The sequence below is a fragment of the Lontra canadensis genome, unplaced genomic scaffold (assembly GCF_010015895.1).
Source record: "Lontra canadensis isolate GAN:19392208 unplaced genomic scaffold, GSC_riverotter_1.0 scaffold158, whole genome shotgun sequence".
Lineage (NCBI taxonomy): Eukaryota > Metazoa > Chordata > Mammalia > Carnivora > Mustelidae > Lontra > Lontra canadensis.
Window position 1 is genome coordinate 1,567,376 of NW_022631152.1, and position 144,179 is coordinate 1,711,554.

General features: G+C 39.9%; 2 protein-coding genes across 8 annotated transcripts in view; both read left to right on the forward strand.

Annotated features, from left to right (window-relative positions):
* The window catches only part of ROR1 (receptor tyrosine kinase like orphan receptor 1), a 402,684-nt gene extending 368,549 nt beyond the window's left edge, over nt 1-34,135 (forward strand). For both annotated transcript variants that reach the window (XM_032844866.1, XM_032844867.1), the window contains exons 8-9: nt 15,566-15,777; nt 31,532-34,135. In XM_032844866.1, the coding sequence (XP_032700757.1) occupies nt 15,566-15,777; nt 31,532-32,959 (1,640 nt within the window). In that variant the 3' untranslated portion in view covers nt 32,960-34,135. The remainder of the gene's footprint in view (nt 1-15,565; nt 15,778-31,531) is intronic.
* Nucleotides 34,136-48,578: 14,443 nt separating this feature from the next.
* Nucleotides 48,579-107,431, forward strand: UBE2U (ubiquitin conjugating enzyme E2 U). Of its 6 annotated transcripts, XM_032844870.1 has the most exons (10): nt 48,579-49,030; nt 50,730-50,811; nt 52,827-52,919; nt 57,556-57,653; nt 63,259-63,379; nt 78,839-78,887; nt 85,050-85,138; nt 92,419-92,500; nt 100,731-100,828; nt 107,154-107,431. In XM_032844870.1, exons 1-10 carry the CDS (start codon nt 48,965-48,967, stop codon nt 107,339-107,341), a joined length of 966 nt encoding a protein of 321 aa, XP_032700761.1. In that variant the 5' UTR covers nt 48,579-48,964; the 3' UTR covers nt 107,342-107,431. The 6 variants fall into 6 exon arrangements, 4 of the variants coding, with proteins under 4 accessions (XP_032700761.1, XP_032700762.1, XP_032700763.1 ...); XR_004381176.1 differs by lacking the exon at nt 100,731-100,828 and having other exon boundaries at nt 85,050-85,143; nt 107,154-107,223; XR_004381175.1 differs by lacking the exon at nt 107,154-107,431 and having other exon boundaries at nt 85,050-85,143; nt 100,731-100,819.
* Nucleotides 107,432-144,179: the final 36,748 nt, after the last annotated feature.

Below are 144,179 nucleotides of genomic sequence, written 5' to 3' on the forward strand. Positions count from 1 at the left end.
CATGCCAAGTTTGAGAAAGAGGTGACCAGACCTCTTTTGTGTTGCTGGGCTTTAAAATGCCTTCATATGCAGCATAAAGAACAAATTATGAAGTAAAACTCTTCCAGAGCCACCATTGGAAACTTCAAAGCAAATTATCCCGTATTTTTTAAACGGTGTGCCCTTAATTATTCATGACTTTCCCACATGCTATATTCAACATTCATAGGAATGCATAAAAATAAATGTAGATTTATAATCATTTTCTTAGCTGCCCACCCCTTTTCCTAAACCAAGTGAGGTACAAAGATCTTTAAGAGTCAAGGATAAAAAGCATCACGAACTGAGCACCTTCCACGTGTCAGGCATGGTACTCGGGGTTTTCATAGGCTTCTTTTATACTTGACTTTACACTGTGATGGGTATTATTAACCCTGTGCTGTTGGTGTTACACCCAACTTCTAAATAGCATTATCTGTCTGAGTCCAATCTCATCTTCCTGTTACTCTACCATGCTATCTCAGAATACCGATGTGTGTCCTTAAGGAGACCAGATGAATTATTTTAGGGAAGAAACACATTGTTCGCTCCTCTCTGGATACATGCAGTTGTCCTTTGGGTGTCTTCTGACCCCTAATTTCCAACTAATACCCAGAAGTAGGAAGGTAATTTGCTCATAAACTGGAAGATTTGTTAAGCTGATTCAAGCTTTATTATAATTAGTTTAGTTTAGTTTAGTTTAGTCAGGACTCTAAATTACACCTAAAAAGTATGGTTTTCATTTCAGTAACCTTCCTGAAGTCATCAGACCAAATACACACACTGAGGGATGAGAGAAATCCTTAAACAGCCTTTCAGACTGCGGACAGAGAGAGACAGATCACCTACATCTCACAAAACACTTACATGTGCCCATACAAAACTCCATGCTTACATACTCATGTGCATTTAAAACTCATATCCACACAGTGGGGTGGGTGTTAAAGTCCACTGAGGTTCAGAAGGGCTGAAGGATGGGTCTACATCACACAAAGGATGAGATTGGAGCTTGAACCCTCCTCTGTCTACACATAGCTCTGACCAAACTCAAAGCTCGCAGATCTTTTCCCAGACCCGCTGCTATCTCCCATTTAAAGATTTTTTTTTTCAGAAATAGATAAAAGAATGACAATAGCCTGCACCTCTGGATTCTAGGATATAGATTTCTCATAATATGCTTTGACATCAAAATACGTTCACTTGCTGATGAGGAAATCCCCCTTCGTATTATTCTGTATTATCATAGTGTTAATCAGTACAGTGATGTTAGAAGCCCTGAAACTTTCTTTCTGAATATCAGTCCACAGAGGACAACTTAACATTCTGACCACTGGTAAGTTCTCATCATGTGAGAGATAAATTTAGACGAATACTCAATCTAGAGATGACAAGGCAGTTTCCGGCACTTATAATAATAATTTTTATCAAAAAGAGCATTTGCATTTCACGTTGAAAGGAAACAGTTCCTCTGGAATTCTTCAAGCCAAGCCACAAGTACATCCATTAAAGGCACAGGGAATCCTTGACGTTGATCAAGGAGCAGCTGCTGGGAGGGGGAGCATTAAAGAAGAAGGCAGGTTGCCATCAGCTGTTGAGCAACAGCTGATGTTGCTGGGCAAGTCTTCTCGGAATTGCCCCTCGATAGACCACCTCTAGCAACTTAGTCATAATAGCATCCTACTTTTCGAACACTTCCTGCAAGCATTTGATTTCCTTTCTCTCTTCATTCTTAGAAAAATTCTGAAAGAGAAAGTAGGAATTTCCCACCCTCTTTTACCATATGAGAAAACCAAGGCCCGAGAAGTGGTAGGACTTACCCAAGATCACAAATCAGTTAACAGAAACCAGTTATTCTCTCTCTAGGACCACTCACTGCTCTTTGTTCTATAGCAATGCTTCCCAAACGACAGAAGATTTGTCTCCCAGGGAACATTTGGCAGTGTCTCAAGATATTTTGGTCATCACTCCTGCGAAGGGGGGTTGTGTATTATTTCTGGCATCTGGGTGTAGAGTCCAGAGGTTCTGCTAAACAAGTTAGATGCACAGATTGACCTATACAAAAAATTATCCAGCCCAAAATGTCAACAATGCCAGGGTGTAGGAACCCTGAGACTGGATAGGAATTATCCTGTTTAAATTATAGAAAAACAATAACATTAAACAGCAATTGCCATTTATTGAGTGCTTACAATGAGTCAAAGACCATACTAAAAGATTTTTATGCATTATGTCATTTATAATAGTCTTATAGCCCTGTGAGTTGGGTTTTATTCTACCTAAGAAGAGAAAACTGAGACTCAGACTAATTAACTTGTCCAATGCCACATGGTTAGTAAGAATTAAACTAAGGATTCCAACCTATAGCCAGTAGTTGTGTGTCAGATAGATAGGTAGATAGATAAATATTGAGAATAACATTTTATCCTACAGTAAACTGAAAGCTTGTGGGGCATATTTAAAATGAGTCCTTTTCCTTCTCCCTCGCAAATGGGATGGAGTCTCATGGGAATGTTCTTGCATTCTTTAGTTAAGTCAGAATTAAGGAGATTTCAAAGTCTCCATGTGGTTTCTCATTTTCCTACTGATAACTTTTGTTTTTGTTTCAACTAAGTAAGGCTAAAAGAAGTATAGGCCTAATTAAATGCAGAATGTGAGCCTTTGTTGTACTTTCTAGAATAAAGGCATTTGGGAATGGCCTGCCACAGACCGTTTTATCTGCAAACTTTCACTCTAAGACAGAACATAAAGTTAAACACAACCAAATATGTCTGCTGTGAACTCTGGGAATTGGCTCCGCTAGGACTCTATGCTTGTGCCAGGTAATGCTTGGAGGAGGGGAAAGAACCAAAGATAGTTTGGGCAAGACCTGACCTGTCCCTGACCTCTCCCTGTCTTTTTCAGTCCCTGTCTTTTTCCTTCTTATCCGAGGCATCTAACAATCAGAATGGTTAGTTACTTATTTAGTTATTCACTGAAACTCAGTATGTGTTGAGTTTCTACTATGCCTCAGACTTTGTGAATAGGGTAGATGAAAGCCTGCCCTCATGTAGTTTACAATCTGGTGAGACAGTCAGATGGAATAAATATGAATCATATTGAGCACTTGTTTTATAGTTCCCAACGTTTCTGTGCGCTGTCATGCACTTGGCATTGTCATGATGGCTGCTGTCTGTTCTGTAACACCAGCATCTGGCCTATGACTTAGTTGAGGCTAATAAAATGTGTTGAAGGAATGAATCCTCATAATAACTGCAGGATAAAGGAATCTTCTCCATTTTACTGATGGAGAACTGGAGGCCATGTTATTTTTTGTAAAGCCAACATTAAAACCAGGTCCATAGGACTACAGGTCCAGTCTTCTGTCTACCATAGCACAACTGCCTCAAGAACAAATTCTAGATGATTCAGAGGAATAAACATTCCTTTCCCATTTTCCTCTTTCCTTTGATCATTATGGACTCTCTAGATCTTTGGGATGCTGTCCATTGATTTTCTTGTTCGCAGCTCCATACATGCAGGGGTGCAGCTCCCAGCCATCTACTCTAAGAGATCCTAGTTGCTCGCCTCAGCCTCAGCCCCAGGGAGGACTAGCTCTCCCAGCAGCTCCATGCAAGGCTCACGGCGTCTGCCCATTTCCGTTAAATCCAGCTCTCCTCCCTTCCCGGCAGCCCCAGCTCCCCAGCCCTCAGAGTTGGCCATTTTCCCTGAGAGCCTGCCTGCAAACCTTCATTCACTATGCCTTTACCTCTAGTCACTGTGGCCACCTTCCAAGCCAAATACTGTGGGTTGGGTGGAAACTACGTTGAAAAAGAAACATTTGCCTATGTTCTTTCCAACTGGCACCTAGACACACCTCCCAGGTTCACAGTTTCACTGTAGCCCTTATCATTGCTTTTCAACATAGCCCTGGGGCAGAACTGTGGAAAATGCCAGTTTCTCTGGGAGCAGTTTTTGCAGGATCTGACCATTTTACTTTGGCTGTATTCTACCACGTGACTTCTCTTTTTTCTCTCTCCCCAACTAACTAACTAACTGAGGTCTCCCATTTGTTCCTCTCGACTTGTATAGGGAGGTGGAATCTTGATTGTATTTAGTGCTTTCATAGTCAAACCTTGACCCTTTATTTTACTCTAGATTAAGTCCAGAGGCCACATTTCTTCCACCAGCCAGCCTGGCATGCCCAAGAGACCTCAATAAAGGGTCTCTCCCTCTACCAAACAGCTAGAACTTCTAAGCAGTGCTATGGTTTTGACTCCTCAACCAACTTCTCCGCCGAGCGCCCACCGATAAGAAAAGTAGGGGGTCATTTGGCTCCAAGGGCACTTTTCGTACCTGGCCTATTACTTTCGTATTTCCTTTTAAGTTGTCGGCTTGCAACAGTTTGCCAAAGGGCCCAGCGCCCAGTTCGGTGCCTGAATAGCCCTGACTTGTCCCATAACCTTACAAACACCCGCCCTGGGTTCTGCTTTGTCACAAACCATTTTCTACAATGTGGTGGTTTACAGTTCGGGGCAAGGCAGATGTTTTCCAGATTGCGAACACTAGAGTTTTTAACTGACTCTGTCAGCAGCCTTCTCCCATATTTCATAGAAGACCTGTTGTAAGGCAATTTGTCTTTCAGCCATTTCTTCAAACCAAAATTGAACGTTACAGTGAATTGGATGGTGGGGAGGGGGAACGGAGGGAGGAATACAGCATGGCTTTGTACGGTTTGAAGTTTTCCGGAAGAGTTATTTTTATGCTACAGAGATTTTCAAGATGTACTTTATTCTCCAGTCTATATATTTTTGACAAAGTAAAGAACAATAGTTACCCAAAACTTTTAACAAAGTCATGTTCCATAAACATTTTTAACCATAAAATAATTTTTTCTCAAAGATTTTTTTATCATTCTCAAAATATATTGAGTCACTTATTCAGGGTGTCAGCTGCTGTAGCATCAAGCTTTGGGAAGCTCTTAACTCTTTGGGCGGACAGGGACACCACACCATGCCAATGGGAAGGGCTCCTTGGCACTTTAACCCTTTGGTGACAGAATTCTCATGTAACACCACAATAATCTTTGCTATTGGCTTCCTAGCAGCCACGGTTCTGGCAGGAAACAAAAGGCACAAGTAAACACACCATGGAGAATTTTGTAGAGAGACTGTTCATGAAGGTATTGGCAGAGTTGGGGAAACCAACAAGGTGAAGAGCCCGGGGCCAGCAGAAGTAGGAGGCATTGCCATCCTAGGCTTGAAGGGTCAAAGGAATGATTAGTTACCTTACCTTGCAGAGCAGAGCTGAGAATAAAAAGAGGTCCATCCAAAGGCTGTGGCCTTTGGTAGAGAGGGGTAGTCAGTCCTCTGCAGCTCAGCAAGGCGGAAGCCTGGGAACTAACATGGCAACCATACTCTTCTTGTTCTGGGCAGTTCTTCTTGTCCCGCCAATGTCTCCCATTGGCTGAACCGAACTGGAAGCCAGAGATCAAGCGTGCCGATTGATACTGTCCATACAAGTCAGCCTCAGCATAGACCTGAGTAGAAAAGGGCTGATACTGGATCTTAAGACACAAGATATTCATCTCTAGCTTTAAATCACTTGCTTCACAAGAGAGTCAAAAGGACAATAGGAGCCTAAATAAGGTATGTCAACTCAGTTTATAAAATCAGAGAACTTTGAGGGGAACCATTGAAATCATCCAGCTTCTGTCTGAACATTGCCAGAGACCTTCAGAAACAGGGACATCTCACCACCCTGAAGAGGTTATGGGATGGATCCCTCTGCTCAAAATTTGCATTTGTTAAGTCTGGAACCAAAATCAATATGGAAAATCTCCTGATTTTGAAAAAATGTTGAGAATGCATCAGGGAAATACAAATCAAAACCACAATGAGATACCACCTCACACCAGTCAGAATGGCTAAAATTTACAAGTTAGGAAATGACAGATGTTGGCGAGGATATGGAGAAAGGGGAACCCTTCTACATTGTTAGCAGGAATTCAAGCTGGTGCAGCTCTGGAAAATAGTATGGAGGTTCCTCAAAATAGAGCTACCCTACGACCCAGCAATCACACTACTGGGTTTTACCCTAAAGATATGTAGTGATCTGAAGGGGCACGTGCACCCCAATGTTTATAGCAGCAGTATCCGCAATAGCCAAACTATGGAAAGTACCTACATGTCCATCAACAGATGAAAGGATAAAGATGTGGTGTGTGTGTGTGTGTGCATGTGTGTGCGCATATATATATATATGTGTGTGTATGTATGTATGTGTGTGCACACATATACATACAGTGGAATACTATGCAGCCATCAAAAGAAATGAAATCTTGCCATTTGCAATGACATGGATGGAACTATAGGGTTTTATGCTGAGCAAAATAAATCAGAGAAAGACAATTATCACATGATCTCTCTGATATGAGGAATTTGAGAGGCAGGGTGAGGATTGTGGGGGATAGGGAAAGAAAAAATGAAACAAGATGGGATCGGGAGGGAGACAAATCATAAGAGATTCTTAATCTCACAAAACAAACTGAGGGTTACTGGGGGTGGGGGTAGGAATAGGGTGGCTGGGTGTGGGCATGGGGGAGGGTATGTGCTATGGTGACTGCTGTGAAATGTGTGAGCCTGAGGATTCACAGACCTGCACCCCTGGGACAAATAATACGTTATATGTTAATAAATAAATATTAAGTTAAATTAAGTTGTAAAAGAAAAAAAAATGTTGGCCAGGACTTCAAATTAAAAATAAATAAATAAATAAACCCTAATAAGAAACAAGTCTAGAACAATGTACTAGATCCAGTCTGTACCTCTGATAATCCTTTATTATCCACGTTTAAAGGTACCTATCACATCCTTCAGTTTTTAATTTGGTCTAAAGAGCATGTAGCTCTTCCAACCTTTCTTTACCCATCTTCCTTTTCCTCTGAATGTTTCCTGTTTTTTTGAAGCCTTCCTTAGAAATGTAGCTCTTAGAAGATACCTTTTTTGGTGTTTTTAAACCAGCAAATGTAGAAGATCATGATGTTTTCAATCATCACTCAGTATTGCCCATGAAGGGTATTTTTTTGCTAAAAGTACCATATATAACAATTTTTGGAGCAATTTCATGGTGTTGTTGCTGGGTCCAACTGAGCCTCAAGTCTTCATTAAAATTTACTAGACTTTTTTCCTCTCTTTTTTTCCTTGGTTTTGTTACATCAAAAATTATTTAGTAGATTAACTTAATCATGGGCTTCTTTAAACAAGAGCTTTAACCTAACTGTAAGCTATAATATTTATTTGTAAAGCGTCGACTTTTGGTTTGGGGTCATTATTTTAGCCTGTCTGTATGAGCCTCTAAAACTTTCTGGTATAGGGGCGCCTGGGTGGCTCAGTCAGTTTGGCATCTGCCTTCAGCTCTGGTCATAATCTCACGGTCCTAGGATCAAGCCCCTCATTTGGCTCCCTGCTTGGTGGGGAGTCTGCCTCTCCCTCTCCCTCTGTCTGCCTCTCCCTCTGTTTGTACACTCTGTCTCTCTGTCTGTCAAAGAAATAAAATCTTAAATAAAAGAAAATAAAATTTTATTTCTATAGTCAGATATCTTTCCTAGATTTGAGTCATTTTAAGTTTGATCAATATGTCATTATTGAACAGTTGATGATAATGTCAAACAGGCAGGTTTGCTCAAGCTTAGCTTTCTACAATTTAAGGTTGATTTGCTGATTAACCCTATTAGGGTACCAGCACATTGGTAAATTATAAATCTATCTAATGATATTATTATCTAGCCCTCCATCTTTGGTACGTAAGGATATCAAGGGTCACCTGATCAAATGTCTTGCTAAAAGTTTAAATGCGCTTGGTCTACCACTCTAAAATAATCCTATCAAAATGAAAGAGACTTGATTTTATAAAACTTATTGAATTTTAGCACTTAAAGATTAGCCCAATTAAAAAGTGGGCAAAAGACTTAAACAGACATTTCTCCAAAGAAGATATACAAATGGCTAACAGTATATGAAAAGATGCTTAATATCATCAGGCATTAAAGAAATGCAAATCAAAACCACAGTGAGACATAGAACCCAGCAATCCTACTTCTGGATATATACCCATGTACATCGTGGCATTATTCACAATAGCTGAGAAGTGGAAGCAAGCTCATCGTTGGGGGAATCCATAAAGAAAATGTAGTATACATGTACAAAGGAATATTATTCAGCCTCAAAAAGGAAGTGTGACACATGCAACAATACAGATAAAACTTGAGGACATTTTACTGAGTGAAATAAGCCTATCATTTAAAGACAAATACTGTATGAAGTATCTAAAGTAATCAAAGTCATAGAAACAAAAAGTAGACCAGTTGTTTTCAGGGGCTAGAGGGAGGGGGAAATGGAGTTATTTCCAATGAGTATAGAGTTTAAGTTTTGCAAGATGGAAAAGTTTTGGAGATCTGTTATACGAAAATCTGCATATGCTTAGTGCTACTAAACTGTACACTTAAAAATGGTTAAGATGGTAAATGTTATTAATTTTTTTACTGTAATTTAACTTATTTTTTCAATAAAAGAGAAAAGATTAGCCCAACTCTTTCCTTTTATAGAGAAAACTGAGGTCCTAAGAATTTATAGAAACTTTTAGTGAACTCATGTGGATTCTGGTTACTAAGATTTTTCTCAAGTGCTCACAAATGAGCACTTATTGTGGTTAAAACATTGTGGTTATTGTGGTTAAAACGTTTGCTGAAGAGGGACACCTGGGTGGCTCAGTCGGTTAAGTGTCTGCCTTGGCTTAGGACATAATCCCTGGGTCTTGGGATCGAGCCTCGCATTGGGCTCCCTGCTCAGCAGAGAACCTGCTTCTCCCTCTGCCTCTGCTGCTCTGTTTGCTGCTTGCTCTGTCTGTCAAATAAATAAAAATCTTGAAAAAAAATTTGCTGAGGAAAAAAATTTTTAATCCCCATATATGGCCAATCAGAGTCTTTCTAAGGATTAATTTGAGAATGCATAATACAGATCATCTTCTTGGTATTTCCTCTTTGAATTGAGAGACCTAATGGTGGACCCAGCATACCAACTGAAGACCTAGTTAACACATTTTCTACTTTGTCTTCCGGGCATATGTTTGAATATCACTGGTGCAGTCTCCCATCTGCTACAGACCCTGTTACTTTGTAGTTTTCAAATAATAGATGATAGCAATTCCTATTTGTTTTCTATGTTTTTTTTTTCATATAAGACTATAATTTAATGTGTTTGTTTATTTTTGGAATTCTAATGATCTATAAGGTTTCTCCCACACCTTTGCCATATTGAAGATCTAAGGATTTTTTTGTTTTAACTTAAAAGTAATAACCCAGATGATGTTTCACTTTATGAAAGTACCTCTTGAATAAGAAATCATGTTTACCTTGTTTTAAGCCCCAGGATAAGAAAGAAGTATTTTCTCTATTACATTTAATTACCAATCAAAGTATTGAATATCTTTGTAAAAATAAAATAGGAATGTCAGATGCGAACTGTGATACCAACTTGTTGATTTTTAAAAGGAAATTAATCATGTGATCCAGACTAAATCATTGGTTTAAAAAATCCCAAGTATTTAACCTGATGTAACTAATAAGTGCATTTAACTTTTAAACAACTATTTCAAAGTATTAAAAGTCTTCACCATTCTAATTTTCAGCCAGCTTGCATTGTAATACACTGAGGGTGTCCATTACCCTTTAAAGTGACTAGTAAGAATAGGGTCCATTGTTCTAATGTGATTCTGTTTAATAGTGTGATCCCCACCAGCTATGAGCCCTCACTAAAGGGAGCGTTGGAATCTTAAGGAGAATGATGAAGAACAATTCCATACAGTATTTTAATTTTTATTAGCAATATAATTTTGAAAGCATAGAAACACTGAAGACAGACAGTCTTGCTTTCCAACCCAGACTCCACCCCTTTCTGGCTTTGTCAAATTCTTTGTTCTTTCTTAGTCTTATTTCATCTACATGTGAAACTGAGATGACACCAAGTCCCTGGCTGAGGTGGTGAATAAAAACTCAAGGCTGTTAAAAAGAGGTTGAGCAAATGTTAGTTTTCTAATTTTCCATGAGTAACATTAGTTGTTCTGTGGAATGTTTTTATTTGAAGTTTCTTGAGCCAGACTGACTCCCTTCTGGCCGAACGTGGAGAGAGGTGTGTGGGGAAGTACATGTGATGTATCAGGTTGACATGAGGCCGAAATTTGTTTCCAGTCACTTCCAACATGGCCGCGTATCGTTCTGCTTGATTATTTCCATTGGCGAGAAGATTGTGTGGCTCGTTTGCATATGCTCTGTGTGATCACAACAAGCCAAGTTTGCTTGTGTTTAAGGGATTCGGCTTCTGGAAGTTTGTTCTCATGCAGACCCACAGGGAGATTTGTCCCAGACCTCCCGCTTGCAATCGCAGGCATTCTGCGAATAATCTGATACGGAATGAGTACAGAATAGACTCCTTTGTTTGCCAGACAGGTGAGAGCCCTACTTTCTCTTGTTGCTGAAAATCTGGGCCAGAAAAATGACTAGCATTACATGAGTACTAAATTAACCTCATTCCTTTGTAATCGTTACCCTCGTAATGATTTCACTGAAAATCCAAGAATAACAAGAGGGAATCCCCACCACCCCCAGCCCCGCACACACTAAGGTACTGAGAAATTGGGAAGTGTTTTTATAATGTTAATAATCCAACAACTGTGTGGCAGTTTTCAATTTTCTGAAGTTTTGTCATGAACACTATCTCTCACAAAAACCAAGTAAGATTGGTAGAGCAATTATTCCCCTTAGGTAAATGAGGAGATGGAGGTCAGAGAGGTTGTTTCTTGATTAAGGTTATTTAGAATTCCTAGCCCAAAGTTTTTATCTCTGAATCCTTTTCTACTCTAAGGGTAAGGGCTAAAACATCAAGTGACTGAGTTGTAGTAGGTACTAGAGGAGATAACTTCCTTTGTTCTTTCATTTACGGTTTACAACAACCCTATGAAATAGGTATTACACTTCTCATTTTACAGATGGGTTTGCTCAGAGAGGCTTAGTGCCTACTGAAGGTTGCACAGATGATGACAAGGGCAGTCTTCAGAAGTTTCTGACTCTAAGATGCATAGTTCCTTTAATCTGTTCTATCGTCTCTCAAGAGTCCACATAGACAGAGATAGATCTCCGATACACAGACGATCTATTCTGTATCTATTATATTCCTGGTATAGAAGATCTATCAATCTGTTAGGCACTGTGGTAAGCACTTTTCCATGTGATCGCTTTCTCTCTGTCCATCCACCCATAGACATGCAGACAGTCACTACAAAAGGACCCAAGAATAGTTCCTAGGATGAGAACTACCAGAATGGCCTCCAGAGATGCCTGGGATATGTGTCACTTGCCACTGTATAAAGTGCTTGTAGGGAGTGCAAAAGCGACATGTGTGGCAAAGCTTCCTACCCCGCCACTCAGACCTCCCTCATCCTCCCTACCTTTGTGAAACCAGGGGAGGAGTCCCAGCTTTTGAATTACTAGCTGCATATCCTGGGGCAGGTTACATAACCACTCTGTTCCCTTGGCTTCCTCACCTGTAAAAAATGGGCATAAGGATGGCGCCTGCCTCATATGGAGTTGGTTGTGAGGATAAAATTAATGAGTTAATGAAAAGTACTTCCAACAGTACCTGGCCCATATTAATAATAATAGCTAACATCATTTTGTTCTAGAAGACACTCAGTAAATATTAAACCTGTTATTTTTATTATATTCAATAAGCAGATTTTACTCCTCTGAGTATTAACCGTCTCTGAGGATTAACCCACGGCACAGCCCCAACACCCAGCTCTTGGCTCCCCCTCCTACTTTGTGTGTCGAGTCTGCTTGTAGGGAGAAGCTGGTGTGATTTAGTTACTATATTTCACTGAATGACAAGTTCCCAAAGCAGGTGTGTACAAGCAAAAACTCTGTATGGTATATTCTCATTTTTTTAAAATAATTTTTTAATTTTTTTTAATAAACATATAATGTATTATTAGCCCCAGGGGTACAGGTCTGTGAATCGCCAGGTTTACACACTTCACAGCACTCACCATAGCACACATCCTCCCCAATGTCTATAACCCCCCCACCCTCTTCCTACCCGCCTCCCCCTGGCAACCCTCCGTTTGTTTTGTGAGATTAAGAGTCTCTTATGGTTTGTCTCCTTCCCGATCCCATCTTGTTTCATTTATTCTTTTCCTACCCCCCAAACCCCCCACATTGCATCTCCACTTTCTCATATCAGGGAGAGCGTATGAAAGTTGTCTTTCTCCAATTGACTTATTTTGCTAAGCATAATAATCTCTAGTTCCATCCATGTCGTCGCAAATGGCAAGATTTCATTTCTTTTGATGGCTGCATAGTATTCTATTGTGTGTGTGTGTGTGTGTGTGTGTGTGTGTGTGTGTGTAATATCTTCTTTATCCATTCATCTGTTGATGGACATCTAGGTTCTTTCCATAGTTTGGCTATTGTGGACATTGTTGCTATAAACATTTGGGTGCACGTGCCCCTTCAGATCACTACGTTTGTATCTTTAGAGTAAATACCCAGTAGTGCAATTGCTGGGTCATAGGGTAGCTCTATTTTCATCTTTTTGAGGAACCTCCATGCTGTTTTCCAGAGTGGTTGCACCAGCTTGCATTCCCACCAACAGTGTAGGAGGGTTCCCCTTTCTCCGTATCCTCACCAGCATCTGTCATTTCCTGACTTGTTAATTTTAGCCATTCTGACTGGTGTGAGGTGATATCTCATCGTGGTTTTGATTTGTATTGCCCTGATGCTGAGTGATATGGAGCACTTTTTCATGTGTCTGTTGGCCATCTGGATGTCTTCTTTGCAGAAATGTCCGTTCATGTCTTCTGCCCATTTCTTGATTGGATTATTTGTTCTTTGGGTGTTGAGTTTGCTAAGCTCTTTATAAATTTTGGATAATAGCCCTTTATCTGATATGTCATTTGCAAATATCTTCTCCCATTCTGTCAGTTGTCTTTTGGTTTTGTTAACTGTTTCCTTTGCTGTGCAAAAGCTTTTGATCTTGATGAAGTCCCAATAGTTCATTTTTGCCCTTGTTTCCTTTGCCTTTGGTGATGTTTCTAGGAAGACATTGCTGCGGCTGAGGTCAAAGACATTGCTGCCTGTGTTCTCCTCAAGGATTTTGATGGATTCCTTTCTCACATTGAGGTCCTTCATCCATTTTGAGTCTATTTTCACATGTGGTGTAAGAAAATGGTCCAATTTCATTTTTCTGCATATGGCTGTCCAATTTTCCCAACACCATTTGTTGAAGAGGCTTTTTTCCATTGGACATTCTTTCCTGCTTTGTCGAAGATTAGTTGTCCATAGAGTTGAGGGTCTATTTCTGGGTTCTCTATTCTGTTCCATTGATCTATATATCTGTTTTTGTGCCAGTACCATACTGTCTTGATGATAACAGCTTTGTAATAGAGCTTGAGGTCTGGAATTGTGATGCCACCAACTTTGGCTTTCTTTTTCAATATTTCTTTGGCTATTTGAGGTCTTTTCTGGTTCTATATAAAGTTTAGGATTATTTGTTCCATTTCTTTGAAAAAAATGGATAGTATTTTGATAGGGATTGCATTAAATATGTAGATTGCTTTAGGAAGCATAGACATTTTCACAATATTTGTTCTTCCGATCCATGAGCATAGAACATTTTTCCATTTCTTTGTGTATTCCTCAATATCTTTCATGAGTACTTGATAGTTTTCTGAGTACAGATTCTTTGCCTCTTTGGTTAGGTTTATTCCTAGGTATCTTATGGTTTGGGGTACAATTGTAAATGGGATTGGCTCCTTAATTTCTCTTTCTTCTCTCGTTGTTGGTGTAAAGAAATGCAACTGATTTCTGTGCATTGATTTTATATCCTGACACTTTACCGAATTTCTGTACAAGTTCTAGCAGATTTGGAGTGGAGTCTTGGGTTTTCCACATATAGTATCATATCATCTGCGAAGAGTGATAGTTTGATTTCTTCTTTGTCGATTTGGATGCCTTTAATTTCTTTTTGTTGTCTGATTGCTGAGGCTAGGACTTCTAGTACTATGTTGAACAGCAGTGGTGATAATGGACATCCCTGCCGTGTTCCTGACCTTAGTGGAAAAGCTCTCCGTTTTTCTCCTGGTATATTCTCATTTATATGCACTAAGGAAGCTCACTATTTAGAGGGACTTTCTGGGTCTCTTGACTACTCTACTCCTACTTCCCTTGTTGCATTTTCAACAGCATACTGTAATTATCTTTTCTCTGTTCTTTTTCCCCAACCATGAGCTGCTGAAAGGCAAAGGATATACTGTATTTAATTTTACATTCCCAGTATCTAGAATAGTGCTTAGCAGCAGTAGCTTTTATTGACTTACTAAACATGTGAGAGGATGAGTGAATGGATACATGGTTAATTCTAGGTTGAATAAATAATCATCTCCAAATTTGGGGTCAATCTGAATTTTCACCCTTTGGAGTTTCTTAAAGCAAGATAGTTGATGAGGTTATTGGGGATCAGGGCATTTATTATGTAACCCCTCTTAATTATGGCCCATCATTCTTGTGTTTGTTTGGTAAGTCAAAGAGTTTATTATTGTATTCCCAAAGTATCTGAAGGTTAGATTCAAATCAATCTTTTAAAAGTATGCCTCGTGTCCTATACATATTATATTCTCTCCCAAGCAATGGTAAAGTAGATGTAAAAGATTTCAAAAATATACTTCAGAGTGTTAGCACTCATAATTACTGGGCTCATATGAAATCATTTAAGAAGGGTTCTGGGGTTTCAAAAAGTGTCAAGTTCTTCTGTGATGCTGTACTGGAGGGAACTGTAGACACCATCAAAGTAGATACTTCCTTTGTGCAGATGAGAAGAAGTGAGGCCCCGAGAGGTGAAGGATTTGTTCAAGGTCACACAGTTCATCAAGAAGTCAGTTCCCCCGTATTCTAAGGTCAGTCCCCCCATATTCTAAGTCAGGTCCCCCATATTCTAAGGCCACTGGCTTTATGGACCCTGGGACTAGGATTCCTGGGTCACATTGATTCTGGAAGATGCAGGACTGGCCCTGTAAATCCAAACCTGCTAAGACAAGGGCATGATTTCTAGAAGAGCTCGTTGTGGTGGTTGATCTGGGCTAGCAGCCAAAGGAAGAAGATCCCTGTGGTCCACATGCATGCTCTTGGGTGTATACAGTCCATTCACATGACGTTTAACTTTGAAGGTGTCAGAGAAATGCAGGTCTGCTGCTGAAGAGAGGCAACATCAGAGGGGGACCCACACACATGCGAAGGTTTCACAGTGTTCCTCTGCAATTTTTAAACACTTGAACTTTAAACTTTCAAACTTCAATAAATTATGTTGAAGGTTTGATAGAAACAAATTGTAATAAGTAATGGTTCCTTTTTTCTCCAGTGAGTTTGTACGCACAGAAGAGGAGGTCATTTTCAACTATGCGATGTAATGTTACACATGTTATTCGAACTAGTGTGACTTTTGCTCTTTTTTATTTCTGTACCCAGATTCAAAGGATTCCAAGGAGAAGAATAAAATGGAAATCTTGTACATACTGGTGCCAAGTGTTGCCATTCCTCTGGCCATTGCTCTGCTCTTCTTCTTCATTTGTGTCTGCCGCAATAACCAGAAGACCTCATCCCCGCCTGTCCAGAGGCAACCGAAGCACGTCAGAGGTCAAAACGTGGAGATGTCAATGCTGAATGCATATAAACCCAAGGTAAAATTAGTAGAACGGAGCTGTACAGATTCTGTAAGCTTTGGGTGAAAGCAGAACTTAGCACCCTCCCCAGCTTTGAAATCAAATGATTTAGACTCAGAGTTTACATGCTCTAGAGTTCATTTTCAGCATCATTTTGTCTGTCTCTAACTTTACCCAAGGCAGCTGGAACATTCTTTCATCAGTGTGTCCACGTCCATGTTGGGCCAGCCCCATCACTGCCTTAACATGGAGTCTGGACTAGAAAGAATCTTTAAGACATCATCTCTCCTAAAGATTCCAAGTCTGAGCTATTTTCACAATTTCAAAGATGGAAAGACTGAACTCTTCCAGTCAAAATGAAAGAGATGAACAGAGAAAAAAAAAGAAAACAAACATAGTTGACTCAGTTCACTGTCCAAAAACTCCTTTTTATTGCACAATAGCACGCATAGGTGGTACACTGAAGAACGGTAAGTTTTATGTGATGTGCTTTTTTGCTACAACAAGAAAACCTAAGTCCTAACCTAGGAGCTCAGTTAGGTTTAATGCCTAACCAAAATCCATTTCTCTTTGATTTAAGCATCTTTAAAGAGAAGTGTTGTCCTTCCTATACTTTTTGAATGCTGTTTTATGATCGCCCACCTTAGCCTTCTCATCTCTGTGCTAAATTAGCCCACTTCCTTTTCATTTTTCCTCCTCATCTTTCAACACGTGGGTTGCTCCAGGTCTTGGCAATGAACCCAGGGTCACTGGTCCTTACCTTAAATGGAGCACACACACCACATCTTGAAGCTGAAATACAAGAGAGTCTTTCTCTCCAGAAAGCCAGAACCTCAATCCTCAGGCCTCTCGTCAAAGAGATTTCGTTTAAATAATTTAGAAGACATCCCAAAAGCCTGTCTTTTCTTCTTATTCCAACTCCATAGGCCATTCATTCACTCATTCTACAAATATTTATCTTCTCTGTGGGCTAGTGACTGTATTATTCATTTGACCTTCATAAAGAAGCTGCATCTCTTTAATAAAATCTTAGAGAAAAATATCTTCACACTGAAATTAACTAATCCTTCAAAATAATTAGTAGAGTTGCCTATTGGGACTGACTCATAGTCCTCATTTGATTTTAGTCTGCTTTGCGGTTAGATTTTTGTTTGTTTGTTTCACTTAAAAAGTCTCATATATTTTTTTTCTGTTGTAGTCATATTTGTTGGTAAGATTTTCGGATTTCTTAAATGTTAAAAATTCATTTTTTAATTATTCTGTCTCAAGTGAAACCACAGTTCTCTTCAGTGTGAATTTTTACCATTTAAAACAAACAAACAAACAAACAAATCCAGAGATCCTGAAGACTACAAGGTCCACTCAGTAGGCTGGAGGGACAGGTAGAGGTGGAGGTTCCTTTTTTGTGACATCCTAGCTGCCTGCTAGCCAGAGTACATCCATTATAGCATGTTAGAGAACATCACATTTAATCCTCACAAGAGACTTGAAGAAAAGAGAAGGGTTAATACTGCACATTCAGGAGCTCACACCCAGTTGACCTTTTACACTTCCCAGGCTTGAAAGTTCTGGTGTGATGGTGTTTTCCTATGAGAAACTGTCATTTCTGTTATTAAACATTGAGAAACTTTAGAAATGCCAGAACTGTGGACAGGAGAGAGACCCAGGTCAGCCAGCTTACAGCGGTCATCTTGCTGTGGCCACTGTCCCAGAGAGCGGACTCCTCTGGGCTGCGGCAGGAACCATGGGAAGAGTTCTTTCATTTGGGAAAACTGTCAGTTGCATAGGTCAGTCTCCATGTGCAACTCAGTTCCATTATTAGCAGAGGTTTGCTCTGCAAAGCATGGTGTCCAAGAGGCATGACATTTTGGACTTATGCAATCTTTCAAAGAAAGATCTCATAGACCTTTGTGGCATAAACAGAGAAAGCTAAAGTGTGTTGAGGGAGATACAAATTTTCAAGAACTGTACGAGGAGCTTTAGTATCCATTGTTTCATTTAATCCTCGCAGCTGTTCTAGAATACAGATGTGATTATGGCTACAATAAAACCAGAGTAACTGAGACTCCTACAGATTAAGTAATTGTCCAAAATCAAAGAGCTAGAGAGTGGAAGAGGTGTGAACACAGGATTTTTTGTGACTAAAGAAAGTCCTTGCACTTGCCTGACCCCGTGAAAACTTTTTCACAGGACAAGTCATGCTGGGAAGGGAGAGTGGGAAGGGGGCAGGCAATACTGAATATGATTCCATTTGGTCAGTTTGGGCTGAACGCTGACCATAGGCATCCCCCTGCCTTATGATAAATCCTTAAGAGGCTTGTATAACTGTCACATGTCTAAATGGTATAGCTCCAGTTCTGCCAAAGGCATGTAAAATTTGGCCAGAGCAATAATAGTCCTCTACCGTACATGGTTGTAGAGAAGAATGTAAAATATACTGGGACAGGGGCACCTGGGTGGCTGGCTCAGTCGTTAAGTGTCTGCCTTTGGCTCAGGTCATGATCTCAGGGTCCTGGGATCGAGCCCCGCATCGGGCTCCCTGCTTCATGGGGAACCGGATTCTCCTTCTCCCTCTGTCTGCTGCTCTGCCTACTGGTGCTCTCTCTGTCTCTCTGTCAAATAAATTTTTTAAAAAAATTTTTAAATAATAAAACATACTGGGACAAATTTTCCCAAAGACTTAGTGAAGTAAACATTGTTTTCATCATTTCTGAGGTTTCCCTTGCAAAATCTCCCAGTGCCAAGATTTCTCCACCACAGGGCTTAGAATTTAGCCTTAAACAGCTCTCAAGTAATTCCGAACCACACTGTTAAGTAGGAACGGCTCGAGTATCTTTGACGGGGTTGAGGAGGGCAAAAGAAACAACAAAAACAAATGCTCACTCTTTTTCTCTTACTCTCTTAAGAGATTTGGCTCCAATCAAATTTGAGTTATTCTCTTGTTTGTTTTGGTTCTTACTGAGTGCCTTTCCTGGAAAAAGCACAAAGGACTTCGTAGACCTTAAAGAAAATTCCTAACTGTAAACAGCTAAATCTCTAAAAGTGCTTTGAAAGGTCACTGACACATAAATATTACATGTACCTATAAAAGCTAAGGAAGGAACACACATAAGAAAGAGAGAAGGGGGAAAAAAAAAGTCCTGAAAACAAACACCCTACCAGCATAAAATCAGAAGGATATTTGGAGGGCCGGGATGTTAAAGAATAAAGTATGGAGGGGCGCCTGGCTGGCTCAGTGGGTTAAGCCTCTGCCTTCAGCTCGGGTCATAGTCTCAGGGTCCTGGGATCGAACCCCACATCGGGCTCTCTGCTCAGCAGGGAGCCTGCTTCCCTTTCTCTCTCTCTGCTTGTCTCTCTGCCTACTTGTGATCTCTCTCTCTCAAATAAATAAATAAATAAAATATTAAAAATAAATAAATAAATAAATAAATAAAATATTAATATATATATTTTATATATAAATAAAATATATATATTTTATATATATTTTAAATATATCTCAAATAAATAAATAAATAAAATATTTTTAAAAAAAGAATAAAGTATGGAAACTGGTATGCCTGAGCCTTACTCTTATTTTTCCCTGGTCAATTCAAAAGTTAGAGGCTCCAGAATTTTTATTGATCCAAATGAACATGCCCTTGAGGGTATAAACTCTTTCTATCTCTTTCCACTTGCTGAGCTGCTAAAATCCCCCCCCATTGTTTGGATTAGGAAGAGGCTCCTCAGGGAGGTTAGAAGCCTTTCAGAGGGCACAAGAGCAGTCAGACTGGTTGAGAGACCCAGCCTGAGTCCCAGGAGAAGTGGGTGAGGCGGCTAAAAGACCTCCATGGGATTTGAGTTTCCTGCTGATTTGTGGGGAAAGGAAGTCCGTGGATCAGAGAGACACCACAGTGTGGAGCCATGAACAGTCAGGAAATGGAGATGTTCCTCCTGCTCCTACTCCCACCCGCCATGGCCCTGAGAAGTCACTTGGCCTCTCTGAGTCTCTCATTTCTCAGTTGTCCAGAGAATGATGTAGACCCTGTTCGTGTAAGGTACTGTTCATTTGTTTTCCTTTTATTTTGTTCAGCAGGAGATTTCAAGCCATTCGGTGGGATAAGATAACCTTCTCTTTCCCCTCTTTAAAATCCCCTGATGAGTATTCTAGCGATGTGTGAACTAAGTAGGACTATTCTGTATTGCATTACAAATTTTATGATCTGAGTGGGTGTTTTAATTTTAAGAGTACTGTGGAAAATGAACCTTCTCCAAGAAGCCTGGGAAACTCTAACTTCCCTTCTCCTGGATTCTTCTCCTTAGCCCCTCCCTCTCCACTCCCCAATGGTCATGTGTCTGAAAAACTGGGCAGGGTCTGTGGGGAGAGAAGGCTGTGGAGCACTCTCCTGGGGAGTGAGAAAAGTGCCAGAGCCTCCCACTTGAGCACAGCAGAGGGGGTGGGGGCTTTTGTCCTTCCCTGTGTGACTCACCTACATGGGACACAGGCACACTGAGAAGTTACGAGTTGGAGGAGTTTGAGGATGGGGGACAAAGAACAGTGGGCTGGAGGTTGGGGAGGGCCACAGCCAAAGCCCAAATAGGCTTGTGGGTCAGACTCGGCACCTCCGGGGTAGTATAAGGAACATTTGGCAGAAAGCAGGATTTGCCTCGTGTTCTGAAGCTGGTGACTCTATTTTATTTCTCAGTGTACCCTCATCTCTTGCCAGCTTCTCTGTTTCTTCACTTCCAGGCAGTTCCTCTCCCTTTGTCCTTTCCACACAAAGTAGTTGCTGAATGTACTGACACTTGATTATCTTCTCTGGGCCTGTCCCCTTCACCAGTAACATGGTTCCATCTAAAAAGCTCTGCTGTGGTCCGGCTGCCCCTTTTGAGCCCCTGGCCTTATCCAGTGTCACCACACTTGGTGCTAAAATGTTCTTGATAGCTTTTCTACTCAGTTCTTAAAGCCTTTGACCCCCCCAGACTTCTGAGCTCATCATTCTATTGACAGGGCCCTCTAGGGGATCCCCAGTGATGTAATTCAATCTAATGGCCTTTTCCAAGTCTTTATCCTCCTTAATTTCCCCGGAGCCTTGGATATTCTGAACCACCATCTTGAAATACTTTTTCTCTTGGCTTTCCTCCTATCACCTCTGTTTCCTTCACTAGTTCCTTCCATTCCTCTTTTCCTCTCTCCCCCCTCCCCCTCTTCTCTCTCTCTCTCTCTCATGCCACTAGCATTGCTTTTGCTCCCACTTGATATACATTCCCCAATCTGGAAGGACCAATCTCAAGTTAGAAAATTCTTCCTCCCTGCTCCTAAGAATCCATACTCTCTGGGCCTAACTACCTTTCCAGCCACATTTTCTTGGTCGATTTCTGGGAGGTAGTTTGATGCACTCCAAAAGGCAAGTACTGTAAGGAGAGAGAGAGATGATTAACGGATCTCAGCTCCATTGATTACCAGCCATGAGGTCTTAAGCAAATTCGCTGAACATTTGTTTTCTCCCCTATAAAACAAGGATACAAATAGTACTTAGAGATTTTTTTTTTCTTATTTGGAGGTTTTCAGGAGAGGGGGGTGTGCATGGAGTGCCAAGGGAAGGAAGAAGGGGATACCTCCCCAGGCAGCCAGATCAGCTGAATCAACCCTGGAGATCAATGGGGTGACAGAAGTCACAGCCAGATCACCCCCACATCCGATCTTTTTGGCACCTTGAGATAGCATATTTGGTACTTCACAGGTACTCGATAGCTAGAAGTTACTATTATTTTTGATACAGTGCTGATATGAACAACCACAAATATTTTAATCAACTCCCAAGTGCCATGCACAGGAAAATGTGGGCTGTGAAGAAGCTCTAGGATCCTGGAGGCCACGTTACCTAGGGTGAGGACAGAAGCAAGGGAAGCAGTACAGCAAAGATAATATAGGTAGCTCTTTGGACATCTCTGTTATTACATTCCTACTCGGTTTGCATAAATGCCCCTGCCCACACCCTGTTGACACCTTGGGTAAAATCCTTCAGGGTGGAGAGGGTCTGAGAGTTCGGGCTGGGAGGCTGTCCAGTACAGAGCCTCAACTCCAGTCTGTGTCTGTAGAAACTGGACTTCTGGGGAGAATGAGTATTAGAAGTGGCTATATTATAGGTAGTATTACAAACAAGCTAAAGTCTATCACATGCATTATCTCAATGGGATCTCTCTTACGACCTTCTGAAGGAGGAGCTAATTTGAGCCTGATTTGAGAGAAAACTTGAACCCAGTTCTGCCCAGTCCAGAACCCACATGTGTCCCTATTGATTCCACACTGCACCCTGCTGCCTAACTTTGAGGCTGACTGAATCCCCGAGCTCAAGTTCTGAGCACTTTGTGGCTCAAGCTGACACTGGAAGTACTGGCCTCTGTTCTGCCCATTTCCAGGCAGGATCGAAACTCTCCCATGGACATTATCAAGTAACCACCACAGAATGAACCCTGGGCACCACCAAACATTCACACAAACCATCAGAAAGTTACATGACAGAGAAAAGAACTACTTTCGAAGAGAAATCACTTCCAGAGAAGTGCAGCTGAACTCTGGGCAAATGTGGCAGACTGTTGGTTGAAACTCCCTCCAGAATTTGATGGCATAAGCTGGAAGGCACTTAGTTTGGCTGTAGTCTTTGGAAAATGTCCATAACCTCCCAACATGAAAGTGCTCTGGCCTTTAAGTTTTTAAAACATAATCATTTCCGTTGAGGAGCGGAACCAATTGTTTCGCAATTTGAACACTGTTTACCTCAGAACCAGTAAAAGTCACAAGAATGGAAAATAGCCTTTGGAGTCAAGTAGATTCCTGTCAACAGCTAGGTCCAGATACTAAGAAATCTTTACTCTCCAGGGCTCTTGTGCCCCCACACAGGCAAAGGCTGCTGTGTTCATTTGTCCCAGTCAACTAATGAGGACAACAGAGAATCAACCAGAGTAAGGTCTAGATCAGAGACCAGGAAGCAATTATACCTCGACATTCCACTTTTATGCCTGTGGGTTTTATGCTTTTAAAATTATGGAGCCCTTCGAGGATCAAAATGAAAATGCTGATTATTCCCAGAAAAATACTCCAGCTTTTGAGTCAGGCATATTGGATTTGCATCTTGGCATCACCTCTTAATCAGTGGGCTTCTTTAGGCAAGCTACTTGATCTTTGAGTGTCTCAATCTCCTGATCCATGAAATGGGAACATCATAATATGATTCTCATGGGATTAGGATGGGGGTTAAATGAGTAGATGCAATCAGCGCTGAGAGAACAAAGGGCTTGTGGAGTAGTCACGAGCAAGACAGGCTCTGCATTCTGCCATAATGACCTACCAGCTACGGGATCACTTAACCACTCTGTTTCTCAGAGTTTCCATCTGTAAAATGGGGCCTGTAGGCATAGTGACCAATTTCCTGGGGTTACTGAAAGGATGAAAGGGGTTACTATATATCAAGTACTTATAACTTACCGTATCCAAAACAAATCATTGGCATTGTTACAGTCTCAGTGTCTGGCACAGGGAAAGGCTGCAGTACATGGTAACTATTATTAAATGAGGAGCACAGACATTTAGGGTAGGAGCTGTGTCCTCACTCCTCATGTTTCTTGCGTGGGTCCTCACATACTCTTCCGTATGTAGGCTCTTTGGTATATAGTATATACTGTATCCATTGACTGACTGATACAACTGGATTTTTAAAAAGATCCCACACCGTTGGCTACCCACGAAAATCGAATAAACTGATGACATAGCCCAATGTATAGAGTGATTTAATTTCAAAACCTTGACTCTCACTAAGACATCAGCAGCCTAGAAACACAGTAAATACCAGCCAATGCTTCTTATATTTACGTTAGCTGGTATTTCTGAAGCATCTTCTGCAGCCACGTGTTATTTTCTCTGGCTCCTATAGGTCAAAATTGCTCAACCAGGGCCTTCAGGTGCATTGTAGTGATTCATCATTCAAGGAACAGAGATCTGGACCACTTGTAATTGTCTGATCCAGAAAGCCATATTCATTCATTCCAGGGATTCTCACAGTAAAGCCTCCAGGTCAGGAATACCTCCATCACCTTGACTTGTCAGAACTGCAGGATCTCAGACCTACAGAATCAGAAACTCTGGGATTGGGTCCCAGCAATCTGTGGGATGGGGGTGGGCGTGAGGGGGAGGGCACCAGGGCCTGCTCTGAATTAGCCTTGTGCTAGTTACTTGAGAATCAGAGTGCAAGCAAGTCCCCAAGGAATACAAATCTCAGGGAGAACTGTGTTTCCAAGAGAAAAAGAACCTGGTGATGTCCTATTACCCCAGATCCCGCTCTGATTCTAATGAGGCTGATTCTAATTCTCTGATTCTAATGTTTTTCTCCTGAAGACACCTGAGTCCAGCTAGAATTGGCAAGTGTATAGCAAATAAGATTTGGAAAAAGGCAGCAGTCTTGGACTGTTAAGGCCTGGGAAAGGAACAGGGGAGGGACTATGGGGGATGGTTTAAGTCAGTCGTGTGAATAGAACTTTAGCTCTTCTTCAGCATCTGCTGTTGGAGCCACCTTCCTGTCTGGGGGAACCATCCTGGGCTCTGTTCCCCTCCACCTCATGTCACTCAACTTTTTTGTGGTGCCCAGTTTTAAGTGGGGCTCAAAAGTAGGCATTCATACCCTGTTCAGGTTAGAAGCAAAAAGTCACAAATCCATGGATCCATGCTGCACACAAATGCGAGCCATCACAATATCTTTACCTCCTCTCCTACAGCAGTCCCTTCTGTCAAGTGAGCAGGAAAGGGCAGGTTAGCTGTGAGCTATGTCACCCAGAGGAATCATTTCAAATAGATTTTCACCTAAGGTGTAACTTCCCAAAGGTGGAAGGAGATAAAGTCATTGAGTCTGTCCTCCTTATCCAACTGCCCCCTACCTCATGACAATTAAAAAAAAAAAAAAAAAAACTCTACTCATGGTCCCTTGCTTTCATATCTAAAGGTAATAGATCTAAAAGGATCCCATGTCCCCATGTAGTAATGTTTCTCAGGTGAAGGAAGCCACCAGCATCAGCCTGGCCTCCATCAGCAGCGTAGACACAGGACGACAATAGCCACATCTGACTCACAGCGAAGTGACCGTCATCTACAATGTTCTCCCTTCATTTTCCTTCTGTGAAGAGTTCTCTAATACAGTTGCTCTTCAAAACTTTCTAAGGGAAGAGGCAGATTTGGAGTTTAGAATCACGTATCAACTTCCACATCAACTGTGATTTTTCTCCCTGCCCCCAAATTATATAATTTTTAAAACCTCACTGAGGCAGATGTGTGTTTACTTTGAGAAGTAAAAATGTTAACATTTAAACTGAAAGCCTGTTTCGGTTTTAAGGTACTTAATTGCCTTACAGCATATCATAAACGGAGCCCATCTTGTCATTCAACTAATGGAGGGAGTGATAAAGAGATAGGAGCCCAGGACCCTATTCATTCCAGTTTTCCTTTGTACTTCGTTTACTTTGGCACCACGCCTCATGTGTATTTTACACTTCTTTACATTTTGTACATCCCTGTATGACAAATACTTGTCAAACAAAAACTAAACAGATTTATAACCCCTTAACTTGAAATGAGCCAAAATTGAACTGCCAAAACTTTATGACTTCATTTTCTTTCATAGTTTTCCACTACATTGGTTCAAACAGACAAACCCCACTTGAGGTCAAGCCGAGGTCATTTCACTTTCATTACTAAAATATAATTTACAATATGCCAGACCTAAACAAGTTTAGCCTAAAGGGTTTGTATAATGTAAACCATCTGTTCCTCAACAATACAGCTCATTTCCTGCCGTCACTGGACAGTCTACTGACTGCTGCTTGCAGGGGTTTTATGATTTTTTAACTAGTTCAGGATTTATGTAAAATTTGAAAATAAGTCTGTAGTTAAGACACATTTGTATCGAGTAACTGGAGCATTTTAAAAATGCAAATCACTGTGTAAATTGTTCCCCTGAAACCAAGGTCCGAGCTGTTTTTCTGGGTACTTCTATGCTGGCTGCCGCACAGGTGTTCAGAGGAAAGGTTTTGTGAAGTCTGCCTTAGTCATTGCCTTCCATGCTCTTTCCAAAGCAAAATCCCCAAATTTGGGTATGACTAGCTGTGCTGAGCTGCGACTACGTGCTGGAGGGCCCACCTGGTACAGCTGGGATCTGACAAGACACACTTGGGGTCAAAATGTCTTCTCCTGTGCCTGAACAGGGGATAAAGAACAGTTATAACTCTGAGGAGTGACCACACACTGAAGGCCTGCAGGCTGGCCTCACAGCCCCGTAAGGTGTCAGACCCCCGGGCTAAGCCTCCAGAGAACTCCTGTGTCAAACCGGCCTTGCCAGGCCAGCACGCTTCACTGGTTTCAGAGAGAACGGTGTGGCCCAAAGCAGAAGGCCTTGCAGCAAAGTGCAGCTCTTTTTGGCTCTCCTAAAAATTCTTGATACTTCTCAAGCCTTATTCTCCATCTGTAAAATGGTAAGAGTGAGAGTTCTTTTTTCCAAAGGCGAATAGAAGAGAACTAATTTGCTTACCCCAGTGGAGGGGAATGCAGCTGGTCTTTTTAGCCATGAAGCCCTAGGGGCCATGTGTCAGGTCTGTGCCAAGGTCCTGTCCACCCCTCTTCTCTTCCAGTCCCCAGAAGTTTGGCCAGCTTGCTTCCTTGTCCCATCTGCCACCATCTACTCTTCCACATGGGTTCGCACTCTCTCCACCCATCTTCATCTCCCAGAATCCTAGAGGAGCAGCCACTCCAATTGGACCCAACTTCGGGATCCAAAACAAATTCTCTATTTTGAGATTGAAGATTTTTAAGATTTCAAGATTTTTGTTTTAAACCAACAACTACAAGAGAGCAGGGAAAGATTAGTAGGAGGAAATTCGATGCTTTTTTTTTTTCCCCCAAAAAATGTAAAGGGAATTATACAAAACTGTCTAGAAATACTTAAGGCTGTAAAAAGTTCTAAATCATTCTCATTTACTCCACTTCCGGGATTACTTCCGTAATAAGGATAATAAGATTGATGTGAAGATCACTTACTAGGTGGAAACTACTTTCCGACATTGTTGAATTTAATCCCTGGTGTCACTGTGGAAGCTGCGTATTGTATTGTTTCAGGGTTTGGAAATAGAGGTTCAGAGAAGTGAAAAAGCTCACCCAAGGTCAACCAACTAAGATACGGGACCTACCTCACAGGATTGTTGTCTTAAATGAGTCATATTTGTTAAGTGCTTAGAACAGCATCTAGCATGTAGTAAATGTTATATAAGTTTTAACTAGTACTGATAGAATGTAACAGGTCCGAGATGCAAATTCAGATTGGTATGACTCCAGAGATGACATAGTTTGAATATCCTGCACTGGCTGGCTATGTATTATTTTCAGCAGGGGCAGGAAAAAGTAGTCCTAACTTCCCATTACCTCAGTCTAATATTCCTTGAGTGTAGTTACTAATTCTGATTTTCCCTAAAAAAAAAAAAAAAATTGTATTACTCAGTCACATAGGTTTCTCTCTCACCAAAGCCTGGGGATCCTGCTTAGGTGGAAAGGTAAGTAAATACCTACTATCCCATTCAAAGGACCCTCACATAAATTGGATTCTTTTAAATCATTAGGAAAAGGACGTTTGGGTGGCTCAGTCGGTTAAGTGTCTGCCTTTGGCTCAGGTCACGATCCCGGGATCCTGGGATCGAGCCCCACTTCGGGCTCCCTGCTCAGCAAGGAGTCTGCCTCCCCCTCTCCCTTTGCCACTCCTCCTCCACTCATGCTCTCTTTCTCTCAAATAAATAAAATCTTTAAAAAATTATATATGTGTGTGTGTATATATATATATATATACATATATATATATAAAATTAGGAAATGTTGTGATAGAAATCCCTACCCTAACATCATGCAGGAGAAATTCACCTTGGATTAGTCTTTCCCCAAAATAAAAATCATCTGAGTGCCACAAGAGAAAAAGTAAGTTTGGTTCAGTTGGTTCCTTTCCCATCACCTGCACGCAGCTCTCCCTGAGGAACAACGTAGCTTCCATAAGAATCCAACCCCTGTAAGCAAAAGGAAAAATAGTGGATGTACCTGTGATTGCAAAAGAAATTTCTATATTCAGTCAGATAGAAAGATTGGTCATATGTTTTTACTTTTTTATTTTTTTCTTGGTTCAGAAAAGTTTAAAGTACAAAAAAGCATGAAGTGAAAACTCTCCCAACTCTGTCTCCTTCCTCCTAGTTCCCATCTCTGTACTCCCCCATAACTACTGCCGTTTCCTGAGTGTCCTTTCAGAGTTTCTTTATATATACACAAATAAACATGAATATATTCCTTCTTTTTCACTTCCCCTTCACAGAAAAGCAGCATGCAGCATTAACTTTTCTTTTGCTTTTTATTTTTGACTTAGCAGTAGGATTTTGGAGATCTTTCCATGTCGGTACATAGAAAACGTCCTCTTTAATACTCTTTTTTTAGTTCTACCATAATTAACATAACAAGTCTCCTCTAGGTAGATGTTTATGTTGTTTCTTTTTTTTTTTTTAAGATTTTTATTTATTTGATGGACAGAGATCACAAGTAGGCAGAGAAGCAGGCAGAGAGAGAGGAGGAAGCAGGCTCCCTGCTGAGCAGAGAGCCCGATGCGGGGCTCGATACCAAGCCCGATGCGGGGCTCGATACCAGGACCCTGAGATCATGACCTGAGCCGAAGGCAGAGGCTTTAACCCACTGAGCCACCCGGGCACCCCTGTTTCTTTTTTATTTTAAAGGAAGTTTTATTTTATTTTATTTTTTAGAGAGCACAAGCACAGGCAGCAGAGGGGAGAGGGGTGTAGAAGGAGAGAGGGAGAGAATCTTAAGCAGGCTCTACTCACCAGCACAGAGCCCAACACAGGACTCAATCTCGACCCTGAGATTATGACCTGAGCTGAAATCAAGAGTCAGACGCTCAACCAACTAAACCACCCAGGTGCCCCATTTAGGTTGTTTCTACTCTTTTGCTCCTACAAGACTATGATGAATAGGACTGAATCAATAAATTTTAATTTACTGAATGTTTAAAAAGCAATGTGTTACCATTACTTTCAGCAGCAGTAACTTTCCTGTAAGACATTTCCAAATATCAACCCCTTAAGATCTGCTTTTACGAATAAATGAGACCTATTTCTAATAGGAAATATTATTTGCATGGGAAAATTGTTTCAAAATTGTCAATTTTAGTTTATCCTTTTAAGTATTTTCCTGCATGTTTATTTACACTTATTAACTTAATGGGCATTTTGTCCTGGAAAATATCAGCCCAGAACAGAGCCAATCATCATGAATTTTAAACTAATAGAGTCTGGATTAGAGAAATATTTTACTTAATCTTCTAAACTTGTCTTAAACTCTGTACAGAGAATTCTGAATTCTATATGTATTTACAACATTGTCAGCTTTACTTGGAAATAGTCAGAGCAGTATTCTTTTTCTTAAAAAAATTTAAAGTGTAAATAAAATCTTTAAAAAAAAAAAAAAAGGGCGCCTGGGTGGCTCAGTGGGTTAAGCCGCTGCCTTCGGCTCAGGTCATGATCTCAGGGTTCTGGGATCGAGTCCCGCATGGGGCTCTCTGCGCAGCAGGGAGCCTGCTTCCCTCTCTCTCTCTCTCTGCCTGCCTCTGTCTACTGTGATATCTCTCTGTCAAATAAATAAATAAAATCTTTAAAAAAAAAAAAAAAATTTAAAGTGCAGGGATTATTTTAAAAATTACTTTATGTCAAATGCATTACTTTTATGATTTGCTTCTTAACAACCTCGTCTAGAATTCAGGCTAGATTTGAGGTGAGTTTCAAAAATTATTGCCGAGATGAAATGTGACAATTTAATACTTATTTTCATTGTGAGCTAGGTACGTTTTCCCATCTGTCTTAACATCAATTAGTAAACAAGCCGCTTATGAAGCTGTAGGGTTATCAGTTGGCATGAAGGGCAATGCCTCTGTTCAAGAAATTGAAATCTGATTGAGAGGACAAAATATTCATTAAAAGAAAGGCAACAGCAAAGTAACAACTAAAAGTTACACAGCACTTACTAGGTACAAACCATCATGCTGAGTATTTTACAAATACTACTTTATTGCAAGTTCACAAAGAACCCTACAAGATAAGTACAATTATCCATCATAATCATCCCATTTTACAGATGGGGAATTGAGGCACAAGGTGGTTGAACACTGTAGCTAGAGTTACACAGCTGGCAAGGGGCAAAAGCAGGATTCAGATTCAAATTGTCTCACTGGGGAGGCCACACATGTGACCAGCCCTCTTTTTTTTTTTTTCTGTTTTTTTTTTTTTTTAGTTTCAATATTAAGGTTTATTTTTTTCCCACAGTGAGATTAAGTATCAATTTAAATAATTATCAGGATGTATAAATGAACATTCATTCAGTTAAATATTACTGCTTTAAAAGTGACTAATAAATATTTTGTATGTAATCAGCATAGTTTACGTTTAGATTAACAGTCACCATCTTGAGAGCAGAAAAGGTATTTTTAACCAATAAATAAATTACATTCGAGAAAAGAAGATATTTATATCTGAAGTATGATACATCCTTAAATGTTTTTCTTCATATAGCACCCAAACTTCCCAAATGTCTAGGAAGTATCTCCCAAAATATAACTCATACCTTAAGTCATTAAAATAAAGGCCAAGAAAAAGCCAATTTAAGACAAAATATACAGTTTATATTCTTAATTCCCCATTCAATAAAATATCAATTGCCCATTTATTAAAAGTAAATGAACTGTATATATGTTAGTGCTGAAAATCTGAAATATAATATTTTTAGAAGTCACTCTTTCTCAAAGTACTTAGAATCTTGCATCTCTGGTGGCAAACCTGAGAAGTAGCAGGCATTTTACTTCCGCAGTTTTCATTCTTCCACTTCCAAAAGAATGGATGCTCACACCGCCTCTTGAGCGTGGTGGCAGTCAGACAGTGAAGCAGAAGGACTCCAGAGAAGGCAAAGATCTTAGCGGTCAGGGAGAGTTTCAGAGGGAACAGGATTTGAGAAGCATTGGGGAGCACATTCCAAACCTCCTGCCTCTACCGTGAGCACCGCGGGAGGACAGCCTTTCAGTTGGGTTTCTCTGGCTTTTTGCACAATAAATACCCTAAAAATAAGAAAAACATTGCAGGAACAGTCGTTAGGCAAGAATGGCCATGGTGTTTAGGGCTGGACACTGAGGAGACCTATTTCCGTAAAGCGATGCTAACATACAGAGAAGTAGCCAGGGTAGGCGGGTTAGGACCAGATCACACACGCTCTGTGTGCTGGGCTGAGAACTGAGGCTGTAGGCTCTCCAGCAGCACCTCTCACACTGTAATGCTTACTGAAGTCACTGGGGTCTTGTTAAATGCACGTCCTCATCCGGCAGGTCGGAGGTGGGCCCCCAAGAGCCCTCATCCGGTGTAAGCTCTGAGTGATGTCGATGCTGCTGGTCTTGGGACCACAGCCCGAGCAGCAAGACTCTAGGCTCTGAGCAGCAAACCGGCTTTGGAGCAGGGGATGTGGATGGGGGGAGAGGGGAGTGATTGAAAGCCCCCTGTGTCACCTCCTCCAAGTTGTGGCCAACAATTTTAAAGACTTCCAGAACTGCGGAATTTTCTTCAGTCTGGTTTATAGAACCTCTCTCTGTATGCCCCACCCCTTCCTTCGGAGGCCAAGACATCTTGCCTTAAGCAAGGTTTTAACCCACACTTTTCCTTTCTTTTGATACAGAGCAAGGCTAAAGAGCTACCCCTCTCGGCTGTGCGTTTTATGGAAGAACTGGGTGAATGTGCCTTTGGAAAGATCTATAAGGGCCATCTCTATCTCCCGGGCATGGACCATGCTCAGCTGGTCGCCATAAAGACCTTGAAAGACTACAACAACCCCCAGCAGTGGACAGAGTTTCAGCAGGAAGCCTCCCTGATGGCCGAACTGCAGCACCCCAATATCGTCTGCCTTCTAGGCGCCGTCACTCAGGAGCAACCGGTGTGTATGCTTTTCGAGTACATGAATCAGGGGGATCTCCACGAGTTCCTCATCATGCGATCCCCGCATTCCGATGTCGGCTGTAGCAGCGACGAAGACGGGACCGTCAAATCCAGCCTGGATCACGGAGATTTTCTGCACATCGCAATCCAGATTGCTGCGGGCATGGAGTACCTGTCTAGTCACTTCTTTGTCCATAAGGACCTTGCGGCTCGCAATATTTTAATCGGGGAGCAGCTTCACGTAAAGGTTTCAGACCTCGGGCTTTCCAGAGAGATCTACTCTGCCGATTACTACAGGGTGCAGAGTAAGTCTCTGCTGCCCATTCGCTGGATGCCCCCTGAAGCCATCATGTATGGCAAATTCTCATCTGATTCAGATATCTGGTCCTTTGGGGTCGTCTTGTGGGAGATTTTCAGTTTCGGACTGCAGCCCTACTACGGATTCAGCAACCAAGAAGTGATCGAGATGGTGAGGAAGCGACAGCTGTTGCCGTGCTCCGAAGACTGCCCGCCCAGAATGTACAGTCTCATGACGGAGTGCTGGAACGAGATTCCCTCCAGGAGACCCAGATTTAAAGATATTCACGTCCGGCTGCGCTCCTGGGAGGGACTGTCCAGTCACACCAGCTCTACGACCCCTTCGGGGGGAAATGCCACCACGCAGACCACCTCCCTTAGCGCCAGCCCAGTGAGTAATCTCAGTAACCCCAGATACCCCAATTACATGTTCCCGAGCCAGGGTATCACGCCACAGGGCCAGATTGCTGGTTTCATTGGCCCACCGATACCTCAGAACCAGCGATTCATCCCCATCAATGGATACCCAATACCTCCTGGATATGCGGCGTTTCCAGCCCCCCACTATCAGCCGGCAGGTCCTCCCAGAGTGATTCAGCATTGCCCGCCTCCCAAGAGTCGGTCCCCGAGCAGCGCCAGTGGGTCCACGAGCACCGGTCATGTGACCAGCTTGCCCTCTTCGGGATCCAACCAGGAAGCCAACATTCCCTTACTACCGCACATGTCCATTCCAAATCATCCCGGTGGAATGGGTATCACCGTTTTTGGCAACAAATCCCAAAAACCCTACAAAATAGACTCAAAGCAACCATCTTTGCTAGGAGACTCCAATATTCATGGACACACCGAATCTATGATTTCCGCAGAACTGTAAGATGCACGACTTTTGTAAATGTGGTATCCAGGAAAAACTAGAAAGCTGTAGGAAAGATTTAAATTCAAAGGTTTTTGTTTTTGTTTTTGTTTTTGTTTTTATTACAGTGAGGTTCTCATTTAGCAGACATTGGAACAAGTATCTTCTGTGAAGTTTAAGTGTGTCTTACCAAGCAGGGCAGACACCAGCCAGAAAAAAAAACAAACCAAACCAAACAAAAACGTTGTGGGATTAACCCTCCATCAGGGGTACATGACATGGCATTGGGATTGGGACATCTGGTTTCAAGTACTAAAAACTGCCAGCCAGTGAAGAGGAAAAGAATTCTGTGATTAAATATCAAACCAATAAGGAAAGTCAGTGGTGCTTTGTGTATTTGCCTTCGTTCTCCATGACTGGTCTCTCCCCAAAATGTATATACCGTAGCATTTGTCTACCTGCTGTCTTATCTCCAAGACATATGTTCAGGATTTATGTCCATTCAATTTAGACTTTATGCATATGTGTATGGAAATGATATTCAGAATCAATGAGGAAACTTTAGGCCAAAATTGAAATCCCAGAGGGAATCGAGCCATAAGACAAGTATTAGATCCCCCGAAGCCTTCTACACAGTGGGGCTTCTTTGGGAAGGTGCAGAGTGTGCCTCTTTGTGAATTTCCTTTGCTGATCACGAAGGCCTTTTCCACACTAACCTTTTCCACAGTGTGTTTACACAAGCACTTGAAATAATACAGGGCGTCAGACCATAAGAGGGCTAGATGTGGATGCCGGAATTGATTGTTGGTTGATAGTTCCATCCGCTGCATTAGAAATGAGGAACCAAAGGAAGCACAGTCAGGAAAATGGCTCCTTGGTCTAGATCAGCACCCATGGGAGAGGAACAAAGGGGCTCATGGGGACAGCCTCACAGGGGCTTCCCTGGACCCATAACATTGAAGAGGAGAGGTGTGGCTGAGACCAGCACATCAGTGCTACAACCTCCTGCAGAGGGGCTCTCACCCTCACAGAACTCTGGGCAAGTAGGAAACTCTATGACACCAGTATCTAGTTCAAGCTTCTCTTTCACCTTTTCTTTTCTGATCTGGAAATGTTCACAAATGTTAGGCCAGCACCAGAAGTTACGACGATTTATTCATAGAATTGGTTGGAATCCAAAGACTACGAATTCTAGTTTGCAAATAAATTATCACAGTATTTTTAGAGAACAGGTACTGAGTTCTCATTTCAAAGGTTACCGTGAGCTGAATTTTTTTAAACTTGTGAATAGAAGGAACGTAATCATTTTTGCCTTAGTTAGGAGGGAGGCATCAAATGTGCAGCTCATGCCACTTGCCTGCCAGCCATCTTTTGCCAAGTTGAGAATTCTTACGGTTTCAAGTTCTATATAGGAAGAAACGTTATGTTTTATTTTTTTTCTCTTGTTAAAAAAATAACTCCTTTATTCTAAGAGCAGTGTCTCAAAGTCTCATTTCTTTTTTTGATTTTACAGCTAAAGAGATTTTTAAAGAGACTTACAGGATATAAAATGATTCCTGGAAATGATATTTAATGAGGAGAATGCAAAGGGATTAGAAGCACATTGATGTTTCAGTTTTGTAAAAAAAAAAAAAAAAAAAAAGGCAATTAGGATGAGAAATCAAGGAAATATGTTTAGGAAATATGTTGTAATTTTCCCAAACACTGAATCTTCAAACAATAAACATGGACTTATTGCTACTGTGAACGCAAAGAATTGGCTATATCCAGTTTTAGTGGGAGATAAATTAAGAAATATTTTTGTGACATAAATAAGCTGATTCAAAAGTTATATTTCTGAACTTTAGGTAGAGGAGAATATTTGTATCCTTTTGTTGCTATGCAACTGTTTAATGATGAAGATTCAAACCACAATTTTGTATATCATACGACAATCAATTGTTTTCCAAGAATATTTATTATTTTAAGTAAACACAATTTCAGTGAATCTGACTTTTTCTAGGAGTCCCTTAAAGGGAAATTAGCATTCCATGAGCCAGTTAAATACCTACTCTGGAAAAACATTACTATGGTTAAAAAATAAATTCAAGTTAGTTTTTTATAAAGAACTATAACATTTATTTTAAACATTTTATAATTACTGAGGACATTAAGGTGAGCAAACCAAATTTCAAAACCACTTGTAATAATGTATTTTATAATAGCACTGTGATACTACATAACACAGTCCCTTTTGTATTAAATAGTATTTTTTTTCACAAACTGAAAAATCTTTCGCTTTGTTGACAATGTTTTGTAAGATGATTTTATTTTCAGCTCTTTTCTTTCCTTTTTTTTTTTTTGCACAAAATTATGTTTATGGTTTGTATCACAGAAGTGAAAATATATCTCTGCATTTTTATATCCAGTCTGTTTCTTTGTTTCCTTTGTTTGTTTCTTTTTAACTCGATATAGATTTTCTTCAAATATATCATGGCAATATTCAACTATCTTGCCCTCCCATATCTTTTCTTATTTTCACTGCATGCATTTAATCACTGTATTACTTAATGTTTGATTTGTTATTATGGGCATTTCAAATAGACAAGCATGGATGTAATGACAAAAAGGCTATTTTATATTGAGGATATGTGCATTTGTATTTCACACACCAGAGATGATATTAAACACTGATTACTTTATGCTGCTGTTTATTAAAAATGTTTACCATATAATATTATTTCCTGAATATTACAATCATGGAGAGGTATTTGGGAATTTTAATATTATTTCTCCTAATTATTGACATTTCATAGAAAAAGGAATCATAATTCCTATTCACTGTTTTTTCATTGAAGTGATTTTTTTTTTCCAAGTAGGCTTTTAACATAGACTTGGGCATTCTTTTGCCAGCGAACACAGGGGGAAGGGAAAAATCCCAATGATTTCATGACCATATACCAACCAACTCTATATGGCAAGATTTTAGTTTTTAAAATCAAAATAATATATTGAATAATTACAACCAAATGGAATGTAAAAATTGGTTTTTTGAAGTTGCATCCTTTTCTGCCTTGTTTCCATGTGAACTTAGACATCAAAAATCATGTCTTAGAACTCTGAAGAAGAAAAAGCTGTGTACATCTTATCGTGTTCAACTTAGATTCCAACCATTCTGATAAAATAAAAGAAATGTGGCCGTTTAATTGTCACAGCTTATCTTTATGACCTTCTTTGCCCAAAAGAAAGAGTTCCCCATCTGGCAATTAATACACACTGTCAAGGAAAATGAGTATCATTATGAAAGTTCAAAGAACTTGTCCATTCTGCTCTTTAATACAGAAGGGAATACAATAAAACCTTCAGGGCCTTATCCATCTGTTTTAGGTACAGTTCTTGTCACCACCTCAGCAATCAAACTCAATAAAGCAGTCACTTCACATGGCAACGAGATCGATGTCAGGTTGGGTTTCTCCCTCGCACGTGAATTCTTCAATCTGCCCTTCACTCCTGTTTCCTTCTGTCTCTCCAGGCTCTTACCTTCCCACCATCCCCAGTCCCTCTAGCTCTGTGATTTGGGCCTTACCCTTGGTTCCTTAGTCACCAACATCTGCACCTCAGATAATGCTTACTGCAAACCCCTGACTACTGATTAAAGGGAGCTCTGTATCTGCCTTCCCAGTGGTTCACGGATGATGACCCATCCCAGTGGTTCACAAGAGTGCAGTCCTCAGACGAGCAGACTTTGGAACTTGTCAGAAATGCAAATTCCCAGGCCCCTCTTTGAAGCACTGAATCAGAAATTCTGGGGTGGGACCCAGCAATTTGTGTTTTAACAAATGCTTCTGGATTCTAAAGATCGAGAATCACGTTAAAGGCCTCGGGGTGGATGTGGGGGAATGGTCATTACCTCCTTAGAAATGTATATATAAGCATTTAATAACATTTTAGCCACTTTAGTTCCCCTAAGGAAAATCAAGTTTTACTTAATGAAAAATTTAGCACTAAAACGCTTTTTGCTTTAACCATTGCTTTAACCATTTGCTTTAACCATTTAACCATTAACAATTTAAATATAACCATTTAACAATTGGTTAAGTTTTTGTAGTTGTTCTCTTGGATAGAAAGCTAATAGCCCTGGCCTTTGACAAGACTACCTTGTCTAGTTCACTCAAGACCCATATTCTTGGGTAGTAATCCAATAGTAAACCCTTCGTGTGGACCAGCTCAAAAGACTTGGTCTCCTGGCAGTGACGATTAACACAACTAAAAGAACTCTCTGTGTTGCAACTTGCCAAATTTAGGGTCAGGGGTAGGCTGTTCTTTCTTTTTTTCCTTTTTTTTTTTTTTTTTTATTATGTTCAGTTTGCCACCATATAGTACATCATTAGTTTTTTATGTAGTGTTCAACGATTGATTAGTGAGATGTTCTTCAACAGAGGAATGGATAAAGAAGATGTGGTCCATATATGCAGTGGAATATTACTGAGCCATCAGAAAGGATGAATAACCACTATTTGCGTCGACATGGATGGAACTGGAGGGGATTATGCCAAGTGAAGTAAGTCAAGCAGAGAAAGACAATTATCATGTGATTTCACTCATATGTGGAACATAAGGAATAGCATGGAAAGCCATAAGGGAAGGGAGGGAAATCTGAAAGGAGAGAAATCAGATGGGGAGTCGAACAATGAGAGACTATGGACCCTGGGAAACAAACTGAGGGTCTCAGAGAGGAGGGTGATGGGGGGAGGGGATAATAAGATGTGCGAGAGGCTGGTCTTTCTTGGGAGGAGGAAAGATCCAGCTCCCAGTAAGCATCAAGCAGAAACAGCTGCAGAGGCCTCCCCCCCCCCACCCTCCCCCCCCACCCAGCCCCCTGAGCTTCCTGTGACAAGCTGACCCAATTGGCTGGATGCAGTCACCTGTGGCGGATCCCCTATGTTCCTTTGCCAGAGGCAGTCCATCAGTCCTTGCTAGCTAGCTGTGAGGATTCCTCTGCTCAGATTATGCTCCCCACAGCCGTTAGAGACCGAACTCTGAGGGAAGACAGCAAGGATTCAAGGGAAGTGCTGGAGGTGAAGCTCATACTGTTCTTAATTTATACAGCATTTTTTTTTCAACTAATAGTTCAAATGCTAGGGAGGAAACGCTCTATTAGAGGAGAAGGAGCAAGGGATCGCACACTTAAGAGGAAAATGTTTGCAGCCAAAATATGACTGCACCTGAAGCTTGTTACCATAAATGCCAAGAGTATTAATGAGTCTGTTAACTCAGAGGAAGGAGAGCCTTACAAACCATCAAAGTACTCAAGGTCAATGTAATCCCCTGGGAAATTAGGCAGGGAAAGGCTTAAAAAATAGAGACATACAGGGAGAAGTTCTGCTGACATATTTATGACTAGCTGAATCCCAAGCACCTCGGAATTGCTTATTCACAAAAGAGGACTCTACCATTTGCTGACCAGGCCTGACACGGTGTTCATCCTCACCAGCATGATCAGGTTAGTAAGTACCGTTAGATACTAAGCGGGAATGGTTACGTTAGGAGAAAGGCCTTTCTTTAAAATTAGATAGGACGTTCCTTGTGCTTTGAAAAAGGCCAGTATCCTGACATGCTGAATACAGGTAACTCGGGGAATATTCAGCGTGAAGGAAAGTGGTTCTGAATATCAGTCTTTGTGGACCTGCTCTTGACGGAAATTCAGGTCACACACAAAACAACAGAACTGGCTGCACACAGCCTAGGCTCATGCTAAAGCTCTTCCTGAACTCAGAGGCACATGGATTTTGAGCAGAAAGAGGGAGAGATCAGACTCCGCCCTACAGCAGGTGTTCCTTGATCCCTGCAGGCATCGAAATGGTCATCTCGGTTCTCAGTGGGGCTCATTCTAATACAGTTCTCTGAAAGGTTTGAGTCCACACACCTTAAAAATCACTTGGAAGTGGGGTACCTGGGTGGCTCAACTGACTAAGTCTCGATGGCAGCTCAGGTCAAGATTTCAGAGTCGCAGGATTGAGCCCTGGGTTCAGTTCCGTGCCATATGGAGTCTGATTCTCTCTCTAACAAATAAACAAAATCTTCAAAAAAAAAAAAAAATCGCTTGAAAGAGACTGAAACTCCCCAATTGCATGATCTAGGTAGTTTATGAAGAGTCAACCTAGTAAGATTAAAACTACTATTCAGGCAAAATGACAGCTTAGGGCCTTTTTATACTTCCAAAGTTCACTCCGCAAACAGTGCATGCGTTGTACTGCTCAGCTGGGCCACGGTATTGACCCGCAAATCTCAGTGGCTTGCCTTAGGTTTACTTCTCACTCATCTCAGCCCCCAGAGATAGGTCTGGGGCTGCAGCCCTGCTCCCAGGTCTCAGAAGGACCAGCTGTTTTCATGGCCCAGAAAAAATAGCAAGAGACAGAGCTGAAACACGGGCACCTGAAAACCTTCTACCTGGATGTGCTCTATGTCATGTCCTTCTCGCATACTCCCTTGACCAACACAAATTCTGAGGATGGACCCGACTGTGGGACATGGTTGTATCTCGACCTGCTGAGAGGCACTGTGGCCACCCCATCAGAGTCACAGGCAGGGAGAGAGGGTCTCCTTGCAGGAAGGGGGCAAATAGTTGGGAACAAGAACATGATCCCCACCCAGCTGAAGCCCTCAGCCTGTCAGAACAGCAAACCCACAGCGCCTGTGCCCTTCTCACCTCTTGCATTCATGGCAGACCTCCCCAACTGATGCTTTTTCAGCGGGCTGAGAGTCAGCCTTAAAATTTTCAAAGTACTGTCCTGGATAAGCTACTAATCAGTCAGAAATAAGGTGAAACTTATTAGCCATCCCTGCAGGGAGAGCAATAGTGGTCAAACCGGTTTCTCAAGATTCTCTAGGGAGATTCTGCAAATTATAACCTCAGGACCATCCAAGAATGTCCTGGGAAAGCTACCTTAAAACCTCCTACAAATTCCTCGGAGCAGAAAACACTGTATCTCTAGCCCTCCTTCTCGAGCCCTGGATGAAGAGACGGGCATGACTTTTGAACTACTCCTGCGTGGCCGCTGGCTAACCTTGCGTGAGTAAGGCAATCTCTATTTCCTTATCCATAAAATGGTGTGAATGTAGCATAGAGGTGAGGAGTAAAAGTTCTGATGTTGGGACGCCTGGGTGGCCCAGTGGGTTAAAGCCTCTGCCTTCGGCTCAGGTCATGATCCCAGGGTCCTGGGATTGAGCCCCACCTCGGCCGCTCTGCTCAGTGGGGAGCCTGCTTCCTCCTCTCTCTCTCTCTCTCTCTGCCTGCCTCTCTGCCTACTTGTGATCTCTGTCAAAAAATAAATAAATTAATTAATTAATTAAAAGTTGTGATGTCATGCTGTCATGTGAATCCCCCTTTCACCCCTTGGTAACCATGTAAATGTAAGCAAGTTTCTGAATTGCCTTTTTTATTCATCTGAAAAAGCATCTACTTCATAGAATAGAAGCTAATTAACCTAAATGAGCTAATATTTATGTCAGCTGCACTGACATGTACCTGACACAAAGTTACCAAAAAATATAATTTTAGGATTTTTCTAGAGTATCTATCTTTCAGAGTTGATATAAGCCTTTAATGAGAACATGTATAAATATGTTAACAAGTACTTGACATGCAGTAGGCGCTCAAAAAATGGTAACATTGCTATTATTCAATGTGTTTTAAAGAACCTTTACAAAAGGATACATTATTTTCTAATGTGGTAAAATACTTAGAGCACAAAGTACTGTACCTAATTCTTCATGCACATGCCACAGTATAAAACACCCAGTACCAATGCCAATGAGGTGGGGAGGGCTTAGCTCTCCAATAATTTCCATCATTTCCCTTCAAAACGGCCCTAATAAACATACGCTAAATAAAAACAGCTTCAAGACACATCCCTAGACATCCCTCGACCATATGTCATCCTTTAGACCCCCAAGCCGATTGCCACCTCAAAGTTTCTCCCATGATGACATTCTGGAATCATCCCTGGGGGCAACTGAGAGCACCATGAAGAGGTATATTAAATCAATATATGTGAAGGAAGCCTAGAATAATTACATCTTTTAAGCGGTTCCCTACTCCCCCACCACATACACACATACACACTTAGTCACAGTTGTACTTAGATAATACAAAATGCAGTATTTCCCAACAATTGGTGTCCCCATGTGGGGAATGAACGAAAGGGAGACCTGATCTTCCTAAAACATTTGAGGGCATGTCAAGTGCCAGGGCAGGTGCTGCATTTCTTCATCATCAACCAAAATCCACTCCTAATGGGATTCTGAGTACTTGCCCAAGGTAGGGTGACCAACTGTGTCAGTTTGCCAGGGATCATCCCACTGTTAGCACTGAAAATCCTTTTTCCCAAGAGAGTCCCCATGGGGCGGGGGCTGGGTGGTTCAATCAGTTAAGCATCTGCCTTGGTCTCAGGACCTGATTCCTGGGTCCTGGGATGGAGCCCCACCTTGGTGGGGGCCGGGGTGGGGGGAGGTCCCTGCTCAGCAGGCAGTCTGCTTCTCTATTTCCCTCTGCCCTTCCCCTGATCATGCACATGGGCACACACACTCTCTCTCTCTCTGTATCTCTATCTCTCTCCTATGCTCTCTCTCTCCCAAATTAAATAAATAAAAATCTTTAAAAAAGAGAGAGAGAGAGAGACAGAACCCCTATGCCTAGGCAAACCCAGACTCTTGGTGATCTTACCTAAAGCAAAGAATGGTGTGAAACGAAAGCCAGCATGTACGGGTTCCAAGTTCCTCTCTGTTAGGTAGCCACAAATTCCGATATGAATAGTGTTCAAGTGGCCCCCTGCATATCAGGTGCCTTAGGGGGAGAGACTGAATTATTCTGTAATTAACACAGTTCTGAAATAGGGGGGAGCCGGCAACCTCAACTTTACAAAGGGGAATGGAGCATTTCTTTGAGCCTAGGCTTTTATAAGCTAAAAAAATTTTTTTAAATGAGAAATTTCAGGAATTCAAGTTGCTGAACTATGCTGCCCACCTCTTTCTTCCTGTTTGATCTTTGAAGATTAGCATTCAGTATTTTTCCTGATATTTATATTGAGGAAGGAACATAAGATTATTAAAAGCAGAGAAATTCAATATTGGGAATGCACATCAAAAGGTCTTCAAGACAAAGAAGGGATCAGATGATTGGAAACCAGAGTTACTAGAAGCATGTGTGCTGCACTTCATTTTCTAGTTAACAGCGTAACATACGTCAAAATATGATTTAAAACACTTCTCACAGCTGAGCTGACATTTGGCGCTCCTCAGCCTTTTTTTGTTCTTGAGGATGGGGGTTCAAATCCAAACGAGGTTAACACTTTGTACTGGTACATATTCCTGGTGGATGAGGAAAACAGTTTTTTAGTTTAAGTAAAATGAAAACATCTGTCCAAGTCCTGAGGGAAAGAATTGTTTTTAAAAAGAGGGGGAGGGGATGCTTGGTTGTTGAAGCTGGAAGTAACCTCAGTAACTTTGCAAATGTTAAATAATCACACTGCTCTCGTTGTGTCCCTCACCTAAGATGGTGAAAGTTTGTGTATGAGCCTTAGTTCAGTCTTAATTTTTCAGATATCATACTCTTTTTACCCCCTAACTCTGTCTAAAGCCATATGGTAATGTCTAGGAATTGGTTTCAAGTTCTTTCCATACTAATCAGGGTAAACCCGGCTCAGTAAGTGACTGAACTTTTGCCACATAACTAGTCTTGGTCAGTAGTTGGATAAGTTGTATTAATAATAATAATAATAAATAATAATAATAATATATAATTGTAATTAATACAACTGTATAAGTTGTATTAATTAGCCATTATTGGATAACAAAATACCACAGACTTAATGTTTTAAAACGATGCCCATTTATTAGCCCACTGTTTTGGTCAGATCTGGTCATGGCTTGAAGGAATTCCCTGTTCAGGTTCTCATAAAGTGTTGGCCAGACTGAGTTCTGAGCTGGAGCTCAGGTTCTCTTCCAAGATCATGCATCTGTAGCAGAATTCAGTAGCTTCTGGTTGTGGATCGGGGCCCTGGTTCTCTTGCTGGACTTTCTGTGAGCAAGAGACCACAGTCAGTTTCTAGAGGCTGCCCATATTCCTTGCCAAATGACCCCCTCAGTTTTCAAAGGTAGCAAAAGAGAATCCCCCTCACAAAGAATCCCTCTCACACTTTCAATTACTGACTTCAGGAAGAGTCCAGTCCTTTTAAGAACTCACCTGATTAGGTCAGGCTCACCCAGGATGACCTCCTTTTCTTAAAGTCAACTATGCCATATAACTTAACTGAAAGAGTACAAAAAAATGCATCATATTCAGAGTCCTGAGGATTATGAAGGGGGTGGATATCTTGAAGGTAAGGTCATCTTAGAATTCTGCCCACCATAAGAAATAAAATGCAACATTTCTTTTTTCAATCCTTTAGGCTTACTTTTAGGGGGAAAAGACTGAGAGAGAAAGCCCCAAAAAGCATATAAAAGGACTTAATAAAATTTACTCTCCACTTGAAAGTACAAAAGTAATACAAGTTAATGTAAAAATAATTATTCTGTACTTGGTATACTTTCTCTGAGCAGCAGAATTCCACATATTTATCTGTAAGTTACAGAAGTCAGACTGAGTTCTTAATGAATATATAATCTAAAAGACAAGTCAGAATTCACATTCAGTTAACAGATTTATAGTGGGCCTTTATTACATGTCAGGCACTATATTATTGTACAGTAGTGGCCTAGTTTCTTGGGCTCGCATTTTAGCAGAGGAAGACTCAGAAAGCAAACAAGTAGGAAGACAGTTGGAAACAGATGCACCCAAAATCACACACAGACACACACACACACAAATAGCAGATATGCCAAAAGAAAAATTTATTGAGAGTAGTGATAATTTTTTTAAAAAGGACAGAGACTTCACTTGGTAGGACATGAGACATTTGTGAGGCTGGGTAGCCAAATGGTTAAAAACAGGGGATCTGGAGCTAGATACCCGGGGGCTGCCTCCTGGCTCTGCTGCATTCCAGCTCTGTGACTGTGTCCCTCCCTCTTCTGCAAAAATTAGAATCATAATAGTACCTACCTTATAGAGTTGTTTCTAACTATGAAATGAATTCCCCCAGATCACTGAGAACGGTGTGCCCAGCACGTGGAAAGCACGGACGGGTGTTGACTATCAGTCCGGCCTACCAGTGACCGAGTGGTTGGCAGCTATTACTGCCGTCAGCCTTCACAATGATTCTGAGAAGCGGGTGTCATTACTGGCCACATCCTACAGGGGAGAAAATGCAGGTACAGGGAGGCTAAGTAACTTCTTCAAGGCTCTACTGGCTATGCAGACATAGGTATCTTGGGACACAACCGGGTCTGTCCAAGAACACACATTCTTTACCCAGACTAACCAATGAACTAACACAGTGGAAGGACTACAGATGGGATTTATTTTCCTGAGTGTGTTGGTTTATCTAAAACACAGACCCCCACAACAATGCATCTGACGAACAAGGCAGAGAAGGACATGGCTCAGGAATGAGATGCCAGCAAGGACATACCATCCATGCTATCATGTATGGGGAAATTTTATTAAAACATGTGCCATAATAGATGGAAGGTGAGTCCATGCGGAGAAAAACATTTTCAGATAGGCCTCTACTTAGAAGTTTGCAATTTCAAGTGACTCAGATGTCCAAACAGATGATGCTACTAGTCTCCAGCCCCTGCTGTTATTAATGCAAGAAGCAAATCTAGCCTGTTGCTACCCTCGTGCTCCATGCGGGCACATGCATGCACACACATCTCACTGCCACCCTTCTCCAAAGCCCCAATTCCACTTATCATCTCAGGAGCCTCTGTAACCAAAGCCCATCTCCCATCCACACAGGAGCTAAGCTAATTGTAAAAACACAGGATGTTGGCCCGCCAGTGAGTACAACTGTGATCCCGTTTACTTAGTACCGCCAAATACAATAGAGCTAAACCCCCTGAGGCAGACTAGCAGGAAGCTGTCTTTCCCAGCAATTTCATTCCCAAAACAGGTCCAGGAGTTCTAACCGCTTTATCCCTCGAGGCCCAAAGGTTGCCGACCTTTCTAAGTGCCTGCACCTTCTTGGTGCCCTGAGGGTTGTGCTTAAAATCTATGCCCTGCTTGCAGCTCTCCAGCCCCTCTGCTCTGTGGGCTCCTACTGTCAGTGATTCTTTTGCTCTATTGTCTACTTTGTCACTATCCTCCCAACTTGAACCTGCGATGTAGCCATGGAGCGGACAACCACCTCTAAATCACCCACAGCCCCACATCTCTGCAAACCCTTTCGTCTGCTTATGTCTGGTTCTGTCACAGAAGGGTCACTCTCCTGACCCCCAATGTTTTATCTGCTAAGTTCAATTCAATCAGCATAGACTGATGCTCCTCTGAGCCGGGTGCTTAGTGCCGGGAATGCAGTGATGAAAAAACAAGTGTCTGTGCTCCTTGCCCTTAGGAACTTACATTCTGGTAAGGAAGAAAACCCAAGAAGCAGATCACTTCAAAATAATGTGGCAATGATCTACAAAGATGTGCCCAGGTTAAATGAGAACACAACCCATCCTGGTAGTTCAGGAAGACTCTGAGAAGGAATTTATGTCTTTTGACATATGTGACAGCTGGTTAGCCAGATAAAGAAGAAGAGGAATAGAGTCCAGGTAGAGAGCCTAGGCAAGATGATAGATACAGGAAAGAAACAAGCAGCTCAGGGATGCTGCTTTTTCAAGTGTGAAGCAGAGTGAGCATCAGTAAAGAAAAGGTTGATGGGAAAATAGCACGGGAGGTTTTGTAGCACCATGTTAAGAAGCTTGGATTTAACTCTGTAATGCATGGTTTCTTAAGCTTTTTACATCACAGGCTAGGCTAAACTTAATGCATTCCATGATCCTGTTCTACCAAAAAAAAAAAAAAGTTTATGTGCACACATGTACACATATACACATGTATACACATATAAGGTTGCTCACGATTTTAGCCCCCCAACACTGCCAGAAGTCAATCTACATTTAAAATCCTATAGATGGAAGTAGGGTAAACTGGGGTGGTGAGGGGGATCACTTGTACTATTTTCAGCAGAGAATTACATGATCACATGTTAGTTTACATACATTACACGGAGGTATCATGACACAACTCTGGAGTAAAGGAGTGTTGTATAAAGATGTTCTGTGTTCTAGGAAGAAATAACAGGCTGTGAGCTCAGGCACTGGTGATAAGGCTTGTGAAGAAGCTAGAAAATCATGAGTCATTGAAGTTGAGTCTTGAGCATGGAGTCAGAGGGGCCTTCAGATTTCCAGCTTGAGGAACTGAATGCACAAAATGAAATAGAAGGCTAGTGGAGAGGAGGAAAGGCAATGAGTTTATTTTGGGACATTCTGAATTTGAAATGTCTTTGAAACAGCTGGTGAAGAACTAGGAAATTGAATTTACTAGGCTGAAGTCCTGAGGAGAGGTCCAGCAGGGGTCATATGAGAGCCTACCAACTTGATTTTCATTGCATTAAAGTACAATATAAATACCTATTTCTAAAAATTCAGAACAAAGAATGTTTTAATTTTACCTTTTTCTTTGACCTTAACATAATTTCCCCTAGAACAAAACTTTAATTTTTGTTTGTTTGTGTGAGAGGGAGTGGGAGGAAGGAGAGAGGAAGAGAGAAAATCTCGAGCAGACTCCATGTGAGCGTGGAGCCTAATGTGGGCTTGATCTTTCAACTCTGAGATCAGAACCTGAGCTGAAATCAAGAGCCTGACGCTTAATGACTGAGCCACCCAGGCGCCCCCAGAACAAGATTTTGAAGAAATAACAAAAGATCCTACATTTACTATCACAGTTTTTCCCTATTAGAGTCAAAGGAGCTGCGGGACCACTCTAATATCATCAAGAAATCTAGCTAAAACCCCCAAATTGGTTGCATTCCCTTCTCACTGAAGTGCCTGTCTTCACTTTCACCTTACGCTCATAGACCTACATAAATCCACGTTAAAATCTAATGGATATAAAAGGCAGCCAAAAAAAATTCAATCTTAGATCCTGGTTGATGTTTTCATGGGAAAAATTCTTTTATAGTCAGTTTTATGAAATATAGACTAAAATCATTTTATTGTGCCAAGATGTTAGTAAAATTAATTTATTGTTGGGAATTTGTAAGCTATCATACCCAGACACAGAATTGAACATGGAGCCTTCTAAATGATTTCCCCCACAACCCATTCTCCACAAAGGGAGACAGAGTAATTTTGTAAATGTAAATCAGAGCAGAACTCTCTCTATCTCTGACTTAAAACCATCCATTGGGTTCCCGTTGCTATTCAAATAAAACCTAACACCCCCCCCTCCCCCCGTCCAGCGTGTTGGGCCCCACTCTAATTACATCCCACTACCCTTTCAAGCCCTCTGTGATTCCTTTTTTAAGCCCCGCTTTTTCCTGACTAGAACTATTGTGTTTTCATCTTCCTGGAAGTATCTGCCCTCCATTTCATAAAGCTGGCTCCTTTTCATGTTATCTTTGAGGTACCCCCTCAAACTCCACTCCTGACAGAGGTCTTCCCTGACCACCACGTCTAACCTTCAACTACCTGCTGCACTCTCGGTTACATTACTCTTTTATTGTCCACGTGTCACTGGTCATGTGTTTTTGTTTTGTATGCTTGTTTCGTTTTTGAGTACTTTACTGTATACTGGAACCATAAAGGCAGTCACTTCATTTGAATTGTTCCACAGTACATAATTATAATAAGTCGTTAATATTTGTGGAATGAATGAACTAATTGAACGGACAGTTTCTATAAAATTAGTAAAACAAATAAGCAACCAAAAAGCACTCTGAACCATGTTGCCCATTTCTGCAGTTGGCACTGGTAAATGAATACCTTTCAGTAGTACCCCGTCTGCTGAAGAAGACAATAGGCAATTGTAATCCAGCGTGATAAATGCTAATGAGGAAGTAAAATAGAAGGTCCTTTAGGATCACAAAAGAGAGGAACCTAATCTTGTCTTAGAAGATGTCCGGAGGAATCGTGGGCAAAGTTAAATCGAAAGATGAGTGAAGAAAAGTGGGGGGGTGGGAGGGGTGGAGAAATGGTGGAAGGGATATGGTAAATGTCTAGATAGAAGGAACAGCAGGAGCAAAAACCCTGTGGCAAAAGATGGGAACCTGAGACATTTTAAGTACTTCTCTGTTCCTGGAACATCCTCCCAAAGTAACTGTAGGGTACGATGACATAATAATGTACGCGAACGTATTATGAATGGTAGCTTGCTATGTAAGTATGATTAATAAGCTCAGACTTGGACGTAATGATCACTTATTACCCGATCGTTCCTGGTATTCAAAGAAAAAGGAACGCATTTCAGAGAAGGACTTCTGAACGAAAGATCCTGGGACTTCACCTACCCTCTACACTAGTTGGGTACAGTCTATGTTGATGGACTGAGTCGGCTTGGCGGGAAGAGGGTGGGGATGGTGCTTTGACAACGGGTCCCACGGCCTGTCAAAGTGAAACGGTTGGATGATTGGCTGCGAAGGTTTCCAGAGGCCTGCCCCCCGTCGCTGATTGGATGAAGGGCGACCAAGCTCCGCTGCTTTCCCGCAGGGTCCTGTTGCTTAGCAACCGATTTGCGACCTCCAGCAGGGCGGGCACCCAGTAACACCTTCACACTTGTGAAGCGTAGACTACACCGACTAACGACCCCCCTCCGCTGCCTCCGCTTCGACCTCTCGCGCCCGCTTCACGCACGAACAATACGGGTTGTCCCAGGTGCTCCTCCAAGTGCCCGTTTTCCTTCTGGAAGTCTCAGCTGGGAGGAGTCAGAGGAGGAAAGAAAGTCTCTGTTGTAAGTCTAACTTAGAGCCGCTTACCTTGGGAGGACAGCGTTCTGGGGCTCTAGAAAACAAGTAGATGAGGTGAGTTTGCTCACCTAACTCGGTGTGGAAGAGAGACCTATAAACTCAGACATCTGTCCCAGAGTAGACGCTTGAGGACAAGTGCCAGACCCTTTGCAGCCTTATCATGTACAGCAGAGCTTACTTACTGCTGGAAAGAGACTTCCAGGAGCTGAAGGAGAACAACTTTAAGGTGAGTACTGGGAACTTGGAGGGATGTGTCTCGTTGGGGTACGAATTTTTAAAAGCATTTCAATCCGTGTTTACTCTATAAGGCATAATTTAGTTAAGCCTCATTTACCACTGCAGTTTTGTTATTTAATGAATTGATTGCACCATAACAGTCATCTTATAAAAATAAGAATTACTATGATTTCATAGTAATAAGAGTTAAAAATATCGAGCATACTGTGCTGAGTAATGTATGTGTATTTAAGCCCTGACTATCAGGCAGTGATGGGTAGGTGCGGGGTAGTTCTCATTAATTACAACATTATTAAATAAGTAGTGTGGTGTTTGTCCTACCAGAAACTTAAGCCCCAGAAAGGTTCAGTAAATATTTGGCCCCAAGCTTCCATAACAAGCTTCTTTTTTTTTTTTAAGATTTTATTTATTTATTTGACAGAGAAATCACAAGTAGGCAGAGAGGCAGGTGGGGGGGCGGGGAGCAGGTCCCCTGCTGAGCAGAGAGCCCGATGTGGGGCTTGATCCTAGCACCTGAGATCATGGCTTAACCCACTGAGCCACCTAGGTGCCCCATCATAGGCTTTTCTGATTCCAGACCCCTTGCTCTTAAGTCTTAAGTTCCACTACTTACTGTCTACCGCACTTTTAGCCAAATGCTATCATATATAATACAGAAGTGCCTTTCCCTTCTAACTTTGACACAGAGGAAGGCTTTGCCCGGAATGCCACCACAGTGAGGTCCACAGGTGCCACAGGCTGGTGTATCACTTATTCTACAGATAAAAAACGGAAGGGAGAGGGAGGGAGTCCTTCAGAGAAAGACTAGAGAGAAAGCCGCCTTAGAGGGAGGGTGCACAGGGTTACCAACAGTTGCTTCAAGTGTGCTTCCATGGCGTTGTTGTTTCCACCCCTGCTATAGAAGCATCTTCTCTGGATGTCAGAAACAATGATTGAGTCCAATAAAAAGCCCAGTCATACCAACCTAACATGTGATGTTGTTTGTTTCTGCTCTGCCTGAACTCTGTGGTTCTCTTGTGAAAGAGAATTTGATGAAGGAAGTGATACGTGACTATAAATAATGTAGATAATAGAGATACAATGTTAATCCAGATGAGCATTTAACATACTTAATAACTGTGTGGTTGGTTAGAAATAGTTGTTGACTCTATTTAAGTGTATCCCTCAGCATAAACGATAAACTTCTCCATGAAATACAGTTTTGTCCCTCCATTGGGACAGAACCTCAAGCATAGGAAAATTCTATTATTATATACAAGCATAATTTTGGAGTTGTGTTTTTCTTAATGAAAATTTTCTACTTCATGCCTTCCATATGGCATCCATATAGTTCTTTAAAGCTTTGAGGAAATGTATCTTTCCAACTATTTCTGTGTTTTCTATTTGGAATCTTAAATTGCCTATTGATTTATATAAGCCACATCTCAAGCTTGACTTTGTAGTCCCACTTGTGTTTTCCATGCTTATGATTTATTTTAATTTACCATTGTGTGTGTGTTTTGGAATCTACCTTAACTTCTATGTAATTAAACAATATATAATATATGACATCTCCCCAAATCAACAAATACATACATTTATTAGGAAAAGAAAATGTGGAGTTTATGGAATTCACTGTAACTTGACATCTGATTTTCAAAGCTGTATATTAAATATTTTCTTCTGCTTTAATTTTTTTTTAATTAAAGGGTATTACTGCCTTTCCTATACGTGAAGATCTAATGGAATGGGGAGCCGATATTGAAGGTCTACAGAATACATTTTGGCATGGTTTGTGTTTTCAAAACCAATTTACTTTTTTAAAGTCTTTATGCCATTATTAGCTTATCTTCTTTACATGTATAATAAGATTACAATATATAAATTCTCTAGAATTCTAAAGGTATTCATATGTTGTTTTTTCATCATGTGGCTTAATTTCTTGCCATTTGTTAATGTAGATGGGAATTTTAGATTTGAATTTTTTATGCCAAATTTTAATGTTATTACACTTTTAAGAAGCAGACACAATAAAGCACATCATTTGGGAATATCATATAAGTTTTCTATGAAATCAGAGAAGAGCTATCAAAATTCCTACTTGCATAAAAATCTCAGTTACCTCTCGTTTTTTTCCTCCATGATTTTCCCCCAAATTTTCATAAATCAAATTCTCAAGAAGACTGGGCCACTATAACCTTTAATGACCATACACTCTTTCTTTATGGATTAACAAAATAGAGTTGTTGAGTGAAGTAGGGGAGAAAAACATAAGTGGCTAATTATAATAAAATCTAATATGTGCTATTAATGGATCTTGAATGAAATGCTGAGAAGACAGTGATTAGTTAATTTTGCCTTGGAAGGTCAGGAATGCCTGTCTTCTCAAGGAAGTGACATTTGAGTTGAATCCTGAGGAATGGGTAAGTTTGTCAGGTTTGGAAGGAGGGGGAGGAAATTCAGTCTGAGTTAACAGCATGGTAAAAGCTTATAAACGAGAAGACAGTTCTAGAACAGTGAGTTCAGTAAATATGAGCCAAACAGTGAAAGGGGCAGGTGTTAGGAGGTGGAAAGGACTGGGGGGAAACAGGCTGAAAACACAGTGGAATTAGATTATGAGGAGACTGTCTTTTTTCCACTGTATATTTTTTCCTGCTTTGTCGAAGATTATTTGACCATAGAGTTGAGGGTCCATATCGGGGCTTTCTACTCTGTTTCACTGGTCTATGTGTCTGTTTTTATGCCAGTGCCATGCTGTCTTGGTGATCACAGCTTTGTAGTAAAGCTTGAAATCAGGCAACATGATGCTGCCAGTTTTGTTTTGCCTTTTCAATATTTTCTTAGCAATTCCGTATCTCTTCTGATTCCATACAAATTTTAGGATTATTTGCTCCAGCTCTTTGAAAAATACCAGTGGAATTTTGATCGGAATGACATTAAAAGTATAGATTGCTCTAGGCAGTATAGACATTTTAACAATGTTTATTCTTCTGATCCAAGAGCATGGAATGGTCTTCCATCTTTTTGTGTCTTCTTCAATTTCTTTCATGAGTGTTCTGTAGTTCCTTCAGTACAGATCTTTTACCTCTTTGGTTAGGTTTATTCCCAGGTATCTTATGGTTCTTGGTGCTATAGTAAATGGAATCGATTCTCTAATTTCCCTTTCTGTATTTTCATTGTTAGTGTATAAGAAAGCCACTGATTTCTGTACATTGACTTTGTATCCTGCCACGTTGCTGAATTGCTGTATGAGTTCTAGTAGTTTGAGGGTGGAGTCTTTTGGGTTTTCCATAAAGTATCATGTCATCTGTGAAGAGAGTTTGACTTCTTCATTGCCAATTTGGATACCTTTTATTTCTCTTTGTTTTCTGATTGCTGTTGCTAGGACTTCTAATACTATGTTGAACAAGAGTGGTGAGAGTGGGAGATGGAGAGGAGAAGGGAGTTGAGGGAAATTGGAGGGGGAGATGAACTATGAGAGACTATGGACTCTGAAAAACAATCTGAGGGTTTTGAAGGGGCGGGGGGTGGGAGGTTGTGGGAGTCTGGTGGTGGGTATTATGGAGGGCACGTATTGCATAAACAATGAATTCTGTTACACTGAAAAGAAATTAAATTTTAAAAATGGGGGAAAAAAGATTATGAGCAGACTGTTAGACTATCTAGAGGACTCTATGTACCGTATGATCCAATTTACTTCTAAAACTCTAGGGACCTTGAGGAGTCTAAGCTAAAGAGAAACATCAGATTTTAATTAATCAATACAACATTACACTTTAGCAAAAATGTTTGTTTCTTTATTATAGGATTATTCTTCCAACTGACAATAAACTTTACATCACAGTACAATTGTGTGCCTCCTGTTGTGAAATTCCTAACAATTCCTTTTCATCCAAATGGTAAGCACCAAATGAAATTTTTATCATTGGGGCTCTGTCCCTATTATCCTTGTTCCTTATAAGTATTTGATAATATTTCTAAAAACTTTGTTATGGTTATATTTAGTAAGCATGCCTATTGGGGAAAATACAAAAAGGCAGAAAAATGTTATCACTTTGAATCGTAATTCAGAGAGCTATTCCTCTCAACATATAAATAAATTTATTTGCTTTTTACTATGTATATATTTCTTCTACATAGTTGAAGTATTACATATGAAATTTACAAAATGACTTTTTTTTTTAAGACTTTATTTATTTATTTGACAGAGAGAGGGAGATCACAAGTAGGCAGAGAGGCAGGCAGAGATAAAGAAAGGAGGAAGCAGGCTCCCTGCTGAGCAGAGAGCCTGATGCAGGCCTCCATCCCAGGACCCTGAGATCATGACCTGAGCAGAAGGCAGAAGCTTAACCCACTGAGCCACCCAGGCACCCTAAAATGACATGTTTATTTCTGGATTATTAAACATTCTTCAAAAGCTCAGTTTTAATGACTAAATGATAAACTTAACTATTCTTATATTCAATATTCTCATTGGACCTGATTTTTTATTATCATAAACAATAATGCACTGACAAATTAACATTTTAGAAAGAAATGAGTTAGATTGCTATTCAAGTTAATACACAAAATGAATTCTTGATATATCAAAAAGTCTAAAAGTTTTAAATACTAAAAAGAAAATCAAAGAGAATTTTTAATCAGCTTGGTGAGGAATGCTTTTCTAAATACGATAAAACCTATAAACTGAAAAAAGCATGACACATTACATAAACTTTTTTTTTAAGATTTTATGTAATTATTTGATAGAGAGCACAAGTAGGCAGAGAGGTAGGCAGAGAGACGGGGGGGAAGCAGGCTCCGTGCTGAGCAGAGAGCCCAGTGCGGGGCTTGATCCCAGGACCCTGAGATCATGACCTGAGCTGAAGGCCACCCAGGCACCCCTAAAGTACATAAACTTTTTAAAACTTCTCTACAGCCAACAATGTGGTAAACAGAGACAAAATATGTTGGCTTTTGCAAACCAAGGTATAATAATTGCAATGTGTAAAACAGAATATCTACAACATATAAAGAACACTTAAAAATCACTAAGAAAAATATAAAGCAATAGAAAAACAGACAAAGGTTATAAACAAACACTTGATAGAGGAAACATAACAAAAATAAACAAAAAGTTGTTCAGCTTCACTAGTAAGAAAATAAATGCATATTAAAACAAGAATTTATGATTCATTGCTTATGCTTACAAAATGTTAAAAATTTATCCAGTTTTAGTAGGGATGGGCAAACACTAGGTGGGTGGTTTTCTGATATAATGATGACCTCAGTGTGACATTTTTGGGAAGCAGTTTGATAGTTTCTAATCAGCTATAGAAGGCAAATAGCCCTAAATCCCTGTAGTACCATGTTTATAAATTATTCCATAGAAATACTAGCACAGGTATGGAAGAGTATGTATACTATTTAAAGGTGTTTGTTCCCAGTAATGATGTTGGAAATAGGGAAAAGGGGAATAATCCCAGTGTCTGTTAATATAGGAATTTTTAAGTAAAATATCTTACTGCTGTGTACATAACAAGGAAGAAATAAAAAGCTAGACTTTTTGGTCACTACTATTCCTAGAATATTCACTACCTGGCACATAGCTGGCACTCAAATACATTTTCATGAACATGTCCAGAAATATGTTGGTAATTTACTATTAAGTGAAAAAAAAACCCTTCAAAGAATAACACATAAGATATAATTCCATTTTTTTTAAAAGATTTTTTATTTATTTGTTTGACAGACAGAGATCACAAGTAGGCAGAGAGGCAGGCAGAGAGAGAGAAAGGGAAGCAGGCTTCCCTGCTGAGCAGAGAGCCTGATGCGGGGTTCGATCCCAGGACCCTGAGGTCATGACCTGAGCTGAAGGCAGAGGCTTTAACCCACTGAGCCACCCAGGTGCCCCAAGATATAATTCCATTTAATTAGAAAAACTACATAAACAGTCACACACACACACACACACACACACACACACACACGTGTATATGTACATTTGTATAGACCAACTGGTGGATTTTTTTAAAAGATTTTATTTATTTATTTTGGAGAGAGTGAACACATGTATGCATGTGCACACAGATGGGGAGGGGCAGGGGGAGAGGGAGAAAGAGATCTCTGAAGCAGATTCCATGCTGAGCACAGAGCCTGATGTAGGGATTGATCTCAAGACCCTGAAATCATGACCTGAGCCAAAACCGAGAGTCAGATGCTTAACTGACTGAGCCACCCAGGTGCCCTTAGACCAACTGGTAATAACTCTAAAGAGTGGTATTAGTAGACAAGGAAGCTTTCATATTTTACTTTATATACTTTTATGTACTTTTTTCCAAGTACATTATTACTTTGTAATTAAAACCTATTTTAAGGGATAAAATTAAATTTATGGTACACAATTCATTGTGTACATTTGCTATTATTTGTTTAACATAAACATAAGTGGAATTACTGGTTAAATGTAGTGGGTGGGGGGGTTGGTGTTCTTATACCCTACTCCTCACATCTTCCATTTCCGGAATAAAAAGAACCTCTGTCTCTAGGAGGAAAAGTACAGGAAACTTGTGATTGCTCTTCTTTCCCTCCCTCACTCCTTGAGTGACTTACCTATTGGAAAAATAGGGAATAAAAATTGAACACGTGTGGCTCAGCACTTTCTCAACACTTTCTTTCCAGTTTCAACCAGTTTTCCTTCAAAATGGGTGCCCTCTTGCTTTCTCCAGGGTGGAGACAGGCAAGCCTTGAGTTTGGGTGTTAAGTTCAAATCAGGGCGTTTTTGTGGAGCTCAAGTAAAGCCATTGATCACATGCATTCTCCATTTCAGTCTTACCTATGGTAGAGTTGGTGTTTTACTTCCATCTTTCAACAGTTAGTCTGTTTCATTATATATGCGCTTGGGAGGAGGGGAGTGTTATTTTTTAGCCCCAAACTCCAAAGGATGGCTCTATATGGTTCTAAGTCTTTAGATACGTAAAGCCAAGTTGCCTTTCGGGATGTTATTTACACTTCCATCAATAACTGTGTATAAAGTCCTCATTTTAGCACTCCAAATCTGGACATTGAAACTTCAGAGACATTTTTTTTCCAATTTCATAAGAATGTCACTGTTATTTTAATAAGCACTTCTTTGAATACTTGTGAGTTGAACATTTTTTTCATGTCTGTTGATTTTGTGAGCCGTCAGACTTAACAATGTTATTATATTGTATTAGATATTGCAAATATTTCCCTTTGTCACTAATTTTTAAATTTTTCTTATGCTGGTCTTCTTATATCTGGGATTTAAAAAATTTTATGTAGTCTTATCCTTTGAGATTTTTGTAGTTACCTTTAAACTTAGATGATCCTTTCCCCAAACAAAATCAAATCATCATTTTAATTTTTTTTAGTTATTCCATAGTCTTATTTTTCATATTTAACTCCATTCTTTTTTTAAAACAGTGATTTAATTTGTTAGGGCATAGGCCAAGCTTCTCTATATCTTTCCAATCTGTGTATAACAGAACAAAGCTGGCAGGATGATTTCACCATCCTCAATGTGCAAGTGACATTTCTGGATGTAAGACTTTTACTCTGGGACCGTTTCCAGACAGTGGGAAGGGAAAAAAGATAAAGAGGGCAAGACAGCTTCCTTCAGGAAGTATGACCTAGAAGTTGCATGCTTTCTTTCTGCTGATATCCCACAATTACAACTTAGTTACATGGCCACATCTTGCTGGGGAAAATATGGGCAACCATGTATTTATCTAAAACCACACATATGGTGGAGACAGGGACAGGCATAGTGCTCCTTATTCCAGAAGAGATGGAAGGAAGGAAGCCTAAATACCAAAGGATAATGAGTAATTTGCACAGCACTTGTTAATGCCATTGGTTGATAATCTTCTTTTGCTGCTGAGTCATAATTGCACTTTTAATATACAACAATTTTAATACATAGTAGGATTTGTTCCTAAAGGCTCTTATCACATTAATCTCATGTCCCACCCTGTGGTTCTAATTATTGTAGTTTTATAGTATAGTGTCAAATCGAACACCTCTCTTTTTACCTTTTAAAAATTTCAGTTTGTAACTTTTTATTGCGAGATTTTTCTATTAGAGTAGAAATGTTTCTCTTAGTCATTTACAAAAGCTTTTTTTATACATTAGTAAGACTATTATTGATAATGATAATCTGTCATTTGGGGGGATTTGCTACACGTCAGGTACTCTACTAGTACTTTATTTTTTAATTCTTTTCAGTGAAGGAAGGTACTTTTATGATATCCCCATTTCACAATTTAGGAAAATGAGACCTACAGAGGTAAAGTTAAATTGTTCAACATAGCAGAGCTGACAGGTGGGGGAGTCAACATGCAGATCTACGTGTGTCTGAACCAAAGTCCATGCTTTTAACAGCTACACTCTATCAGCTGTCAGTCACATTCATTGAAGATAGTTTTTCTGCTTTGTCTTTTGCTTTCTGATTTTGCCTGTGCTATTTTGATGTTCATAAATTTTAAATAATAATTGTATTATATGTGTCAATATTCATGTATTACTTTAATACAGTAGACCAAAATACTGGTCGGGCCTGTATAGATTTTTTGGACGACCCCAATAAGTGGAATACAAGCTATACTTTGAGCAGCATCTTACTAACCCTCCAGGTAAGAACAGATTAATATAATGGTCTCTTTAATACTTTCAATTATCCCAGTTATTCAAAATGTAAGGAAGGGGTTTTGTACAATGAATATTTAAATGATTGAAGGATTTGAGTAAACTTATTTAAATCAACAGCATTTTATGCCAAGGCTATAAAGTGGAACTTATAAAGATTATTGTTTTAAAGTGAAATTGGTAGTTAATGCCCTTTACAGTGAAGGAATATTTATTTTATTTTAAAAAGAACTTTATGATTTCAATTATAGAAATTTAGTCTCAACTTTTCTTTTGGCTTCTAACTTTATAATACTGGATATGATCTTTCCTCATTCATGAATCTTGCCTTCCTCAGAAAGGTGGATCAGATGACTACAACTTAAAATATTCAGCTTTATTCTTTGTTTCTGACAATGCTAGCTACTTGCTCTTTTATAAACTTTCATATCAAATCCAGTGAATTATTCTTTAATTCACTCATTAAGGCAGAGATTTTTTTCCTCCCTGCAGACTGAGGCCTGTTTCTGGAATGGCCCTTTGCCCCCTTGATTCATGGTCCTTAGAAGCATGCCTCAGTGTTCTGTTATTTTTGACCCTCAAAAAAAACCTCCTTTCTCAACTGGTGCTAAAATAAATTATTTCAGTGCCACTTGTTTTGACCACCTATAATCAGGCTCAGCGATGTTTCCATGGACCTACTCATTATTAATAATATCTGAAGATAAACTTTTAAATTTTTGTTATTTGGAATACTTACAGAATGAAATATTCTGACTTAATTGAATTCTCTCAATCACATAGAATTATAATACAATTCTGTTTTCTTATTTTTTTAAAAAAATTCTGTCTAGTCATCTTAGTGTACTGAGAAAAGCAATCTTTCTTAGAGATTAAATGATCAAATTTATTCTTTCATTCACTTTACAAATATGTATTGTGCATGTGCCTGAGCTAGGCCATGTTTGGGGAGAGACATTTGAGCAAAAACTGTAAAGAACTGAGCAAATATCTGAAGTTGATCTTTTTGATTCCTTCAAACTGAGTCATATTCCCATCCCAATTCTACCTGAATTGGGATCTTCCTTAAGAACAGTAAAACTGTGGGGCACCTGGGTGGCTCAGTGGGTTAAAGCCTCTGCCTTCAGCTTAGGTCATGATCCCAGGGTCCTGAAATCGAGTCCTGCATCAAGCTCTCTGCTCAGCAGGGAGCCCGCTTCCCCCTCTCTCTCTGCCTGCCTCTCTGCCTACTTGTGATCTGTCAAATAAAGAAAAAAAAAATAGCAAAACTGTGGGGCCCCTGGGTGGCTCAGTGGGTTAAGCATCTAACTCTTTTTTTTTTTTTTTAAGATTTTATTTATTTATTTGACAGGGAGAGAGAGAGGGAGAGATCACAAGTAGGCAGAGAGGCAGGCAGAGAGAGGAGGAAGCAGGCTTCACTGCTGAGCAGAGAGCCCGATGTGGGGCTCGATCCCAGGACCCTGAGATCATGACCTGAGCTGAATACAGTGGCTTAACCCACTGAGCCACCCAGGTGCCCCAAGCATCTAACTCTTGATTAGAGCTTATAAGGGTCATGATCTCATTGTGGTGAGATGGAGCCCCACATTAGGCTCTGTGCTCAGCAGGGAGTTTGCTTGAGATTCCCTCTCCTCTCTCCCTCTCCCCCTACCCAACCCCCTTGCACGCATGTACATGCTCTCTCAAATAAATAAATCTTATAAAAAAAAAAAAGGAATAGTAAAACAATGTGTTGAGGCTCAGCAGGGAGTCTGCTTGGAATTCTCTCTCTCCTCCCACTGCCCCTCTCCCAACCCCATTAATACAACTCATCCAGAGCATGCTCTCTCTCTCAAAAAATGGGGGAAAAATGGAAAGGAAAAGAAAATCACTGATAGTCATAAAGAAAAACCTGAACCCTACTGTGATTACCATTTCCCTCTCATGTTTTCTCCCATGTTTTTGTTTAAAATCTTGTTTTGAAAAAGTTGCACATTCACTGCAGGGTTAGCCTCAGTTCTATCGCCTGACAAAGAATCTCCTTGTTTTCACACCTGGGCTTCAGACTCTCCCTAACAGCACTGTGGAGCCCCACTCCTGTTATATCTTCATGCTGTTCTTCACTCACAGTGCTTGGTTCAATTCAGGTTAAAAAACATTTATAGAGGGTCACCTAGGTCATGATCTCAGGGTCCTGGGATCAAGCCCCGCATCTGGCTCCTGGCTCAGCAGTCTGCTTCTCCTCCTCCCTCTACCTCTCCCCCTGCTCATGCTCTCTATCTCTGTGTCTCAAGTGAATAAATAAAATCTTTTTAAAAAATTGTAATAGAGTTCTCAATTCTAAAGTTACAAACCCAAGCAAGTCTTGAACCTTAAAAAGTGCTCAGGCCAGTTTCTGGTTGGCAATCCATTTTCTCCTTCCCTCTTGCTCAGTCTGGGAAGCAGCTGCATACATTGGAAGAGTCAGGGCCAAGGAGTCCTCTGCTGGGATGCCTTTCCTGACCTTTTTCAGAGGTAGAATGGATGCCTTTGGTGTTTGAGGGATTTCTTTTGTCTCCCACCCACTTAGTGGTACTCCAGGCAAATTTCTGTCAGAGGACTGTAATACTGTAATGCACATACTGTTTTCTTACCTGCCTTCCCCTATTAGATGACAAGCTCCTCAAGGTCAGAGAACAGGTACAATTCATCTCTGATTCCCCAGGACCTACCTAGAACAATGCTGACAGTAGATGTTAAGTAACATGAATAAAAGAATGAACCTGAATTTTTTACATTGTTCCAAAATATGGTTTATATGTATAAATTATTTGACCTATTTATTTTCCACTTATCATTTTATCTCAAGTAGTTTTCATATTGCTGCAGTTAATACTTTAATGATTATTTAATACTCCTTTCAAGGTCATGCTGCCCAGTAGAACTTTCTGCACTGATAGAAATGTCTAATATCTGCAATGTCCAGTATAATAGGCACTAGCCACTAGCTACTGTGCACTTGAAATGTGGCTAGTGTAACTGAAGAGAACTGGATTTTTCATTTATTTTGTTTAATTTCAATTTAAATAATCACATATGGCTGATACCTGCTATAATGGACAGTACACAGGCAGACCATAATTTCTGAATATTTCCCTTTGAACAATAGATGAAACATATGTATAATTATCACATTGTTATTCAAGGGAGTGGCATTTGAAATAGTGTTTAAAATATTTTAGTCTAAATATACTAATCATCTCCTCCTAAAATTTTTATAATCTTATAAAAGATTATAAGAACACTTGTACTTCAGTATATAGTGGAAAGGTAAATAGCAACACCATCCATAAAAGGAATTCCAAATACATGGGCTTTAACTAAATGGAAATTACAAATTGTACCTATTGTTGCAGTTTTATACTGATGCTCCAGTTTTTTGTCCTTGTCCTCTGGAAAGCTACTTGTGTTGTTCCACACTGTCACATGGCTAATTTAAAGTTGGACCTTGGGACACCTGGGTGGCTCAGTCAGTTAAGTATCTGCCTTCGGTTCAGGTCATGATCCCAGGGTTCTAGGATCAAGTCCCACATCAGGCTCTCTGCTCACTCACTATAGAGCCTGCTTCTCCCTTTGTCCCTCCCCCTGCTTCTGTGCATGCTCGCTCACTCTCTCACTCTCTCTTTATCTCTGACAAATAAAGTATTTAAAAAGATAAAAGTACCTTTTCTTTTTACCATTTTAGTAGGGTGTCTGATTCATTTTAATATATTTAAGTTCTTAAAAATCATTAAGTATACTTAGTAGCTTGTATAAACATAATATGAAAAGGTCTTAGACATAGTGTCAATGCAAAGACTATTGAATAAACTTTACCAGATGTGCCTCTCTGAGTAGGATTATCACTCCAGCCAAAGACTAAAGCTTACTCTTGAAGATAAGTTTCATCTGCTTCCTGCCCGCTTTGAGAGGTATAGTGCAATCCACACTGAATCCTTATTTAAGCAACTTAGAATATTCTTGGAGATATAGCTCAAATGTGTTTTCCAAACAGAAAAACTCAATTAACAGCAGTAAATTCTTATTGCCTTTGAAATATCAAATATCAGATTATTGCTTTCATTAGTGATGACTGCCATCATTTCTATGACACTTAAGTTACAGTTAGCCACTTTGACCCTCATCTACACTTGGGTATTCTGGTAGTTATTATTTGGGGTATATTTTATTATCTAGTTTGTGTATTATAATATTCAAAATACTGAAATTATTGAACAAATACTTGCAGTTTGGGAAAATAATAGTTTTGAAGTGCTAGATAAACAAGATTATGGTTTATCAGAACTATTAAGTTTTGGTTACTACTGGTCCCCTATTTTGTCCAGATGCACATATACTCTAGCAGGCAAAATTTATTTTATTTTATTTTAAGATTTTATTTATTTGAGAGAGAGAGAGCATGAGCAGGGGAAGGGGCAGAAGCAGATTCCCTGCTGAGTGAGGAGCCTGATGCAGGACTCAATCCCAGGACCCCAGGGTCATGACCCAAACCAAAGACAGATGCTTAACCGACTGAATCACCCAGACAGCAGGCAGAATTTTAAAGATATCCCTCCAAGACTCCCATCCTCTGGTTATTTAGTCTACATACTGCTGTAAAAGGGCTTTGCAGATGGAATTATGGGAAGGTTATCCTGAACTATACAGGTGTACAAAGTAATTATATGACCCCTTAACAATAGAAGAGGAAGGTGGAAAGAGTGGAAGGAGAATGGCTATAGCAGGAGGGAACATCAGAGAGATTCCAAGCATAAGAAATATTTTTCAAACCTTAACTGCTCTGAAATATAAGGGTCCAGGTGTGATTTGCAAGAGACCTCCTGGGCCTAAGGATAGCCCCAGGCTAACAGCCAGCAAAGAAACGGACTTCAGTCCTACAAATGCAAGGGACTGAATTCAGCTTACAGACAACACGAATGAGGTTGGAATCAGACTCTTTCAGAATCGCTGATAAGAGCCCAATTGGCCGACACTTTGATTTTAGTCTTACTAAATCTGGAAAAGAGAAACCAGACTGACCACCCCAGACTTGCCACCTACAGAAATGTGAGACAATGAATTTGTATTATTTTCAGCTGCTAAATTTGTGTTAGTCACAGCAGCAAGAGAAAACTGTAGATACCAAATTCATTCAATGTTCTGGAGAGATGTTGAAGTATACACAGTATACACAGCCTTATTACATATGTTTGTTTATCCATGACCTAAATATGATCTTATGTTAAAAATTAAACTTGTTTTTTAATGGAAATGTTTTACCGTTTCCTAATGTTTAGTCTCCTTTCTATATAAATTGAATTTAAGTTCACATGATAGAAAGGAATAGGGTAGAGGAAGGATCTTGTAACTTGCTTTGATCCCAGTGTTTGGCTCATGAATGTGCAGAATAACACCAAGATACACCGGGTTTCTTGAGAGTAGGGTCTATATATCATTTGTCTTTGTGTCTGTCTCCAAATGGATACATAGTAGCCATGCAATAAATGCTGGTTACTGTTGTATGTGTGGCTTGTCTTTTTACTCTAGCAAAAGAGTTTACTTTAAAAACTTAAAGTTTTATTTTTTTTCCTATAGGTTATGCTTTCTAATCCAGTCCTAGAAAATCCAGTGAATTTGGAAGCAGCCCAAATGCTGATTAAAGATGAATCTCTGTATAAACAAGTAGTTCTAAGACTTTTCAACCAACCATCACAATGTAAGAGGTGCTTTTTTATTTGTTTTTTTTTTGTCAATTATTAGTTATGCATTTATAGCAAATAAATGACCTAACAAGTAACTATTAGAAAAGGGACTATTTTCTGTATCCATTCAAGTAATGAAATCATACTAATATTTCTCCTATTGTACCTCTTTGTCAAGCCAGTCAGTTATCACAAAGTCAATCAAAAAGTGGTTCTTCTTTAAAGATTATCAGTGATCATAAGCTTAGTAATTTTAAATGTTATGGTCATATGGATGGGTGGTGCTGACTGAAACTTATTTCCCCATCATAAAGATGCGACATCTGATTTTAACCCTTTGATCTATAATGGATATTTCCCAGATTTCCCCTGCAGGACCCCAGATCTTACTGAACAGGGACTCCTTTCCTTTTGCTTAACAAAATGTTCAGCTTTTTGTTCTGAAGAGTTCACCCCCAAGATATTCCTTCTAAGAGTCCATGTGGAAATGACATCTGAGGCTCTTCAGTCTTTCTGCTTTACTGATCAATGCTTTTTTTTTTCTTTCGACACCCTTGTTTTGCTCTCTCTTATCCTGCCAGTGACCTCTTCATGACTTAGCCCAGTGTCTCTACTGCTTCTGTGTGCTTTCTGCAGTTAGCAGGATAATGCTATTGTTTCCCTGTGCCCAGATGCATTCATCATAAATGAGGGTTGGGGCCCTAGTGACCCATAGTTCTTTCCTCTCTATCCTGCCCTCCTCCTGGCCATGCACAGCAACCAGGCATAGTAGCTATTATCGTTATCTCCCTAATAGCAAGCCCTGCTGTTCAGACTCATTCTGCCAAACTCATCTCTCATGTGCTTTTTCTTCAGATGTCCCCTGTTTCTTTTTCCAGTCCCCTTCCAGGGCCTGCCAGTCCATTATCTAGGGCTGTGCAGTTGTGACCAAGTTCAAGTGCTCCTCCACAGAGCTTTGCATCTGATGGAAATCAAGCAGTGTTGATCAGGTATCCCTTTTGGTAACTCCAAACATGTCATGATTGTCTTGGAGTCCCTCAAACATTCCCTGACAGTTGTGAAGCTGGTTTGTGCACAGAGGAATCCTATTGCTTCATTCTGACCACATTTCTGACCTCCCAGAATACTGTAGCATCCACTACTGTGTCCTCTGTGCTCAGTTGCTATTTGTAGAATGAATGAATGAACAATTTATATCACTTAACCCTTCATTGAGCCCTGCAGTACTATCATCATAAAGAACTATTCTATAGCAAAGCTATATTCATAGTCTGGCAAGTGGAAATTTAAAACCTGGTTTTAAAGGATTGTCTATAGTAAATGATTCTGTGCAATAGATTTTGGGTTTAGCCTGCCAAAAGGAAGGATGAGAAAGAAACTGAAGAGAAGTTAGCCCTTCCTTTGTCCTCCTGCCTAGTAGATGCCATCCTTCACTCCTTTCGGTTCTCCAGTTGTACCATCAAGTCAGACAGAAAAGCTGCCCCAACTGCCAAATCATCCCACAGATGAACAAGAGCAAATAGTACTTTGGCACATTTTCACTACATTCTTTAGTTATGGTGGTGAAATATGTGGAAATCCAAAACAGCAGTTATCAGCCTGCTTGCCATCTCAGCCGCACTAGGAGTGATAGCCTCGGGTGCCATGAAGAGAGCGACTTCCTGCAGCTTCCAAGGGAAGGAGTGTCCATGATACAGCAGGCGCAACTGCTCAGGGGGCAGGGGAGAAGTTGCAGAAAATGCGTGTACCCTAAATTAGATGGTAGTCTACAACTGTGTGGATTTCTGTGAGAAAATTGCATCCAGTGAGAATTACTTGTAACAACTTGAAAAAAGGTCTCACTAGAATGCTGCAAGAATCATCCTTCATATAATTTCAAAATGTTAACAAAGAGTTCTAGAAAAAGCATAAAGGAAATTACCACCTTTTTAGATAACACAAAACTGGAACAGATAGTTAATTGTATAAATGAGAAACTCAAGAGGCAGTGAACTATCATCTCTGTAGGCATCGATTATAGACCAGAACTATGTCCTCAGGGTAGTGTCTGGTTGTAGGCACTGAATAAAAATTTATAGAATTTATTTATAGAATGACGAAATGAAAAAAAATCTGTAAACTTAGATCGTGATTTTACGTCCTAGTTTACACAAGGCTTTCACATACATTTATTCATCTGATCCTCAGCTCCTTCCTCAGTAGGAAGTGGTTGACTGGAGGCCACAGAGAGCAAGCTGTAGAACCAGAACGTCAACCTAGGCATTGCCCTTCCCTGTGCCTCCATATTTAATGGGATGAGCATAAAGTCATTCATTTGGGATCAGAGGATTAAAATCTCCAAGTAAAGAATGGGAGAGGCCTGACTTGATAGCAGAACTCTATGAAAAAATTCTTGCGGAGCTATTTGATCACCAACTTAATGTTATCCACTCATAGAAAGTGCCATTCCACGGAGCATGCGTGTTTCCAGTAATTCTGCCCTGCTGTGATGTGCTGGGCCTTCACCTGGAACACCAGCTTGCTCAGTGTGGAGCATCACGTTTCCTGAGCTGAAGAAACCGTGTATGTTCAGCGAGTGGAAGAAATGACCCAAGGCAGTTGTAAAAGCTGTTTTCAAATATTTGAAGGACTTTCATATAGAAAAGGGCAATTTCTTCTGTTGTCTCAAAAACCTGACATAGCTACAATCAGCTGCACCTTCTCCAGGCCTACTAGGTTGTAGCCACTATAGTCCAGAATCCTCAGGCTTAGCCCTGCCTTGTGCTAGAACCTATCTTGACTATACAGGGGTCTTTTCCCTCATCATCAGTGGTCTGGAATTAATTTTGTTACCCTAAGCCTGAGTCCAGTGTTTAGTATGCAGACGTGCAAATGCCTCTCATCCTCAAACATTCCATAATGTGTTATTTGCCTATCTTGAGCAGCTAGGTCTTCTCGACCTTGGTGTTTTGACAAGAACACGCCAAGCTCTGAGCTCAACCCAGCTGGTGGAGGTCCCGATGACCTTCCCAAATCCTGTCATTTTCTTTTGGACCTGGACCCCCTCTCCCTTACTGATAGTGAGGGTGCTCACATATACCAGATTGCCTGGGACAGCCCCGAGATAATTATTTCTAGCACACCCTTTGACGCTGTGCTCCAGTTTGCATAACAAATCACAAAATCCGTTGGGTGCCTGATTGATCTGTCCTATAAACAAACACTATAGTAGTTACAACATCCCTGGTGGTAACGCCCATCCAGGTTCCAGCTGGTCAAACAGGAAGAAGAATTTTCTAAAAATTCAAGTTGCTTAAGAATTGAGAAGGTCGGGGCAACTGGGTGGCTCAGTCATTATGTGTCTGCCTTTGGCTTGGGTCCTGATCCCAGGGTCCTGGGATCGAGCCCCGAGCCACATAGGGCTCCCTGCTGGGTGGGAAGCCTGTTTCTCCCTCTCCCATTCCCCCTGCTTGTGTTCCCTCTCTCTCTGTGTCTCCGTCTGTCAAATAAATAAATAAAATCTTTTAATGAAAAGAAAAGGCATTGAGAAGGCTTGGGGCCCTTGGGTGGCTCAGTGGATTAAGCCTCTGCCATTGGCTCAGATCATGATCTCGGGGTCCTGGAATGGAGCCCCAGGTCAGTCTCCCTGCTACTCAGGGAAACTGCTTCTCCCTTTCCCTCTGCCTGCTGTTCCCCGGGCTTGTGCTCTCTCTCTCTCACTCTCTCTCACTCTCTGTCAAATAAATGACTAATCTAAAATTTAAAAAATAAAGAGACAAGAAGGCTACCTTGGAAGGTAGTATCACTAACAGCCTGATTTGAGAACTGGTGTTGTTAGTCAAGTGTAAGAGCTCTTTTTCACAGATGTTCTAAGAGAGCTTCTTGCTCAGTGTCAGGAGCTGGGCTAGGGAATTTTTCAAATACTTTCCAATGTAGGCTTCAGCTTGTTTATAAAACTTGGAAGAAGGAGGTGAAAAGATCTGGAAGGAGACAATGCATAACTACTGTCTTGCATCTCAGCTTCTGAGTATTGGTACTTATTTTCTAATGTGTCACAAGGGATTTTATATAAGCCTATATGTCCTTTTTTACCCCAATCTGAGTGAATTTTTGTTTCTATGTGGTTATATAGTCAAATAAAATTCATTTTGTTTATCATTTTTTTAAGGCATAAGGTTTATATAATCTTAAAAAAATCTTTGGTTGAAAGAAAATAAGAGTGTAAAAATGGTAAAACTCAGTAATAGTGGCCACACCTAACATATTTTTTCTTTTAGCTAGGCATATTCCTGTAGCTTTTGTTAAATAAAAGAGTCATGCTAATGAGTTTCAGATACTTACCTGAATAAACTGTAATATAATAACTGACAGATATTATGACAGAATGATAATAATAGAGAGGAATTATAGAAATATCAGGGAGATTATAATACTAATTTACATTATATAGCTTTTAAACCTGGTCATTGTGCAAATAAATCCCATTCTTCTTGTGGTTAGGAAGATGTTGTGATAGGCATTTTGTTCTTTCTTCAGTCCAAGCTTCCAATAGTTCATTGGGTTTTTTGTTTGTTTCCTCCTCCTAACAGTAGAACACTTTTAAAGAAAATTTTTTCTATGCTTAAAGTAGGTGATGACTCAGAGGATTTCTGGTTTTGTTTTGTTTTTCTCTTTAGAGAGATTGCTTTTTGTTGTTAGGTATAGGAATACTCCTTCCCCTGGAAAATATACTTTCTGGATGTCAAAGGAAAACAAATTTAGTCCAATAGCCAGCTTGTGAAAGAACATGTGCTTTAGCACCATCATTCAGACCCAGTTTGGTTGTTGATGACTGCAGTGTTGTTTGTAGACAGCCTATTACGCACAGATGTGAGGAGATGTGAAGACCAAGTTTAACCGGATGGTGCATGTGGATCTACTTGGTGGAGTTATAAACCTCTTTTTTTCCTGTTTGTATTTTGTTGTACCAGACAGTCCAGTAACTTTCAGCAAAGTATCTAGTTGGTAGTTTTAACTAAAAATATTGTATATTTTCTGTCAAAGAAATATATGTTCATAGCTTCAAAGAACAAAAGATATGAATTATTTCTTTAAATTCATATATGTTTTTTAATTCCAGGATAGTTAAAATACAGTGTTATATTCATTTTGGGCATACAGGATAGTGATTCAATAATTCTGTACATTATTCAGTGCTCATGATGATAAGTATACTCTAATCCCCTTCACCTATTTCACTTATCCCCCACCGACCTCCCCACTGGTGTGAACCAATTTGTTCTCTGTAGTTAGGAGTCTGTTTTCAGGTTTGTCCCTTTTTTATTTTGATTGTTTCTTAAATTCCACATATGAGTGAAATCATGTTGTATTTGCCTTTCTCTGACTAACTTATTTCATTTAGCCTAATACCTTCTAGATCCACCCATATTGTTATAAATGGCAAGATTTCACTTTTTTATGGCTAAGTAATATTCGTGTGTGTGTGTGTATTTCACCTCTTCTTTATTCATCTATCAGTGGACACTTAGGTTGCTTCCATATTTTGGCTTTTGTAGATAACGCTGCAATAAACATAGGTGTGCATGTATCTCTTTGAATTACTATTTTCCTATTCTTTGGGTAAACACCCAGTAATGGTATTACTGGATCTTACGGTGATTCTAGTTTTTAATTTTTTGAGGAATCTGCATACTGTTTTCCATAGAGGTTGTACCACTTTGCATTCCCACTAATAGTCAAGTGAGGATTGCTTTTTCTTCATATCCTTGCCAGCACTTGTTGTTTCTTGTGTTTTTTTATTTTAGCCATTCTGATAGGCATAAGGTGATACCTCATTGTGATTTTGATTTGCATTTCCCTGATGATGAGTCATGTTAAGTATCTTTTCATATGTCTGTTGGCCATCTGGATATCTTCTTTGGAGAAATATCTGTTCATGTTTTCAGCCCATTTTTAATTGGATTATTTAAGTTTTTTTTATGTTGAATTGTTTAAGTTCTTTTAATATATTTTGGATGTTAACCCTTTATCAGATAAGTCATTTGCAAGTATCTTTACCCATTCAGTAGGTTGCCTTTTAGTTTTGTTGATTATTTCCTTTGTTTTGCAGAAGCTTTTTATTTAGATATAGTCCTAATAATTTATTTTTGCTTTTGTTTCCCTTGTTGTAGAAGACATATCTATTAAAGTGTTGCTATGGCCTATGTCAGAGAAATTATTGTCTGTGCTCTCTTCTATTTATTATGGTTTCAGGTCTCACATTTAGGTTCTTCATCCGTTTTGAGTATATTTTTGTGTATGGTGCAAGAAAGTGGTCCAGTTTCATTCTTTTACATCTACCTGTCCAGTTTTCCCAGCACCATTTGTCAAAGAGACTTCCTATTACATATTCTTGCCTCCTTTGTCATAGAATAATTGACCGTGTATTCATGGGTTTATTTCTGGGCTCTCTATCCTGTTCTATTGATCTATGTGTCTGTTTTTATGCTAACACCACACTGTTTTGATTACTGTGGCTCTATAGTATATCCTGAAATCTGGTATTGTGCCACCTCCACTTTTGTTCTTCTTTTTCAAGATTGCTTTGGCTATTTGGGGTCATTTGTGGTTCCATACAGATTTTAGGATTATTTGTTCTAGTTCTCTGAAAAATGCTCCTGGTATTTGGATAGGGATTGTATTAAATCTGTAGATTGGTTTGGGTAGGACGGACACTTTTACAATATTCGTTCTTCCAATCCATGAGCATGGAATATTGTTCTATTTTTTGTGTGGTCTTTAATTTCTTTCATCAGTGTTTTATAGTTTCCAGAATATAGGTCTCTTACCTCCTTGGTTAGATTTATTCCTAGGTATTTTACAATTTTTGGTACATTTGCAGATGGGAATGTTTTCTTAATTTCTCTTTCTGCTACTTCATTACTAAAGTATAGAAATTCAGTGGATTTCTGTATATTGATTTTTGTATCCTGCAACTTTACTGAATTTATCAGTTCTAATAGTTTTTTGGCAGTGTCTTTAGGGTTGCTATATATAGCATCATGTCATCTGCAAATAGTAGAACTGTTACTGGCTCCTTATCAGTTTAGATGCCTTTTATTTCTTTGTCTTGTTAGATTGCTGTGACTAGGACTTCCAACACTATGTTGAATAAAAGTGGTGAGAATGGACATTCATGTCTTTGTTCCCATCTTAGAGGAAAAGTTCTCAATTTTTCACCATTGACTATAATGTTAGTTTTGGGTTTTCATATATGTATATTATGTTTAAGCTTGTCCCCTCTAAACCTACTTTGTTGAAAGCTTTGATCATGAACAGATCTTATACTTTATCAAATGCTTTTCCTGAATGTATCCTTTCTCTTGTTAATGTGATGTGTCATGTTGATTGATTTTCAAATTTTGAACCACTCATGCATCCCAGGAACAAATCTCCCTTGATTGTGGTGAATGATTTTTTTAATGTATTGTTAGATTCAGTTTGCTAATATTTTGTTGAGGATTTTTGCTTGTATATTTATCAGAGATATTGGCCTCTAATTCCCTCTTTCTCTCTCTCTCTCTCTCTTTTTTTTTTTTTTTTTTTGGCAGTGGCTTTCTCTGCTTTTAGTATCAGGGTAACAGTAGCCTAATAGAATGAATTTGAAAGCTTTCCTTCCTCTTCTATTTTTTGTAATAGTTTGAGAATAGGTGTTAACTCTTCTTTAAATATTTGGTAGAATTCACCTGTGTACCATCTGGTCCTGGACTTTTGTTTGTTGGGAGTTTTTTAGTTATTGATTCAATTTCATTGCTGGTAATCAGTCAGTCTTCTCAAATTTTCTATTTCTTCCTGCTTCAGTTTGGGAGGTTGTATGTTTCAAGGAGCTTATCCATTTCTTCTAGGTTGTCCAATTTGTTGGCATGCAATTTTTCATAATATTCTCTTATAATCCTCTGTATTTCTGTGGTATCAGTTGTTATTCTCCTCTTTCATTTTTTATTTTGAAATTCCCCCTTCCTACCTTCCTTCTTTCCTTTCCTTTCCATTCCTCTCCTATCCTATTGAATCCTTTCCTTTCCTTCCTTTCTTTCTGTTCTTTCCTTTCTTTTCTTCCTTTCTTCCTTCTTTCTTTCTTTCTCTGGCTGAAGTTTTATCGATTTTGTTGATATTTTTAAAGAAACAGCTCCTGATTTCATTGAGCTGTCCTATTTTTAAAAGTTTTCTATTTTGTTTATTTCTGCTCTAATCTTTATTATTTCCTTCCTTCAACTGGTTTTACGTTTTGTGGTTCTTCTTTTTTCTAGCTCCTTTAGGTGTAAGGTTAGGTTGTTTGAGATTCTTTTCGCTTCAGGTAGGCCTGTATTGCTACAAACTTCCTTCATAGAACAGGTTTTGCTGCACCACCCAAATTTTGGACCATAGTGTTTTCACTTTCATTTATCTCCATATATTTTTTGATATCCTCTTTGATTTCCTAGTGACCCATTCATTGTTAAGTAGCATATTACTTAACCTCCATGTATTTGTGTTCTTTCTAGAGTTTTTCTTGCAGTTGATTTGTAGATTCATAGTGTTGTGGTTAGAAAAGATGTGTAGTGTGAATTTAGTCTTTCTGAATTGGTTGAATTGTTTTGTGGCTGAACATGTGATCTGTTCTGAAGAATGTTCCACGTGCACCTGAAAAAAAATGTATATTCTGCTGTTTTAGAAAGGAATGTTGTAAATATATCTGTTCAATCCATCTGATCCAATGTGTCCTTGAAAGCCACTGTTTCCTTATTGAATTTCTGTTTGGATGATCTATCCATTGATGTGAGCGGGGTGTTAAAGTTCCCTGCTATTATTGTATTTCTATCAGTTTCTTCCTTTATGCTTGTTTTTTTTTTTATAATTTTATTTTTTATAAACATATATATATATATATATTTTTTTTTCCCCAGGGGTACAGGTCTGTGAATCTCCACGTTTACACACTTCACAGCACTCACCATAGCACATACCCTACCCAATGTCCATAACCCCCCCCCTCCCAACCTCCCTCTGCCCAGTCCTTTATGCTTGTTATTAGCTGCTTTATATATTTGGGTTCTCCTATGTTGGGTGCATAAATATATACAATTGTTATATCTTCTTGTTGGATTATTCTCTTTATGATTACATAGTGTCCTTCTTTGTCTCTTATTACCATCTTTGTTTAAAATCTATTTTGTCCAATATCAGTATTGCTACTCCAACTTTCTTTTTACTTCCATTTGCATGATAAATGCTTTCCTATTCCTTTACTTTCAATATGCATGTGTCTTTAGATCTGAAATGAGTCTCTTTTAGGCAGTATATAGGTGGGTCTTGCTCTTTTATCCATTCCATCATCCTATGTCCTTTGATTGGAATGTTTAGTCCATTTACATTCAAATTAATTATTGATAGGTATGTACTTATTGCCATTTTGTTATTTTGTGATTGTTTTTGTAGTTCTCTGTTGCTTTCTTCTCGTGGCTGTCCTCTCTTATGATTTGCTGGTTTCCTTTAGTAATATACTTGGATTCCTTTCTCTCTATTTTATTTGCATATCTATTACCAGTTTTTGATTTGTGGTTACCATTAACTTTATATATAACATCTTATGTGTATAGCAGTTTATATTAAATTGATGGTCATTTAGGCTTGAACCCATTCTTTCCCCTTTCTCGTCTGTTATGGTGTCATACTTTACATTCTTTTAATTTGTGAATCCGTGTCTGGTTTCTATAGATATACTTAATTGTACTGCTCTTGTGCTTCCTACTTTCCTCACTCCCACTTAGGGTCTTTCCATTCCACTCAAAGATACATCTTTAACACTTCTTGTTGGGCTAATTTAGTGGTGATGAATTCCTTTAACTTTTGTATATCTGGGAAATTCTTTATCTCTTCTTCTTTTCTGAATGATAGCCTTGCTGGATAGAGTTATTCTTGGGTGCACCTTTTTTTCCTTCAGCATTTTGAATGTATCCTGCTACTCCCTCTGGCCTGCAAAGTTTCTGCTGAAAAATCAGCTGATAGCCTTATGAGGTTTCCCTTGTATATAACTGTTTTCTTTCTCTTATTGCTTTAAAAATTATTTTTCACTATTTTTTTGCCATTTTAATTACTGCATATCCTTGTGTGGGACTCCTGGGGTTGATTTTCTTGGGGGCTCTCTGTGTCTCCTGGATCTGGATTTCAGCTTCCTTCCCTATATTCAGGAAGTTTTCAGTTATTATTTCTTCAAATAAATTTTCTCTTCCCTCCTCTCTCTCTTCTTCTGGGATCCCTATGATGCAAATGTTGTTATGCTTGGTGGTGTCACTGATTTCCCTTAGTCTATTTTCATTGTTTATTATTTTTTCTCTCTCTTATTCAGCTTGATTTCTTTCTATTACTCTGTCCTCCAGGGCACTGATCCATTTTTCTGCTTCCTCTCGTCTGCTATTTATTCCATTTAGTATATTTCTGATTTAGTTAATTTTAGTTTTTGAGGTCTTCATTTCTGATTGGTTCTTTTTGTTTTCTTTTTGTTGAGGGTCTCCTTGAGGTCCTCCAGTCTTTTCTGAGGTCCAGTGAATATCTTTTTGACCATTACTTTAAATTATCTATCAAACATATTACCTAATCTCCGTTTTGTTTAGCTCTCTTGCTGTGATTTTGTCCTGTTCTTTTATTTGAGACCTATTCTTCTGTCTCCTCATTTTGTCTAACTTTCTGTGTCTGTGTCTTTGTGTTAGGAAGGCAAAGTAGTGACCTCATGAAGAGGTCCTGTAGTGCCCTGCAGTCCAATATCCCCTGTTCACCAGAACTTGATGATTCAGGGGTATCTCCTATGTGTTTTGCATGTGCTCTGCTGTTGTGGATGAGCCACTTTTTTCTTCCATCCAGTCATTTGCAGTGGCTCTCTTTTCCTGTTGTGAGCAGGCTTTTGTCCTTATGATATTAGTCAGTCTGGGGCCACTTTGGACTTGAGTTGAGTCAGACCGGGTATTTACCAGAGATGCAGTAGAATCAAATTGCTGGGCACATTCCATGTGTAGTTTCCTGAGAAGCTTTTGTGACCCACTGCTGGGGCCACAGTTGGACTGGTGTGTGTGGTTCTCTTCCCCTCTCCCCAGTTCAGGAGTCACTTTGGGGTGGTGCTGGCCCCTGTTGGGGCTGCTTGCATGCTGCCAGGCTTGTAGTACCACTTTGGATGGGCTCCCACCAAAGGTGTATTTGAGACGGCAGGTCAGCAGGAGAAAGCAAGGTCAGGGATTGTGGTTTTAGCAAGGTTTGTGTGGGTCTGTTGTAGGAGGGAATCTGCAACTGCCTAGGAAAACTATCCAGGCTTGGATGGCATTTCCACAGAAGAACAGGGAGACAGGGAAAGCTATTAGCCAGCTAGGTGGACTGTTGGTGCTGTACTGGTTCCTGCAGATGTCCATGTGTTTAGGTTTGGTGGCAGAGGAGGCAAATGGCATACAATAGCTCTTTTATTCTTGGAGAAGCCTCTCAAAGTTCCTTGCCCATCCAGCACATGCTCTGAGATTGGTCAATAAATTTTCTTCCCATATACTCCAGGTATTTTTCAAACTGCTGCTTCTGTGCAGTATCTCAGCAGGGCTGTTTGTTGTGTTGTCTCTTTAAGGGCAGGGACTCAGTTTCCTGTCACCCTCCTGGCTCTCCTAAAGCAGAGCTTGCTGATTTTTAAAGTGTTAAGCCCCACTGATTGTTAGGCCTCTCTGGTTTTCAAAGCCAAATGTCATGGGGATTCATCTTCCTCATCCAGGTTCCTTGTCCCTGCAGTGCCTGGTGTGAGGATCTGTTTCCTTCCTGTCTCTGCAACCGTGGTTTCCCTCCCTCCTGTAGACAGTCTACAGGTCTGTTTGGCTCCTGACCAAGTCTCTGCCCCTCCTACCCTCTTTGATTTGGCCCCTTCACTGCCTTTAGCTGTGAAGAATCTTTGGGTTGTTTTCTGGGTTATTTACACGGATGTGGGTATTATCTAGTTGTATCCATGGGATAAGGTGAGTTTAGGATTCTACTCTACCATCTTCTCTGGAAGCATACATATTGGTTTTTAATGAAACATAGCAGACCTTGGTACCCCACGCCTTCCATTGTTGAGTGCTGCCCCACCTCCACAAACTACCAACAGCTTTCAACACATATTTCTCCTGGAACTTATGACTATATTTCCAAGTTTTTTTTAATACCAATATTTCTGGGGTGTTCAGTTTTAGATATTATTTATAGGCTTCATCTGAAATATAGAGATTTAGATTTATACTCCTTCCATCTATATTTCTCTCCCTGTCTTCCTAATATAGTTTGGTTACATTAATACTTACTATGGCTTAATAATTATTTGTCACAAAAGAACCATGAATGATTCTTTTTCTTCCCTTGTACAAATGGCCCAATTTTTGATTCCCTTGCTTTTTGTTTTTTAATATATCTACAATCTATTCTTCCCCTAAAATTTGTGACAAATCTGTAAAACAACTCCCAGGTAGTCCATCGGTTGCATTTCACTCCCTTGGAGACCTCTTTTCTCTGGCACTGCATCCTCCTCCAGTTCTAAGTTGACAGTTCTCCGGTAGGTATCCTGGGATGAAGCTTTGCCTGTTTCTTAAATTGGAGCTCCTGCTTGATCCCCTGCTTTTGTCTTGCTTGGTTTACTCCCTCATTTTATTGGAGCATTTCTTCTAGGAGCTTGCTAGTACATGAGAGCTAAATCTTTTATTACTTTATATACCTACTAGTGTATTTATTCCACTGTCTTATGTTCACAATTTAGTTTGGAAATTTACTTCAGAATTGTAAAGATCCTATTACCTATAGTTTATAGTATTGCTCTTGAGAAGTTTGATTTCACTCATATGTCCAATTCTTTACATGTGATTTTTTTCCTTCTAAAACTTTTAAAATTTCCTCTTTATCCCTACGGATCTGAATTTTTTTAAAGATTTTATTTGAGGTACCTGGGTGACTCAGTGGGTTGAGTGTTTGCCTTCATCTTAGGTCATGATCCTGGGGTCCTGGGGTTGAGCCCCACAACAGGCTCCCTGCTCAGCAGGGAGTCTGCTTCTCCCTTTCACTCTGCTATTCTCTGTTTCTCTCTCTCTCTCTCTCTCTCTCTCTGTGTGTGTGTGAAATAAATAAAATCTTTAAAAAAATAAAAAATCTTTAAAAAAAAATAAATGAATTTTTTTTTTTTAATTTGATGAAGAGAAAGCAAGCAGGGGGGAGCAGTAGGCAGAGGGAGAAGAAGAAGCAGGCTCCTTGCTGAGCAGGGAGCCTGAGGCAGGAGCTTGATCCCAGGACCCTGGGATCATGACCTGAGCTGACACTTAAGCGACTGAGCCACCCAGGTGCCCCTGAAATTTTTGGACTTTTTTTTTTTTTAATAAATTTTATTATTTTTTTAAACATATAATATATTTTTATCCCCAGGGGTAACAGGTCTGTGAATCGCCAGGTTTACACATTTCACAGCACTCACCATAGCACATACCCTACCCAATGTCCATAACCCCACCCCCCCAACCCCCCTCCCCCCCATCAACCCTTAGTTTGTTTTGTGAGATTAAGAGTCACTTATGGTTTGTCTCCCTCCCAATCCCAACTTGTTTCATTTACTCTTCTCCTACCCCATTAACCCCCCATGTTGCATCTCCTCTCCCTCATATGAGGGAGCTCATATGATAATTGTCTTTCTCCGATTGACTTACTTCGCTAAGCATGATACCCTCTAGTTCCATCCACGTCGTCGCAAATGGCAAGATTTCATTTCTTTTGATGGCTGCATAGTATTCCATTGTGTATATATACCACATCTTCTTTATCCATTTGTCTGTTGATGGACATCTAGGTTCTTTCCATAGTTTGGCTATTGTAGACATTGCTGCTATAAACATTCGGGTACATGTGCCCCTTCGGATCACTACGTTTGTATCCTTAGGGTAAATACCCAGTAGTGCAATTGCTGGGTCATAGGGTAGTTCTATTTTCAACATTTTGAGGAACCTCCATGCTGTTTTCCAGAGTGGTTGCACCAGCTTGCATTCCCACCAACAGTGTAGGAGGGTTTCCCTTTCTCCGCATCCTCACCAGCATCTGTCATTTTTTGGACGTTTTTTTATGTAGTTTTGCGTATGTCTGTTTTTTTCTTTCCTTGCTCATCATATAGGGCATTTACTAGGATGTTTAAATCTCAAATTTGAATCCTTTAGTTCTGAAATTTTTCTTATGTGATTTCTTTTATCATTTCCCTCCTCCGTCTTCACTATTGTGTTTTAAATATCCACATATTTGGATGTAGGATCTACTGATCCAATCCTCTAATTTTGAAACTTGTATTTTTCCCTACTGTCCATCTCTTTGTTTTTTGTTCTATACTCTGGAAAATTTCCAGCAAAATATGTTTCTATTTCCTGCTTTCCTCCCTGCTTATTTGTTTTGGTTATTATCTTTCATGATAATGACTTTACACAAATTTATAGTGATCCTTGTCCATTGATGGACATATGAAGAATGGAAATCAATCATTAAAAATATTAGAAATATTTGAATACAGACTAGACTTGTTGATGGTTTTATATCTTTCTTTATTAGTTTATTTAGTGAAGACCTATCCAAGTCAATAGTCAGGCCTGACTATTTCTCCTGAAAACAATCCTCCAGTCTTGTGCCTGGAGAGAGAGACATTATTTGCTTAAACTCTGAGAATTGGACAGTGGGAAAGAATAAGGAGTCTTTTCTATCCAATAAGATTTATGTGATTTAATTGCTGCTTCCAATCCCTCACCATACTCTTATCCTGCTTTGTACCTAATAACCTTCAGTTCTGAGTCTCTCTGATTCAGTTTCTCCAGGAAGTATCTTTCCTCCTGCCTCAGTAGTGGTGATCATCTGCTTGACAGGGTGAGGATATAAGTATTTGATATCTGTGCTATACCTCCTACCTTTCAAAGGCATCTAACATCTCCAATTCCTGAATTGTTTCTCAAGTTCTGAAGTGTAAATACACATGCTTTTGATTAGTGTCCCGCCTCATGTTATTAGGTTTCAAATTCCTGGCTAAGACAGTTACCACTTAACATCTTTCCTCTCGGAAAAAAAAAAAATTAAAGATTTATTTATTTATTTGAGAGAGGGAGAGAGGATGCAAGTAGAGGGAGGGGCAGAAGGGGAGGGAGAAAAGCAGACTTCCTGCTGAGCATGGAGCCCAGTGCAGGACTCCACATAGGGCTAGATGCAGGGCTCATCACTGGGCTCAATCTCACGACCTGAGATCATGACCTGAGCTGAAATCACAAGCCAGATGCTTAACTGACTGAGCCATCCACGCATCCCTCATCTTGAACATTCCTCTTATCATTTTTCTTTACCTTTCCTTGAGGTTTTATACTTTATTTTTATTCTTTTATTACCATTTTATTTAGGTTTTGGGAAGAGTTTACATAAAACTGTATATTCATTCTTCCAAGTCAACCAGAATCCTTTTATGTTTTTCTTTACAGTGAGAGATAATGGCCCTGAGTTTCCTAAAGATCCAGATAAAGTTATCAGGTAAGTTTTTCTTTATTAATTCCAAGTCCGTTTCTTTCTTTCTTTCTCTCTCTTGTTCTCTCTCTTTCTTCGTTTTTCATCTCTACACCCAAAATGGGGCTCAAACTCACAAGTCAGCTCAACAGTCGTATGTCCTACCAACTGAGCCAACCAAGAGCCCTTAAATCAATAGGGCTGATTTAAATCTTGATATTGATTTAAACCATTTATATATATATTTTATCATAATTGAATTTTCACTTTTTTAATTTAGAAAAGGAAGTAAATCTCTTTTAAAATGCTTTTTAAAAATGTTTTCAGGAAGAATGTGAGAGGTTATTGAATTCTTTTTAGATGGTTGAATTAAAATTGAATGTAATTATTATGTAATGTAAGTATATGAACTTGCCTATTCTTTTAATTTTTATTTTTTTATTGAAAAGGGAAAAAAAAGTTGGCAACATAATCAGTACAAACCACTATAGATCACAAAAAGCTAAGTAGTTTAGGAAAAGATAAGGTTCTAGAGGAAAACGGTGAGATAAGGATGCAGCCATTGTATCTTTTAGGAGACAACATGAAAATGTGGTATCAGTTTAGCTATGGACGCCTGAGCAAGGTGTAGGTCAGTATTCTCATAATGGTTCTGCAGCGTTTAGTTTCTTGAACATTTCTATCAGGCTTAATTTGATAATCAGTCAGATGTAGAAAACAGCCAGTTAACTAGTGTTGAAATAACTTGCTTCAGCTTCGGTCTCCTTGACTGGCCCTGTATAAAAGATGAACAAATTATGTAACTCAAGTGTCTTTGGTTTGTGAAGGTATTGGGAAATTTCAGAAAGACAAGCATAGTCTAGTGGGTAGTGCACCAGGTTGGCATTGAGTAAAGGACATTGCTGCCCCTTAAACTCGTCAATGTGAAGAGAAGCAACTGACCTTCTTGACACAGAATAGACCTTTGGTAAATAGTTATTGAATGCATAAACACTGTTTTATCCCCTATAACTCATGACGGTTCCTACAATATTACAAAGTTCTTTCTCTTTGTCGTATAATTATTTGTAATGCATAAAGTTACAGTGCTAGCATTTACTGATAAGGCAGTAAGAGGAGGCCAGAAGAACTTCTGTGGTTCTAGCTTTGGCAGTTCCTCTGAATGAAACCAAGGATAAATGAAGCCAGAATCAGGTCTTATTTGTGGTGTTCACCTAGTGCTAGCCTGAAATCTCTAGAGAAATCTTAGGATTCAGTCAAAGCAATACAATCTAGATTTCAGTGATACTTTATCCTCCTAGTGTAGAGAAGGTTGCAATTTATTATGTATTTGTGAATCCAAATGTTTACTCCTAGCACATTTGTTATGAGATAAAGCTCAGTTATGTCTAGCTTTTAGTTTTTAGGCCTCATTGTAAAGTGAGGCCCTGCAGAAATTACTCCAAGAGAGATTCTGCTATTAGCCTTGTCAGTCTAGCACCATATGCTAGAACTTTACGCTACTTCATGAGCTAAAAGAATTAACCTGATTATAGGAATGGATTCCAGAGGCCTAGCCAGACAGTTAAACCCTGTTTCCAAAAGATATAACAAAACATACGCAAAGTCTAGTCAACTGAGTAGAATATAGTCAGGGGAATCCAGTTGATATTCAGTAATTAAAAGTGATTTAAGCTTGTGCTTGTCCTCTGGAATGTTTGCACCAGGGCTGCAGGATACCACTTAACAAGATATAGAGCAGCTTCTGAGAGAACACCTACTTACTCATTTGTTTAAAATGTATTCGCTGAGCATTTCCTCTCTGCCAGGCACCGTGCTCCCATCCTGGGGACACACATCTGAATAGTATGTGATCTTTGATCTCACGTGATTTATAATCTAAGATTGGAAGCTGCTCTCTGAAAGAGAGATAGCGCAGAAGTATGCCTGACTATCAATCCTATAGGACCATATAGGGAGCAGCTTCTACCAGAGGATGTAGTTGGAAGGCCACAGAGCAAATACTAGGATCACGACTGAGGGGGGATGCCAAGGTCAGATGAAATCATATTCAAAATGAGTCAGATTGGGTAGAAACTTCTTCCCCTATGGCTTTTTCTCCCCTCCATAGAGGCTTTTACTTTTTCACTAAGTCATCTGTCACTGGTTCCACTGCTGTCAAATGCAATCCAACATTTCATTGAGCCGTACCTAGTAATTATTTTATTACATTATTACTTCTAGTAAGTGGTGTTATACAGACAAGATCTAGATGCTGGAGGAACTTGGAGGGAGAAATATCTTCCTAAAGCTTGGAGTCCCAGAGTGGGGGAAGGGACATATAAAGGCCAGCTTCCAGGAGAAGGTGTTGCCTGAAGTGATTTCTAAAGGTAGAATAGGAATTCCACCTGCAGGCAATGGAAGAAGGACATTTAGGCAGCAGCAATAGCACACTCAAAAGCATGGAAATAGGAGAGAGCGTATTTTCCACAGCCTGACCCAAGGGAAAGTAAGTTGACATCCAGAATAAAAAGTGAATCCAGATGCCAGTGGCAACCAAAGTGTATCAGGAGCTGAGATACAAAACCAAAGGGAGGAGGGGAGAAGGGGATTGGTTGCCAGATAGCAAGAGAATAGAAGCATCTTTTGGACATGATTCTACAGACTTTTACTTACTAACGATAAACGGAGGTGAAGGATGAGTTATGAAATATTACACGTGTTATCTGAGCTAGATCTCTTGGATAACTCGTGCACCTTCTCCATCAGCACTTGCTCCTTCCCTTTGCACTTTCACGTTATAGAGACAGCTTCTTTCCTTAAATCTCATGAGCCAAACTCTTCTAGCTTCAGCCTTTCCTCCGGCAGCTTCCTTACCTCTCTCAGCCTTCACAGAGTGAGAGAGTTCGGGCCCTGCTCTGGATTAGGCTTTGTCTTAAGAGAATGTTGTAGCTGGTCTGATCTTCTATCCAGGCCACTCAAACTATCTCATCTCAGCAATAAAGCTGTTTTGCTTTCTGTCATTCATGTGTTCACTGGAGTTGCACTTTTAATTTCCTTTGAGTGGTATTCCTTTGCCTTCACAACTTGACTGGTTTACGAGACCTTGTTTTTGGCCAATCTCTGCCTTTCATAAGCCTTCCTTACTCTTAATCACGATATTACGTGCCTATAGATCCAGAGATTTGTAAGGTCTTAATCAGGAGGCTTGGGTAATGGCTGGGAGGTTGCTTCCATGACCTAGCACTACCCTGACTCTCTTCTTCCCTTAATGATCCTTTTTGTTTCCTTCACTGGCTCCTCTTAACTATGAATTGGTTTCTGATCTTTCTTTTCTAAACACTTACTTACTCTTTCTGTGTTTGTTTCCCTTAATGGCATCATCTATCAACCTTTATGTTGATTTGACCCAAATCTCCTATTTCCAGTCTCAATTTCTCAATCACACTTCTAAAGTTCATCACCTAAAACCCATGTTTAAATTTAAACTCATATTTTACTTCAGAGTCTCTAGATGCTTTCTGTTACTAGCAAAACTAAATGGTCTTCTGGGCTTTAGAAGAATATCTGACCCCAGATTCCTTCACCTTTCACACCCTATCAGAAAACCAGTCCTGGCATTTCATTAGCTTGTCAGAGATTCATCTCCTCCCTTCATAGTCTCTGCTCCTACCTTCTGTTAGCTCTGCATTTCTTGCCTGAATTACTGCATCTGTTTCTTAACTTGTCTCTCCGCATTTAATCTCTCATATACTCCACCCTGCATCCTGAGGCCAGAAAAAACTCTTGCTCACATACTCGGTTCATAATTTACTTGCCTTATTCAAGAACTTCTGATTGCTCTCTATCACCTAATAAATCATTCCTAAGTCAACTCTAACCCATTCTCTGCCTAAATCTGAAGACCTGCATTGCCCAGTTTCACTTATTTTGTCAAATTCCAATTCCTCTGAAATTGGAACTCTCCACCTTAGTCAGTTATCTTGTTACAATCGTCTCTCCCCCCAACATGCTCTGTTGCACATGCACCATGCTCTTTCCCATCTGAGCGATTGCTAATACTGTTCTCACCCAGATTGCCTCCTCCATCTGTTCCAGATCCATATTCCAAGTTAGTCCTTCCCTAAAGCCTCCAAGACAAAGTTATATCTCTCTCTTCCAACTTTTTTAGTTTACTGCCCCTGCCAAAGAAGTATGTGTCGTCATCTCCAAATGTCTGTTTAAATGATGTAACACTTTACATGTAAACCATTGTATTTGCTAATTTGGGTATATATCTTATTTTCCCAATAGGATAATAAACTCTAAAGTTCAGTTTTGGATTATCTTCTACTTTTTCTTATTCATAATGGCAATGACAGTACGCAGTAAATTCCTGTTAATGTTTTAAATTATAAACACATGTATTTTTTTATACTTTCTGTAAACTTAGTAGCTTATCTGAATAATCGTAAAAATTATTTCTGTTTTGTTGTTGTATCTTTTATTGTTTTTATTTTAAGGCACTGTTTCTTTTACAGAATCGAAAATGCAGTATTCTCAAATGTTTAAGACATTCTGCTCTGTATATTCAAACTCTACTAAAGTTATACCTTTTAGGGTAATACTTTTAATTATTCTGGGGAAGGAAAGAAAACCCCTGAAGGCTAACAGTTTGAAATTGAACAGGACACCGCTGGGAAGGGAGAGGGTCATGGGTCATCGTCAAACAGACAAAAAAACAATGAAGACGATTGTGCCTAAAGATGGTGTATTTTTTTTCACGAGACAGTGTGTTGACAGTTTCCTTCCTCTTGGGTCATTGTTGTCTGCTAAATGATCTGTGACAGCAAATTGATCACAAGCTTTTTCATGCAGGAGATATAATGCAGCCTTTCATTTTGTTACCTCTGTTGCCAAATGCCGAAACATTTCGTTGGCAAAATTAATGTTAGTTTAATATGTCATTTAGTGGTGTAAAGCACCGCACATAGCTCTGGAAGCAATAATAGTACTGATTAATTTATTGTCACCCCATTTCAGATTTCTACTGGTGTGATTGCAAAAGCAATAATACATTTGAAAAATGTTACTTTTAAAATTAGACATGTGTAATTATCATTTAAATAAATGATGCGTTCAAGAATTTAGATGTTGTCCCATTCATTTCCAAAATGAGTCCAATATTTAAGGTACCTACAGTTTACCTATAAAAATTAATGCTGGTGTACTTTTTCTAATTGAAAAGTTGCTGCTTCCTCCAAAGAGCTAAGAACTTCAAATGGAATACAGACATAAGGTCTTTTATGTCTGATGTTTCAGCATCTATTTAAGCTATTTGGTGATTTCACATGTCTGAAAAACATCCCAAAGGAAAATTTTGTTTCTAGAGTGTTGAGAATCTCTGCAATTAAGTTGTTTGTAGGAAAAAAATTAGAAATGCAGTTATTTAAGTGCCTGTTAAGCAGATCCCATTCCATATTTTATAACAATATTTGCTCTCCCATTAGGATAGAGTAATATTAACACAGGGAAGGATAAGTGCAGGCAAGACTGTTAGAAGAGTTATTTTTTTCCCTGTATGAAAATGGCCAGATTCTGTGTGAAAATGAAACTGATCTCAGTTCTGGTGTTTTACTTCTCCTCACAATAAAAAGGAAATAAAGGTGATCTTACTGAAATTTAGCATAGATTATTTTAAAGATTTATTCATTTGACAGAGAGAGAGAGAGATCACAAGTAGACAGAGAGACAGGCAGAGAGAGATGGGAAGCAGGCTCCCCGCTGAACAGAGAGCCCCATGTGGGACTCGATCCCAGAACCCTGAGATCATGACCAAAGCCGAAGGCCGAGGTGTAACCCAATGAGCCACCCAGGCATCCCTACCATAGATATTTAAGAAAACAGTTTATTGTAGAAAGAAAAAATGTGCAAGTATGATGCTTTTCTTAAAATCCTTTTTTAAAGTTAATCTGAAAGGCAGATATTTTAAACTTTTTTTCTTTTTATAATATGGGTGTACATTTTTTACATTTATTTTGAAATATGTTTTGGAGAGTTTTTCTTTTTTGTGATTTATATGTATTATTGGAGAAATTGATATATTAGATCATTTGTTAGAAATTACAAATGTCTTATGGCAGGATATTATCTGAAACAGTCTACTCTGATAAAATAATTTTAAAAAGGAAACTTGCATACTCATTGTCTGATTTTAATGTATATTTTCAGATCAATTAAAGAAATCTCATTTAATGATTACTACAAGACATGGTCTACAATAGCCACATCAAAAGCCACAGAACACTATAGAAGTTCATGTAAGGTGATCTAGCCTTATCTTATGTCCTTTTGGTATATATTAATCTCTTAATTATTCTCAACTTATCTTGCTTTCAAAGACTAATTGGCATATATATATAATCTGAAGGTGATAAACTTCTCTGTTACCTCTATATAAGAATCATTCAACAACTATTAATTTAGTTCCTCTTTGGTATAGAGTCCTGGACTGAAGTCTTATTAAAAGTCAGAAGAAAGATAGACAATTGGAGGAATAAAAGATGAAGCTATCAATCTTATGAGACTTAACTTTACTCCACCCCAAAATGTGGAGCCTTCATAGCAAGAGGAGACTTTTTGATTCTAAACACAATTATCCTCAAAGCCAGAGAAAGTACTAAGTAGAAAAATAGTGAGAAAACATATGAACCTAAGGCTTTCAATTCTAACAGTGTAAGGAAAAATCACCTTGTTGCCATCATATATTAGGAGCTAAAAAGACGGAAGGGGAGAGCTGGACAACTTTCTGGCCCCATCTAATCAAATCTTTAGTGTGCTGTTTCATGATTTAGATCCAGGTAGGTTATCCAGTCTGCTGCCCTGCTATCCTGCTGAAATGGAGCATTCAGAAGTGACCCATGACTTCCTAACTTCCAGGTTCAGTGATAACTTTGTAGCCTTTATCTTACTTGTGCTCTTGTTCGCTATGCCTATCTGCCAGTAATTCCCAAAGCCTCATCTCTAATCAGGCCCTCTTATGAATTCTGTGTGCATATTTACAACTGTGCCTTGGACATTTACCCACATGGGTTACAGGCATCTCCTACTTAAGATATGCCAAAGTGAATTCATCATCTTGCCCCAAAACCATCCTCCCATCGTTATCACCTCCCCTGGTTAGTTGTGGGTCACCATTATTGAGTTTACTTGTCTAAACCAAAATCATAGGCATTTCTTGGAGCTCTTTACTGCCCAAATTAAGCCTTGTTTACTTGATCTCCTACAACATTAAGAACGTTTGTCTCTCCACTCCACCCTGATGACCACAGCCTTAATCTGTGGTCTCACTGAATTTCATCTCATTATTGTGATAGTCTCATATTTGGTTTCAATAGAACAAAAGATCACCAAAACAGTTTGTAGTTTTAAGGCACAAATTAGAGCAGAAAGTAATACCAAGCTTAACAAATATTTAAAATAAATTAGATGAGTAACTTCTAAGAAATTACATGTTCTTTCAGGATGTTGGTTATTATTTTGTGATCACCATTACCTTCCTCACTAATCATAGATTAGGATTAAGAACAATAATTAAGGTGCTTAAAGAAACACAATCTTTGGCAACACTATCAGTATAAAGAATTTTATTACTTTTGATGCCAGAGTACATGAATAGTTACTTCTTTTCAAAGATTTGTGGTTGGGTACTGCCTAGTCAACTCGCAAACATATCTTGAGTACCTCCTATGTAGAAACACTGAGGAACTCAGATGGGATCCAGGAGGCAGGAACCCTTAACAGACAAGGCATCCGAAACAGTTGGCACAATCCAGGGAAAGACTCAGCATCCAGCTCCTTCACCCGTAAAACAAAACAAATGGTAGAAAATGGTGTCTTATGGAATAACCTGTAAATATATAGAAGCATTTGGGAAATTCATACTGTTAAGAAAAAAAAAATAGAAGCACATGCCAGAAGTTCAGGGAATTTGGAAATGATTCTCTTGCAACAAAGAATAATTAAAAATGGAAGGAAATAATGCAGTACCACTGAGTGCAGTTTCTTCTTCAAAAGAGTTAACACGAAAATGTTTAATTTGGTTATCATTTCCATGGCTATCACTACTTAGTATGTAATTCATCCCTTTTTGTGAAGGCAATAGCTTTAGTGGCTGTCTCTAGCCCAGAAGAATTTCTGCAACTGATTCTAGCCCTTGGTGCAAGATTTCACAATCACCCTGCCTGTTCTTCCCCTAGGACTTGTTATAAGAATGTTTCAGGAGTTTTCCTTTAATAACAACGAACACTCACTTTTTAAAAATTGAATTTAAACCTTACATGTGCTGCTGGCCATTTTATCTTTGGATAATTCAGCTGGATAAGATCCAATACTATTTTTTAAACAGCCTAATTGCCTGGCAATAATAAAGATGAAGCTTTGAGATTATAGAATGCTTCTTCAGCTACTGAGAAATAAAAGGGAAACTTCTAATAACTTCAGTTTCTACAGTTACATTCTTTTTTAAAAATTTAATTTAATTTAATTTCTTAGAGAGGAGTAGAAGCAGAGGGGAAAGAGAATGTTAAGCAGACTCCACTCCCAGCATAGTCCAACATGGGGCTCAGTCTCATGACTCTGAGATTGTGTCCTGAGCCAAAATCAAGAGTTGGACACTTAACCAACTGAGCCACCCAGGTGCCCCTCTACAGTTACATTCTTTTCTTTCTTTCTTTCTTTTTTTCTTCTTTTTTTTTTTTTGGATTTTATTTATATATTTGAGAGATGGAGATCACAAGTAGGCAGAGAAGCAGACAGAGAGAGAGGACGAAGCAGGCTCCCCACTGAGCAGAGAGCCCAATGCGGGCTCAATCCCAGGACCCTGGGATCATGACCTGAGCCAAAGGCAGAGGCTTAAACCCACTGAGCCACCCTGGCACCCCTACAGTTACATTCTTATCACTGCAAAGATTATGAAACTCTTATGCATATTTGTAAAAGCTTTTTTATTCATATTGATGAGTGGTTATATTTCGATTTGGGGTATTAACTCTTTTCCATATCTTTATGCTACAAATCTACCCATAGTCATGTGTACCATAGTAATAGTAAGTTTATTCATGTACAATGCAGTTTACCAGGTATACTCTGTTGTTTGTTTTTTTAATCTTTCCCATCTTATTCTTTTATTCATTTGTCAACCAGTATTTACTGAATGCCTAATATATGTCATACATAGTAGTATATCAAGCCGATGAACCAGGCATTATGATTATTACTCTGTCTTACAGATGAGAAAACCAAGATCAAGAGAAGCTAAGTGGGGCACCTGGGTGGCTCAGTGGATTAAAGCCACTGCCTTCGGCTCAGGTCATGATCCCAGGGTCCTGGGATTGAGCCCTGAGTTGGGCTTTCTGCTCAGCAGGGAGTCTGCTTCCCTTCCTCTCTCTCTCTCTGCCTGCCTTTCTGCCTGCTTGTAATCTCTGTCTGTCAAATAAATAATATCTTAAAAAAAAAATAAGCTAAGTAATTTACCTAAGGTCATACAGGTAGGAGGAAATATTATACAGTGGTAAAGAGTGTAAATTCTAGAGCCAGATTGCTGAGATTTAATCCTGGCTCTGCTACTTATTAGCTGTGTGACCTTGGGTGGGTTTCTTAACCTCTCTGTGCAAGTTCCCTTCCTGTCTGTAAAATGAGAATAATTAGAGCACATGCCTCATAGCATTGAAGGACTTAAAATAGTGCCTAGCACATAGTGAGTGCTCAGTGAAGGTGGCTGTAATTAATTAGTACCATTAGGCTGTGGCTCTAAGGACTTGGACCAGATTCTCTGATTCCACATCTATTGCTCTTTTTATCATGCTATACTGCCTCTATAATGTGGTACAAAAATGCTGTCTCTATATAGCCTGAGATTTAAATCCAAACTCTGAAGTATATGCAGTACATTTTTCAAAAATTATTAGTTTACAATCATAGACAATCATATGGGGAAATGTACTGATGATCCACTGTTCCCTGTCCATCAGTATAGAATGACAAATAAAAGTCTGGCAGAGAATGAACCAATACATATGGTTGTGGGCAACAGCACCCTAATGACAGAATATGATCCCCATAAGGAAATGTTTATGTTAAAGGAAAGAAATCCTTCAGACCAGTGTACTCTGTAATACTGAGTGGAGGCATCCTGGTGTTTGTTTGGTATCATCAGACAGACCAGACACCCTGAAACATCATGGGGATGCTTGCTTTCACCCTAAAAGACTTCCATTCTTTGAGCCAGAAATAAGGACAAGTATCTCCAGAATGCATTCAGATGCAAGAGGCAGCATCATCTCATTGTGATGCAGGGGCTTCAATCTTGACTGCTCCTTAGAACCACCAGAGGAGCTTGTAAAAACTCCCATGTAAAAGGCACACCCCCCAGACTAATTACATCAGGATCTCTGGGAGCAAGACCCGGCAGTAGCCATTTTTAAAGCTCCCCAGGTGATTACAGTGTGCAACCAAGATTGGAAAGGCTGCCGTGGGAAGAGCACGATGTTGGAAGTTAGAGACTCCATAGTTCTGTCCTGGTTCTGCCACCTACAGTTAAATGAATGTAGGTTAGTCATTTAACTCTTTGTGCCTCGTTTTTCATTTCTTTCCACTGACAGAAGCATTCCACTGTATTTTAAGTTGGTCTATGGTTAGTATGAGATAATATGTGTGGAAGATAAAACGTGCTAAGGCAGGTTGATCCTATTACGTTTCTTTGGATGTGACAGTCCCAGCCATGGAAAAAAAAATTAGATCAACCTATACAGATGTTGGACAAGAGATGTGTCATGGAAAAAACAAAGTAAAGGTGATGTACCGTGATCTTTAGAAGGAAGGGAAGAAATAAGTATATTATGGAGCCCATAGAAGATGATTTTCTACCACAGACTATAAAACTGTCACAAGGACAAGATATGGTCATGATGGGGAATTTCAGCTTCAAAAACTTCTGACAAAATTTCACTGGTCCTTTCCTCCTACTTGCTTTCATGTGCCCCTTTCACCTGCGTTATTTCCCTCCTGTCACCATCACTCATTGAGCATCTTCCATGTCTAGACAATGGACTGTGTGTTAGAGACAACATACATACTATGAGAAGATTTTTAAGAAGTTTATGGTCGCATGGCAGAATGCCGAATGAAAACATTATAGGAATAAAATAGGAAGCATTAAAATAAAAGTTTGTATAAATACTGTGGCATTTTTTGTCTCTCAGATACTAGAGAAAGTAAGGAAGAAAATGAGTCAGTGATATAAGATTAATGGAAATACTCAGAAAGGATGACCATGCCATTTGGGGTTTCATAACATATAAGGAAAAGACTAATGTATATATTCAAACAGAAAATGTGGGAAAGGTGATTTCAAAAAAAAGTAAGGAAATAGATTAATCATCCTTGAATAGAAACCTAAAATTTAAATTTTGTCTAACTGGTAAGAATAGCCCCAATGAGAAGACATTACTCAATTTTCTATTTGTTCCTCTGTAAAATGTATATTGTAATGGTAACCACCTACTTTACAGGTGCCCAATGTGTAGGAAGAACTCTCTTACTATTAGCTATTATAATCATCTGAAGGAAATAGTGAGACCTCACTAAGAACCCTGCAGAGCTCAGATTGCCTTCCTTAATGAGGGGAGGAGCATAAGTCTAAATACCAACAAAAAGAATATTAATAAAGGATATTAAGAACATGTATGTTCTTAATAGGGGCGCCTGGGTAATCCAGTTGGCTAAGCATCTGCCTTCGGTTCAGGTCATGATTCTGGGGCCTTAGGATTGAGCCCCACTCAGTGCTCCCTGCTCAGCGGGAGTCTGCTTTTCTCCTTCCCTCTGCCCCTTCCCCTACTTGTGCTCTCTGAAATAAAATAAATAAAATCTTAAAAAAAAAAAAGAATGTATGTGTATTTGTGTGTGTGTGAAGGAAGAAAAAAAAGTCAAAGCCAGAAACTAGCTGTAGCTAGTGAAAATTATGTAATATTAATAAAAGGAAAACTATTCCGTTTAATTGTTTCTATCAATGACCTATTTCATCAGGTTAGCAGAGGTTAATGAACCATTGTTTGAAGGAAGCTCCAGATAAAGGTAAGACTAGTAGAAAGCATCTGGTCAGTTAAATTGTTCAAGACTAAATTGTTCAGGACAATTACAAGAAAGAGGGAGGTGATAGGTAGATAAGGTGTGTGTATGTGTGTGTCTGTGTGTGTGATTTAGCTTTTCTTTTTTTTAAGATTTGATTATTTATTTGATAAACACAGCGAGAGAGGGAACACAAGCAGGGGGAGTGGGAGAAGGAGAAGCAGGCTTCCCGCTGAGCAGGGAGCCCAACGTGGGGCTTGATCCCAGGACCCTGGGACCATGTCCCGAGCCAAAGGCAGATGCCTAATGACTGAGCCACCCAGACACCCCGTATGATCTGGCTTTCAATAAATTTTAAGTTAATTTGGTTAAAGGCATAAGGCTTATAATTAACAAAGAATGTATGTGCCAGTGGTGCAATGTTGTTTCCAGAAAATACTACTGCAGATCTGAGATGAATTGATAGAAGCACACAGGTCAAGGGAGGTAGTAACCTGTTTACACCTTTGCTATTCAAAAGAAATCAAGATCCTGAGCCAGTTCTGGATGTGAACTTTTTTTTTTTTTTAAAGATTTTATTTATTTGACACACAGAGATCACAAGTAGGCAGAGAGACAGGCAGAGAGAGAGAGGAAGAAGCAAGCTCCCCGAGGAGCAGAGAGCCCGATGTGGGGCTCGATCCCAGGACCCTGGGATCATGACCTGAGCTGAAGGCAGAGGCTTTAACCCACCGAGCCACCCAGGCACCCCTGGATGTAAACTTTAATAGGAACATTAACAAAGTTCATTACCAGGATGGTTAGGTCTCTAGAAGCCATATCTTAAGATAAAGTTGAGGGAACTGAGGCTGCTCTGAGAGCTATCTTTAATATTAGAAGGGCCCTCTCCCTCTCCCATGGGGAAAGGATGAGCCTGGTTAGTATTGCTCCAGAGGTCAGAACTAGGACCAGTGGAAACTCAGCACTCAGATTAAGAAAGACATTATGACCTACTATCTGGCAATGGAATAGGCAGTTTCCCAACCACAGGGAAGGGAGTTTTCTGTCATTGGCAAGGGATTGATTCATTCAGAGGCTGGACTGTGATCATCCGTTGACAAATCTTGCTTTGTAGAAGATCAAGACCTACGTGATGTCACTTCCAACTCCAAGATTTTATTTTTTACTCATAGTGCTGAATAAGGACTTTGTTAAACTATGGTGTCTGTAGTTTCTGTATGAGTTATTTTAATGCCGTCTTCATTACTATAAATGGTATATAAACAAGTGTTGTTATAATGAAAACTTTGAAGAAAAATCTACTTGTTTCAAAGTTCAAAGCAAAGGAAGAAATTTGTAAAGTGTCTGAGCATTGTAGTATGACTTGGACTATATAGGGTATATCATTGCCATATATCAACTTAATGAAAAGTAAATTATTTTAAACTTTGAGCTATTATTAAAGAATGCTCCTTTTTCAAAACTCTAATTTCAGTGCTTGAAGATCCAGATTTTATTGTAGAGTATTATAAATGGAAGAAAGCTGAATTAAAACATCCTAAAGAATGGAATTTAAAGTAAGTACTTTGTATTGAAATATATATCATTCTACTTTCTACTGTCTAACTGAATCATCAGAAGAAATCTTTGGAAGTAACAACGGATGCCCTTTTCTAAACATAAGAACAAGAATTAGACATGCCATTTTTTCCTTTCCTATGAACCCAGGTGGGAAACATCTTTGCTACTATTAACCTTAGAAATGTAAGTTATTTGACCAGCAAAAGGGGGTTTATTTAGGAATAGCAGAGAATAGCAATTGGGGATTTGCAAGCTAGGTCTAAACCACAGGGCAAGTCCAAGAAATATAGGAAGAGGAATGTCGCTTTGTAGAGGAGGAGGAAGTTGGGAGGAGTTTGAAAGGAAGTCCTTTGGAGAAAAGCAAGTGTTCAGAATGATGCCTGCTGGTCATTGGCTGAGTTGCTGGAGTAGTCAGTTTCTTACAGTAGATGGAATGTATATCCTTCCCTCAATCTGTGATTGAGGATTTTGAGGATTTTTTTCTATTGATGATTCTTCTGTTGGAGTCTGTAATGGACAGTTCTTATTGTTGATGTGGGTAATAGACCTCCACCTTCTGGCCCCCCAACTCCATTTTAGTGAGGGCTCCCTTCATCAGTTTTCACCTATTTTTTTTTTAAGATTTTATTTATTCATTTGACAGAGATCACAAGTAGGCAGAGAGGCAGGCAGAGAGAGGAGGAAGCAGGCTCCCGGCCAAGCAGAGAGCCGGATGCGGGGCTTGATCCCAGGACCCTGGGATCATGACCTGAGCCGAAGGCAGAGGCTTTAACCCACTAAGCCACCCAGGTGCCCCAAGTTTTCACCTATTGACTGCCCAAAATAGAGATGGGCATGAGTGAAGCACTCTCACAGTACTCTTTGCATTAATTCTCTTACTCCTGTTCCCATTATCCTTATCAATATCTGACTTAGAACTAGGAAAAGGGCGCATTGGTGATTCCCTCTTCCACAGAATTTTCATTCAGGAACCAAATTATTTCATCTAACAAGGAAGTATATAGTAAAATTTGAAAATAAACTATTACAGTATCTCCAGAAATCAATGACTATTAGACCACACTGAAGGGATCTTAAGCTCATCTTTGGTCACTTGAGTCCTAAAGGCAGTTTTTGTTTTTTGTCATCGTAGAGGAAACATTGCCTCTCAGCTCTCTGATGTTGGCTTGGCTATAGTACTTATTTATTCTAGTATGCTTATTTCAAAGTACTCAGTAAATATTCTACACAATGCAAGGAGAATTAAAGATCCCTCCTATTTTTTTTTATGGCATTTGCCTCATTTACCTTAGTTTTTAGCTCTTTGCCTTGCTAACAAATGGAAATACAGGATTAATAAAAATAATGTGCTGTATTTTGAATTTGTGTAGAAATTGAAGTTCTTAAGAAAATACACTTTCCTACCCTTTAACATCATAACTCAGATTGGGTTTTTCAGTTGGATATTCTTTTTTCATTTGACTTCTGTGACAACTTCCCTTCAGGCCTAAGTGGAGAAAAGCATTTGCATTCGATACTTTTCTGCTTTCAGAATAAATTATAGGCAGTAGAGAAGTTTTTTAAAGCAGAATTTGAAGGAGTACAAGCATTTTTTTTTTCTTGAAGCCGTGTTTCAAGTTTCGTCTAGACTTAAAGAAAGCTACTTAGAATATAAGGTTAATTTTGCTTTGACATGACTTCCTTTTTTATTTCCTTTAACAGAACGGCTTTGTTTTATTCGTTTGATCACTGATTCATTATGTAATGCCAGCGTCCCACAGAACCCCACATTTAGAAATAGTAGGGCCGTGTCATTTTCAACTTATCCATCCACTTCTACATATGGCTGAAATAATTGTGAGCTGTTTGAGTGCTAGAACATTTTTCCAAATGCATTATTTTGAAGTTACAGGTCAAATTATCATGTGCATGGTTGACCCTGTCAGAATACAACTCTCACACCTTATGCCATCTGGTGGTTGATGAGAATATATTTGGATCAAATGATAACTCTTAAATTTTGGAATTGATTAATATAAAAACACTAAACTTTTTAAAAGATATTGCATCTAGCTGAATTTTATTGTGGCATAAATATGCAACAATATGTTGTAAAAATCCAAAGTGTGGCGAATCCACTTCTTTTTCAAATAATTATTAGACGTCTTATGTTCTGTCAAAATACAATATACTAAAGTGATCAACTCCTAGAGACTCAAGTAGAAAACGTTTAGGCATCTTTGCAAGTGACTGATTGGTGTATACATTCAATATAATACCATTATGCATTTCTCTGTTTTAATACTGAAAGTGCTTTTTTTTTTTTTTTTGCACAGAAATTTCCTATTTAAAAAAAAGCCAGAAAATGCAAATCAACAGCCTTTCATCTGCATAGCATTAAGGAAAAAGACCAATCTTTCCTGCTTCCTATCCCTCCTCCTACTGTTCTCCCATCTCCTCATCAATCAAGACTTGATTCTTAAGCCACACTAAGTTCTTTCTTCTCACCATTATTTTGGGACATAAGATCTCTTCACCACTTTGTGCCTTCTGCCTGGGATATCTTTTCCAGCAGGGTCTTTGCTGGTGGTCTAGAGTTAGGCTTTGGTCTGAATGAAAAGGTGGAATGTGGAGTCCTTAAGCACAGGGACACGGGAGCCAGACTATCTGAATTTCAGTCCTGGCTCTGCCAGTTACCAACACCTTGACAGAGCAAGGGCAAGTTATTAGATTACCTTGTGCCTCAGTCTCCTTATCTGTTAAATGGCAGTGATAAATGTACCTGCCCCTCAAGGAGATTGTAAGGATTAATACATGAATACATGTAAAATTCTTCAAACAGTATCTAGTATATAGTAAGTACTCAGAAGGTTCTCTATTATTCATGCTTTTCCTACTGTGGCCCTAGTTCCATTTTCCGACAGAACACTTTCTTTGGAGATAGCATGGTGGGAGGAAAGCATAGGCTTTAGGGTCAGATGGATCTTAGAGAAATTCATACCCACTCTCAGCTTGTTTCCTTATCTGCTAATTGGAGATAAACATGACTTACCTTGCAAAGTTGTTTCACATTTGATCTCTTGAGGTCACAGATATATAGTCATAGAGTGTTGACTTAGAGACAATCAATAAATATTAGTTCCGAGGAGAGGAGGAGACAAAAACCCACACTCCCCAACTTTTCAGAGAATAAATATAGTCTCTATCAGAAACAGGTTAGAACTGTCACATTTTCTCCAGTTAGAACACAAGCACAGCTGCCTATCACAACCACATTTCCTTTAATTCCAGCATACACGTGGTTCTTATCCCTTTTCTGCCATTGTGCTCTATGCTGCTTGGCAAAGTGCATCACAAGGATGGCGTGACAATCCAGCCCAACATCTCTTTGTGACAGGATCCCTGAGTCAGGCTTCCACATCCCCCCATGCTCTCCTTCCTTGCACTCAATACCTGTCTCTTTCAGCACCTGTGGTGTAGAAATTGATCAGTTCATGGAGAGGGACCAGGCCAAGACGTTATTGTGGCTTTCTATTCTCAGCACAGCACCTGGCACCTAGCAGGCACTCAGTCGTGTTTGTTGAATGGTGCATATTTACCCTGTTTTCTCACTTAATAGGTGAATTAGATGTGAAGGCAGTTAACTTTTAGAAAAATTAAATGTAGACACTGACTTGAAATAAGGCCAATTCTAATAGATAATGGTTCTATTTAGGGAATTCTAAGGGTATAGTTATAGAACAATGATTGAAAACTGGAGATATAAATGACTGTTATGAATATTTTATGCAAATTCTTAAGTTGTACACATGTTTTTAGTTAGTATTAATAGGAACCCATTGTCATTATAAGCAGCTCATAAATATTCATGAATCCATCATTTGGTTTGGTCATTTGATCATTTCTAAGGCCTTTTTTCCTCCCCTGTTACTTTGCCTGTCTCTTGACTATTCATGCAAATGCTTTATTTCTACTAAGACATGGGAAGGAATATGAATCTAGTGATGAATCAGTAGTTTGTATTTATTTTCTCTGGAGAACGAGTGAAAGATTAAAAACCAGAAGGTAGTGCAAGCTATTTCTTAAATATTCTTCCTTATGCACATGTAAAACTGTTTATGTCATACTCTGTGGCTAATGAGTGCTTATGTGGTAATGGAAATACTGTGCCAGGAACCTAAGCTTTGTCGGACAGCAAGTTATCTAAATAGAAGTTATTGGTTTTGGAGTTTTACATTGTTTGCTGCTTTGGAGAAGAGTATTGCTCTTATCTATGCATGGGAGGTACAGAAGGGACAGAAACTAAATGGTGAAGCACCTCCTATGTGCCAGACATTCTTTCATTTCCTAATGGCATACTGGCCATACTGCGGAGTTGAAGATTATACCTCTAAATATAAGCCCGCAGTCGCACCCCTCAGCCTCCCACAAAACCGTAGCCAGCCAACCCACAGGCCAAGTCGAACCACGTCCTTGTTATACACAGACACAGCTTTGAGACAAAATCCTCAGCCTCCCTCTTCATCTGGTTTGTCACCCCTACGTTTCTCCACAGAGAGTCTGGAAACATCGATGTATCAACAGTGTATTAATGAGAGAAACGTGAGATTAGCCAGCTTGCCCAAAGTTACTGATAAATGCATTTTGTATTTGAAAACTAAAACTAAATTATTTCCTAATTTCCTATTAATATATGCTTATTAAAAGCTTAAAATTTTTAGGTAATGTGAAACTATGATTTACCCAACTGCAAGCACAAACCAAATCTACCTTTTATGGAAAAGGTTTTTTTGGTCAATCTCAAATTCTATTATTAAACAATGTTAGCTCTTTTCTCCTTCATAAAACACTCCTATATTTATAAAATATACTATGGACATAGTTGTACCATATTTTAAATTAAGGGGTTAGTATATATTATTTCTAAGTTCCTGTATCTGATTTTGTAGTGTTTTAACTCACAAAAATATATGATTACTATGTTTGATTCCCTTTTCTCCAATTTTGTAGAAAACATTTATACTGAATACATTAATTTAAAGTATGTTTGTGCTGTCCTTTCAGGGTTTTTGACGTTAAATGTTATTTTTATAGATTTACATAATTATATATTTAATGCATATTTTTAAGGAGGAATGCTGGCTTTATTTTATTCCCCAAAGATTGAACCTTGAATGCCATCTTGTGGTTAAAGAGAGAAGCATTAGAATTGGCACTGGAAACATCCCTTTAAAATAGAGACACAGAGAAAATATATAGACAGAGGGAAAAAAATCCCATTAAAAAAATAATTTCTGTCAAGCAACTACTTCAGCTCTGCTTGGATGGTTTTAGAGACAGGGAGCTCAGTACTTCAAGGACCACTTAAATAGCTGGAATCTCCCGTATATCTAGCTCAAATCTAATACCTTACGATAATTCAATAATTCTAGTTTCCTTTCATTCACTTAAGATTTTTATTGAGTCCTTACTATGTGTTTTATGCATTTGTCTGCAAAACCAGCCAGAAAATGAGAAAATATCTCCATTTTATAAAGAGAATGTACAGGAAAAAGTTTTTTAAAAAATTTCCTAAGTTTGCACATTCTGAAGGTGACCAAGCTGAAATTCAAATCCAGGCCTGCAGATGCTACAACCCATACTTTTGTCTACTAGATCCACTGCCAGCTCAGACACTGAGGATGGCTTTGGATATGGGTAGTAGGCGTGGCTCGAGCAGTGATGCTGTGGCAGAAAAGAAAGTATCTCCACTTGTCCTTGGAAGCAACACAAATAAGGCTCTTCCTTTTTGTGGAATTATCCTTTAAGTCTCAGAAAATAGCTTTTTCCTAAATCCCCTTAAGTTTTCTCTTTTTTCAGAATAAACACATCCAGTTCTTTCAACTGTTTGTTTTTTTTTTTTTTAATGAATTCCACATTTTTTTATTGTTCACCTTTGATGGGTTCAATTCATTTAATCAACTTTTCTCTCAGAATGTACCCTAAAACTTTATCATGGATTTCTGGTTGTAGCACAGAATCTGGTGGGACATTCTATATTATAAACACCATGACTTAAAGCTACTTCCTCCTTTACCTCTCCAAAAAAAAAAGGGGGGGGGGATTTTGATAGGAATCAAAAACACATACCAGGTTTGTTTGGTTGGTTTTTTTAAGAGACTTGTTCCTTTGGTTCTGCACCCACGTAGAACACTCTTGCGAAAGGTCTCTCTGTTTCTCTTTCTCTCCCCACCTTCCTCTCCCCATCAGCACCCTATCCCACCCCACCCCCGACTGTGGCCAGAGAAATATGATACGTAGTTTAGCTTGGGCCTTCCTCTGAGCAGGGGTGAATTTAAGAAGGGCTGTGGTTTCCCAGAGGCATATTAGATTGTGTGCCACCTGAAGGGAGAAACAGGCAGAAAGCCACGAAGTATCCTTAGAACATGTTACAAAAAATCAGATCACTAGATGGAAGGGATACAGTTAAGTTTTATGGCCCTCGTTACATACATAAAGCTACTTTTCAAGAATAGGTAACAACTTACAGTGCCAACAAAATTATTAAGAATTTAAGATGAAAACTCATTTGAGTTGCTAGTTATACTTTTTAACTTAATAGGTATAATAAAACACAAGAAACAACAAGTGTTGACAAGGGTGAGGAAGAAAAGGAACTCTTTATCCACTACTGGTGGAAAAGTAAGGTGGTGTGGCTACAGTGGAAAACAGTATGGAAGTTCTTCAAAAAATTAAAAATAGGATTACACTATGATCCAGTAGTTCCACTACTGGGTATTTACCCAAAGAATAGGAAAAGAATAATTCAAAAAGATACCTGCATCAGTGTGTTTACTGCAGCATAATTTACAATAACCAAACTATGGAAGAAGCCCAAGTGGCCATTGACTCATAAATGGATAAAGAAGAAGTGAGATACACACACACACACACACACACACACACACACACATTACTCAGCCATGAAAAAGAAAAAAGCCTTGCCATTTCAAACAATGTGGATGGCTCTAGAGAGTACAGGGGTAAGCAAAAGAAGTTGGTGCAAGAAAGACAAATACCATAGGATTTCAGTCATATGTGGAATTTAAGAAACAAAACAAATGAACAAAGAAAAATAAAGAGACAAACCAAGAAACTGACTGTAGAGAACAGATTTGGTTCCCAGAGGGCAGGTGTGTGGGGGAATGGGTAAAACAGGTGAAAGGGGTTAAGAGTACACTAATCACAAGGGGCACTGAGTAATGTATAGAATTGTTGAATCACTATGTTGTATACCTGATACTAATAAAACACTGTATATTAATTATACCTGAATAAATACCTGATAAAATAAAAAGAAACAAAATGACTATTTTGTTATCACCTCAGTAACAAAGTCAAAGAGTACCAGAAAGAAAATAAAAACCCCATTACAGATAAATACACGTCATGTAAATTGATGTAAAGATTTTAGCTAATTAGATCCCATATGTATAATAAATAACAAATTTAATAATAAGATAATAAATAATTGATAATTATACATGACCATGTGGGGTTCATATCAGGAATGTAACCTTGGTTTAATATTTGAAAAATTCAAACAATATAAAATAAAGTAAGAAAGAAGAATCATATGATCATCTCAATAGGTGAAGAAAATTTTAACACCAGTTCCAATTAAACGAATTGACAAAATTAAACAAACAAACAAACAAACAAACAAACATAAAATAAGCCTCTAGGGGCACCTGGGTGGCTCAGTGGGTTAAGCCTCTACCTTTGGCCCAGGTCATGATCTCAGGGTCCTGGGATCGAGTCCCGCATCGGGCGCTGTGCTCAGCGGGGAGCCTCCTTCCTCCTCTCTCTCTGCCTGCCTCTCTGTCTACTTGTGATCTCTCTGTGTCAAATAAATAAATAAAATCTTTAAAAAAAAAATAAGCCTCCAGAGCTGTGAGAGAATAAACTTGTTAAGGAAGCCCTGGGAAACAAATGCACCTTGCCTTACCAGTTGATGTTTTATTACTTTTACAGTGTTCATCTTACACCATATTTGTTTGTTTTCCTAATGACTACTCTGCTAGGAAACATAATGGAATAATTTCTGTTGACTATTACACTAGTGAACACTCAGAATGGCACCACAGTCAAACCCCGCTGTTCTGCTTGTCTGTCTGATTTAATATGTTTGCTTTATCTTTCTCAAAAGTGATGTACACTTCCCAGAATTCATTTGGAAATTTAGATGACTTCTTTTTCTCATTCTAGGTATGCAGCTACTGTGGCTCGGCTGGCTAGAGAAAGTAGAAGAATGCCTTCCAGAGCCAAATATCTAACTGAAAGAGTTCGACTCTGCCCAACTCCAAGTACATGCAGTTCAGCCTATTTGTTTTGCTTTGTTTTTAGAACTAAAATATTAGTTATAATAATGAATGTAAATTTTTTTTCAGTTCAGGTAAATGTAAATCTGTGAGGCCTAATCTTGTGTTCTCCTTTTAAGGTTGCCTTAAGTCTTTCTGACTAACAAAATAAATTCAGTAAATTACTTACCTAGGAATTGGAGCTTGGAAAAAAAATGGAATTACTTACCCTTTGAAGCTCACCATCCTTTAATAGGTTAATGTACAATTTGGAAATCTAAGGCTAAGTTTCAAGGTGTGTCAAAACAAGCATTCAAAACAAGAAACACCAAATAAACCAATCCCTAAAGGTCCCTGTAGATTCAGAGATATATGCAATATGGTTGAAAAGAAAGGAATAATGGTGATTGAATTGTTCTTGGTGATTTTTTTTTTAATTAATGTTTTTTAAAGAAATATTTTGGGGGGGGCACCTGGGTGGCTCAGTCACATAAATGTCTGCCTTTGGCTCAGGTCATAATCCTGGGGTCCTGGGATTGAGCCCCACATCAGGGGCAGCCTGCTTCTCCCTCTACCTCTGCCACTCCCCTTTCTTGTGTTCCCTTGCTCTCTCTCGCTCAAATAAATAAATAAAACCTTAGAAGAAAAAAAAGAAATACTTGGGATAAGTTGAGGGAGGGTCTTGATCAGGAAAAGAGTGGGTAAATTATAATAAAAATCAACTAGTATAGAGGGGAAAGCAAAACATTTGGGGTAGAGAACTTGTGTTTAGGTAACAGGTCTGTGCAGTTACGAGAAACCTCTGAGTTTCAGTCTCTACATCTTCAGCCAGTACTGAATACATAGAAGATGTTCAGTAAATACTTGTTCCTCATGTTCTGGCCTAACACAAAGTATTCTTGTGACTAAGTGACTCCATGTATGCAAACATTCTTTGTGAACAGGAAAGTACTAGAAGTCTTAGTTATCACATTTCACTGACCCCTGTCCTTCAAACACAACAGCACAGGCATGCCAGGCACAGGCAGCAAACTTCATCCAGTGCTTTTCTAAGAGCCCAGTTTCCATACATCTTACTTGCATTTCTTTGGCTCAGCTTCTACTTCTCATTCTCCTTCCTGTTTTGGCGTACCACTCAGATTCCTTCATCTGACTTGCCAGCCTCAATCTGCTCTATTCCACTTTGCCTTCTGCATTTCAGGGTACCTGCAAGCCTTGGTAAGAAATGTGGCCTTTCCCAGCCAGACTCTGCTTCCTCCACGAACTCTCTGCTCTCTGCAAACTTTGTCCTCCCCACACCCCCACATCTGCACCAGAGGAAGAGATCTTTTGGTTCATTTGATGATTACAATAATTCCTGTTCATGCTTTGTCAGACTTCTTTCTACAGCTCACATCTGCTTATGTTTTTCTGAGTCTAAAATCCTTTGTTCTCCGTTTCATTCAGGATAAAATTTATACTCTTTGACATGGAAAAGTCCTTAATGCTCATATCTGTCTGCTTTTTCAGTGACATCTCTTCCCACTCTCCCACTCATACCCTAAACACCACACTGACCTAGTGGCTTATGACTATTTCCTTCCTCATTGCAAAAAAATTTGACAAGTATGCTGCTGTGTTTCTTCATATCCTCATGCCAAACACCCTTTCTTCCTTTCCTTTCTATTACCTACCCATCCTTTGAGATTCAGCTCAGGTATTACCTTCTATAGGAAGCTTTCCCTGTGGGCTATTAAGCACTTCTGTTATAATATTATTCTATATTAGTTTTCTATTTCTGTGTAACAAATCACCACACATAATGGCTTAAAACAACACATATTTGTTGTTCCACCATTTCTCTGCTCCCAGAGTCCAGACATGGTGTGGCTAGATCCCCACCTTGGGATCCCATAAGCTGTGATCAAGGTGTGAGCTGGGCTGCAGTCTCATCTGGAGGCTTGCATGGGGAAGGGCTGCTTCCAAGCTCACTACCGTTGTTAGTGGAATTCACTTCCTTCTGTCCTTAAGACTGTGAGCCCTGTGGCTGTGTGCTGAAGACCTCCTTTAGCTCCTAGAGGCTGCAGGCAGTTTATTGCCATGCGGGCTTTTCCAACATAGCCCCCTACCTCATCTAGCCAGCAAGGAAAGTCATTAGAGTGTGTCTGATGGCAAAATGGAGTCATATAATGCAACATAATCATGGGAGTGAGAGTCCATCACCACTGTCATATTTTATTGATTAGAAATAAGTAATAGGTCCCAACCACATTTAAAATGTAGGGATTTACATAAAGATGTGAACACTGGAATGTGGGATCATGATGATCACCTTAGATTTTGTCCTCCACATATGCAATGTCATATAAGTCTCTTTACAGCCAGTCTCCTTAGAAAATGACCCCCCGAGGAAAGAGACTCTTACTTCTCAATCTGCCACAACACAGCACTTCATCTAGTAGTCATTGAGTGCTCATGAATGAATGAGTGAATGCATACTAGAGTGAAGTAGAGTTGTTATGCTTTTATCAGCTCTGATCCCAGAAGAAGGTAAATAAACTCTTGATGAATGAGAATAGTAAGAAAGGTGAGCTGGAAGAGAGAACATGTTAAGGAATGTCTAGAAACTGATCAGATCTCTAATGCTGAGCCTTTCCTCTTTGAAAATGTGATAAAATATATTTTGTGTCTAATCTTATAGCTAAGAGGAGAGACTATCCGTAAGAGGTTATAGTAAGTTAGATTATCGTTCAGAAATAGTTACTATCCATAGGGCATCCAGGTGGCTCAGTCAGTTAAGCATCTGACTCTTGATTTCAGCTCAGGTCATGATCTCAGGGTTGTGATATTGAGCCCTGCACCAGGCTCCACAGTCAACATGGGGTCTGCTTGAGTTTCTCTGTCTCCCTCCCACTCTGCCCCAACCCCATGCTCGCTCGCTCTCTCTCCCCACTCCACCAAAATAACTAAATAAATCTTTAAAAAAGAGAGAGAGAGAGAGAGAAATATTCACTATCCTGTTCCACCTCTATAGGCAAAATGTACTCCCTTGACCCTCGACTTTGAATTTTGCCATGTGACTTGTTTTGATCAGTGGAATATTGGTGGCTGTGATATGCCCAGAGTGTGGAAACAGCTCGTGCTATTTGGCTTGCTCTTTTTCGCTTCTGCCCCCATCACAAGAATATGCCTGGAGTAGCCTTCTGGTCACAGAGAAAGATGAAAGCCATAGAGCCGAGCTTCCCTGACAACTTTCCCAGCATCCCCTGCCCAGAGAAGCCAATCTCTAGTGAACCTGCAGATGGGTGAACTGAACAAATGCTTGTTGTTGTACACCGCTGAGATTTTGTGCTTGTTAGGTAGCGTAGTGAACTTACAGCGCATGTGCAAAGGAAGCGTGACTCGTTTGAAAAAGAAATGGACTGTGTGCTCCTCTTTTGTAGAGGTGGTTAGCATGGTTTGTTATTGAGAAAAATGCATCAGAGCTTTAGGAGGTGGGAGGGAGAAGAGGCCATTAATTCCCCAGAAATTGGCAGTTTCCTCAGACTGCAGTTTCTTTTTTTTTTTTTTTTTTAAGATTTTATTTATTTTTTTGACAGACAGAGATCAAGAGTAGGCAGAGAGGCAGGCAGAGAGAGAGGAGGAAGCAGGCTCCCCGCTGAGCAGAGAGCCCGATGCGGGGCTCGATCCCAGGAGCCTGGGATCATGACCTGAGCTGAAGGCAGAGGCTCTAACCCGCTGAGCCATCCAGGTGCCCCTCAGATCGCAGTTTCATGCACGCTTCACAAACTCTCACTTTACAGATATGATGGATTCAGAAATATCTCCATGAACTCTCAATTTTTGTCCCACTTTGGGCTGGATGTGTATAGCTCCTTGTAATGCCCCATGAACTCCTGGTTTTCCCACATCAGGCTGAAGTAGGGAGTGACTGCTTTTCCAGTTCTCCAACTACAATCTTTCCGACCTTCCCACCCCCATGTCTCCCCATACCTGTGTAATCCCTATTTTCTATATTAAACTCCTCATTCTTGTATTAGCTATACTGTCTCTGTTTTCCTAGCTGAACCCAGGCTGACACAGAAGTGAATGGATCTGATTATTGGGCAATAATCAGAGCTCACCAGTCAGAACAAATTTTAATATCTTTACCAATTAAATTATTTTCATATTTAAAAATATATATGAGTTTCCAGGATCCATCCCTAGAGAGGCGTGCAAACTATATGGCAATCAGCATTTGTGCTTTCATAAGTTATTTTGTTAACATAGTAACAGAGTTCTGACCTTTAGTATTGATTCCAACTAGTAAATCCAAGGTTTCTTGGAGGGATTTGTAATACTTAAGATTTTCTGGAGGAAGGAAGTTGAAAATAATATTTTTTCTGTGTCAAAATGAAACATTTTTATATTTGTTTTACATTATGCTCAGCTACTCTAGCCAGAATGTATTGCTTTGGGTTTTTGTTTTGTTTTGTTTTGTTTTTGTTTTGTTTTGTTTTGGTTTGCTTTTGGTTTTAGTTTGTTAGTTCTTGTTTTTAACAGAGCTAGGACTGGAGGACAAATGGTCAGAGTGATTGACTCTCAGCATTCATTCCTGGCCAACAACTGGTGTCAGCCCACCGTGGTAATCTCATTTCCCTTACCGGGAACTCACTTAGGAGCAGTATGTGACACAATTCTGCCTGAGAAGAAGTATGCTGTGGGTTTCAGGGGATGGTTTTCCTACTCTTAAAAAATAAAACTCTGGAGAGAAAGACCCCTTTTTTTCTCTGGATGTTGCCATATCTGATGTGAGTACTAGAATGGCTACAGCTCTCTTGCTGTGAGTCTGAAGATTGAAAACAACACCAAAGATGGGAAAGCAGAGCAGCGGAAAGAACTGGTCCCTCATGATACTGTTGAATCACTGGCTCATCCAATCCTGTCCTACCTCTGACTTCCCTCTTCTGTGAGATAAGACATTTGCCTATTGTTTAAACTGGTTTCAATTGGGCTCTGAATCTCTCATACCCAAAAACATATAAATTCAGAGCAGCCCAAACATGGTTAGAAAGAACTGCAGTTAGTCCATCAATGATGAGTTCACAGAAGATAAAGTAGGTTTTCTCAAGGGAAAGACAGAATTTACATTTAAACTAATGAAAGCTAGAGATTAATACTAAGATACAAAACAAAAAAACTCAATCATTGGAGACTTCAAGATTCTCCCAGGATAATGGCAGTTTTCTAAACTCATAGCTCTCTACAATCTTTCTATAAAACAGAGAGACCAAGAGAACAATTCACTCATAACCCTTGTCCATAGCACAACTAGAAGGCAATGAATATTACAAGGTTTATTTGGTATGCAGTTAGGGAAATAAACATATGAGACAACAGAAAATTTGTCCTGGATCCCTTACTAGGCAACGAATTAGGTAGCTACTGTAGTAAAACATAAATAACACTACTACGGTTAAACATTCCTGGAAAACGGGTTCCCCATGCTGGGTAGAAATATTAAGCAATATAAACACTGTATCTATATTCTTCCTTTAAATGTAATTAGTTTATTTCCCTGTTTACAAGACCTGTAGAAAAAGATGAATCATCTTTGCATGATACAGCAGGCTTTCCTAATCTGGCCTCAGGTTAATAGCCAGCCCCACCCAACTCTCCACTGTAACCCAGGGATTTGGGATTTGAATGACTTGGAATCGATTCTTACTAGCTGAGTGTCCTTGGACAAGTTACTGTAGGTCACTCAGTCTCAATTTCCTCATCTGTAAAATAAGGATAATAATACCTACCTGTCACAAGGGTCATATCTAAGTTAAATAATATTATCTATATAGACTGCTTAGCAGAGCAGTTGGCTTAGCATAAACGTTGATGTGTCAACTCTGATTACCTCCAAATCTGTCAAGCACTCTTACACCTCTGTGCCTTGGCATGTGCTGTGTTCTCAGTCTAGTGTGCTCATACCTTCCTTCTTTGTCTTTCTCTGTTCAGCAAACTGCCCTTCCTCTGTCAAATCCAAGCCTATTTTCACTTAGACACAACAATTCCACCATTGTGTTCTGAAGCCTTCATAGACACTGTTTCCTTTCTATGCCTACCAGTGGTTGGTGGAGACTCAGTAAATACATGTTAAATGAATGAACTAACAAAGCATAAAGAAGATTGACCAGAATGGAAGGAATGATTTATGAAAAACTGATCGCAAAATGTAAAATTCAGAGAGTTTTAAAAGGTTGCTTGCCTTCACTACACAATCTTAGGCACTATCCCATAAATGCAAGAACACATCTTTTTTTATCGTGTTCTCTGCCATGTCTACTAACTTTTTTTTTTATATTTCCTCTTACAGTTCAAAATTTTGCTGACTCACAGACCAAAATGGCCATTGTCATGAAGACTGGTAGAACAAAGGAAGGGTGGAGTTGTTTAGCTTTACCAGATGATTGTAGTGCAAATGAGCCGTGGGAAGAAGAAGTGGAAGACCTGGTCACCTGGACCTACACTCTTGATACAGACATTTTAGAAGACTCAGCATGATGCTCCAGGATTTAGGAAATGAACAGCCTCAACCACAGCTCCGCTTCATGAGGCAACTTTGGAACTTGGATTCCATTTTTTTTTTTTTTCAAGTTGCCCTCACATCAAGTACAAATTAGAAATATAAGTATAAATCAGTGAATATGTTTCTCTGAATTTTTTGAGCTCTACTTCATTGCTTGAAGCTAAGTTAACTGAATTAGGGGTGTTCATTGTGGCATTTCAATCAGTGGTATTACACCCACAGTTGTTAGGCTATGGGTTGCAAGTTTTTGCAGACAGGGACAAGATATGAGTCAGGAAGAGGCTGGGATAGGAGGGGAGCTCTCAGTACCTTCAGAGCCTGGACATTAACCAAAGAGAGGGATCTTTACGGATGTCTACATCTGCCTGGTTTAGTGTTATGTTTTCTCCATATTCAAAGGATAAGATGTCATCCATCCACCAGTTTTCCTCTTCTCTTTTCTTCCAGAAAACATGTTCTGTTTCCTCTTTGACCTTATTCCTTCATATTCTCATATCTTTATTTTCTTCCTCTTTTTTTTTTTTTTTTTTTTTTTTTTTTTTTGCTTCATTGCCTCAGCCTGCAAATGCACTTGGGTCTCTCCTATTTTAAAATATGTCTCTACCTTTGACCCTACATTTCTACTTCCCTCAGCACTGTATTATTCAGGCGTACCTGGCTGGCTCAGTTAGTGGAGTGTGGGACTCTTGATCTTGGGGTTGTAAGTTTAAGCCGCATGCTGGGTGTAGAGATTAAAAATAAGATCTTTAAAAAACAAACACTATATTATTTGTATTTTCTCAGCTATGCTGATTGATAAGTCTATTGTTTGCCATCTTTATTTCTTAGATTCCCTTCCCATTTGCATTCCACGGCACAATAAAATCAGTCTTCTGCTTACGTTACTTGATTAAAATTCACCAGGATCACCAAAGGCTTCCGTATTGCCTAAATTCAATAGCTTCCTTATCTTACTGGACCTCTAGGCTGTATTTGATATTATCGATCACTTCTATCTTTTTTAATCTTTATTGCCTCACCTTTGAAGAGGCTTGTTTTGAGGCCCACAAACACCATAAATATATGTACATATAAATATGTATATCTCCATAGAGACCTAGGTAGATGCCTGACTTTGGATCTAGTTGTTAAATAGGTCTCTCCCTCACTTCTGAGGAAATGGATTTTACTTCCTATGAAAAAAGAAAAAAAGTTGTTATATGTACTCTAGTGTCTGGGCTAGCTAGCTGCTTTCAAGTCGGCCTGTGGTAGTTCAGACAATAAGGCAAGTGACTGTAGTGCTTAACACTTTTATTATCCTCCTCAACCAGAACCAGAAAATTCTAGCAGCTGTCCCAGATCTTCCCCTCCTTTTGTCAATGCCAAAGTACAATGAAAAGCCAACTTCATGATCCTGCCCAACTTGATAACAATCAGAGTTATTTTTATACCCAGTGAAAAGTGCCATTGTGAATTGCCTATCCCATACCTCAGTGAAATTATAGAATGTAGTAAAAAAATGCATTTGCTGATGGTCATACTGACGGAGGATGGGCCTCTGACTCTTCTCTGTTTTTCTAGGAGGACAAACACAGATTGTCAACAGATATAAAGCTGTCACCAGGAAATTAAAACTGAAAGAACTATGTTAGTCAACCAAAAATATTTCCTTAATATCTGCTGTCTTATATTTTATTCTTTCCATTTAATCTCTTTCTTTCAGGACAAAGAAGTTAAGTTTGTTGCTTTCTTTTCCTACAACGAGAAGACCTGGGGGTAAGAGTGGGTGATGGGGGAAGGAGGGATAGGGAACAGAGACGCTCTTTTGGAACAGAGACTTTAATCAGTAGAACAGGACAGTTTATTTAGTTACCTTCACTATAACTCTGGCTATTCATTCTGGGTCTTCAATAGAAATTTCCCTTCTACCTCTGGCTCTTGGTGAGAGGTTCCTTTGGGTTCCATCCCAGTGCTCTTCTTTACACATTTTTTTTTTTTTTAAATGTTGCCTTTGTCAGAGTTTTACCTCCCACACATATTGTCATTCTCTGACCTTTTTTCTACCTGCCTTAAAAAGCGTCTTCAATTCAATGTCCCCCATGCATCTGAAACTCAACATGCCTGGTTTAAACTCATTTCTCCTCCTCCTCCACCTTCTGCCTCTTATGTTTCTTTTTCAGTTAATGGAACAATCACAGGATAAAAACTCGGAGATCACTATAGATTCTCTCTTTCAGTTATGACCAATTGATCACCAAGACTTGCAATACTTGCAATATTATCTTTTAGATATCTCAAATCCATCTTCTCATTCCTGTTCTTACCGTTACTTTACAGTATGAAGCCCTTTTAATCAGTAGGTGGGATTATACTTTTCTGTAATGACATCATTCACTTTCCTAAAATTCTTCAGACCATCTCTGCTTATGAGAGAATGTCCAAATCACAATGGCCTTCGTGTCAGCCCTCACCCACCCTCTCCAACCTCATCCACAACTTCCCACATCATGCCCCATGTTACCGAACTCCAAAAGATTCTCCAAATGTAACATGCTTTTTCCTGCCTTTGCTTATGCCATTTTCTTTATCTGGAATGGCTTTTCCCTTCTTCACTTGACTAACTCCTATTCATCTCCTAAAGCTCAATTCATCATTTCCACAAAATTTTCTTGGCATGCCTCAGACCCACCCCAGGCTGGGCTAAGTCTCAGTCTCTCTCTCTCTCCCCTTCTCTCTGCATATGTGTATGTGCATGTACAGCTATATTATATTGAAATTTTCTATTTGCCCATCTGACTCTTACACAAAACCTGGAAAGTATAATCCAATCAGACTCCATCTCAGAGATATTTCATAGTGTAGGACCCACATACCAACATTTGCCACAATTCCTTCACCTCATACAAAAGCTCCTGTTTCACAGTCATAGAAACTGCTGTTAAAAAATGAACTTGGAAAATTTAGCAAATTGGTGAATTTCAAAGTGACAAAGAGGGGAGCTTTTATTAATAAGCAGGAGTACCTTGAAAGAGTTGATTCTGGAAAAAGTTGCTAGATTTTTTAAAAAACAGGTTTAGTGAGATATGACTGACATACAATAAATTGAACTACATTAAGTGTACAATTTGATAATCTGACAGTCACGTAACCATCACTGCTATTAACATGGTGAAGCCATCTGTCACTCCCCCCCAAAGTTTCCTCATACCTCTTTGTAATATCACTCCCCTGCCCAGGCACTTTTCACTTCTCATTCCCAGGAAATCACCGATATGCTTTCCATCATTATAGATTACTGTGAATTTTCTACATTTTTATTAAATGGAATCATACTGTAAATACTTGTTTTTGCCTAGCTTCTTCCACTCAGCATTATTTTGAGATTGATTTGTGTTTCGTGTATGTCATTCATTCATCCTTATTGCCAAGTAGTATTCCATTCTATAGGCATACCACAATTTATTTATTCTTTTGCCTGTTGATGGGCAATTTGTTTCCAACTTGAGACTACTACAAATATAAAAGCTGGTGTGGCAGATCCACCTGCCGATGACCAGAAGTGAGTCATGCCCTTGTATGATCCCCTCCCCATGAGTGTGAAGAATACCCAGGACTTATTTCTAGCCAATGGAATATGACAAAGGTGATTGGATAGTCACCGCTGTCATTGTTACATTAGCTAAGACTCCATCCTAGCAGACAGAGATTCTTCTGCTGGGTTTGAGGACATAAACTGTCATGTTGTAAAAAAGGCTGCATAGTCAGGGACTGCCTGCAACCTCTAGGAGCTGAGAGCAGCCCCTATGTGGCAGCCAGCAAAATAAAATAGGGGCTTTGGGCCTACAACCAGAAGAAATTGAATCTTTCGGTAACTATGTGAGTTTGGAAAAGACCTGACTCCCTGAGAGGAATGCCGCTTGGCCAACGCCTTGACTTCAGCTTTGTAAGATCCTGAGCACCCAGCCAGGGCAAGCCTGGACTACAAAATTACAAATGTGTGTTGTTTTTAAGCTGTTAAATTTGTGGGACTTTATTATGCAATGATAGAAGATTCATCTAGATTATACGAGCATTTGTGTAAATGGCTGGATCACATGGTGCATAAATTTTTAAGAGATTGGCAAACTGTTTTTCAAAGGGATTTTACAATTTTACATTCCCACCAATAATGTACGAGAATTCCAGTTCCTTCATATTTTGGCCAACACCTGGTATGATCAGTCTTTTAAGTGTTGGTCATGCTAAAGGATGTGAAGTGGCATCTCATTTTAATTTGCATTTCCCTAAAGCCTGTGATGATGAACACCTTATTATGTACTTACTTGTCTTCATCCTCTGTTTTCTGATGAAATATCTGTTGAAATCTTTTGTCCATTTGTTATTGGGTTGGTTGGTTTTGTACTATTAAGTTTTAAGAGTTCTTTCTGTACTCTGGATACAAATCCTTTATCAGATAAATGATTTACAGATAGAAAGTTTGCAAACCAGTGGCAAGTTTGCCACTTGTCTTTTCACTGTCTTAATAGTTTTTTCAAAGAATGGAAGTTTTTACTTTTCATCAACTCCAACTTACTGATTTTTTATTCCTTGTATAGATTGTATTTTTGGTGTTGTATCCAAGAAATTCTTGCCTAATACAAGATTACAAAGGTTTTCTTTTATTATTTCTTATAGGAATTTTATAACTTTAGATTGTCTTTTAGGTCCTTTTGAGTTAATGTTTGTATATGGTAAAAGGAATAGATCAAAATTTGTGTGTTGACTATACTGAGTCTTCCCAGGCATGAATTCCTTATTTATTTGGGTCTTATTTAATATCTCTTAGCAATACTTTATAATTTTCATTGTCCATGTGTTGAATATCTTTTTCCAGGTTTTTTTTAATTTTATTATTTTTTTTTATAAACACAATGTATTTTTAGCCCCAGGGGTACAGGTCTGTGAATTGCCAGGTTTACACACTTCACAGCACTCACCATAGCACATACCATCCCCAATGTCCATAACCCCACCACCCTCTCCTGACCCCCCTCCCCCCAGCAACCCTCCGTTTGTTTTGTGAGATTAAGTGTCTCTTATGGTTTGTTTCCCTCCCGATCCCATCTTGTTTCATTTATTCTTCTCCTAACCCCCAAACCCCCCACATTGCATCTCCACTTCCCTGTATCAGGGCGATCATATGATAGTTGTCTTTCTCCGATTGACTTATTTTGCTAAGCATAATACCCTCTAGTTCCATCCACGTCGTCGCAAATGGCAAGATTTCATTTCTTTTGATGGCTGCATAGTATTCCATTGTGTATATATACCACATTTTCTTTATCCATTTGTCTGTTGATGGACATCTAGGTTCTTTCCATAGTTTAACTATTGTTTGCCAGGTTTTTCTTTGAGGATTTCATAATTTTTGGTGCTATTTTAAATAGTGTTATTTCTTAATTTTCAAATGTTCTTTGCTAGAATATTGAAATACAACTGATTTCTGTACATAGAAACTGATTTCTGTACATTATATCTTGATACATAGGTAATCTCATTTATTACTTCTAGGAGCTATTTTGTAGATTCTCTCAGATTTTCTATGATTGTCTAATCATACTGTTGTCAGATAAAAACAGTTTTGCTTCTTCCTTTTAAATCTAGATGCATTTAGTTCTTTTTCTTGCCTTACTGTACTAGTCAAACTCTCAGTACAATATTGCAAAATAGTGGTAATAAGTGGATACCATTTCGTCTTGTTCCTGAACATAGGAGGAAAGCAATCAGTCTTTTGTCAGTAAGTGTAATGTTAGCTGTATAGTTTTTAAAAATGCCCTTTATCCAACTACATTCCTGCCCTTCCCAATTTGTGATGAGTTTTTCATCAGAAATAGAAGTTAGATTTTGTCAGATGCTTTTTTGTGTCTATTGAGATGAGCACGATTTTTCTTCTTTTTTTTTTAGCATGGTAAACTACATTGACTTACTGACTTTTAATATTAAAGCAACTTTGCATTCCTGGGACAAACCCAGTTTGCTCATGGCATATCATCCTTTCATATGTTGTTAATTTGATTCATTAATATTTTGTTTAGAATTTTGACATCATTTCTTGAGGGAAATAAGTTAGAGTTTTCTTCAAGTGTCTTTATCTAGATTTGGTATTAGAGTAATGCCAGGTTTATAGAACGAATTGGGAAGAATCCTCTTCTTTATAATTTTCTGGAAGAGTTTTTATAGAACTGGTATTATTGCTTCCTTATATGTTTGGTAGAATTCACCAGTATAGCCATTTGGGCCTGGATTTTTCTTTGTGAGATGGCATTAAATTACACTTTCTTTATGTTAAATGGCCTCATAGTTATTTAGCTTATGCATTTGTTCTTTAGTGACCTTTGGTGGTTTACATCTTTCAAGGAATGTGTTCATTTTGTCTAAGTGGTCTAATTTTTTGGCATAAAGGGATTCATAATATTTCTTTGTTATCCTTTTAATATCTATAAATTCTGTAGTTATACCACTTATATTTTCTCTTGCTTTTCCAGATTAGTCTGGCTAGAGGTTTATCAATTTTATTGATTATAAAGAATGAGCTTTCAGGTTAATTTATGTTCTTTGTTGTTTCCTATTTTACTGCTTTCTACTATATTATTTATCATTTCCTGTCTTTTGCCTACTTTTGTTTTAATTTACCTTCATTCTCCCTTAATTTGTTAAAATGAAAACTGAGGTCATGGATTTGAGACTTTTCTTCTTTTCTTTTAAGGTTTTATTTATTTATTTATTTGAGAGAAGTGTGAACAAGAGAGACAGAGAGAGAATATGCATTGATATGCACGCATGTGCTCAAGCACAGGGGAGGGGCAGCAGGAGAGGGAGCCCGGGGAGGGGCTTGATCCCAGGACCCCGGATAATGACCTGAACTGAAGGCAGATGCTTAATCAACTGAGCCACCCAGGTGCCCCCTTTTCATCTTTTCTAATAAAAGAATTTAGTACTGTGAGTTTCCTTCAAAGTACCGTGCTGGTAGATTGCCACTAATTTTTAATGAGTTATATTTTCATTTTTACTCAAAATATTTCTAATTTCCTTTTGGTTCTTCTTTGACCCATATGTTATTTATTTTTTAATTGTTTTATGTAACTTTATCTTTCTATTATCTTTCTATTGTTGATTTCTACTATAATTCCATATGGGAAGAGAATATGCTGTGTATGATTTTAATTCTTTTAAACATATTGGTACATGTTTAATGGTTCATAGTATAATCTAGCTAAGCAAATATTCCATATACATTTGAAAAACATGTATATTTTGCTATTGTTGAATGGATAGTTCTATGAATGTAAATTAGGCCAGGGCACCTGGGTGGCTCAGTTGGTTAAGCATCTGCCTTTGGCTCAGGTCATGATCCCAGGGTCTTGGGATGCAGCCCCACATAGAGCCCCACATTGGGCTTCCTGCTCAGCAGGGAACCTGCTTCTCCTTCTCCTCCCCACCCCTGCTCTCTCAGTCTCTCTCATTTTCAAATAAATAAATAAAATCTTTTTTAAAAATGTCAATTAGGTCAAGCTGGTTGATTGTATTGTTCAAGTTTTCTGCGTCTTCATGGATTTTCTGTCTGCTTGCTCTATCAGTTATTGAGAGAGATGTGTTCGACTCTCTGAAACTGTAGGTTAACCTATTTCTCCCATCAGTTCTATCAGTTTTTGCTTTGTGTATTTTGAATCTTTGTTGTCGGGTTTGAAAACATTTAAGGTTATTGTGTCTTCTTGATGAATGGGCCCATTTATCATTATGAAATGATCTTCTTTGCTTTGAAATCTACTTTGTCTGATAATCATATAGCCAATCCAGTTTTCTTCTGATTAATATTAACATGATATATCTTTTTCTATTCTTTTGTTTTAAAAAAAAATTTTATTTGACAGAGAGAGAGAGCAAGAGAGCACAACCAGAGGGAACTGCAGAGGGAGAGGAAGAAGTAGGCTCCCCACTGAGCAGGGAGCCCCACATGGGACTCAATCCCAGGACTGCAGGATCATGACCTGACCCGAAGGCAGATGCTTAACCAACTGAACCACCCAGGCGCCTCTATTCTTTTGCTTTTAACCTATTTGTTACAGTTTTACCTATCTCTGGAGTTTTCAAAAGAATTAAAAAAGATGTATTACTTATAACAGAGCAAAGGACATAGTGAATATTTAGTATCTGTTAATTACTGTGACTATTTGCTATTTCTCTTTATTCAAAGCAATAAGAACAGTTCCTAACATGTCAGACTGCATTCATTACCCGGCTATAGTTATATTTTCTACTTTAGGATGTAAACAGAAAAAAAAAATACTAAAAATACATGAAGGCCAAAATAGAAATTTTTTCTTTAACCAAAGAAAAAAAAGAGCTTCAATCTGTCATATGCTTACTAGCCACATAACCTTGGGCAAATTACTTAACCTTCCTACATCTTGGTTTCCTAATCCGTCAAAGATGGATAACAATGACACCTAAGTTCCTACAGTTGTTGAGAAAATCTAATGCACAATACATTAGTATTTGTAAAGTACTAGGAACAGTGCCTAACCCATAATAAACGCCATATATGTTTGATAAAATAAAAAACACATTTTACTTCCTCCTAGTAATTGTTCTAATGAAGTGTCAAAGAAATTCATATTCAGAAAGCCTAATAAATTGCAGTTTTATGAAATATGCAGGTGACTTTGGTGGAAGTTATCAGTGGTTGACTCTCTGTGACACAATATCATTCCAAGATTCATTTCCAATCTGATTAATATGGCGCAGGTGGTACCATTGGGGGTTGGGAGTGTCACTTTATAACGAAGCCCCATGACTGAGTGCATAGCCTGATTTGGAGAGAGTTGTCAAAGTCTAAATTTGAGGTCCCGTGTGAACATGAGTCCCAGCCACCTTGTGATAAGCCCAGGTGCTTTCAGAGAAGACAGGAGAAAAGGAGCAGGAAATTCCATTTTTTGAAAATTTCCTAGAATGTTTGGATTTGTCTTTAGAACCTTAGAGTTAGGTTTTTAAATTTTGCCTTTTTGTTTTTGACTCCTCTTTCCCTCCAGATGGCACCAGTTAGCTGCTATTTTCTGTACTGTAGTCAAGGTGCACTGACTTTCCCTAGAAGCCAGGCACCAGCTTACTATGCTTTTAAAGGCTTGCATGGCACATTGACATTTTATAAGGGCAGAAGTATTCTGCTTTCCCTTCCCAGGAAGATGTTTACTCAGTGCTGGGAAAGGTTTACTAAGAGGAAAATAACCCAGAGCTTACACATTATGCACATTGATAAAATCACCGAACCAACCTCCTGAAGAAATCCGTCAGTCCTCACCACTGCCTTCAGGCAGGACCACACAGACACCACCCTCTTGTAGATGAGAATGAGTACAAAGAGAGAACAGTAAAGTTTAGGTTTTTGTTTGATGACTTCCAGATATCATGCATCCACTGAAAGCGGCTTTGCCTCCTACCTGAGGGAGGGAGGAAGTTCTCCAGGGGCTGGCAGAAAGCCAGAAGGCTCCAGGGCCTGTACACCTAGAGAGCCCTTTGCCTTCCCACTTCTCACCTACAGGCCACGGTTATCTAAATGCCAAGCATCGCTGGGTGGGTGGGGGGGTCACGGGAGACCCTGTCCTAGGCATCTCTGTTTATTTATTAACAAAGTATACACAGAGGCCTAGAATTTAATTATCTTTTTGTTTTGCTTTGTTTTTGGAATTCCACAATTAAATTTAAGTCACTGTCTCCAGAGAGTGAGATCTAAATCTTAACCCAATATTCAATCCCAGGAGGAATATTCAATATTCACCTTCCAAGAGGGAGTTCTTTTTGCTAATCTGATTCCCAGATGCAAAACCATAAACCCACTTGATTTGAGGTTTTCATCATAAAAGATGGAGAACAGCTGGCTTTCATTTTCTGAACAGTATCCCTTAATACATCTGAAGGTTAATTTTAAGTGTTCCATACTCTCCCACTATCCGTACTAACTAACCCCAGCCTTTTTTGCTTTTCGTCATGGCCTGAATGTCCAAACCCCCTTTCCGACTCTTCGTCTCACTTTTAAGTTCTGGAGAATAGACTAGAATTGAAATGAAAAGTGATCACTTGAACAACCAAGGATAATTATATTTGCAAGTCGAATTCTGTTTCAACAATACGGTTGCGATATCCAGTCTGACCCCCTGAGGCTTTTTATGTGTCTCAACAGCTAGCTCATGTTACTGATGCTCTACTGATGGAAACAAACGTTTCCTCTAGAGCAAAAGTCACATATAGCAAATGTGTCTGCAAGCTGCTATCCATTTTGAAATCAGGCTACATAATTAAGGTGCTGTTCTGGCTGAGTGTATATATAATAATTAATGTATAATAAGTCTAAAACGTCAGTCCATGTCACCAATAAAGGCTATTAATAAGATATTACTTTAATGTTAAAAAATGTTCAGGTTATAACTCTGAGTTCTCATATCATGTGACCACAGAAGTAAACTTTTTTCCACATTCAGCTGTGACTCACAAAAGACCTAATAGAGGATTAAAGAAATAGAGACTTATTTTTCCTCATAAAACAAGGAGCCCTGAGGTGGGAAGTTACTGGCACTGGTCCAGCTACTTATGCAATGATGCTATCAAAGAACAAGCATTTTCTGTATTTCTCCTCTGACAGCTTTAGAGCATTGGCTTTTGTCTTCAGATGTTCTGCTTCATGATTACAACATAGCTGCTGAAGCTCCAGGCTTCACCCCTGTGTTTTACCTCTGTGTGGAAGAAGGAGAAAATAGGAAAGGGGAGTGATGCTGGCTGCTATTCCTCTGTCCAGAGCAAATGGCTACCTCAAAGAGATTCAGTGTCTTCAGTGTTAGAAACCAAAACTGCTAGCAAATTTAAAGTCAGTCCTGTTAACAATTTATCCACACATTCACTGTTTTAATTCATTGCTGATTCAATAGGAAGTTTTCAATATCTTTTGCTATATTTTAAAATGCATTTAATAATTGATAAGGGAGAAAATGGATATATATATATATACATTAATTGATAGATTTATCAGTCATATATTATATATATATATCATACATATATGTATCAATTTGTATTTTATATTTTTTTACTTGCAAAATGTCCAGGTTGCTTTGACACGGATGGGCGACAGTGAATTGAGACTATAGGAAGTCTAGGCATTTTCATCTTGTTTGGGCTAGCAAATATCCTGGCTGGCCTAGGACACAGGCTTTTAACCTTTCCCATGAAATGAGTAGATATAAAAAGTCATGATACAGAGCCCTCCTTGAAGGAATTTCTTTTCAATCATAAAATAGCTTATAATTAATAACAGGATGATTAGGCCCATTCTATATTTCAGAATTTGTAGACTTCAGTAATATAAGCCATCCATTGACAGACCATAAACAAAGGGAGGCTTAGACAACAGTAGCAGTCAGGGCTGGTCAGGCCCAAGGTGGCCCCGGAAAGAGACGGCTTAATGTTAGCATCCAGTACAAACTGCAGGTCTGGATCCAAGAGACCTTGATGGGAGAACAAGGTACTCCACAATTAAGAGCAACTTAGGGGCGCCTGGGTGGCTCAGTGGGTTAAAGCCTTTGCCTTCAACTCAGGTCATGGTCCCAAGCGTCCTGGGATCAAGCCCGGAATTGGGCTGTCTGCTCAGCGGGGAGTCTACTTCTCCCTCTCTCTCTGCCTGCCTCTCTGCCTACTTGTGATCTCTATCAAATAAATAAAATCTTAAAAAAAAAAAAAAAAGAGCAACTTAGATCATTTTCTAAGAGTGGTAAAGCATAGTATCTTGGAGTTGGTGGGGGTAGGAAGACTCAGCATTCAAGACTAACATGTCAGAAAAGCTATGAGATGTAGAACTGCTTTCACTCTATTAATAAGAACATTTTGAGACATATCTAAGTCTCCCAGACTTGGGTCCTCAGTTGATTGCCTAAGTGATAAAATAAGTCCAGAGCCATGGTCCCATATTAAGAGATCGGATTTGTACCAAGAGAGAACCAAAAAATCTCAAGCATTCTTTTTTACCTTTATCTTAATTTTGCCAAAAAAGTTAAAAGAACCTTTTCAAAGAATGTTTAGACTCACAAGATAGCTACGTGAAAGTGAACATTTACTTACCCTACAAAGAAGTAAACCTCCAGAACATGCTACCTTGTTTTAGTCAGAGCAACTAAAAGATACCCTATCTCACTTTGCCAAAAATAATAAACACACAATTAGTACTGAAGTAAAAGACTTGGAAGTGGAAAAAAAAAATCTGAATTTCATCAAGGAGCTTGGGAAATTCAGATCTGAATAGATACAGTATTTCAAATTCACTTTGCCTTCCAATTTAAAAAGTGATACATGAACTTTAAGAAAAATATGAATCTGGGGGAGCCTGGGTGGCTCAGTGGATTAAAGCCTCTGCCTTTGGCTCAGGTCATGATCCCAGGGTCCTGGGATCGATCTCTGTGTCGGGCTTCCAGCTCAGCAAGGAGTCTGCTTCTCCTTCTCCCTCAGCCCCTCCTTCCTGCTTCTGTTTTTTTTCTCTCTCTCTCTCAAAAAAATAAAATCTTTAAAAAATAATTATAATAAGAGAGGTTGGACCAATTGCTGGTCCCAGTAGGCCTTCAATAAATTTAGCCTTTGCTCCAGGGTTAGAGGAGAAGCTGGGGAGCAAGGCCAGTGCCACCACAGGCCCATGGGCCCTGTGTTGAAGCAGTGTCCAAACACAGCGGGTGATTAGAGAGGGCCAGTCATCCCGTGCAGCCCGTGCTGGGGTGGGAGGAGGTAACAATGGCAGTCCTTATTAGTTACTGGGCATTATTTCACTGATGTTCACAATTCACTGGACGGATATTTTTCTCATTGCAGGGATGAGGTCACTGGGGCTCAGAAGTTAAGGAACTCTTTTGAGATTAGAATCCAAGATTCCATAAAGGTCTTAAAATTTTATTCTGCTGGGGAAAACCTGCAAGTAGATCAGATTTCAGTTGAAACGTAGCTTGGGAGCCTGTGAATGTGCTGCAGAGCTCCAGAATGAGCTCCAGAATCCCCAAACGGCACCTCTTAGACAACCTGGGAATTAAAGCAAGGAGAAGACCCAAATTCTGGTGTCCTAGGTGGGATCATCGGGGCTCTTTTGTGTGGCCAGCAGATGCGTCTCCAGGACCCTGCAATGCCCCCAGCCTGCCCTGAGTCAGGCCTGGGAGATCACATCACAGGTCTCCTTCCCTCCCAGCCCAGCTGATTTGGCAGGCTGCCAGCCTAACAGCCAGGGCATTTGCAGAGGTCTGAATTTAATAAATTTCTACTTCCTGTAGAAAACCGGTTTTCTCAGTGGCTTTGTAACCCAACCATTCTCGATCACATCAGGACTAAACCTGGCAGGCAGCTTGTGTGCAAATTATACACAATGGCAGATTGTTTGGTCTCTATTGCAACCCAAAGCAACTTAAGGAAAAGGGAGGGAAAGACAAGAAAACAAAAGAAAGAAATCCAAACCTCATCTACAATTGCATAATAAAGTGAAGTCCCAATTCTGTTTAAGGAAAATAGAGAATTAATGAGTCAGTTTCTCTCTCTCTCTCTTACACATACACACACACACACACACACACACACACACACATCAACTACAAAACAGACAAATGTGTTCTTCGTTGAAGTCTCCCCCCCCCTTTTTTTATGTCTTTCCAATTTTTTTTTAAAGAGAGAGAGCTTATGCCCACGAGAGAGCAGGGGAGGGGCAGAGGGAGAGGGTGAGAGACAATCTCAAGCAGACTGCATGCCCAGGGCAGAGCCCAATCCCATGACCCTGAGGTCATGACCCGAGCCAAAGAGTTGGTTGCTTCGCTGACTGAGCCACCCCGGTGCTCCCTGTTTTCTTCTTCACCAGCACATCTCACATTCGAGGAGAACTGGAAGAATGAAAATTAAGGCCTGAGGGAAAGTAGCATGTTTAAGGGATCTTAGAGACCGGAAGAGAACCAAGAGTGAGAGAGAGGGCAAATGAGAAGGTATGAACACCAAAGGAGTAACAAGTATCAGCCTATTGATACTGTGTTGAGGGAGAATATGAGGTTAGAAACTGAATCGAGTGATCAGCGTCCTATTTCATTCCTGTGTTCTCAGACAAAGCATTACACGATGAGTTCCCAGCTTCACCAAGCATCTTTGTCCTTGGCAACACCTGTCTTGGGTCACAAATACACGGATCTCACAGAGCCTTAGTAGAGTCCCTTAGCCCTCTCCTCTCCCGTCTATCAAAGCCGACTCCACCCACGTTCTACTCTCATGGTCTTCTTCTGAGCTAACTGGACAAACTAGTGAGAGTTTATGGGTGTTAATATGCCTTCTTGTTATGTTTGCATTGTTCTGATGGTCAGAAACTGTACAGTTGTCATACTAGAAATTCAAAGTACCTGGGCAGGTCTGCTGGGGAGATGTTTTCTGGGTGAGCAGTCCTCATTGGTCCAATCAGTCACATCGCCGTGAGACCCATGATTCATCTGCAGTCGAATTGGTCTTATGCACATATATCATTACCAAGGGCAAGGGCAGAGGTTCAGTGGCTGCCAGCGTGTGCTTCAAATGTGATGTAGGGCTTATGTCAATAGCCTGAATAAATCAGAATGTACTGATTGCAATGAGGGTAAGTTTTGAAGTAACTTAACATGGATGCCTGTGTAAGAAGATGCCTAAGTGGGCAAATGAACAGAAATTCAATAAATTCAACCAAAAGTAGGTTTGGATAATGGTAGAGTCAAAATCTAGTTGGGTGGGAGATGGGGTACAGATAGGGAATTTTTTTTAAAGATTTTATTTATTTATTTGACAGAGAGAGATCACAAGTAGACGGAGAGGCAGGCAGAGAGAGAGAGAGAGAGGGAAGCAGGCTCCCTGCTGAGCAGAGAGCTCGATGTGGGACTCGATCCCAGGACCCTGAGATCATGACCTGAGCCGAAGGCAGTGGCTTAACCCACTGAGCCACCCAGGCGCCCCGGATAGGGAATTTTTAATTCAACTGAATAGTTTCCCATTGAAGACCATTATGCCTCAACATCGTGTCGGATTCAAAGTTACAGGACACCATGCTCATCACCAATATTCTAGTCTCTTCCATGGTTGGGTCGGGGCTGGTCATGGGGGATTACAGATCACAGCGCTTATACATGAAGCAATAAACATGGGTTCTTAACCAGGCAGGGATGGAAAGGCAAGGAAACGTAAGAATCACCTCAGAAGTCTTTCTAAAAATATCCTAGATTTCATGAATCTGAAATAGGTGGAGGTGAAAATGGCCTTGCTTGCTTTGGAAGCTTCCTGGGACACTCAGGTGTATACCCTGTTTACCAACCATTGAATTAGACCAGTACCTCCCAGCCTTACCAGACCACAACAATCACCTGTGGAGCTTGTTAACTATATATTTCTGGGCTCCACCCACCACTAGAGTTGCCGACTTAGTGGGTCCAGCCTAGGGCACAAAAATGTATTTTTAACAGTCGCTCTAAATGATTCATATAAAAGCATCTGAAGAATAGTTTGAACCATAGTAAATTAGATAATACTACTTTATCCAAGTAATCACTGAGCAACTTCTATCATGCTGAATGCTGAAAAACACGGGGATTAGATCCTTCTGGCCCAGCAGAAGCCCACGGAGGACACAAATACATGGTAGGCGCAACCAAGGGCTGGGTGAGATTTGCTGATGAGAAATGGACAGAGGTTTTAATGGGTTCTGCAGGCAAGGGAGATTCGCTGAAAGGGGTGGGAGTTGCACTGGGCAGTGAAGGATTTGGCTCTGTGGAAGGGAAGAAAGAGGGGATCGTGTGGGCAGGAGGTAGGGATGAGCGTGGCATGTTCTGAAACACTGAGAAGGGGGAGCAGGCATGGGAGCCCAAATGGATGCCCCTTTGTCAGGATCAGACTGTCATCCTGTCTGGGGGAAAGCACAAGCTCTAGGGCCATACCGAGAACGCCACTCTGCCACAGGCTGCTGTGTGACTCGGATGCATTGTTTAGCCCACGTGTACCTCGGTCATGTTATTGCCAAGGTGGAAACTGTAATAGGCTTTCTAGGTGCTGTGAGAGCTGGGTAAGTCTACTACCTGGCATTTCACACTCTCGTTCGCTCCATGTTTGTGCTGTTATTCCGTGGTACGGTGTCTATGGAGTGTCCTCACCAGCACGAATTCATTTGATCCCCAGAACAATTTTGAGAGGCATGTGTTGTTATTTATCCTGTTTTACAAATGTGAGAATTGAAGCTCACGGAGGTCAAGAAATCCAAATAAGCAAATCAGCTTGAACTTGAACCTAAGTCTCTTAACGCCACGTGATCTACTCTTTTCTCTTAAGGCAAAAGGAGGGGATCAGATTACCGAGCAGTCCCTGAGTACCGATTTAAGAATGGCTTGTTTCTGCGCGTATTAGGAAGCAATTCAGCAGAGGAGGGACATGTCCAAAACACTGCTGTGGAAAGCTGACTATTCTGGTTGAGATGGAAAAGGGATGCCAGTGAGGGCAGGAAGAGAGAAAACAGTAACTAAGGTGTGGTATGGGTAAACAGAGCCTGAGCTCAGTGAGGCGGGTATGGGAAGGAGGAGCAGAGGCCCAGCAACTGAGAAGAAATGCACCCTAACAAGCAGTGACAATTGACAGAGAAAATGCTTGGAAGGGGACAGTCCAACATTCAACACCGGAGCTGCTGTTTTCACTTCTAATTGCTGGAATCAAAAGCTGGGTGCATTGCGTTCTGTTTCACGCGTTCCTTCCACATGCTTGAGCCTTCTTTCTACGACTTTGCACAGAGTGTTAGATTTGCCAAGAGCTGCAGTCATGATTATTTATTGTTTCTCACATCAAGGGTCCAAGGTCTCAGCACTTAACTCCGGAAAGTGTATTAGAATGCCCTGAGGACCTGACTGTGGGGAAAGATTTTCAGCATTCTAAACATAAGTATCTTCCAAGTAAAAGCATTGATTGGGAAGCCTGGATGAATAAAATTAACTGCCGTAATCTTAAAGACGTCTGGCTCACGTCCTGGGTAAAAAGGGGGGAAAAGCTTTATGGAGCCCATTAATGTCAGTATCAAATGACATGAAACAGTGTTATGCTAACCTCTTCCCCAAATCCCATCCATTCCGTTATCTGCTGCTCCCTCCTCAGTGTGGTTCGGTGTCTGGGAGGGTCCCCTATCACACAGCCAGGTGGGAGTCCTATGCTGCCTGCTTCTCTGTCAAGTGAGGGATTTGATTTCTGCAAAGATTAAATTGATTGCTGAAGGTCACCTAGCTAGTAAATTGCAGAGCCAATATTCAAACAAGGCGTCCTATCTAGCTTCATGGCTCTTTTAGGCTTTCTGAGAAATGTGGCATTTAAAAATAATTCTTTAAGTAAAATAGCACAGAAATATGTAAATAAGCAAAGCCCCCTTCCCACCCCCTCTCAGAGATCGACAGCTCCTGTTTGATGACCCCCTACCAGGTACCCACTAGTGCAGAAGCAGGGGCACATGTAAATCTCTATCACGCCTTCTTCTAGAATGTAAGCTGGCTTGTTCTCTTCATACAATTCTGTAACCTACGCTTCCCCCACCTGACCCCACCGCCCCCTCAACAGTACCTTCCATTTGAGTCTTCCTCGCTTGCTTTCAAAGCTGTTTTCCAAGGCACCAAAACCTATTTAACAAATTCCTTATTGATGGCCATGAGGGCTGCTTTGACTTACTTTATTTAAAAAAAATACTTCTTAAGCTATTTTTTGGCCATGTATCTTTGTGAACTAGTACTGTTATGAGAGCGATTCCTAGAAATTGGATTGTTGGAGCAAAAGGAATATCTAATTTTGATTCATATAGGTATTTGAAAATGATTGTCCCAGTTTCTCTCCCCCGCCCCTTAAACAGAATATGATGCTATTGTCGCATATCCTCACCACCACTAAATATTACGATCTTTTCAATTTTAATGGATGTGATTCATTCAGTCAGTCAGTCAACACATAACGTTCTGAGAGCCTGCCATGTGCCAGGAATCATTCTAGTTCCTGGGGATACTTCAGTGCAAGACATGAAGTCTCTTTCCACACAACAGTCAACTTTGTTTTAGAGGTGAAAGAGGTAATAAATGGATTAACAAACATATACTATGTATACAACAGGCCAGGTAGCAATAAGTGGAGTAAAATACAGCTGGGAAAGGTGCCAGAGAGTGTAGGAGAGAGGGTTAGAATTTAAATTCCTTTTTTTTTTTAAGATTTTATTTATTTGACAGAGATGACAAGCAGGCAGAGAGAGAGAAGCAGGCTCCCCGCTGAGCAGAGAGCCTGATGGGGGGCTCGATCCCAGGACCCCAAGATCATGACCTGAGCCGAAGGCAGAGGCTTAACCCACTGAGCCACCCAGGTACCCCTAAATTCTTTTTTTTTTTTTTAAGATTTTATTTGTCAGAGAAAGAGAGCACAAGCAGGGGGGGTGGCAGGGAGAGAGAGAAGCCGTCCCCCCATTGAGCAAGGAGCTCGGTGCAGAACTCTATCCCAGGACCCTGGGATCATAACCTGAGCCAAAGGCAGATGCTTAACCAACTCTTGCCACCCAGGGAGGGTTAGAATTTGGTAGACTGTGCACAGGGTAGGCCTCTCTCATCAGAGGCTCTTGAGCAGAAACCTGAACGAAATATGGGAACCAACCAAGCATTTGTCTAAGGGAAGAGCCTCTCTGGCTCAGAGCAGAGCAAATGCTACTAGTGACCATAGGGTGGGAGCCTACTTGGTGTTTGAAAACAGAGAGCAGGCCCACGGAGCTGAGCAGAGCATGTGAGGTAGGAGGTGGCAGGGGGTAGTGGGGGGCCAGGCATGTAAGAGCCTCGTGAAGTCTTTGGTTTTAATTCTGGATGAAATGAAAACCCTCGGAGGTGTTTTAAAGGATCCCCCAGCTGTTGGGTGCTGACTAGACTGGAGAGGCAAGGGGGGAACTGTGAGATGAGCTTGGGGGACTAATATAGAGCTCCGAGGGAAGCATGGGGTGGCAGAGAGCAGGAGGGGACAGGGAAGGAGGGGCCAACTGATCAGTAACTCTGAATATAGAATTTACAGGATTTGCTGATGGTTTAGATACAGGGTGTGAGAAAACTAGGGAAGTCAAGAACGCCCACAAATTTTTCAGCCTGAACAACTCAAAGAAATAGAACTGTCATTTACTGAAAAAGGGGTGATTGTGGGAGGAGCAGGCTTGGGGTTGGGGGATTATTCATGAATTGAATTTTGGTCATGGTAAGTTTGTGAAGAGACAAGACAGTGTGCCAGACGACCCCAGAGGTTCTCTTTGGGTTGCCTGGAGATGAGCTAGCTGGGATGGGTGGCTCCCCATTCCCCCCATCAGGAGGGTCAGGGTTCCAGGTGTGTACAACACCCCTTTTCTCTATGAAGCAGGATACAATAACAGGAAAAGAAAGTGCTAATTGGCCATCTAATAGAGTGACTAGAGTGAGAGATGTGGGAGTGGGATTTCTGTCTTATCCTTACTTGCATTCCTAGTGAAGTTCAACCTTGTGTGTGTGTGATGATTACACATTAGGGCTGGCTCAGACAGTCCTCTGGGTTTCATCTCCTTGTAATGATCTGCTTCTAGGATCTTTGAGTGAAACTTTATGATATTACTGTTCTCTTTTGGTAAAAGTATAATTTACTTATTTCAACATTTTAAGCTGTCTTTACTTAGTTGTCTCCTCTGTGCTAAGAAAATTTTACTGTATTTTGCCTTTAGTATAACCTCTAGTCTAGGCTAAGAAGTACTGCGGGGGCCCCTGGGTGGCTCAGTGGGTTAAGCCTCTGACTTCGGCTCAGGTCATGGTCTCAGGGTCCTGGGATTGAGCCCCGCATCAGGCTCTCTGCTCTGCCTGCCTCTCTGCCTACTTGTGATCTCTCTCTCTCTCTCAAATAAATAAAATCTTTTAAAAAAGAAGAAGAAGCAACAGCACTGTGGACAGCCCAGTGCTGACCAGGGACCAGCTATTCCATTCATCTACCGGTGGCATCCTAAAGAATGTGAGAGAAGGCACCTCCAGTAGCTTGCCACTGTAATGCTTGGTGGTTTGTGCTGAGCCTCACTGCAGGGGCACTTAGGTATTCAACAAAGTCATTCATTCAAACAGCCCTCATCTATTGAGCACTCACTATGTGTCAGGCACAGAGAAGAAGACGACCTAGGTCCTATTCTCACTGGGCTCACACTTCAATCGAGGAGAGAGGCTCACTGACATAATGATAATGAGGTGAGGAAAATGTTATTAAGGATATTGGAGGAACACAGAGAATGAAAACTGAACCGACCTTGATAGAGTTTGGAAAACTTCCAATGGGAAGTAGAATAGCCAAGCCTTCAAGATGATAGGAGGTTGTCAGTTTCAATGGGGAGAAAGTCTATTCCAGGTAGAGGGTACCACTTGGGTAGAGATGAGAAACATGTGAGTGCATGGGGAATTAAATACAGGAGTTCAGGGGCCAAAATGGCAAGCAATGAGGCTGAAGACTCCAACAAAAGCACCAGTGATGAGGGACCTTCTACACTAGGTCCAGGAGCTTGGACTTCACCCAGGGCTTGGAAGCCAGTGAAGGATTTGGATATGACATGGGCAGGTCAGCCTTTCCTGACAGTTACTAGATTTAATGTTATTTATGGAGAGCTCACTAATGCCTTGCCTGTTCATATTATATATGAAAAGCAGAATAATACTGCCAATCAAGCAAAGAACTTAGAGCCTGACTCGTTTTCCTGTTTGCCGTATAAACTTGGGCTAGTCAACAACTCTAAACAACAGTTTTTTCATCTTTAAAACTGGGATAATGATCTTCATGTAATTTATAGAATTTTTGTGGGATCCAAATGAATAATAATGTACATGAAAGCCTTTTGTAAGCCATAAAAGTACAATTCAAATGAAACTTACTGTATTTCCTCAATACATGGTACTCTCTAATAGCAGCTTTCATACAGTCCCATATATGTCCCATGTGTGCTTTTGCGTTCTCTCTTACGCTTCGAGATCCTAGGAACATTTATTCATCTTTATGTCCTCATAATGTGTTGCATTTTATTTGTATTAAGCACCTGTGTAGGTACGTAAATGATGTTTATTGAATTGAATTGATGGTGGTCATTTATCTTCCTTGTGTATATGTGTTATAATGTGTATATCAGAAAAACCCCTAGCATATGGAAGGAGAAATCTAAGTAGCGGTATATGCAAAAGTTCTCAGAGGTTTTCAGGGGAAACAAGTCTTATGCATTTGTTTGTTTGCCCTTCTGTTTAGAAGTAATTCTCTCCCTCCTTCCTTTCAAAAAACACATGAGGCATCTCCCACGATTAAGCAAAACTTAAAGGACAAAGAAAATCAAAACAAAATTAATCCCATAAAATGAACAAAGGAATTCAAAGAGCAGAGGGGTATTATCAAGCACCTGGAATGGGTTAGTTACCCTGTTTGAGGCAATGAGTGCTGAAAGCCTCAGTGTGTCTCTTTTCTTTGTTTTATTTCTTCCTTAGTGGACAGTAGTTTTCAGGGAATGGAAGAACACTTTCATTTCACAGGTCAGACTCTCAGAGTTTTGTGCTAAGGGCTCATCCCTTAATTTCCATCTTCCACAATAACTGTGTGCAAAGTATTTTGGGGACCTGCCTATCACTGGCCCTGAAAGTGTCCTCTCCTTTGGTGTTGAACTGTGTCCATTCTTGAGATAATTATGCCTTAAAATCATGGTACACTAATTGTTACAGCAGAATTCCCTTGGAAAAGCGTATTACAGCCTCATTAAAACCACATTAGTTTATCACGATTTACATAGAGAGGTCTAGGGAATGAATTATTGAGGAACTTCTTATTAACACAAAAGACATCTGTCACATTAAATTACATACTGTAGTTTAAGGCATCAATTACTGGCTTCAGAAGCAGAGCAGACAAAGATGGTCATTGGCTTCCTGTGCAAAGACAGGCTTCCCAGTTAGGCTCTTCACAAATGATTGATACAAAAATGGGTACCTACTAGCAGTCGACACAGCATACACATTTTATTTACTCCTCACAATTATTTGCTCAGCAACCCATTTTACAGATGAAGAAACTGAGACTCAGTAGAGTTTAAGAATCTGCCCAAGTCATTGAGGGAAAGTAGAGATTAAATCTGATCTGATTCTAAAGCACATCCTTTTTCCACTTCATCATACAGCTTTTATATCCATCATTGAAACGTCATGTTTGGGAGCAGAGATACACAAGGTAACTAAGTTTTCACTTCAGGTGTAGAGAACTTAAAATGGAAATATATTTCTAAAATATGTTGTTTTGCTACCTGCTACACAGGATATTCACAAGATAGCTTACCTCTTTTTTGGAAATAGAGGACCATCATATAATAATGCACTTTTTGTGCTATAAATGTAGATTGACTGGAATTTACATGATTACTTCCCAGGGGCTGTAATACAGCTCTAATGGTGAGCCATTTTCTAGTATGCAGACAGGATGAACATCTAGGGAAGGTCAAATGATAAGACTGAAAGCTCCTGAGTCTTGAAGACTTCATAGAACAGAGCCATCATAACTGCTCATATATTTACACAAAAGAGAAATTGTGATAGCAGGGGTTGGCAAGATTTTTTTTCTGTAAAGGATCAGATGGTAGAGATGCCTGGCTGGCTCAGGAAGAGTGTGTGACTCTTGATCTCTGGATCATGAGTTTGAGCCCCATGTTGGGTGTAGAGAGTACTTAAATTAAAAAAAAAAATCTTTTAATTAAAAAAAAAAAGGATCAGATAGTAAATATTTTAGACTTCACAGGCCATATGATTCATGCTACAACTACTAACTCTGCCGTTGTAGCTCAAAAACAGCTACTGACAATTCATAAATGAAGGGTATGTTGATGTTCTAATAAAACTTTATTTACAAAAATAGGCAATGGGCCAGGTTTGACCCAAGGCCATAGCCTGAGGACTCCTGATGTGTATAATTAAAAACATGTTATTTTAAGTCTGTCAGAACAGCTGAACCTCTATCCTAAATTATTTAAGTGCTAACCTGAAACTTGTTAAACCTGATTTCCTTACCATCTGGTTGCTATCTTCCTGGTTTTCTTTTTTCTTATGAAAGTAGAGAGAAAATATTTCAGTTGCATGACCTCTTTGGTAGAGTAATACGACCATCTTTCTATAAAATTATTCACTGCATGAAAGATCAAAGTAGCTGTCTTTTCATTCAAAAGAACCATCATCTTCACAGTCTTTATCAATTTCTTATTTTATTTTGGTAGAATCTAAGCATTATGTTTTTCAGTAAAAGAATCCCCTTTACAACTTTGTCAGCTTCAACCCATTTTCTTTTATTTATTTTATTAATATTCTCACATTTATAATGTATGTCTCAGGCACAGAGCTACTTTTCTTTACTTATTGCTCTGTAAAGTGGAAAGTTTACATGGGTAAAAATTTATTTCTTAGGGAATTTTTTAAAGATTTATGTTGAAGCCATACAACCTTTTTTGGAGCTATAGCACTGATAGATTTCCCATTGTGGTTTGCATTTATAAGCCTAGTTCTTTGAGCCTCTACGGTTACATCCAATTTCATTGTAGTAATCTTAGAGTCTATGAGTCTTACATGTACAACAGATTTTATTACAAAACATAACTAATATATGACCTTATGAGAAAATGTACAAGTTCTGTACATGAGATCATTTTATATTTGAAAATAAATAGTTAACAGCAGCTATGCTGGAGTAACTTGCAGCAGAACATTGAGGTGAGTAGAAAAGCTAGATAAAACACAACAACAAAACAGGCAAGAAAAATCTGCAGGAAGCCACAGAGATACAGAGGAAATCAGGATGTGAGGGATCAAGACTTTAGAAGAAAATGTTACTGATTTGAGCCTGACAAATAGATCATGACTTTCTCCTCTGTTTATCAAATATTAAGGAGTGAGATGAGAGGCTGAGAAGAGGGATGGAAGACAGCTGACGTTAGAAGACGAGAGCTTTCAACAACCTCATGAGACTGGGGAGGCAAAAGTTGCGTTTGGATATGTTATGGCTGCTGTGAATCGAGGGACCAAACTCCAAAAAGAAAAGAGATGTAAGAAATGGAGATCAATGCTCTACTCCCATTTTACTTCAAGGAATTTGTTGTTTCATAGGACAGATGAAATGAGAGACTAAAAAAATGAGAAGAGTATAGCTGGGAATCCAAGAACAAATTTGGAAAGTTTTGTGATGCTGAGGAGTTAAAATTAGAGTTTAGGATCTGCCAAGGGCAGGCACTCTGGTAAGTACTCCATTCTCTTGGTTGAGACTCTACCTTAGAGCTTGGGGCAAGTCAAAGGGAGAGTATAATCATGCAAATTCTGCAACTAAGCTTTGCAAAGGATGTACCCCAATTTCAAGTGAGCTCAGTCCCTGATTAGGTTAAGACAGTTTGCCTCCCTCCTAGCCACCTGAAAGAAGATAGGACATATTTTCTCTGGAGAAACATAACATCATTCAGGGCCTCACATTTTTTCTTGGATAGTTTCTAGCATTCAAAATTAACAGGCTCACCAACAAATAAAACAAAGAGAAAAAGCAGAGGATGAAAACAGACTTACAGGCAACATAAACATTCGTGTTATTAGGCACAGAGTTTTAAATCGCTAATTATTATGGTCCAAGAAACTGATGACAATATGGAGAATTTCATTTTTAAGATGTGTTCCATTAAAAAAAATCAAATGCATGCAGATGTAAACTGAAGGAAAGCTGTTTTCATCATACTAATATGAGGAGACTTTTAGTCAAGAAGACTTACCACAGAAAAGGAAGATATTTCGTAAGGATAAAATCTTCCAGGATGATATAGCAATTCTAAATTTGCATGCATTATTAGCATACTTTCAAAAATTAAGAAGCGAAAATCGGCAGGTCTACAAGAAATAGGCAAACCTATAATTGTAGGATGGGTGGGTATGTATATGTGTGGAGGTATTGCTTTAAAATACCACTCTCAGGAGCTAAGAAAACAGCATACGAAAACAAAAATCAATAAAGACATAGAAACTCTGTATAACACAGTAAAACAACTTGACCTAATTGACGTATATGAAACACTGCAGCAAGGACAATATATATGTTATTTTCAAATGCACATGAAACATTACCAAGATTGACCATATGCAGTGCCATAAAGCAAATTTCAGTGAATTCCAAAGAATGTGATTTATTCATTATAATGTCTTTTAACCGCAACAGAATTAAACATAGAAAATATTCTAACCACGGTATAATTAAACTAGAAAACATTTGAATTATCCAAATGTTGGGAAATTAGGCAATATATTTCTAAGTAAGACATGAGTCAAAGAATAAACTCAAAATCAGAATAAATTTTGAACTGAGTGATAATGAAAATGTGACCTATTAAAACTTGTTGGATGCAGCTGTAGTTGAGATATTATTAGAGCCTTAAATGCATATTTAGAAATAAGGGCTGAAAAGAAATCAATGATCGTAAAGTGTCAATTTCAAGAATATAAAAAGACAACAACACAAACCTAAGGAAAATAGAAGACAATAATGTCCTAAGAGAATAAACAAATGAATTAGAAAACAAATGCAAAAAAATAGAGAAAATCAAGAGTTGACTCTTTGAAAACCTTTAGCAATATAATCAAGAAAAGAAACAGAAAAATCACCAAAATCTGAAATGGAAAGGGGATCATTAGAGATCCAAAAGACATTAAAAAGATAATAACATATTACAAGTAAATTGGTGCCAACAAATTTTTGAAATTTTAAATAAAATGGCCAGTCTTTGAAAAACCTAACTTAGCAAACTGACACAAGAGAAAATAAAAAATCTGCATTGTCCTATTACCAACAACAACAAATTTTCTAACAGGAAACCACTATTGTGTTTCAACATAATAGAAAAACAATTATTTAAAGGAATCAATTTTCTAGTTAATAATCTTCCCATAAGGAAATCTTCAAGCCCAGGTGATTTCGCTGGTGAACTTCTCCAGTCTTTTAAGGAGGGAATTATCCCAGTCTTACATAAACTCATATCTATCTATCTATCTATCTGTCTATAAATAAGTTCAGGCCAATCACTCTCATGAACTTAATGTGAAATAAGTATCCTACTGGATTAGCAAATCATTTGGATTTATTCCAGGATGGTAAAGGTGATTTAATATTGAACATCAATCAATAAAATTAACTATAGTAACAGAATAAAGGAGAAAAATCATATGTTCATAAAGAAAGAAGCATTTAACAATTCGACATGCATTCAAGATTAAATCTATATTGATAAATATAAAGAAATTTCCTTTATTTCTCATAGCTTTTACCAAAGAACCCCCAAAACAAGAAACAAACCCCCCCAAGACCACCTCCTACAATATTTACATTTTACCCTGAGATTAGCGTAAAACAAGGGTGTCTGCTATTCCTACTCCTAGTCAACATTTCCATGTCAGAAGCAAAGGCTGGAAGAGAAAAATAGGTAGCAAAATCTCTAGAATCATGAGTGACCTTATCATTTTCTATCCCTACCTTATGTCACCCAACATTATTTCATACATCTATCACAGCACCTGAAATATATGATTATGCTAATATTTATTTGCAAGTCAGCTTCTATTAAGTGATCAACAAATTCTTTGAGAATAGGGACCTCTTTGACTCTTTGCTCTAATCCCTAGAACCTTATACAGTGCATCAGGCATAGAAGTTGAATTTTTTGTTAAATTGTAATGTTTCCCCAAATCTCCTTGTCCAAGTTACTAAAGTTGTGGAAAAACCTATTTCAAAACCTAGAGGATGAAAACATTAACTGTTTTGTTGTATGTTGTGAATTCTTTTTTTTTTTTTTTTTTTTTTTAGATTTTATTTATTTATTTGAAAGAAGGATCACAAGCAGGCAGAGAGACAGGCCGAGGGAGAGGAAGGGAAGCAGGCTCCCTGCTAAGCAGAGAACCGGATGCAGGGCTCCATCCTAGAACCCTGGGACCATGACCTAAGCCAAAGGCAGAGGCTTTAACCCACTGAGCCACCCAGGCGCCCCCTATATTGTGAATTCTGTGGGCAAAGAATTTCAGTAGGGTTTAGTCAGGTGACTGTTCTGTTCTTTAACTGTGGTACTCAGCTGGCAGATGGGCTAGTGTAGAGAGTCTGGAACTATTTCATTAACATATCTGTGTCTTAGTGGAGATGGCGGAAAGATTTGGTTTGTTTGTGACTGTCAACTGGTTATCCACACATGGTGTCCCAACATAGAGATCCTGAGGTGACTGGGCTCTCTTCTTGGGGGCTGGCTCCCCCTAGGAAGACCCAAGAAAACTAGGTGGAAGATACAGCTCTTTTTCTAACTTAGCCTCAGAAATCACACAGCAGCACTTCTGTGGCATTCTTTGGTTATCAGTCACTCCAAGGACAGCTTCAGATTCAAAGTGAGAGAGATTAGCCTCTACCTCTTGATGGGGGGCATGACAAGGTCACTTGGTAAAATAGGATGTGGGATGGGAGATACTGATGGGGCCATCTTCAGAAGTCTGCTACCCCCATCTTGTCTCAAGTGGTCTCCCTAACAACTGAACAAGGTTTATGACATTCCATCATTAAAATATATTTAAATAAAATATTAATAATGTATGTTAATAATAAAAATAATATAGGATGTACTGGGAATTAACTAACTAATTAAGCCATACCCTTAAAAAGCAGATAAGCTTTCCCTCTAAGAATTAGACCATGAAATCAGCACATCTTCATGACTGCCCCATCTGTACTAGGAATTTGATAGCGCCAATGAAGTGGAAGTCTGTGAAAGCCTAATTCCTTTCCTTTGCTGTTTTCAAAATCAGTCTTCTGTTGTACCTGATATCTAGCTGGGAACCTGAGAATTTTAGTTTTGACTTAACATTGTGGAGGCTGAACTCATAATACAGGAATTTCTCCAACTGTAAAAAAAAAAAAAAGTTGTCTAAACTGACGGACCACCAAAATTATAAGCACAGATGTTCATTGCTTAGAGCTAGGATCTGAATCATTTTTCTGCCATGTATTTTGAAAATGCTTTTCTTAGTTTGCCTTTTCCCTCTTTATTGCATTAATTTGTTGGTTTTGGGTTTTTTAACCTAAAGAAATTTCTATCTTTCTCCAGTCCTATTTATTTACTATTTCTTTGTGGTTTCTTACTGGGGAAATCTAGATTATGTTTGAATTCCTAAATGGTCTCTCTATAGAGAGAAACACCTCATCATGCCCATGGGAGCATTCTGACCCATACTCCCCAGTGTTGTTTTCTTCTTCTCCTCCTCCTCCTCCTCCTCCTCCTCCTCCTCCTCCTCCTTCTTCTTCTTCTTCTTTTTTTCATTTTGCTAATTTTATTAATCTTGTTTTTCATTAAATAAATTTCACTTAAATTTCTTTAACTAATTTTTCCCTCCCTTTTCTGATACATTTTTTGAGATTTTATTTTATTTTATTTCTTTTCAGTGTTCCAGAATTCTTTGTTTATGCACCACACCCAGTGCTGCATGCAATATGTGTCCTCCTTAATACCCACCACCAGGTTCACCAACCCCACCCCTGCAAAGCCTTCAGTTTGTCCCAGTGTTTTCTTTCCAGTGGTTAACCCCATACTGATAATGCCATTGCTGTTCTTCAGTGTGTGGAAACAAATCACAAACTTACAATCTTTGTTTCAGCTTTCATTAAAATTAATGGAAATATAGGCCATAAGGCACAAGGGTGTTTAATCGGAAGGCCTGAGAGGAAATAATCTCTTTGACATTAAGTACTTTGACAATTCAGAGCACTAGGCTAGTCATTTTTTTTCCTCATGAGATAAGAAAAGGAAGCTGGAAAACATTTACATGTCTGTGCTCTCAGGTTGATGTTCAAGGTTTTAAAAAATTCTTCTGGGACTATTCAATTCAGACTTCCTATTTAATCTCTTAGGAATGTAACCTCCAACTGTAAAACAAGAGATGGCCACAAAAACTTATAAATATCTTACTGTTCATTTAACCTCTAGCAAGTTCGTTGTAGGAAAGAGAACATGTTCTCTTGAATTGCAAATCAACCGTCCAGTCTTGTGCTAAACTAACCCATCCCTAAATAAATCAGGTAAGCCCTCCCGTTCATCAGAAGAGAACTTAGACTTTTGGGATACATTTTCTCCTCTTTTTTTTTTTTAACAATTGAGGCAGTTATGTATCTCTCAGTCAAAAAATTGATTTGGATTTGTATTTCAGCCTTCCCTGAGTTTGATTAATATAAATAAATTCTCAAGAGACTGAAAATGTCCCCCTAGTACTTGGCAGCTAGATAGTCACAGTGTTCTTGTGGCCAAAATTTAGTCCAAAATTTTGTAAGTAAGTCAACTATTCCTTTACCTATATAAAAATTTAGATATCTGTAAGCAAGGGCTGAGAGAGAAATATAATAATGATAATGATATTAATAGCTACCACTAATTGAGAACGTACTCTGTGCCAAGCATCACACAGACACCTTTAAACATATTTTCTCAGTTCCAAACAACATGACACAGGAATTGTCACTTTCTAGGTAGGGAAATGAGGCTTGCAAATGTTGTGGAATTGGCCCGTGATCATAGAGCCAGCAAGTGCCAGGGCTGGGATTCAAACCTGTGCCTGTCCAAAACTATCATCTCAACTAAGAACTACTTCTGACAGGAAAGAACAGGTTAAAATGATGGATCTATAGGACATTTTTTGCTCTTTAGAAAGACTTTGAAGTTTTTAGGTGGGGAAGAGCCGAGGGAGAGAGAGAGAAACTTAAGCAGGCTCAACACCCAGCATTGAGCCCAATGCAAGGCTTGATCTCAATGACCCTGTAATTATGACCTGAGCAGAAATAAAGAGTTGGATGCTTACTCATTTGACTGAGCCACCCAGGTGCCCCTAATTTTTTTTTAAGACTTTATTTATTTGATGGAGAGAGACACAGTGAGAGAGGGAAACACAAGCAGGGGGAGTGGAGGAGGGAGAAGCAGGCTTCCGGCTGAGCAGGGAGCCCAATGCAAGGATCGATCCCGGGACCCCGGGATCATAACCTGAGCCGAAGGCAAACGCTTAATGAATGAGCCACCCAGGTGTCCCTAAAAATGTTTAAAATATCTTTTCAAGTTTGAAATTCAGAAGAAAAGAAATACATTCTCCTAGACTCCTGGTAAAACTATAAATGCAGGAACTGTAATAGACTTCTGGTATCAGAGATCAGGGTGGGGCCTTGAAGGGTCTGGAGCCCTGTGAGGTCACCACTGAATCAGGAAGTGAGTAAAGAGACCCAAATCAGGGGACCATGCCCAGGGCTGGCTGCTGCTTCTGGAGAACTTCTGCACACATGAGAGGCGGGTGGGGAAGGAGAAATGAGGTAGCCCAGAAATCAAATTGCGGCCTTCAGGAGTGTGACCAGTGAGTCTTGCTTTTCTCCAGGCCACCTGCATTCCCCAGGGCAGGACCGCTGCTGACAAAGGGGTGCCACAGTCCCGCAGCATCAGCCCCACTGAGGCTTCCAATGGGGAAGAGTGAGAAGAGGGCTCGAGGTCTGTTCACCCCCGCAGCTGGGGTCTCTGGCCTTAGGATACTTTTCCTTTCATTCTTCCAGGGATTAAATATTTAATATGATGAGAGACCTCAAAACATACACCAAAGTGAGACAATGTTTCAGTGAACACCCACACACCCACCACCTAGAGTCTGTCCTCTACACGTTGGTATACTCGCTTATTACCTATCTATTCATCCTTCTACTCACCCCCGATTCAACCTTGACTCTGAAGTTCAGGATGGAGCAGAAGAGAGGCATCCTCAGGGATGAAGCAGCCCCCAGGGGTACCATCCTATAGTGTAATCTTCCTGACTACTTGCTTGTCTTGGGGTCCTATCCCCTCCCCAGTTGTCCAGCTGGAGCTCCTCTCTCTGTCTTCCTTCTCTCACCATCCGCACTAGTTCTCACCATCTTCGTTCGTAAGATATTGGCTCCACAAATCTTAAGTAAGGAAAGGGATTTTAAAGGCTAGTGAGGTCCAGCTCGTACAAAGTAAACCTCTCTCTTGGGCATTTACATCCTCTGAGGGATAAGTTCTGTGCAATAATGGCTTTCATTTGCATAATAGCTTGGAGTTACAAAAAGGCCTCTCATGTAATGTGGTCACCGAGAAAAGTGATGACATCTATGAACCACACTGGGATAAGCCAAGACAAGAAGTCCTTGAGTTTGGGCACCCCAAACCCTGCTTGCTGCGCCTGGTTTGAGGGAGCTGGTACCTCAGCCTACCATAACCTGTTCCAGGCATGGTTGGAAGGTTCCCTTCCCTAGGAATTAATGACACAAACCACTTCCTAATCAAGGCAGTTGCCTAACATCCATCAGTCAGGACAATTTTCAGTCCAGAAAAATGAGTTTATTGATATTATCTACTTCATTTCTAAAACAGATATATCCATATATTTTTTAGAGAGTGCACATGCAGGAGAGTTGGGGGTAGGGCAGAGGCAGAGAGAGACAGACAGACTCCCGACTGAGTGGGAGCCAGATGCCAGGCTTGATCCCGTGACCCTAAGATCATGACCTGAATTGAAATAAAAAATCAGACACAACCGACTGAGTCACCCAGGTTCCCCAATATTATCTATCTCAAAGAATTATTGTGGAAAACAAAATTAGATAATTCACTGAGCCCTTTGCTCTTTATTTCCCTCGGATTATTTAACCCTCTCACTAACCTGCTTGTGGTAGGTAGTTACTTTCCCATTGTAAAGATGAGAAAACTGAGGAGCAAAACTATTAAAAATAACTTTCCTAAGGTGACACAGTAAAGTAGGGTCAGTGCCAGTGATGTGGTTTGGAGTGGTGTTGGGGTTGGGGTCTGGAGCCAACAGCCCAGAAAGAATTGTTGAGACGTCTTTGGGCAAAATGGTGGTTTTATTAAATCCCAGGGACAGGACCTGTGGGCAGAAAGAGCTGCTGCCTTGAGATTGTGAGAGGCAACTGATTATATACTTTGGGGTGGGGGGAAGTAAAGATAAGGGAGGTTCTTAAAGAATTTTAATATGCTTAAGATCCTGTGGGCTTCCCTACTCAGCAGGGAGTCTGCTTGAAGGTTCTCTCCTCTGCGTCTCCCCCCACTCATGCGTGAGTGCTCTCAAAATACATATATACATACATACTCTACAGGGCACATGATAGCCCTTTAAGAGCAAGTATTATCCAGCCCAAACGCCACTAGTGCCCAGTTGAGAAGTTAAGAAACCATGTCCTCTGTTAGTGCCTCCAATTAGAGGAAAAACAAAATCTAAAGGTGAAGCATAGGTTCGTAAGCCTTGACTGTTGTTTTAGGATAAGCCACTGAGGAGTGGGGCAGGTTCCCATCAGGAAGAACATTCCAGGGGGACACCAGTGGCAAGCACACCCATTGGACATCATTCCTCTGAATCAGGCACCGTCCCTGTTGCCTGCGAAACCACAAGTCTCCTTTGGCAAGAGTCTAATGGATCCACAGCCGCATTAGACTTTTTTATAGTGTCCTTTGTGCCAAAGATCCTAAGCTCCGTTGACAAATTATTTGAAGCATGGCGTCCTCTCAGCCACAGCCTTGCTCAGAGGCTCTGGGTGCTAGAAAAAGACAAACCAAGAATTCCGTTAAGGAGGAATGAGACAAGCCAGTCAAGGAGCCAAAAGATATTTCCATTGTAGCTTTCTTGGGTGATTGTCCCAGCAGCTGCTCTTTCCAAAGCCTCAGTGGGAAGGTTGTGGCTGAGCAGAGATGGGGTTTGATGGGGGAAGAGGGGGGAGGTGGCAGCCGGGGGGTGGCAGCTGGGGTGCCCCACCCTGAGTTGGCCAAGGCTTTCGTTCAATTATTGATGTCTGGGGAGGGAAGCCAGCCAGGATGGCAGGCCTGAGAGGGCTGCCAAAGTCCAAAAGGAGCAGGGAATGTTCCCAGAAGGGAGAAGAGGGGGCCTCAGAAGGTTGGTCCATGTTTGTCCACAGGAAAACCTGTCTGGAAGGGGTGATTCCCTGAGAAGCAGTTCATAGAGTGACTCAGAGGAGGAGAGCTCTAAATTAGAGCGAGTGTATGGCACAGATTGGCTAGATGCTCACCAAAAAAGTGACTGGTGATAACTTCTGAGTGATGGGATTTTGACTAATTCCTATTTTCTGAGGCTTTCTGGATCCCCTCACTAATAAGGAATCATCGGTGGTGTTCAGAACCCAAAACACCAGTTACGTCTGTGGCGGGGTGGGGGCGAGAGGGAGGAGGCACGGGCGGGGTGTGCGGAGGAGCAGAAGACCATGGTCAGGTTTTCCGGCACTGCCTGAGTTTTAATTGCAGCTCAGGGGTCCTGTGCCTGGGGCCTTGGCCAGGGAGAGGCCCATTAATGTGCCCTAGGAACTGGCTGGCCCACTGGGGCAGGTGAGGGGATGAAACACTGTTTATCGAGACAAGAAAGGCGCTGGCTCCTGCCTCAGCCTTCACAGAGCGGGGCCTTAGGACACCAGCTGTCTCGTCACAGCGGCTCTGCCCTGGAAGCAACTGTTCCCTGAAGTGGCTGGTACAACTGTGTGTTCTAAGCCGGGAATGCCTCCTGACAGAAACAAAGTCCTGACAGAAACCCATCTAGGCCCCAGTCCAGACTCAGAATCACAAATTGCAGGGTAGAAGGAACCGGGGAACTCATCACCCTGTCCAACTCCTGCCCCTCCTGACGCTTGAATTCCCTCTGTCATGTGGCAGATTATTCTGGGCTTGTGCCCCCCAAGTGCCAGCCCCACTGTGGGGTTCACACCGCTTTTATTTCGGACTGTGCCAATGTCGGGATGTTCTCCATTCTTCTGAGCTCCAGTTGGTCTCCCTTGAGCCTCCACACTTTGGTACAGACAGAACAATTCTACGCCCCTTTCCTTTTCTCTGTTTTTTAAGTAGTTCTGAGGGTTTCCATCACCTTCCACTAAGTTTAAACTTTTTTTTTTCCTGGTTGTGCAAAATCCCTCAGACCTTGGGTTTTAAGTACCACTGGTCGATGGGCCCTAACGGAGCAGGAAATGGTGGAAATGGGGGAGACTCACAGACCAAAAGAGCAGGAGCGCAGGGAGCTCCTGGGACTGAGAACACAGGGCGGCTCAGGGACCTGCCAGCCATCTCTTCTGCTCTCGCTTGCATCTAGAATTTCTTTTCCTCGGTCTCTCAAGGACACATGGTAGGCAGAAGTTACCCCCACCCCTACCCCAAGCTCCTGAGTTTGCTTCTTCAAGTTAGAACAGTCAAATCTGGACCCATCTGGCATCTCTCAGTCCCATTTCCAAACTCCTGCAGGACTATTATCCAGATTGGATCCAGTTCAACCAACTGCAGTCAAAGGAAAGGGGTAAAATGCATTCATATGTAGCTCCTGACAGTGACTGGTGGGACGAAGCACTTGAAAAGGTTATGTGACCTGTACACATACCCCTCAAAGTGCCTACTTTGTCACACGCGATTTGTTAGGATCTGGGCCCTGCCGACCTCTCTTACATCATCCCTTCGCTCCTTTCCTCTTGTGCCTCTTCTCCAACTCTTACTCCTTCCTCCACTGCTTCCCTTTCTTCTTAGAAAGTTAGTAAAGTGCAGTGGTTAGATCACAAGTTCTACAACCACATGCGCTGCTCCCAAACCCAGTCTTGTCATTGGTGGCTGTGTGTCCTTGGGCACATTACTTCTCTTCTCTGTATCTCCTATTTATCTTTTATAGTTGATTATCTAGGTGCCTGGGTGGGTCTGATAAAAGGGAAAACAAAATTAATAACATTATGTATTGGGGCATCTGGGTGGCTCAGTCCTTAAGCGTCTGCCTTCGGCTCAGGTCATGACCCCAGGGTTCTGGGATCGAGCCCCACATCGGGCTCTCTGCTCAGGGGGAAGCCTGCTTCCCCCTCTCCCTCTTCCTCTGCTGTGTTCCGTTTCTCACCATGTCTCTCTCTGTCAAATAAATAAATGAAATATTTAAAATGTGTGTGTGTATGTGTATAAATATGTACATTAAAAATATCTATCTCATAGATTGCTAATTAAATAAGTTAATAAAGGTAAAGCACTTAGAGTAGTACTTGGAGTCTAACAGTCACTTGATCAGTGTTATGTGTATTGTATGTTGATGAGTCCCCATACCCACCCCACAAGCCCGGGGACACTGGCTGTATCTAGTCAGGATTCTCCAGAGAAACAGAACATACAGATACAATTATTTTTTAAATTTATGTTTATAAAGAGATTTATTGTCAGGAATCAGCTCACGCAATTAATGAAGGCTGAGAAGTCCAAAGTCTAGAGTTGGCATGCTTGAGAGCCCGGGGAATAGGTAGTGAAGTTCTAGCCCCGCTCTGAAGGAAGACCGAGAACTAGAAAGCTGAGGGTAGGAGAAGACCAGTCTGAGCTCAAGCAATCAGACAGAATCCCTCTTACCCAATTTTTTTTTTCTCTCTAAGTCTTCAATAGATTGGATGAAGCCCACGCACATACAGAAGGCAACCAGCTTTACTCAGTATACCGATCCTACCAGATTACACGGGACTCCCGTCAGATATGCTGTCACAGACACACCCAGTGTCATGTTTGACAGAGCATCTGGGCATTCTGTGACCCAGTCAGGTTGACGCATAACGTTATCCACCACACTGGACGGCAAGCGGTCCCCTAAGCATGCATGAAAGAATTCCACAAAACAATGCTTACTTTAGATTATAGATTTTTAGAATGGCCACATATTTTGCAGTTCCCACTGAGGTAGTTTTTGAATATATGTGAGGTTCTGTGGGGTCCAGAGGCAACGGCCACGAAAGAATTGGAGATGTCTTTCGTGCAAAATGGTGGTTTTATGAAAGCATGGGGACAAGAAGCACAAAAAGAGCGGCTGTTGCTTTCTGCTGCCCCAAGGTTATGAGGAGCAAGTGATTATAAACTTTGGGGTAGGGGGAAGTAAAGATAAGGGAGGTTCCAGAAGGATTTTCGTATGCTAAAGAAGACACATGGGGTAGAGGATGTCCTGTACAACTAAGGTTGCTTTTCCCTCTAGCAAGGCATGAACATTAAGACAGGAGCTCCCTGGAGGAATTTTGTACCGTGCCAGCCTCAAGTATTTGTCAATTGGGGGGGGGCAGGTTGCAAGGGCATTTAATTTTATCTATATTTCCCTTTGCCTTTTTTTCCCACCTCACCATTATCAATTTCATTTGCCCCACTGGTTGAATCTGGGTTTGGTCACAGGACTTGGTTTGAATACTGGGCAAGTAACAAATGAAACGCCAACAGATAACAGAAAAGGGTTTGCTCTCCATCAACTGCCAGTGGAACCCAGCCTCGGTGGGAGGAAGCCTGGGCTCTCAGGCTAGCTGCTGGAGATTAGCGGCCCGGCTGTCCTGCTCCCGCTCACCCTCAGGTATGTGCCTGGGCCCTCACTGCTCCTCCAGCTCTAGCCCAGCCAGCTCCGATCAGAAAACCCCCCTTCAGCCAAACCGCAGAAACTTAGGAATAAAAAGAAAACAAGAAAAAGGCTTATTTTTTTTTAAGCCAGTAAGTTTTCTGGGTGGTTTGTTGTGCAACATTAGGTAAGTGATGCCTAATCCATACCAGAAGTGGAGTTGCTGTAACCAACACTTAGAAAGAATGAAGTTAGGCATTGGCGATAGGACTGGTTGAGAAGATGCTGGAAAAGCAGTGAGAAAAACGTTAGCAAAGACTGGGGACGTGATCAAGACAACCTTAGCGGAGACTCCGAT

Excerpts from the sequence above, each read along its gene's own strand:
- UBE2U (XM_032844870.1), top strand. The coding sequence starts at position 48,965 with ATGTACAGCAGAGCTTACTTACTGCTGGAAAGAGACTTCCAGGAGCTG. Across the intron at positions 50,812-52,826 it reads ACAGAATACATTTTGGCATG|GATTATTCTTCCAACTGACA; the intron begins GTTTGTGTTTTC and ends TCTTTATTATAG. Across the intron at positions 85,139-92,418 it reads AGAACACTATAGAAGTTCAT|TGCTTGAAGATCCAGATTTT; the intron begins GTAAGGTGATCT and ends CTCTAATTTCAG.